General features: G+C 48.4%; 7 protein-coding genes across 11 annotated transcripts in view; 2 read left to right on the top strand and 5 right to left on the bottom strand.

Annotated features, from left to right (window-relative positions):
• Nucleotides 1–11373, bottom strand: part of LOC144731303 (uncharacterized) — a 16943-nt gene extending 5570 nt beyond the window's left edge. The window contains exons 1-3 of the mRNA XM_078612357.1: nucleotides 8613–11373; nucleotides 5922–6067; nucleotides 101–323 (exon numbers count right to left, since the gene is read on the bottom strand). Of these exons, the coding sequence (XP_078468483.1) occupies nucleotides 101–323; nucleotides 5922–6067; nucleotides 8613–8667 (424 nt within the window). The 5' untranslated portion in view covers nucleotides 8668–11373. The remainder of the gene's footprint in view (nucleotides 1–100; nucleotides 324–5921; nucleotides 6068–8612) is intronic.
• Nucleotides 11374–17288: 5915 nt separating this feature from the next.
• On the top strand, nucleotides 17289–29407 carry LOC144731304 (alpha-crystallin B chain-like). Of its 2 annotated transcripts, XR_013587944.1 has the most exons (5): nucleotides 17289–17973; nucleotides 21929–22003; nucleotides 23134–23256; nucleotides 23662–27422; nucleotides 28487–29407. XR_013587944.1 is itself a non-coding variant. In XM_078612358.1 (4 exons), the coding sequence occupies exons 1-4, from the start codon at nucleotides 17779–17781 to the stop codon at nucleotides 23869–23871; spliced, it is 603 nt and encodes a 200-aa protein (XP_078468484.1). In that variant the 5' UTR covers nucleotides 17289–17778; the 3' UTR covers nucleotides 23872–29407. The 2 variants fall into 2 exon arrangements, 1 of the variants encoding a protein (XP_078468484.1); XM_078612358.1 differs by having other exon boundaries at nucleotides 23662–29407.
• Nucleotides 29408–30771: 1364 nt separating this feature from the next.
• Nucleotides 30772–39116, bottom strand: LOC144731305 (keratocan-like). The gene is made up of 6 exons (XM_078612359.1): nucleotides 38992–39116; nucleotides 37004–37221; nucleotides 35821–36004; nucleotides 34303–34521; nucleotides 32098–32656; nucleotides 30772–31568 (listed from the first exon to the last, which is right to left on the bottom strand). The coding sequence occupies exons 1-6, from the start codon at nucleotides 39076–39078 to the stop codon at nucleotides 31411–31413; spliced, it is 1425 nt and encodes a 474-aa protein (XP_078468485.1). The 5' UTR covers nucleotides 39079–39116; the 3' UTR covers nucleotides 30772–31410.
• A 5330-nt stretch (nucleotides 39117–44446) lies between these two features.
• LOC144731307 (uncharacterized) lies at nucleotides 44447–51863 on the bottom strand. The gene is made up of 5 exons (XM_078612361.1): nucleotides 51758–51863; nucleotides 49096–49201; nucleotides 48239–48325; nucleotides 47361–47480; nucleotides 44447–46504 (listed from the first exon to the last, which is right to left on the bottom strand). The coding sequence occupies exons 1-5, from the start codon at nucleotides 51800–51802 to the stop codon at nucleotides 45315–45317; spliced, it is 1548 nt and encodes a 515-aa protein (XP_078468487.1). The 5' UTR covers nucleotides 51803–51863; the 3' UTR covers nucleotides 44447–45314.
• A 2393-nt stretch (nucleotides 51864–54256) lies between these two features.
• Nucleotides 54257–58568, bottom strand: JRKL (JRK like). Its single transcript, XM_078612360.1, has 2 exons — nucleotides 57812–58568; nucleotides 54257–56635 (listed from the first exon to the last, which is right to left on the bottom strand). The coding sequence occupies exon 2, from the start codon at nucleotides 56368–56370 to the stop codon at nucleotides 54556–54558; it is 1815 nt and encodes a 604-aa protein (XP_078468486.1). The 5' UTR covers nucleotides 56371–56635; nucleotides 57812–58568; the 3' UTR covers nucleotides 54257–54555.
• A 245-nt stretch (nucleotides 58569–58813) lies between these two features.
• On the bottom strand, nucleotides 58814–63554 carry LOC144731308 (uncharacterized). Of its 3 annotated transcripts, none has more exons than XM_078612362.1 (4): nucleotides 63063–63554; nucleotides 61946–62043; nucleotides 60964–61050; nucleotides 58814–60453 (listed from the first exon to the last, which is right to left on the bottom strand). In XM_078612362.1, exons 2-4 carry the CDS (start codon nucleotides 61983–61985, stop codon nucleotides 59411–59413), a joined length of 1170 nt encoding a protein of 389 aa, XP_078468488.1. In that variant the 5' UTR covers nucleotides 61986–62043; nucleotides 63063–63554; the 3' UTR covers nucleotides 58814–59410. The 3 variants fall into 3 exon arrangements, with proteins under 3 accessions (XP_078468488.1, XP_078468490.1, XP_078468489.1); XM_078612364.1 differs by having other exon boundaries at nucleotides 58814–60450; nucleotides 63063–63553; XM_078612363.1 differs by lacking the exon at nucleotides 63063–63554 and adding an exon at nucleotides 62927–63057.
• A 1291-nt stretch (nucleotides 63555–64845) lies between these two features.
• LOC144731310 (hepatocyte growth factor-like protein) lies at nucleotides 64846–119699 on the top strand. Of its 2 annotated transcripts, XM_078612365.1 has the most exons (18): nucleotides 64846–65042; nucleotides 66864–66993; nucleotides 72017–72129; nucleotides 73259–73373; nucleotides 79419–79561; nucleotides 80982–81102; nucleotides 82584–82702; nucleotides 83712–83868; nucleotides 87379–87506; nucleotides 91274–91388; nucleotides 94504–94640; nucleotides 95838–95870; nucleotides 98081–98198; nucleotides 99038–99115; nucleotides 109589–109732; nucleotides 113522–113628; nucleotides 116901–117040; nucleotides 119360–119699. In XM_078612365.1, the coding sequence occupies exons 1-18, from the start codon at nucleotides 64982–64984 to the stop codon at nucleotides 119522–119524; spliced, it is 2124 nt and encodes a 707-aa protein (XP_078468491.1). In that variant the 5' UTR covers nucleotides 64846–64981; the 3' UTR covers nucleotides 119525–119699. The 2 variants fall into 2 exon arrangements, with proteins under 2 accessions (XP_078468491.1, XP_078468492.1); XM_078612366.1 differs by lacking the exons at nucleotides 64846–65042; nucleotides 66864–66993; nucleotides 72017–72129 and adding an exon at nucleotides 72307–72349.
• The last annotated feature ends 23993 nt before the right edge of the window (nucleotides 119700–143692 follow it).

Consider the following 143692-nt stretch of genomic DNA (forward strand, 5'->3'; position numbering starts at 1 on the left):
ACGTGGGGGAGGAGGAGGGAGGGGGGGCGGAGGGGGGGAGGAGGAAGGGAGGGAAGTGGGGGGGGGGGGGGTTGCTCGGCCCCCCAGCCGCGTCACCCACCCACGAGCAGGTCGACCACGGTGCCGAGGGTCGACGCGCCCGCGGTGTCGTTCCCGTGAGCCACGCGGCACGCGTAGCGGCCCGCGTCCTCCGGCCTCGCCCGCGCGATCGCCAGCCAGGCGCGACCCTCCGACGCTTTCCACGTGCACGCGAAGCGGCCCAGCGGCGCCGACTTGCTGTTGTTGTTGTTGTTGCTGTTGTTGTTGTTGATGCAGGGCACCGGCTGGAGGGCAAAGAGGCGAACGTCACGCGAGATGGCGGCACCAAGGTGGCGAGGAGATGCTAACTATCTCGTCTGGTATGCAGGAGGTCCTGGGTTCGATCCCGACCCTGACGCCTGCTGCTGTATATATTTGGAGTTTGCGTGTCTCTCTCCCCGTGGTCGCGTGGATTTTTCTCCGGGTCCTCCGGGTTTTCCCTCCACATTTTGATTCAAAAGTGTGTCTCGAGTATTTGCCTGCTATACATTTCCACGTGATAAAACCACGGCGCTGAGCTATCATTTGTTGCCGCTGTGGGGGAAAAACCACAACTACAATAAAAAAAAAATCGAATTCCTTGAATCGCCATGATGAGGCATGCACGTTTTTTCCGGTAATGGCCCAGTGGTGGCTATACTCAAGTCAGGGAATGGTATCAGCCTGACGGCTCGTCTGGTCTGGTCTTCTTATTCTTTCGTACGGCTGATCAAGACGCAGAACAACGGCTACAGTTTTACATTTCAGGTTGGTCAAGGCAGATAGCCGCATCAGGAGCAGCGGAGTGTGTTCCTTATCTCTTAACGTAGTTTATATAGCGCCTCAAACCAAGGCACTTTACAAAGAATTAACAACTGCACTACGTTTGAATGTAACGGTGGAGATGGAATGGATGAGAGGAGGCAATTTGGTGGCAAATCTGCGACGCGTGAATTCGGTGAAAGCGCAATTGATGACAGCAAATGATGACTAATGGATTGAATTAACGGGGAATGAGTGATCGCCATATCATGAGAATATGAAGAGGGAACAGTAACGATGGTTAGTGACGAGGGGGAGATTAAGGGGGTCGTGGGGTTAGCTCGGGAACAACAAGTGAGTTTTGAGTGCAGAGTGGAAACTAGTGAGCAAAGATGACCGCTTGATGTGGAGAGGGAAGTTTGTTCCAGTGAAGGGGGGGGGGGACACAGAGAGAGCAAAAGCGTGGATTGAGCACCAGCTGAAGGAGAAAACAGAGAGGAGACAGAAAAGATTGCGAATGTGGAGGGCGATAAATTCAGTGTGTTGAACAATTGCGGCAGAGCATCCTTGACGCGTGTGACACCGTGACCTCTGACACAATTTGCCGTGTGCTTGCTGACGGGTATCTCGTCTGGAGTTGTGTGTCAGGAACAATGCTGGATGCATCGAGCGCGTTCCGTGAATAAAAGCGTTATTATTGCCATGTTGGTATTATTGTTCCCATGATTCCAGACGCATGAGACACTCTGTATGTCAACACACGCGTATATGAAACAGTCGCTGCAACGTATGCACCCTACCCCGTAGCGCCTGCCAGCGAATGCGCCGTGTCCTGCAAGCGAGGCACTGCGGCAGTCACGGAGACGTCATTCACAAGCATCGCCCCTTGTGTGCTGGGATCAAACTATAAACTACAACTTAACGAGTTTTATTTGACCAGGTAAGGCCCCACTGAGCTATTCGGCTCTTTTTCAGAAACCACCTGGCCACAAATTATAGCGTGGAAATGTACAGCAATGGCAAATACTCTAAACGCGTGTTTCTAAATCTGGAGGGGAAAACCGCGGGAGCCGGAGAAAAATTCACGCGACCACAGAGAGAGCACGCAAACTCCAAATATGCAGCAGGCGTCAGGGTCGGGGTCGAAACTACCACCTGTATGTATATCAGGCGGATCAGAGTACAACATGCCTTGACCTCTGAAGCCTCACGGAGTCTCAGAAATCTTTTAGTCAGAGTTCTGCCGTTCATGTTTGGCTGGCAACTTCCGTTACTGATCGCTTTACGCATCTGAGAAGAAATACTAGGACCTGGATAAAACGCACACGCATAAGAGAGCACTCAAACCCCCACCCCCCCCCCCCCCCCAAACGACCTTCCCAACACCTACTTGCTGTTCTGTTTCCGAGCAAAAGCTGTTTCCATAGGTGGGCGCTGTCACGCGCTTGACGAATCGCGATCCACACGAAGTCACGCTGGATTACGGGAATGCGTATGGTTCTCACACAATTGAAAATAAAGGTTCAGTTTGTGTGTCCGATATTGGCTTAGTTTCTATAAACTTTAAAAAGATGTGTTATCTTACCAGGGAAGGCCCATTGAGCTCCATAGCTCTTTTTCAGAAGCGATCTGGCCACAACTGATAGCTTATCACGTGGAAATGTACAGCAATGCCAACTACTCTACACGCTTATTTATAAATGTGGAGGGGGGAAAAACCGAAGGACCCGGAGAAAAATCCACGCGCTCACGGGGAGAACTTGCAAACTCCAAATATCCAGGCATCGTCAGGGTCTGGATCGAACCCACGACCTCCCGTAAACCAAGGGAGGGAGTTAACATCTCCTAGCCACCGTGGCACCCACCTGGAAGAAAGCTCATTATTTTTTTACGATCCAACATTCTGAGCGTGCCTTTCAGCATGGCTGTGCGAAGAGCGCTTTATCATGAACAGGCGCAGGTGTCCGGCGGCGGGTGCCATCGCCTCTGAGATCTCGTGGGCAGTGGTGTTTCAGACGTTGGGAATTATTGATGAGTGGTGGGCTGCCGTTGGTGGCAAATGCAATCTGCAGGATCTCGCGCGACTTGGACGGCTCATGCTTTCCGAGACAGAACCGCCCACCCCACCCAACTCAAATAAAATTACTCCTGCGGTATTACGCAGTGATAGCAATCTCGAAGTCTCATAATTCCCACTCACAACGGTTGTCGTGCGTTGAAAGAATCAGAAAAGCAAACTGGGAGGGGAACGTGTGTCGGTGTTGCCGCTCCGGTGTGTTTCCTCTCGGCGCTGGGGCACATTTGTTGCATGGAAGGCAGCAAACATGAATTATGAAAAGTCCCTCGATGCGCATTTGATGGAAATGCCCGACAACGCTACGGTACAGCGAGTCTGAAGCCGTTGTGACATTTGTTCGGAATGATGGCTCTGTGATGGTTAAAACCCCCCCTCCCCCCCCAAAAAACATGAAAAAGCTGTTACAAATAAATGCACACCCACGTTGCATTATTAATTACGGGGAATTTTTTCGAATGGACATCAATAAACAATGGGGGGAAACATTGCGGTGGAGATTAAAGTCGGGTCATGGTCAGAGTTAGGGTGGAGTTGCAACATGAGCGATGGTTGTGACATGGATGGAGAATGCGGAGTTCATCTGGGGCACGGTTCGGTTCAACGCTGGAATTCGACTCAGCGTCAGGCGCACTGTTACAACTCGGGTCAAGGTAGCAATTAAGGTTCGTTAAGGAGGTTATCTATATATGTTTTAAATGTGACACACCGCACACAGAACATTCGATTCAAATACATCTTCGGACTCAAATTAAATCCGTGCAATATGTTAGTACCCGTTCGTACGTCTACTACGTGTGTATGATACACGAGTATCAATGCGCAGATTCGACGGTGCAGCGCGCCGCCTTTCCAAGCATGTAAAACGAATTCGAAATGCACCAGTCACGTCGGGGAAGAATTCACTCAATTCAAGCTTACGGTGCAAGAACCGCAATTCATCAAATGCAGCGGCATAGCAGCGCGACTCAACTGCGTGATCGCTGAAGCGTGAGTAGCCCCGCCAACGGAGAAGCATGCGGTTACAAGCGTGCGTTGTACAATGCGAGTTTCGGCAATGCCGTGCCACCGCTGCCCACAAAGTTTCTTGGTAATGCGATGACGGAAAATTTCCCCCCTTTTTCCTCCTCCCTCCTCCTCCTCCTCGCCGCTCCCGTGGCTGACGAGCGTCGCGCCGGACGCGGCGTCGACGCGAGGAGTCGCGGGACCTCGCGCGGGGCCCCTAAGGCTCGGGGAACGCTGCGGCCACCACTCACTCACTCGCTCCTCGCTGCCGCAAGTCAAATCGAGTGAGGCGTCCGTGCGTCCGCCATTCCCATCGGCAGCGACGTTAACGTTGGATTGTCAATTTGACACGCAGAAGGCTTTCGCGACCAACATCGTCCATAATAGAGGTTGTTTTTTTTGGGTTAGATCGCGTAAATATATAAATGCGTCCTTAAACCCGCCACCACCCGACACAGCCAACTAGTAAGGATTGTCACGTTAACAAACCGTGACAATTCGTTACTAGTTCAGCACACCGGTGTGTCGGAGAGTAAACCCACAACATACAATGACTTTCCTATGCAAGTAAAACATTTGTGTTTTAATATTTTCGTGTTTTTTTAAATGTAGGGCCCCTTTATAACACACGCTACAGGCCCCGCACCAGCTTAACCCAGCGGTGCTCACAACCACCACAAGTGCGGGCAGCCGTACCAGTCGGGCATCTCCTTCTCGCGAGCCACTTTCATTCGATGAGAACGAAAACCTCCCCGCCCTCTCTCCTTCCCGCTCCTCTTTCTCCAGTCACCGACCACTGTCCCACCGCTCCTACCCCTCCATCAGCTCCAGGACGCCACCGCACTCAAGCAATCTCACTAACGTGTTCAAAATCGTTTAGCTTTACTTTATTACTGTCTTTGTTTAAATAGGCTGTTTTTTGTTACTCTCTTTAACACGCGTATGGTAGTGTTGTACAGAGAATATGTAGACTGCAACCAGTGGAATATGTGGACGTGACAATGAGCTGTCGATAACGTGCTTTCCTTAACCACAACCATTCCCTTGATTTCTCATGGGGAAATTATTACCTTGAATGTTACGCGACTTTGAGACACGCGCCGTGTTCAGGAACACAACCTCCCACCGACGCGTGAAACGAGGGACAGCTGTACCGTGATTGGACAGAGGTTGTGGGCAAAAGATTTGCCAAAACGTGGGCTTGCCATGCATGGGAGGAGACACTTTGCACAGGACGGGACAGGGAGGGGGTGGGGTGCAAGGGACGAAGGCAGCGACAATGCACAAAGCGAGCATAATCTTGGTGCCACTATGTGAGGAGTACAAAGGAGTTTCATGATTGTTGTTGTTCCTGTTGTTGTTGTTGTTCTTGTAGCAAAGGCTGACGTTAGTTGTCGTCTTTCCAAGCACACCCTCCGATGAGCACAGTTGGCTACGCACGGTGCGAATTAAGTTCAACATACTGGTCGGCGCGGTGGCGAGATGTTAACTACGTCGCCTAGTATACAGGAGTTTGTAGGTTCGATTCCGACCATGGCGCCTGCTGTATATTTGGAGTTTAAGTGTCTCTCTCTCACCGTGGTCGCGTGGATTTTTCTCCAGGTCCTCCGATTTTCCCCTCCACATTTAGAATCAACATCACGCGTTTAGAGTATTTGGTTGCTGTACATTTCCACATGTTAAGCCACTTCGTTGAGCTATCATTTGTGGCCAGGTCACTTCTGAAAAAGAGCTATATATAAATATACATACACTATCCTGGCAAGGGCTGTAAAAACATCTTTAAGTACAAACTTTATCCGGATAATGTCTTGAAGTAAATCCAGCCTTTTCTACGACAACAATTATGGAACTCCTTGCACTGATTACTTTGGAATTGATACTTGCTCGTGCACGTAAGTAGGCGAGTGCCTTCTGTCGTTTGAACCAACGCCAATAGCGGCACGGTCCCTCCAGAGAATTCACAGTCGCCAATGTGAACGAGCCGCAAGGATATAGGGCCCGCGTCAGTGTAACAACTCACAATGTTCTGGTCCCGTTGAATGTGCCACTTGACCTCTGACACGTCGGTCATCACACTGAGGTTATATCCACAGGTGAGGGTGGCCGTCTCCCCTTCCGACACGTTCACCTGCTGCAGCAGGCCAGGGCTGTCCTGTGCTCGCGCCACTGTGAGAACAGAGACAACACACACACAAACAACAACAACAATGCCACCCTGCATTCAACAACACTGGCGTGGAAGGTGGCAGCAGCCGTCGTCACGTGGCCCACTCTGCTAAGCGAGAAATCACGACGCTCGTGACATCACCGACCGAACATCGCGCTCATCGCACACAAAGCGCTTGCGCGATACCTTGCCGATCTCGTCAAGGAGGATAAACCACCGTCAGTCGAGGCCCGGTCAACATCCTCGTAGCGGCAGCGGCTTTCGGCTAGCCGTCGAACAAACACGAAAGTTGGGTCGTGGTCAGAATCAGGGTGGCGTTACAATGTGAGTTATGGTTATGCCATGGATGGAGAGAATGCGGTCATATCTGGGGCATGGTTAAGTTCAACACTTGAATTTGGCTTTCCTCCAGCGGGGCACTGTTAGAACTCACGCTAAGGTTGAAATTGAGGCATCGCACGCTTTCAGATGCGCTTCGGCGGCCGTCTGGAACGCTCTTCCTGGAGCTATGCACTTTTAAATTAGGATTGAAAACGCATTTCTTTTAGAACTTATTTTTGTGGGTTAAGTTTGTTGTCCTTCCCCCGCATCCCGATCAGCACGTTTGGCTATGTACGGTGCGAAAGAAGTTCAACATGCACACGTACATTACTGAGCTTTTAAATGTAAAAATATGCATAACAGGCAGGCGGGAGTGCCTGGGAAGTTGTGTTAAGGGGCCGTCCATAAATGACGTCACGCACCTGGGGGGGGGGGGGGTCAGACATTTGTGACGATGTGTGACGAGGGGGGGGGGGGTGAGAAATGTGACGTCACGTCAAAATGCGCAACCTTTAATAAATATAGACAACACGTTCTACTTAATTAAATAGACTTTTTAATAAATGTTTTCTCCTACAACATCAGAGTGCAGCGCCACATAAAACACGCACTACAATGACGATAGTCTAAAGCGATTAAACGTCGTGTGCCGTCTGCGATTCAAGCCGAGGCGCGTCGTGGTTGGTCCCATCCAGTGCCGGATTAATTATCGTTTAGCAAAATTAGCTACACATGTAATAGCTACTACACATGTAGTAGCTACACATGTAGTAGCTACGGGCCCCGCACTTTCAAGAGCCCCGCGCCAAATGCTTTCAAGATAACAATTCCGGTTCAGTGATTCTGCACTTGCTCTATTACCATAGTACTATACTGCCTTCAACTTTTATGAACGACTGGGTGTTTAAGGTTAGCGATTTGTCGTATTATCTGGCTGTCTAGCAAATGAAAAGAATACAATTACTTAATCATGCAAGTTAATAATTTGTGTTTTAATATCTATGTGTTTTTATTTAGGGCCCTTTACAACACATGTTACAGGCCCCGCACTAGCTTCATCCGGCACTTGCCCCATCCACCAACAACAACCTCCGACCAATCAGAGGGGCTGCGCGGCACGCGTCACGTGACACGGACACGACTCACGTGGCACGTGCCCGGGTGCGCGACCACTCCGTTAACTGCCAGGACGCGTTTCCTCCACGAGAGTGGATGTTGGTGAGAGCCAAATGTTACTTGTAAAAACAAACCTGTCCGAGGTAACGTGCGTTTCAACGTAATTCATTAGGAGGGATGACAAGCGTTTACTTTTATATATGTAGATGGGGGGAGGGGGACAAAAACGCCTCCATATAAATACAAGTTTTCACAAAATGACTCAAATGAATAGCTCGTGAAGATAACGCGACTTCTTTTTAAAGGGAAAGGTGATTCATTTGAACAAGTGTGGAATGCTGTATACTGCTGAATTTTACGTTTGGCCAAATACTCGACGAGGAAACAACGCAAGGAACGTTCCAACGAACGTGTCATACGTCGATCTTGAGTCATTATATTTTGTCTGGGAACATTACTTGGTGCGAGAATTACGTTGAATCAGCAAGATTAACAATGTGATTCAATGGACATATTTAACGGGTCCTTAATTGGTAAGAAAAAAAACAATGGATCGAGCTCAATGGAAGGAATGTCATGGTCGCTGGTGCCTTTGAGAAAGGGCACGGCTAACAATGAATTCAGTCGACCCCCTTACGATGAAAGCGCAGAAAATAGTCAAACCTGTCAACCCCTTATCAGTGCCCTACCTTATTACAGACCAATTCAGACATTATTATTCACCCCGTGCCATTATAAATCTCAAGTTTCATCCGACAACGTCCCACAAGGGAGAAACACAAACAAATAGACAAATTATTATTTGTTTCTTTCGGTTATTTGTTTCTTTCGGTTAACAAACAAATAATAATTCCTGCAGTCACGAAAGTTCTAAAATTAAAATAGACAAATATATAATTTTTGTCCATACTGAAACGGCTGTACGACGTATGGACCTGAAAACGCAATTTCCCTGTACAAGTATACGGGGTAAACCATATGAGTTGACAGCTATTTAGAGTTACCCAACCGCTTGGATTAACTGAACACCGCATCTGCTTCTTTTTACAATAATTCAAACGGATAAGAAGGTACCGTTTTTTAACGTAATATTTTTGTTGAACTCACCGCAGATCAACGACAGGGCCAGTGCGATGGCAGCGAAGAGACTTTGCGCCGACATTCTTCCTCGAGATGAAAGACGACGTTTACGAGGACACCCGGCGGAGAGGAAACGCGGGAACTCGAGGACGGCTGGAGTTTTAAGAAGACGCGCAAGAGAGTGTGTGTGTGTGGCTGCCGTGCAATGCCACTTGTCAGGAGTGCGTGTGTGCGCGCGTGCCAGGCGAGAGGGAAATGGGTGTTTTAAGGGGAAGGGAAACTTGAGAAAGCGAGAGAGAGAGCGAGTGTAAGTGTGTCATCACTTGAGGTTCGACCACACAAGTGAGTTAACGGGTGACCGCTATTTGTAATCGCGCGTAACGCCCTTTGGGGGTTCTGCTGGGGCGTAACGCTTGCAAGAGAGTGCCCGAGAGAGCGAGACTCCTATTTTCCTGTCACCATTGTTAAGTTGGTAGAAAATGTGAACGCATGCGCGCTAGCTTCTCGAGACCCATTGTTATGGTCGTTGTTGTTATGATTCAAAATTGTTGTGTTGCTGTTGTTGGGGGTCACATCGGCCACGTTGAGTACATCGCTGGTGTGTGTCGTACGCCCTCCTCCACCCGAGGCGGCCGAATGTATTAAGGTTGCCACGCGCTGGAGAGAAATCCACACACTTTTCACAATTAGGTCGAATTATGAAGCATGGTGGACAGTGGTTTCACGTTTTCAATTTGGATGCAATAATATCCCCGCTGTGCTGTGTGGACATGACAGCGCAGCTCCAAGTCTATGGAACGCGGTGCCTCTGACAATGAGATTCTTTATAGATATTTAAATCTTCCCTGAAAAGTAACGTTTTTAAAATGTCCCGTTTCCCCATAATTGTGGGTCGTTTAGGCTATTGGCTCTGTCTCATTTCCCTGCTTCCATACAGGGTGGCGCATTTGGCATCCTTGGATTAAATGCGCCTTACAAATCTAAAATCATCATTATTATGATGACTTTACCTTGTAGCAAACGCGAACCGTTGAAGGAATATCATCGTGGTCACAGTGCAGTGCATTACTCACCACGGCGCCACGCCCAACGCGAACCGCCGTTTCCCTCCATCCGTTGGTGATTCATCGCACGCAGAGGGCTCCATACATGGGGCTGCCAGTAATGGGCACATTTTTCAGACCCCAAATTATGCATTTGTGTCCAGGAGGAGCAGTGGTGTGAGCACACTGCAGCTGTGGGCCTGGTTACGACCAGAATGTCAACTAGCTCGCCTGGTATGCAGGAGGTCGGAGGTTCGATCCCGACCCTGACGCCTGTTGTGTACAGGGTGCTTCAAAAAAATGTTAACACTCCTGAGTGTTTGCAACAATATCACGAGAAATGTGACTCTGGTGCTCTGGAAACCACCTGGAGAAGATTGCAGGCACGTGTTGAACAAGTGGAGACTTTTTGAAGCTGTTAACGTATATTTCTTATCATGTTACAGTGTATTATCTGTTCTTTTACCATTAAAAACGATAGTCTTATGTAAGTGTTAACATTTTTTTGAAGCACCCTGTATTTGGAGTTTGCACGTCTCTCTCTCCCCGTGGGCGCGTAGATTTTTTCTCAGAGCCCTTCGGTTTTTCCCCTCCACATTGATAAACGTGCCTTTAGGAGTATTTCACTGCCATACATTTCCACGTGAGAAGCCCACTGAGTCGAGCCATCATTTGTGATAGCTACGTCGCTTCTGGAAAAATATCTCCATAGCTCAGTGCGGCCTTACCTGGTAAAATAAAAAGTTGAGTTTAGTAACATCAGTGGTGAGTGATATCTTAACTACAGGTCTTTGCGCTCATCTATCAACCCGCACATTGACCATCATGGTGAAGTATGGTCAAACAACCCCCTTGAATAACACAGTGTTGAGGAGCGGGGGGGGAGTTTCCTCAAACAGTGGGCTTACAGAGGACTGTAAATTAGAATTGTATACTTCATACTTCCCAAACATTAGCGCGTGAAGGCATTCAGATATTTCATAATGAAAAAGAACATTTCTACAACGTCCCAGTTTTTAAAAAGTTGTACTTTCTTTCTGCACGTTTTCCGACGAAAGCTGCGGTGTCGGCTTCCAACCAGAGACACGCTGCCCGACATCACAGGTCGGTAGGCACGTGTCCTCATTCACAGGGCCTCGTATTGCCATTCCACTGGGTTGACCGTCTGCACATTGTTTAACGGTGACGTCGAGGTCACGAGGTTATCACAACCGACGCCACTGAGAGCGCCACACCCGCCACACACACTTCCTTCTGCTGGATCGGGGTCGGGGAACCAACCGCTCCCTCGCCCAAGAGAACAATCCGATAAAATCGGCGGCTAACTCGAGGTGCCACACCTCAGCGTCATCCATAAAAGGCCCGTACATGTTGTCGCGCGGGAGCTCGCGTTTACCACAGCGACAGAATCGAAATATTGTACGGAGTTGCCAGCTAGAAAAAAAATATTCACTCCCCTCTCGTGCCCAATTAGCGCTGCGGATAACATTTTTGTTTTCACGGCGACCGGCAGATTCGAAGTTGTAGGCCCCGAGTGGCCACAGGCCACGTGAAGTCGTGCCAGTGTCTGGCCTGCTCTCCCCGCACATCTCCGAATAGCACGTTTGGCTACGTACGGTGCGAAAGAAGTTCCAATGTACAGTCCGTGCTTCTAAAACGCGTGTTTTCATCACGCGATTCATGCATTCGGGTACAATTTTTTTCATATCTATTTACAACGCGGATTCGAATTGGATATAAACGATCGAGTAAACGGGATTGCATCGCACGAGTAGGAATCGGCGGTCGTACGGCTGCCTCCGCGTAGCATCATCACACGAGGCATTGGGATGCCGCTTGATGCTTCGAGATGCTACTCACGCGCCTGTCTTTGTTCAGCCTGCGGTACGCATCTCACGTGTTATCGCCGACTGTGCTTTACCCCGATACTCTATATTATTACGCGATGTTTCCATAACGCGTTGCTCTTCCGGGACGCAGCTACCGCGATATAGAACAGGCTGTACACACAAAGGCCCTCCACCCCTGCGCCAAATTCTGTAGTTGTGCTGGACAGTGGATACCTCCCGATCTCCCAAGCTTCCAACTCTTATAATATTCCACCATCTGCCTTCGGCTCTTCCGTTATATTGCTGACCTCTGGACGCCACTGTCAGAAAACCGCACTCAATCATCCTGCGCGCCGAACCCCACCCGTCAAAGCCTCCTCCCTGCCTCTTCCTGATTTGCGTCTACGTTGAGAGCGCTTTCCTGCCACCAGCCCCTCGTCGAACTTCCAAGGCCCTAATGCTGTCATGAAATTCCTGGCATCCTTCCGCATACTTTATATTTAATAGCCAGAAGCTTCTTTTCCATATATGCACTCCGAATCTTGCGTGAACTCACTACGCCTGACCATTGCCGTTCCTCCTCTCTCCTGCACTTTACATTCTTCCAGATTTATTTTATATTCGTATTTAGTCTTTAAGAAAAACTCATCGTGATAAATACAATGTCAGCTCTTTAGCTTCTCACAATCCTCTGTATGATGCACATTTTCAACAACCTTCACATCCTCCACACTAACAACTGACGTCTAACTGACTGTCTAGGCAGCAGTGAGTGTCCCATTTTAAATATACTATTAATACATTTTATATGCATTTGTTTTGCTTTGATGGGGCCCATAGCTCACGTGCATGGATCCTGCCATTAACATTTGGCACCCATAGCAACAGAATTTGCTTTAAGAGTCTTGACTCTGCTGACGAGCTGGCCTGCTGAAACGCATTTTGCTCTGAGACATTCGTCCGGAAGGCTCATTGCCTGTTGAGGTGTACATGGATGTTCGGATGTTTCAGACAAAGCTCAGCAATAGTGCGTGTTTAGTGAGTTTCCGTTGTAGCACGAGTAATTACCCATGGCGCAGCGTGGGAGCGCAGTAGAGGTGAGGATGTAATGAATGGGAACAACACACACACACAAAGTAACGAGAAAAATGGAAGAGAGAAGAGAAACATTGGGAAATAATAATACGAGGAAAACGCTGACAAAGGAACGGAGAAAAACGCTTGCAAAGGGACAGCAGAGATGAGGAGAGGGAGGAGGAGATGTGACGTTAGGGCGTCGACGCTGCTACACGGAGCGACGTCTGTTTTCACAGGGGGCGTGGGGAGAAGCGAGTGGGGGAGGAGGGGGGGTCAGAGTGGGGGTGGCCACACAGAAGCTTCGTGATTCACGGTAAGCTTGAGCTGATTTACATCGATACAGCTGAAAGGTGCTGAATTTAAACTTGGCTTGGGCGATGCTCGAGTAGGGATGGGAAGTGGATGTACTCGAAGCGGGCTCATTGCCGAGTCTGTGACGGCTCTGTAAGAAGCGTGGCCTTGTTTACGGGGTGAGCAACGAAGGATAATAAAAAAAAGTCAAATTAGAAAATCTCTTTAAAAAAAAAACCGGCAGGTGAAACGTCGCGAAGGAGAAAGTGGAGCAAAAAGCCCTCGCCACCACAGCTGTCCCCAAAGAGCAGCTTGGAGGCGATTCCTCACGCGTGCATCGAGTGGTCATCGCCTGCATCAAAAAACCAAACAAACGAAAAATACCAAGTGCCAAAACGCAAAGCGAAATAAGTAAAGGGTGCAATTTTCTCGTCGGCCGTGCATTCCGCTGTAGCTCTCGCCACCCACGAAGGTTACGTGAGGAAAGGCTGCTCCGACAACGTTTCTGGGTTTTTTTCTTCCATCCATCACATCCCACATCTCCTGCCCTCCCACGCTGCGCCATGTGAACACAACAGTTGCTCGAGCTGCGACAGAAACTCATGAAGCAAGCACGAATGCTGAGCTTTGTGGGAAATATACAATCGTCCATGTTTACTTAATTTATTATTTTTTCCTTCAACAACCAATTCAGTCAAGCGGACTCATGCCTCGCGTTTCAGCAGGCCAGCTGATCGGCAGAGTCAAGCTTCTTAAACAACATTTTTTGGTTTCCTGTTGAGAGTACAAAAGAGTGGCTCCCGTTCTTATCTGCAGCATCGCCCTTGAGGTGTTGCCTGATGCCGTCTGAGATGTCACGAGCAGCAGTCAACAACCCACGACGGAGAAGCGGAAGAGCGACGGAGCAAGAGAGACAAACACGGAGGCAGAGGAAGCAAGAGCCAGGGTTACCGACACCGGAGCAGCTACAAAGACAAAGATACCTACCGTATAGCCTGCCCAGACTGTTGGGGCAAGTGCTGTTAGCGAGCACCCGTGAAGGCCGGCACGGCACACGAGGCGGTGGGTGGCCAGCACCACGCCCGACCGCCTTTGTCAACCTACGTGAGGTCCATGACGGGTTCAAATATTCGATGCTGATATTAATCCTGAGCGGGAATCGAACTCGGATGGCCGATTTAGTGGCGCAGTGCCCTAACCACAGCGCCACCGCTCCAGGGCAGCTACAACACGCGTGCCACCTGCTGTGCGTGGCGCTGCACAGCAACCACGCATCTCGAGACCCGGAGAGCACGTGGCGCTGGGATTGTCTTGGCGAGGGTTCTTGAATCCGAGGCTCAATCTGAGTGAGGAAGTCACCAGCCGCCCCACTGTGCACACACCACGCAGTGCACGCGGTGGGCGACGGTCCGCAGACAGTGGAGCTGGAGACTCACGTGGGGTCGTCGGGAGTAGTTGGGGACGTTTCGGAACTCCCCGCTCGAGGAGGAGTCGCGGTGGTGCACGAGACTGCACGAGACTGCAGCGGATTGTTCCGCCATGCCGCCTGCACTCTTCTGGCTCAGGGCGACATCCGGTTATCCGTGGATGCATAATTACACGTACGTACTTTTTGTTAGCAAAAACTTCCTCGGGATAATGCTATGACTGTCGAGAAAATGCACGGCTGGTTTTGTTACACTTTGTAAAGCTCGGGAGCCGGAGCCAGGTAAAAGTATCTGGAGGTGGAGCAGCGGTTGAAGCCAACGTGGAGTTGGGAGTCTCTCTTAGCTACCAGAGCCAGACGGAGCCAGCCTGGAGCTGGTGCTGAGTGAGCCATCAGAGCCAGCCTGGAGCCAGCCCAAAGCCAGCGTGGAGCTGGTGCTGAGTGAGCCATCAGAGCCAGGCTGGAGCCAGCCTGGAGCTGGTGCTGAGTGAGCCATCAGAGCCAGCCCAGAGCCAGCCTGGAGCTGGTGCTGAGTGAGCCATCAGAGCCAGGCTGGAGCCAGCCTGGAGCTGGTGCTGAGTGAGCCATCAGAGCCAGCCCAGAGCCAGCCTGGAGCTGGTTTTGAGTGAGCCATCAGAGCCAGCGGAGCCAGAGCCAGAAAACTCCGGGACACTGCCACCCCGACTCGGAACTGCAGCGAGCTGCAATGGTCCAGCCAAGGCAGCTGGGACGCGAGGGGGCCTCCGTTTCGACGCAAAATCATCCACAGCCCAGTCCAACCGAGCACGACTCTCTCTCAGCCGGCGCTTGGACTCAGAATCACCCTCCGCGACTGAACTCGCCGCACACTCACAGCACGGGAGAGTAATTGCCGTGGACAAGCGGATTGTGTTAATCCCCTGGGGTTTTTTTTGCCGAAAGTAAATACTTCCCAAGGCATATCACGTGATATTTGGGCACAAATCGGCTTAGTGAGATGAAGAGAAATGTGTGGTTACGAAATTAGGAATATGTTTACCAGTCAAGGTCACGAGTGGGTGTTAGGAGGGCAACATATTGTGGCGACTGTATATGTGTGTGTTTTAAACCTCATGCAAATCAAGGACGAAAATGTATTTAAGGAAATGCACGCATTCTATAACGCTTTCCAACAAGTCCTTGCGATTTGAATGAATGCATATTAAGTACGCGTGTTGAACTTCTTTCGCACAGTACATAGCCAACGTGGTAATCGGAGGTGCGGGGGAAGGACAACAAACTAAACACAAAAAGCAGTTCTAATTAAATGAGTTTTCAATCGAGATTTGAAAGTGCACAGCTTCAGTGGCTCCATTATCTCGGAAGGAAGAGCGTTCCAGACGGCCGCAAAAGAAGTGCAGCTGAAAGCGCGCGATGCGGTGACCACCGCCTTTGTTCGATGATTAGCCAAAGTCTGCTGCAAGGATGAGCGGAGTTCACGTGATGGTTTACGCTCCTTGACGAGATGAGCGTGGCATCGTGGTGCATTTGTGGTAAAGCACTTTGTGTGTAATGAGCACGACCTTATACGATGTAAAAGTGCATAGCTCCAACGGCTTCCCAATATCGGAATTAAAGTGTGCTCAAGAAATGGAAAGCATCACGGCCACGGTGTTGAGAAGAGCAGCAATGTGGGGAATTGTAAATGTTGTGTGTTTACTCTCCAACACACCGGCGGGCTGAAGTGGTCACTCATTGGCGCGTTTTGTTCACGTGACAAATCCCTTACTGGCTGTGTCGGGTGGTGGAGGGTTACGACACAACATTTACACTTACGCGATCTAACCCAGAAACCTTCAGTATGAATAATATTGGTCGCGAAAGCCTCCTGCTCGTTAAATATTCGAGATGTTTCCCTTCTGATCTCCGAAGATGTCCGCGCTTGTCGATTGCCACTCTGTCAACGACTCCCCGGCCTCCGTGATGTTTGCTGTCCCTCGACGAGGCCGTCCTCCTTGGCATCGTCACGCTTCGTCGTGAGTGCCTCGAGCCCGCGGTGCCATGGTGCAGGGCCCTTCCCTGCCGCGATGGCTCGAGCCTTCATCTGCCCGCGAACGACCATGAATTAAGGGGTGGTCACCTCGGCTAATCTCACAACTCGGATCATAACAGCAGCAGCAGCAGCACAATTAAATCTGTGATTTGTGCGTGAGAGAGAATTTTTCTTATTTTTTTTAGACAACGGACGCGAGAATTGAGCGCATAGCTTGTACATGATATATATGGTTTAATTAATTGCATTTGTATTTATTTAACTAAGCTAAAAGCGTATTTTACGTGTATAAAGGTGCTATTAAATGTCTTTAAGAAGAAAATGCCAGAACGCGGGGCTTCCAGAAATGTTTAGTATCACAATAGAGATTATGTGAATAAATAATCTGGCTCTTATTATGGCCTAGCTATTGTCATTGTTATTATGGAATGTGTATTATTGTTATTATGGCCTGGCTGTTATCATTGTTATTAAGGAATGTGTATTGTTATGGCCTAGCTATTAGTAGTATTATTAGGTAATGTGTATTATTGTTATTATGGCATGGCTATTATCATTGTTATCGCATGCGTATTATTCTGATTATGGTCTGTTTACGATTATTTTGATCGGTATGATTGCACGAGAGGATACTCATCCGAGCAGCCCGCTTCTGCAGGGGCACAACCTCGCACATTCTAGAAACGAATGCGATGCTGCAACAATCGATCCCGTCTGGAATTGTCGCCAGGCACCGCCCTCACCAACATCCAGGCAGAGGCTGTGGGGTTAATGCGAGGGAGAGTGGAGAGGCAGAGAAATGGGGGGTGGTGAGGAGAGCAAACGAGAGCGGGTAAGAGTGGAGGTGGGAGATGTGGGGGGTGGAGATAATGCAAAAATACACGTGGGGGAGAGTGGAGAGAGAATGAAGGAGGGGAACGTGGGGGAGGGGAGAGACAGAGGAAAGCATTACGGGTGAGTGAGATGAGATATGAGGATGGAGGAAACGGGGAGAGCTAATGGAGAGAGCAGAAAGGGAGAGGAGAGACACGCGGCGGAGGGAGAGAGGTGGAAGCAGAGCTCGCGAGCGGAGAGAAGAGAGAGCAGAAGGAGGGAGAGACGTGAGGGTTGTCGTAGAGAGAGAGGCAAGGGGAGCGGACAGAGAGGGAGAGTGGAGAAGGAGGTGGGGAGGGGGCAGTAGGGATCGAGAAGGGAGTGAAGAGCAATCAGGAGAGGCGAGGGCAGGCCGGGAGGGAGAGAGGAGAGCGAGGTAGCGGAGAGGGAGGGGGACAGAGAGAGGGAAAGGAACGGAGAGTGCAAGCAGGCAGTGAGAGCGGAGGGAGGGAGGGAGAGAACGGAGAGAGAGAGATCACAGCGCGGCGAGAGGGCGGGAGGAGACAGACTGAGGTAGCAGAGAGAGAGAGCGCGAGAGGAGGAGGAGGGAGAGAGCCCCGACGGACGAGCGTCTCGCTCCACACGCTTCGCCTCTGCCCCCACCCCGCTCCTGCCTGTCACGGCTGTATCCCGCGCCTCCGTCATGGACATCGACATCCAGCACCCGTGGCTCCGTCACCCGTTCGGCTCGCCGCTCTTCTTCCCGGCGCGCGTCTTCGACCAGCACTTCGGCGAGGGGCTGCTGCCCAGGGACGCGTGCGCTCTGCCAGGCACCCTGGGCTCCATCTTCTCGCCGCTCTACTGGCGCGAACCGGGCTGGCCGGCTACCCGGAGCGATGTGAGTTGCGTAGAGGGAGCGGGGGGTCACACCGCGACAGAGCTGCGGGCGGAGGCGGCGGCCATAGAGAGGCCGGGCAAGAAGCTGGTGCCTGGGAGAGCCGGTGGCGGGGGTAAGGGGGGGTTACGGATGAGTACGGCGGTTGTGCGCCGGGATGGGAGATTGCAATGGGGAGGGAGATTGCAGAGCAACGGCAGCGACACTGCGCGATGGGGCGGGCATTGCAGCAGCAGCACCTGTGGCAGAATACAGCAGGGCACAGCCGTGGTTGTGCTTGGTGGTGGTGGTGGTGGATTTGGTGTGGAATTCGCATCCGGTGCTGGCTCCTGGGCGCGGGCGCTGTTCCGGGTCCTGAACTCAATCACTGGGATTCAGCTGTACTGTACGCCCTGTATCACAGATATGTATCTTGCAGTTGCGAGCGCTGCTGCCAGCCTGTGTAAGCCTGTGTGTTGCCTGAGGTGTCGGCCGATGCATGTATGTATGTTGAACTTCTTTCGCACCGTACGCAACCAACCGTGTTCATCGAAGGTGCGGGGGCGTCGTCACAGCCATAGCAGATACTCTGTGCACAGAGGAGGAAATGGGACGGATGTAAGGAGCTGGTTGAATGAAACGCATACGGAGGAATGTTCTACCCGTTATTTAAAGCTGGTGCAGATCACAAGGCTAATGCATTTTTCCATTCACAACTGAACTGAAGATGTATCGAATGCTGCCGGATTGAAGATTAATTATTTCTGTTGCTAATGCGGGCACGAGAGGGGCGGATGTATTATCATTGTTGCCCGGGTTGACATCAATGCGGCGGTTGACAGAGCCACAGCATGCCGGCCAATGAATGGAATATGAAACGGTTCCAGCGGGAAATCGCTCACACATGGGGCGTCGCCACAGCCATAGCAGATACCTCATGCACAGAGGAGGAAATGGGATGGATGTCATGATCTGGTTGAATAAAAACGCATGAGGAAGAAAGGTCTACGCGTTATTTAAAACAGGAACAGATCACAGGGTTAAAATGCAATTATCCGTTCGCAACTACCAGGACTTAAAAAGAAAAAAAAAACCCACGACAAAAAAATAAACTAACGATAAAATAACAGCAGCATTAAATATTGAATTGCGAGCAATTGTGCGACGAGCATTTGGTCTGGATGGTGCAATAGCACGTGCAGTACAACGCATTGCGTGTGGGCAACCCACGGACAAAGTGGCGTAGTCGCGATGGCGCTGCGCGGGACGAGGCTGAAGACCCCCACGTTGGCAGCAACCGGGGCCCAGGGCGTCACGTTGGTTTTGGGAAAAAAAATGAATGGGCAGAAAAAGATAAGGGGTTGCGTTTATGTGCACGCAAATGCTAAACAGGAATAAGCAAGTGTTATAGGAATAGGGACGAGCTCAGTGGGGAGGGTCAGGTGACTCGTGGCTGGCTGACGAACTAACGGGTTCGGGCTACGGTTGTGGCCACTGGGAGGTTGAGCGTCGAGCTCCACGGCACACGCCTTGGAATGGCTGCGGAGGCTTCGAGGTAGAGCTGGCAAATGCGACACATGGAGACCATTACAAATTAGTTAATTGGAATAGACAGTATATGTATACGATGTCAATGCAGGATCACTTATTTATGCATCCAACGGAACTGGTATCGGCCAAACATCCCACTGCAAAAGACTCAATCGTGATTACACAGAGCGGCAACATCGCCACCCAACTGAGAAAAAAACGTGGCAGGGCCCTCCCGCGTGAAAAAAGAGTCTTGTGAGTAGGTGGAACATTTCTGGGTCAACAAGCGATGATAATAATATTGATGATGATAGTGAGATGGTGGATCCCGCAGAGTGGGAGGGGGGGTCTACGTGAGAGATTCATCTGGATAGGAGACATGGCTCAAATCGAGTGATATCCGACACTGCAGGAAGACGAAGTCAGTGCAGGAGATGTGCGTGATTGTCCTTAGATTCCTGATTTTGCGAGGAACAGCGCTTTTTCCCACTCCCTATAAGATTTGTATTTTAATTATTGAGCTCCTTGTCCAAAAGAAGGGTCTGGCTTTGGTTAATGAAGTCATTCAGAATGTTGGCACAGACACGCTTGACAACAGCAGCCGCCATTCGCCACTTAGTGGGGTTGACGTCATCACAGCGCCTGTGCCAGGCTATGTGCGCTCCTGAACCACTACTACCACAACCACAACTGCCTTCACGACCACTATCACCACCAACAACCGCTCTCACCACCACGAACACCACCACAGCCATCGCCATCTGACCCACGGCTTCAAACATCACCGTTGTCACTCAGCAGAATGTGCCACACCTAACCGAAGCCGATGTCATAGATTCCGTGACAACAGTTTCAGATAAGCCATCGGCGATGTGTTCTCCACTCTCCCAACCCTACATTTCACACGCAACTCCGATCAGCGCGGTTGGCTACGTGCGGTGCGAAATAAGTTCACCATACATACAACGATAACAGACATATACAGGCGAATTGCGAGATATAAATATTGGGAACCATTTAAATGGCTACGACAGTAAATATAATATTTTGATATTTTGAACATTTATTTATACTGGCGGAATCCGATTAGCTACGAAGCTCTTTTTCACAGATGTCCAGTAGGGGCGGGTAAGAGCGTTACCACAACAAACAGTAAAATAAACACGGTAGGAGTGTAAGCAACAAGAAAGGTAAACAAATCACCCAAACGCACATTCATCCTACCAGGCAAAGCCCCACTGAGGCATGAACTTATTTCTCAAAAGCGACCTGGCCACAAATTATAGCTCAACAAAGTGGCCACATCATTTAGACATTCATATCCAGCAAATTAATCCAAGTAATCTAAACGAATGAATAAATCGTGGATATATGTCCAGGGAGCTAAGGCAGCCGTGGAACCGCCACTAATGGATTTCGGAGCGATGTGCGATTTGTTTGTTGGTTACACTTCCGCATCGCCAAAAGCAACACGTTGTTCCGTCTTGTTATTTTACATGTATGGCACGCCAGCTCCTACGTTTCACCGGGCTGGGTTGGTGTTAAATCTTCTTTTAATATCGCTGATTGGCACGCTTGACTACGTACGGTGCGAAAGACGTTCAATATACTTACATGTATTGGCTGGTAGCAGCGCCCACAGCTGCAAGACGTATAGATTTTATAGAGGGCGTACAGCTGAATCAGCTGATAGAAGTTCAGCATGCATACGTACGTACTGTGGGTGAAGTATATGTATAGAGGGTACTTGGAATGTTTTGGTGAGATGATCGCTTGTCGTTACATGAAGTCGATTTTAATAATTCACGACAATGCACCAGTGACAATGTCACTCAAGCGATAGCTGTGCACGGCGCGCAGTGCGTTATTGATGCGTGCGTGGAAGTCGATTTTGCTGGATAGTTATAGAGGCTGGCAGATAGGCATGCAATGATTCCCTCTATTTATAGATTTAAAATAGATTATTACGCTCAGCATACACGTATACAATTATATTGACAGACGTTTCTTCTTTAAATTATTTCTGGCTTATACAAAGTTTACGTAAATATTTTCATTTGCCTAATGGTTGGAACAAACAAAAAGGGTGCAACCAAAACAATTTAATCAAAACAGTACAAAAAAGACAACATACACTGAACAAGCAATACTGGCAGTACTCAAGAGCGAGCAATACGAGCAGTTACAACGTAGACATTACAGACTTTATAAAGTAAGCAGCAGTGCAAATGAGACGGTACATGCAGTGCAGACGAGGCATCAGTCAGGGAAGGTGACAACGACGGCGACGACAATTCTCAAATCCAATCGTCATGGAGATGTCGACGATGCACGGAATGACGCGTGGGCGAGTGGATCTTGGGGGGGTGGGGGCTGATCTTGACTCGGCGCTCCGGATTCACAGCCGCTCGCTCACGCCGCCCTCTGTGGTGACCTCTCACCTCTCCAGGTGCCTCCTGCGTCTGGGGGGGCCGATGGGAGCAAAGACAACCCCGAGGCTCGCCTGAGGAGCGGCCTCTCTGAGGTGACCACCTCAACAAATCACCACCCCGCCCCGCCCCTCCCCGTCCACCGTTCCACGTGAACCCAATCCACGCGTTCGCGCGGAGTCCGTTCCCCGACCGGACATTTGTTTTAAATGATTATGAACGACGAGGTGACCGGATGACCGACGAGATCGGATGAGCGGCGAGCCAGCGCCACCGAGGTGACGGGAGACGTTTGAGGACGTTGCCGCTGTTTCAAATGTGTCGATTCGAGTGTGGCGAGTTGGTGGTGGCCTCTGTTCGATGGCATTAGCCTGCAGCAACATAAGCGGAATGATAACGCGTTGCCTTCTTGCGACCAATATTATGAGCCGTCATTTTTGACTTATTTTATTTGGGTCAGATCGCGTAAGTTAAATGTGCGTAATCCATCGGCACGTTCGTTCACGCGCCAAGTTCATTCGTTGTCTCCGTGTTGGGTGGCGGAGGGTGCGTACGATACACATTCTTCCACACGACGAGCGACGTGTAACATCAATGACGAATCACAAGCGCGAGAGAATTCATTTCGCGCCGTGATGCGAACGCGGACGAGGGGCGAACCGAAAGAGCGCCGCGGTGTCTAGGAGATGTTAACTACCTCGCCTGGTATGCAGGAGGTCGTCGGTTCGATCCAGACCCTGACGCCTGCTCTATATTTAGAGTTTGCCTGTCTCTCCCCCTGTGGTCGCGTGGATTTTCTCCGGGCGCTCCGGTTTTCCCCTCCACATTGAGAATCAACATCACGCGTTTAGAGTATTTGGCTGCTATACAGGTCCACGCGATAAGCCACTTCGTTGGGCTATCATTTGTGATAGTGCTCTATATAGCTCAGTGAGCCTTGCTTGGTAAAATAATATACAAAAAATAGTTTATATAATTATAATAGTTGTATAGACATCGCGATGATCCCACCTGCGACTCGGGGAGAAGCAACGCGTGTCGTCGTCCATGTGCTGTGTTGTGGGCGTGGCTTGTGTCACGTGGCTCGTGGCACGTGCTGTGGTGTGGGCGTGGCTTGTGTCACGTGGCTTGTGGCACGTGCTGTGGTGGTGGGCGTGGCTTGTGTCACGTGGCTCGTGGCACGTGCTGTGTTGTGGGCGTGTCACGTGGCACGTGGCTCGCACAGATGCGCCTCGACGAGGATCAGTTCGCCGTGCATCTGGACGTGAAGCACTTCGCGCCCGAGGAGTTGGGCGTCAAGGTGGTGGACGACTTCATCGAGGTCTACGCCAAGCACGAGGAGCGACAGGTAACCGACGGCAAAAGGCGCAACACGGGGGGGGTGCCCTGCCCCGACGGCCGTTGTCACGGGGCGAGCGACTGGGGGGCTCCTTGGCTTTGAAAGTCCCCAGACGAAACGACGACGGCGGCGTTTTTAAAATTTGAATTGTTTGTTGTTCATAATGCGGGGCCCGGGGCTAACCACAACCCCAACGCCTTCAAAGCGCGGGCGTCAGGGTCGGGATCGAACCCACGACCTCCTGCATACCAGGCGAGGTAGTTAACATCTCCTAGCCACCGTGATGATGATGATGATGATGAGAGACGCAGACTCCAAATATACAGCAGCAGGCGTCAGGGTCGGGATCGAACCCACGACCTCCTGCATACCAGGCGAGGTAGCTAACATCTCGCCCCCCCCCACCCGCCGCAGGACGAGCACGGCTTCATCTCGCGAGAGTTCCGACGCCGCTACCGCCTCCCCACGAGCGCCGACGCGGGCGCCGTGGCGGCGGCGCTGTCCCCGGACGGGGTGCTGAGCGTGCGCGCGCCGCTGCACCCGCCCAGCGCGGCACCCGCCGAACGCGCCGTGACCATCACGCGCTCCGCCAAGTCGCCCGCCGTCATCGGCAGCGACGACTGAGAGGCGGTGATCGCCCGCCACCGCCACCGTAACCCAAACCGCGCCACTCACGCCACACGCGGCGATCACACCCACCGCTCGCATGCCACACATCATCATACACACCGAGTACACGCGCCACTCACGAAACATACACAGTGAGCATACACACCACTCACACCACACACAGTGAACACACCACACAGTGAACACACCACACAGTGAACACACGCCCCACTCACACACCAAACACTGAAAATACACACCACTCACACCCCACAGTGAACACACGCATCACTCACACATCACTCACACCACTCACACCACACAGTGAACACACGCACCACTGACACACCACACACTGAGCATACACACCACTCACACCCAGGGCCGGATTTAAGATTGTGTAGGCCCCTGGGCTACAGGTACTGTGAGGCCCCCAGTAATATTTTCAAAAGGAAAAGAAAGTTAAAGAAAAATAAAATGTATTTTTCCAATACTAAACGCCTTGATCCGGCCCTGCACACACCACGCACAGTGAGTAAACGCACCGCAACCACCACTCACACACCATTCACAGCGAGTAAACGCCAGGCATTCACGACTCACCCCGCACACAGTTTGAGCACCCGAACCACACACAGGCCACACCCACCACTCACACACCATACACAGTGTGTACACGCACGACACGCCACACAAACAACACACAGTGGGTGCACAAACGTAACAGACACCACGAACACCACACACAACCCCCGGCCGGTCGTGGGCGTGTGGTGATGATGGTGATGATTGACCCCTACACGTACCGGACAGTAGTTCGATGAATCATTGCAGTTCAAGGATCGTTTCTTGTGTGAAGTTTTTTCTCCAACGCCTTTTCTATTGCTTTTCATTTTTGTTTTATTTCGCTTGGAGATTACTTTGTTTGCTACATTCGCCTAAATGAAGGATTATCGTAAGATTTTCATACAATTTGCATATATCGAAAAACATTGATTCTTACTTGATTCTATGTTTGTATCGTGAGCCTTAGGAATTGATGTTAATCAATGCACTGTCATAATCTCGAGCATTTGGTCACATACTCCACACATAGAAATTAGTGTATTAAGTAATTAATATATTTAAAGGGATTGTGTTGAGTCTTTTCCACCAATGTTATCCCCATCATGTCACGCGACAAAGAATCCATTTGGAAATCTTGCAGAGAAATTCATCACCACCCTGTGTTTGAAAAGAACATCCCGTAGGAGTAGACTTCACGGAACTGCTATGGAAATCCCTCAAGTGATCTCTTATCCACACTCGTGGGCAGAACCTCTCTCCCTACCCTGCTACAGAGGGGAAATGTCAGTTGCATGGCAAATTGACGTTTAATTCTCAGGCTTGGAATTCAGGCAAATTTAAGTGCAAAATTAATGAAAAAAGTCCATGTCATTATTTTTTGCCAGTAATTGGAGACCGAGCTGAGATCATCAACGCAATAATGCACTTGAGAATTCGGTTTTATCAATGGGCAGCTGCGTGCACTGCTCTCACTCAACCCTTGAGCCGCCCGGCCAAAAAACGAGCGTAAGAATACACGCTTCGAATTATGATTGATCATTGGTTTGATCATTTTAAACGACTTTTTTGTAGAAACCCTGCAGAGTTTATGGACACATTGCATTCGCGAATGACTGTTGATTGGATCGAGGATCGGGGGGATTGTTACATGCCTACCACATGGCACAGACAACCAAACAGACCACACACACCGCATACAGCCACACAACCACACACAACCACACACAACACACACAACCACACACACACCACACACAACCACACACACCACTCGCCCACGCTGATTACAGGACCAACGCATGAGACATCGTACCACTCCCTTTTCGAGTGCAAGCCAATCAGCACCCATTGCAATCCCTTTCAAAAATGCTTACGTATTGCACCGATTCATTTTTTTATTTTCATCCAGGAAGGATCGAGTGGTGGAACAGTGATTTGGTGGTGCAATGTGTTACAAACCTGGCCACCTGAGTTCAAATCCCGGCCCTGGCTAACATTGGTGGCGAGTGACATCTGAACCGGTCCGGCGCCCTCTAGGCCACTCTGGTCCCCTGGCTCTTCATCAGCTGGCACTGACCAGCGCAATGAAGTTGTGTAAATCACACAAAAACCCATAACTGGCATGGCTTAGAGAGGCATTCATTGATGGTTGGATTGAGAATGACTCTCTAGTTGTATTTCATTAAAGGGTTACACGACTGTAGGCTGCGCGCCTTCAACTGTGGAATCGAAAAACTACACGGCAGAAACTCGACATCGGCATTCAGCTCCCGGAGGTATTGCCAATCGACCCTCATCTCGGAATGGATGCTTTAGGCTGCTTTATAGGTCGCATACAAGAGATTCCTCCTGGGTTAAGTGGCGACGCCTCGTTTGATTTTTTTTTTGGCGTAGATAGTACAGAGCTGTTGGATTCAACTGGGGTGGGGGCAGTGCCGGATGGAGCTAGTGCGGGGCCTGTAGCACGATGTTATAAAGGGACCCTACATAAAAAAAACACGTATACATATAAAAACACATTTTTTTTTACTTGCATGGTAAAGTAATTGTATTTTTGCATTTGCTATACAGCCAGATAATACGACACATCGCTAACCTTAAACACCCAGTCGTTCATAAAAGTTGAAGGCGGTATAGTACTATAGTAATAGAGCAAGTGCAGAATCACTGAATCGGAATTGATAGCTTGAAAGCATTTAGCGCGGGGCCCTTGAAAGTGCGGGGCCCGTAGCTACTACATGTGTAGTAGCTACATGTGTAGTAGCTACACATGTGTAGTAGCTACACATGTGTAGTAGCTACTACAGTAGTACTACATGTGTCGTAGCTACATGTGTACCTACTTTTTCGACTAGGATCATCCGGCACTGTGTGGGGGGGTAACGTCAGTGGCACTAATGCACTGACCACTGTCTCACTGCGTGAAGCCACTTTCATTATTTTGACGCCACTGCCAGAAACTGGCATCTCTGGCGGGAGCGCGTCTCTCACCCCCAAACAGCAGCGGGTTAGCCAGGAGGGGTGTCTCCTTTTTAACGAATATGATCCTCCAGAGCCGAGATACAATGTAAGAGTACCCATCCAAATTGTATAATTCATGACCGCGCCCTTGAATTGATATTGTGACAATCCGTGTGATCTATGAAGACATGTTGAGCGCACTTCGTGATTTTTATTTTATTTTATTGAAGGCCTTATACAATTATTGACAGGGAGTATTATTGCAATATACATGCGGCTCCTGGTGTTGGACTAAATTGGAAGTAATAACGGAAGGGGCTCAAGCCAGGATTTAGGCCACGCGTGAGCTGCATTCTACATGGCTACAAAGGCCACTCACAAGATGCCCTCTGTCTACCCACGCGAGTAAACGGTGGCAATTTAAGTGTCTCCACAGGCGACTGTCTCTGTGTCTCGTGCGAAAAAAAAATCAAAATTTCTTCCTCTTCAAATCCCCGTGGTCCCTCGGCGCAGCGAATAATGCACGAAGTCGACCAGCGGTAAGACCGATGAAAGACCGTGCTAGGCAAAAGTAATTCAGCTTGTTGATGACAAGGCTAATTTTGTCCACGCGACCACACAAACCTTTTGTTTGAGATGAAACCAAAACACGTGAGAAGTTTGTGATGGTAAGCTAAGGTGCCATGTTCATTACAGGCAACAGCAAAACAAATTCCCATAAAAAAACCTCTGCCCATGTCTGTGTCGAGGTGACTGTAATCACACCCTTTTACGATTCGTACGCCACACACGCAGAGCGAGTTACGTTTACCGTGAAGGTGCACGCAGAGAAATACGGTGCCTGTATTCGACAGTATTTGACGAATGCTGTACGTTCCGTATGGTTGGACTTATTTCGCACCGTCCGTAGCCAACCGCACTAATCGGAGGTGCGGGGGGTAGGACAACGAAGACAGCTGACGAAGCAACGCCGTGGACTGACGATCTGTTAATGTTAACCGTGGCTAGGAGATGAACTTCGTTCGTCTCGTTCGTGGTGCAGTGTAATTACCACTGTACCACCGTTCTAACCCGCAATGAGTTAATGTGATGGAACGTACATGCTGTCAAAAGCAGTGTAGTGCCATTGTTTTTGTTCCAGAGAAGATTGAGATTGTGAACACTTTTTACCTTCATTCGATGTTTGCGTTTAGAAATATCGCATGTGTCAACCCAGTTGGCATTCAACATTGGGTCAACGTTCTGTGCCAACTGGGTTGAGCCAGATTTATCATCTTACAAACTGGCCAAAAGTCGCCTTAAGTGATTTTATGTGCAAGTGGTAGTGGCACATTTACAGTAAATATTTTGCGAGAATGATAATTCACCAAGATGACAATGTGACCGCTTGTTTGATCTATGAAACCAAAAGAACCAAACATTGTTTGACTATGTCATCAAACTTCCAGTCCCAACGGACTCACACTACTGCATGCATTGTAATTGACTCGCACGTTCAAGCAATTTACTCTAAGCAATGATTCTCCAACTCCATTGCCACAAGGATGGTCTTCGAGCATGAGATGTGATTTTCTTGTCGTCTGTTTTGTTGCACACACTCCAGCACGCGTCGGGGACGTCTGGAACCCGGTTGCCGCCGCATCAATACACGACGGCTGAAGTGAATGTTAAACATCCTGCCGCTGTACGAAATTCCTGGAGTTTGCCTCCCGACAGCTCAGTACGAATCAGTCACAAACGCGGCCGATAATGCCTCGCACGCCGCGCCTTCCCACCACCCCCTTTTATCCAGTTATTTTTTTTTTTGCAACTTCACCATCCGCACTGATTTTGTGCACTAAACCAAAGTCGCGACGAAACCTGTAACTGGGTGAAATTCGACGGTCGCATGCGATGGGGTCGATGCTGATGCCTGCCTATTGACATTCGGTCGTCACGTGTTTCGTTAAAAGATTCGGCGCATTGCAAGGACTGGGAAGTGAAGTGGATGCTTCTGGAACTGGAAACCAACGGACGCTAATATATGAGAGTTAGTTAAGAGAGATACTCACTACACACAATTATCCACACAGTACACAGACAATATGGTGATAACATTGCATATATAGAAATAACTGTGGTGTTGATGCCAGTCAATTGATAACTGCTCCCGCATTATAATCGCAGGAGGCTGTGGTCTTGCCTGAAACTAGTGCTTTGATGTCGTGTTACCCGTGTCTACACGTCGTGGCATACGTGGCACCTGTACCGCTGTCGTTAACGAGCGAGTGATACGCATATAAAGTCGAGGCTCGATCGTCCTGAGTGCGGAACGCGAGGCAGTCCCACCGCGTTGCATTGTGCCGCACCGAGCCCAAGTCGGAGTCACGTGACGGAGAGAGATTTTATGTACTCTTATACACACAGCCTTGGGTGCTCTGCTCAGCAGTGCGTGATTTCGCCCCGGGGCAATGCCGTGATAGCTCGGCGAGATGGGAAGACCTGTGCTGTGGAAATGAAAATAAAATGTATGTACAGCCTGTAACAATGGAGTCCAGAGTCGTCCCTTCAATTTGTGGTGGCGACGTGCGTGGCCCGTAATCCAGCACTGCGGAGGCGAGGGTTGGTGGATCACCGCACGAATGTTGTGAAACGCCCTTCCCGTGGGAGTCCAGGAGGTTGCCGTACCCTGGCTCGCCACGAGAAGGCGGTACAGACAATGGGAACGCCATCTGTTCCATCTGTACGGGATCGAGTGTTGCTCCCTCGCACGCATGGGTTGTCTCCGTTTTCCTCCCACATGTAAACTATTCGTTAATAGGCTGAAAACATCTCAATGTATGGAGGACCACAGATCACGGGCAATTATTGGTAGCGCTGGCTGACCACCTTCCCTGTTGTTTGTGCCCCTTGAGTCGTTCTGCCTCTTTGAGAGTCAGCGCGGTGGAAGCAGCGCAGTGTTACAAGTTGAAAATTACAATAATTATAGCGCGGCGTTCTTCACGCAGGACCACACACACGCCGCACACGGTAGCGCCACTTCACATGGATATCTTTCGAAGGTTCGCTTTGGGCTGGTCTATACACTTCATGCCATTTCCCTCCCGAGGCTAGAATCCCGAAAATGGCTTCGCCGTTAGCCCCTCCTCTTCCTCCAGCAGGAACGCGCAACATCCAGAAGAGACCCCGCGTGCTTCGTCTCCATCATCGCCAGTCTATGCCTGAAGTTTCAGCAACTCTCCCATCTCTACAACTCCTACCATTGGCATCCCTCATTGCCCATGGCTCAAGGAGCTCACCTACGCGACGATCCTACAGCTTTGCACCACGTGATCGACCGTGCTGAAACCCATTGACGCTACTGGATGCACGGAGGGTTGTGTGGCGGGGGAGGCGGTCGCGAAGAATTTAAGGAGCTTGCGCCATTTTGTTGTCGTTAAAAAACGCCGTCCAGGGAAGTCGAATGGACCCGGCTACCTTCCGGGTTGTGAGTGTCCAGCGTGCTGACCGTCGCCCCAAGGTCAGCTCGGTTCGCTTACGCGACGCACTTCAATCTTGCGTAGCAGCAACCACGTGCATACTGCCGGCTCACCCCAGATCTGTCACACAAACAGGCCCCCGATGCCTGGGCACACGTCGAAGGGCCTGCTTGCGGGTCGGGCGTTGTGAGGTCCTTATGGGCAGTATTTAGTCTGGCTTTTGAGTTGAGAAGAAGCCAAATCAACAACAACCACCACATCATCAACTACGTCAATATCAACCACATAAACAACCACATCAACAAATAACACATCAACAACCACATTATCAACAACCAAATGATCAAAAAGCACATCATCAACCACATTAACAAAAAAACACAACAACCACATCAACAACCATATAAATAAAACCACCTCCAAATCACTATTTTGGTTGCTCCTGTTAAGCGTTTATTGTCAGAATAAAGTTTTTTTTAAATCACACAGGTATTTGAATTTGTTTAATACGAACATATTGACATGCATAATAACGTCATTGATACAACAGTCAAAGAAAATTATAGATTATACAATAACGCTATACGAGTTAAAGAGAGTTTAACTCATAAACCCCTGCGTTCATCTGGTCCTGATCAGACTGAATCGATAGCTTTTCAATTGGTTCACGATAACTTTTATCAAGTTTGGTCAGACCAGTTCGATCTTAAATCCTCAGGTGTATATATCCGGTTCGAGGATTCAACTTTCTCAAATTGTGTGTGCGTGCGTGTGTGTGCGTGCGTGTGTGTGTGCGTGCGTGTGTTCTCGGTCATCTCGGTCAGTCGACCCGTGGCACCTGGGTCTGCCCCGTGACCTCCTGCCAGTGGGCGTTCGACACTTCACGTGGCCTCAAGGTGCACATGGCCTGGCACAAGCGTTGTGGTGACGTCACCGCCACTTAGTGGCGAATGGCGGTTGTTGTTGTTGTTGTTGCGTGCGTGTGTTTGTGCGTACGTGTATGTGTGCGTGTGTGTATGTGCGCGTGCGATCGTTTGAGTGGTGCACAGTTTACACCGCCTTGCGCTCGCTAAAGCATGGGCTGCAGGCGGGGGAAACAATGCAGGAGCTTGCCCAAAGTGACGGGAGCCTGGGGCGAGTCCATGATGGGGTTCTTGTCCAGGCGGAAGTAAGAGAGGCGCGGGGACTCGCTGCCCTCGGGCCGGCAGAGGGCGGTCGTGTTCACGTCTGGCGTGCGGAGGTGCAAGTCGGCACGCACACGGGGGGCGGGTCGCACGCACGCGTCACAGTAGTCCATGTGACGTCACGCACACGGACGCGCGTCGTCACACATCGGCTGTCTCCTCTTTATTCATTGTCGATAATTATTTTTTTCTATGTCAGATGGCCAAGAAAGTAATATGTTGTGGGATCCACTCACATAACGTGTTTTTATGTCAGTGGACATCTGTGAAAAAAATGCTTTATAGCTCATGAGATTCCTCCAGTATAAATATTCTGATTCTGTTTGAAAAGCTAAATGACAAGGATATGTTTTCAGGTTGTACCACGTGTTGAGCTTATTGATTGCCTGAAGAAGCTCCTAAGCACACGATACAAGCCGACAGCGACATCGGAGAGTTATACAGCAAAACCGCAAAATAAGCTACGCAGAAAGCGTCAGGGTTATTGTAGCCTTTGTCGGCGTGTCGGTCCCGAATACTTTCACTGTGCAACGTCTTAGCAGATCCCGCAACCCGTGGGCTCTCCCTCTCACCTTCGATGTCATTCTCATCCAGGTGCAGCTGCACCAGGTTGCCGTGGAACGTGGGCACGTGCTGCAGGTGGTTTGCAGAGAGGCGCAGGTTGATGAGGGAGCGCGAGATGAACGCTCGCTCCGGAATCCCAATCCGTGTCTCTCCACTGGCGCCTCCTCTGTCAGCCTTTGACGCAACATTCACTGCGCACAAGCTGCCGTTGCCGGCCTCGGTCCCAGTTACGACCACTTTCTTCCCTGCGTCACCGGCATCGCTTGCATTCTTATTTCCACCGGCACCCTCGCTGACGCAGATGGTGACACCACCACCGCCACCGCCACCACCAACGTCATCTCTCACACTCACACTTCCACGGGCGGTGTCGGTCGCGCTGCTGTTCCCACCAGCGCTCGGCCTGCCGTCATCAGCGCCGGCGCCGCTGCCACCTCGCTGCGTCCCAAGGGCGTTCTTTCCCAGGTCCAGCCAGGCCAGGAGAGGGAAGGAGCCGAGGTAATTGTCCGGTATTGACTCGATGACGTTGTCGTGCAGGATCAGCTGGTAGAGTAATCCGGAAGGAGGCTGGGGTGGGATGGGGACGGGTTCCAGACAACACGAGAGGCACAAGCTTTGCCTGGTAAAATAAAATTGTTTCGTTTACAGTGGTACCTCGGTATACGTCGTTAATTCGTTCCAGAAGGTAGGACTTATACCGAAAATGACGAATACCAAACGAATTTTTCCCATAAGAAATAAACGGAAAGGAAATAATCCGTTCCAGAGTATAAGAAATGATATTATATATGGCATATTATACATTGATGGGGTTGTATAAAATAATTTAGACAGTACTTATTACTAAAATGCATACATAAATTAAAATAAATGCATAAATAAATTAAAATAAATGGAAATAAAAAATAAAATTTAACGTCACTTTACCTCGCTGAGAGGAGTTGATAGCCGACGAGGATGGTGGTGAGGAAGGGGAGGAGTCGTGGGCACGCGGTAACTCATCCCGCGTCGTATGCCAAGCAAGACGTCGTATCCCAAGACATTTTTTTCTCGTCAAAACACGACGTATACCAAATTCGACGTATTCCAAAGCAGTCGTATACCGAGGTATGACTGTAACTCGTATTTTCCTTAAGTGATTTGCTGACCTTTAATTTGTTTTGACTTCTATCGTGTTTTGTATTGTTGTAATAACGTTCTGACCCCGTGCCCATACTGGACACCCATGACTAAGAGCGTTATAGCTCATCGGATTCCTCCGGTATAAATAAATATTCTGATACTGATAAGCAATATCAGAATGTTGTATCCAAGCAGGTACTTGTGGAATTTGAAACGGTGCGAGTTGATGATGAGTAGTATTAACCATGACAAAGCAGTATTCAGTGGTTCCTCGGCTTATGATGCCCTTGATTAACGTTATTTCGATTAACAATCTGCATTTTAGTTATTTTACGAGACATTTTTGATTAACGATATCACGTGGCCGCTAATTTCGGCCAATCGGAGCGCTCCCAAGTGGACTCAGCAGCAGACCTCATCCAATCAGCGATGCCCTTTGATGAGCGTTTTGGATGTGTGATGTGCGTTGCTTATGGAAACAGCTCCCTTGAATACTTAGTGGGATTTTTTACTTAAAAGTTAAATGAGATCAATAACAATGGCCTCTAACATGAATGTGAAGACAAGAAAGTGAGGAAAACAATTAGTTCAACAATTACATTCGTTTTCTGCCACGCCAACTTCTCCATCAACCCCTTAAGCCATTCATCTTCTTAGCCTGAGGTAAGAATTATTATTTTATTCATGCGCATATTTATTCTCTGTGTATTCATTATTTATCCATGTTTCTATTAATATTAATGCTTTAATATGTTCTTATGACGTTTATTTATTATAATTACGTGTTTAAACATGTTAAGCTATGTTTTTCGGGTGAAAAAGATCATCTTGGAACAAACTAAGCCTTGAACATGAATTTCCTAACCCCGCCCCCCCCCCCCCCGCGTTAATCTGGTTCCTTACAGCAGGCCCTGTTGCGATGAACGCTATGGGGAAATCTCTTGTCTGGATAACGACTTTGCGCCGAATCAAGAAAGGAGTGAATGTTTTACGCGAGAGCAACGGGGCAGGTAAGTAATGCCAAATGTCTGGCCAGTGCCCGCGTGTAGGCAGTAGTTGGGCGTGTAGGCAGTAGGCAGGCGGGCGGGCACCTTCGGTGGCATGGCTCGCAAGCGGTTCTCGGCCAGGTTGAGCTGCACGAGGGCAGAGAGGCCCGCGAAGGCGTCGTCCCGCAGGACCTGCAGCCGATTCGCGCTCAGGTCCAGCATGCGCAGCCGCGACAGCCTGGCGAATGCGCCCTTTGGCACGAGCGCGATGCGGTTCTGCCCCAATCGCAGGTCCTCCAGGGAGGCGGGGAGACCCAGAGGCACCTGCAAGTGCAGTTCAGGTTCTTGTCGTTTCACGGGCGAGGCGAGAACTCGACGAGGATGACAAAATCGCAATCGCGAGCCCCCCGAGTTCGCTCTCTCAAGGTTCTCCAGCCGTACCTCTCCGCCATTCGCTCTCCACCGACCACGGCAAACTGCCGTGCCCGACGGGTCTACACCCACAAATAATTTGCTCGTCGTAACACCACAACCAGGAAGGTCTTGGCCCAGCGGCGTTTCACCCGCAGCTGCACCTGGCAGACATCCGGAACTCTCTCCCACTGAACATTCGCAGCATCCAAGCAGCACCATCAAGCAGCAGCTCAGGGCTCTCACACACCGTTCAGGCTCTCACACTTTGAATGTTTAAATTATAAATGTTGTGGGTTTACCCTCCAACACACCGGTGTGCTGAACTAGTAACGAATTGTCACGGTTTGTTTAAGTGAAAAACCTTACTAATTGGCTGTGTCGGGTGGTGGCGGGGTTAATGGCACATTTATATTAACGTGAAATAACCCAAATATGTTTATTATGAATAATATAGGTCGCAAAAGGCTCCTACTTGTTAAACTCTCAGACTTTACTTCAGCTGGTAAGGCTATTTTACAATGAAAACCATGTGACGAATATATGTGCGCTGAACTTCTTTTGCACCATACGTAGCCAACCGTGCTAATCGGAGGTGCGGGGAAGGACAACAAACTAAACACAAAGAGCAGTTCTATAAATGAAAGGCACACAGAAACAAATTATCGTTTTTTTTATAATTTCACCTCCCAGCCAAAATCGTGACCATTCGAGCAAAACTCTTCACTGCCTACTTCCTCATCATTAAACCTCCTTTGCCAGTACCAAAATATAATACTAGGGTTTTCCCCCTTTTTTCTGGCAAACAATACTTAAACCTTTTTACAAGGAATCATGTGCGCATTAACCACAATACTTGTGGTCAAAATGCAAACAAAAACATACTCTGATAATAAATGCATTGTCCTTAAAACTGATTGGTCCACACCAGAGACGGCTTTCTTTTGAGCCTCGTCTCAATTGGTGCAAGACCAGAGGAAGCCAAAAGGCGTACAGCTCAAAGACAATGCACTATCAAAGTAATGAGGGCTCGGGGTAAGCATCAACATCATTAGACCTCCTATGCCAGTACCAAAATATAATAATAGGGTTTTCCCCCTTTTTTTCTGGCAACAAACCTGAAACCTTTTTATAAGGAATCATGTGTGCATTGTCGCGTGCCTACTTCCTACCCGCCCACCCACCCACCCTCTTCCCCCCTCCATCCCTGACCTCTGTGAGTTGGTTTCTTTGCAGGTGCAGCTGCGAGAGGTGCCGGAGCGATCGCAGCATGTCCTGGGACAGCGCGGGGGACGTGAGCACATTGCCGTCGAGGTTGAGCCCCAGGAGGCCACCCGCGTCCCGCAGGTCGCACTCCGATAGCGCCTCGATGTTGTTGTTCTGTAAGTACGCGAATCTTCGGATGCACACGTGGAGAGACAAACGGCGATTGCGCGTCAGTAAATTGACAAATGAAGACGTCGAAGTGGCTACCATAGACGTCAATGTTAAATCCCCCCTTAGATTTAAATCTTAAAGGCTCCCATAGACTTTTATTTCGATTTAAAGATTTTATTATTTCCCTTCTACGTGACTTTACCGAAAGAACCAAGAATATGCTCCCATAGACTTCAATGTTAAAGACTCCCATAGACTTCAACGTTAGATCCCCCCATAGATTTCAATCTTAAAGGCACCCATAGACTTCAATGTTAAATCCTCCTATAGGCTTCAATGTTAAAAGCTCCCATAGACTTCAATGTTGAAGGCTCCTATACAGTATACTTTAATGTGAAAGGCTCCCATAGACTCCCTTAGACTTGGATGGAGGTGGCAGCGCGGTTCAAGGGTCAGAGCATTGAGTGGCAACCCCTGAGGTGCCGTGGTCGAGTCTGGGCACCCTTGGTTACTGGACGTCTGTGATAAAGAGCTTCTTAAATCATAGGATTGCTCCAGTTTAAATTAAGATTATGATTCTGGTTAAACTGCGGTCTCAAGCGTTGAATGGTTGTTGTTTGTCTCGGCCTGGTAACGAATGACGACAATATTCCCTTGTAATTCACGAACTTGGCTATCCGCAATTTTGGCTATCCGCCAATCGCATCTGGAACTCTGCAAGACTGCATCGAGAGAGTGATGAGATAAAGTGATGCGTGATAAAGTGATATTAAAAGTTGTGAGAGATAAAGTAAGCGCTATAAAGTGATGAGAGATAAAGTGATGAGATCATTTTCATGTATATAATAGCTTATTTATGTCCATATTTATGTAAGGTAAATCATTTAAAAAAAATTCATAGGCCAATATCATTATCCGCGCCCCAATTAAATATACCAATAAAAAACGAAAAACCAAATGTTGAGCGGTGGCTGTAATTTGGGGTGGGACTTGGGAGGAATGGGGGGGGGGGGCGCACCGGATACGCGCGGGGATGCGCGGGACATCGTGAAGCTCCCGCCCGTCGCAGTAGATGGCGCCGGGGTGGTCGGGAGGGCAGTAGCAGGCGACGGGGCACGGCGGAGGCACGCGGGGGGCGGCGCGGGGTGGCGCTCTTGTGGAGGCAAAGCCGTTCGACGCCGCCGCGGGAACCGGCAGAGCGATGGCCGTGTCCTCCTGGTCGCAGCGTGGGCCGGCCTGCGTGCACGCGGGCACACGCCCAGCACCACGTGTCGTACGCCACACGCCACGCGTCACACGTCACGCGTCATACGACACGCCACGTGTCGCGTGCCACGTGACACACTCCACGTATCACACGTCACACGCCACGTGCCACACGTCACACTCCACTTGTCACACACCACGTATCACACGTCACACGCCACGTGCCACACGTCACACTCCACGTATCACACGCCACGTATCACACGTCACACGCCACGTGCCACACGTCACACTCCACTTGTCACACACCACGTATCACACGTCACACGCCACGTGCCACACGTCACACTCCACGTATCACACGCCACGTATCACACGTCACACGCCACGTGCCACACGTCACACTCCACTTGTCACACACCACGTATCACACGTCACACGCCACGTGCCACACGTCACACTCCACGTATCACACACCACGTATCACACGTCACACTCCACGCGTCACACAACAAGCCCGGCTCCTATAGTCGGTTCAGAGCTACAGCAGTGGAGGAACCGTCTACGTGTGCGTCACACGCAGGGCGGGGGATGATGTTTGATGAAGGGGACCTGGAGCTGTCACAGTTTAACTTCATTTTGATTTGTTACACGGATGGTGATGATGATGATCGTCCCGCTTAGCCAGTAGGCCGCCTATTTTACACGGGAGATCCGTGGTGCTGCGTGAGCACAGTAGCAGCAGCAACAATACAAAAAATCATCAAAACAGCTGAGAACGAGCACAGGCTTCCTTCAGGAATATTGCTCGAAGTTTTTGGACTCCCCTCTTTGCATTTTCATTTGCAAAATCCAGTTCCGTGCCGTTACTGTTTCACCACCACCCATGGCCGATGCCACTTTAGCTGTTTCAGTTCTTGTTTTTCAACACGATACATGAGTTGGACAACTAATTCAAAGTTGAAACGCTTATAACACACACACAGGGGTGGACTGTGACCCAATCGGCCCTGGGTCACGTCATGACTTTCCATGTCACGTAGCTGCGACACCGCGAGATGCCATCACGCTCAATAGCGTCATAGCTCTGGCCTTAAAGGCTTATCAACTTAGGCAAAATATATTTGGGATTTGATACCATCAATAGGGGTTAGTATAAGGAATACTGTTAGGATTGATGACATGGTTAGTACCGTGTAAGTGTTAGCAGTAGGGTTCAGATGAAAGTTGTGTTGACTGATTTCTCTGTATTGGTGGTACCGTGATCATACAGTCGTGCTCGATTCACAATTGGAAGGTGAGCAATTCACATTCCAGTTGGGGGTTGACTCAACCTATCATCCATACAGGGTCGATAAAGTGTATTGGTGAACAGTGGGAACTCTATGGGGTTTTCCATGCGAATGTGGCAACCCCACAACACTTTGCTCAGGGAACTCCACTTGACCACGAGTCCTGTCTCTTTCCTCTCCCCCCCCTCTTAATTTTGGGAAACTGTGATTTTAGTTTAAGGAGTACAAATTTCTCCGGGCCAGAGTTGGGAGCATGATTCCATCATTAGTTCACAAGCGGACGGGGAGGCCAGACCAACACCACACCGAGACTCAACGTGCTCCAATTACGCTTTAACTTTGGGCTCGGATGTTGTGTCGTTCAGTAGTTCAAGCCTCGAAGTGGGGTGGTAGGGGAATGAATGCGGCTGCGTGGAACAAACAACAACAACAACGAGCAGCAAGAACAACAACAACGACGACGACGACGAGCAAGGGCGGACGGGGCATGAAGAGCCAGCGGCCTCACCTTGTCCACGGGGACGCCCACCGCTCCGCACGCCGCCAGCAGCAGGAGGAGCAGGAGGGCCGCCAGGGCGCTCAGAGGGCCCACCATGGCGCAGTGGACACGCCGAGGACCCCCCCCCCCCCCCACGTGGCAGGGATTTCCTGCGGCGCGGCGAGGAAGCTGGGGGGGGGGGGGGAGAAGGGAGGCGGTGAACGCCGCCTCCAGCGCTCGTTGACGGGAGCAAAATGTGGGCGACGTTTCAGGCAATGGGCCTTCTTTATTTGCACTTTTTTATTTTTTAAGGCAGTGTTATCTACCGATGTTGCCTGTGTACCGCTGCCAATGTTAGTTGTCACTAAATAATGTCTAGAGTGTAACTGGCGTTGGCCAATCATCCCAATGCTGTAGAATGACCCACAACTTACTCAAATTGGGATGAGATTTCCTGTGTAAACAATCGTAATGATATCATACGTACACGTGTGACGATGTACACGTGTATAACGTTTTCACGCCATGTGTCAAATGTGCTTTTAAATGTAAAGCATGAGAAATGTGTTGTACAAAAGTACCATGCGCGGTCATTAGATGTGCTATACTGTGTGTAGCCTTCCACATTTGAAATGTAAGTGTGCAGCATCAATCTGTGAGGTGAGGTAAAACCCAGATAGCCCTGTTATGCAATAAACCACAGTAGTAGGCACTGTGCCTAGGGCCTACAACAACTAAAAGGCCTACGAAAAAAATGTTGACCGTATATTTTATTGTTTGCGTGATAAAAAACACCGTAACCAAGATATCTTCCTGCATAGATATATTTATATAGCAAGGATAGTGACAGTGTTTTTACAAAGAGGTAGAGTGGTGTCAATGTCAATCGTTTTTTGTCATATGGTGAGAGAAATTTACACCGGAGATGAACTTTTAGAGATTGTTTCTTTGAAAAATTAGCAATAACATCGTCGAATGGTGTTTTTCGCACAATCTCATTCTCCAAAGAGGTTAGTGCAAGGGAAAACAAGGCCGCATTGTCCTACGGTTGATCGGAGACAGTTATTGAATCAGCGTTCGCTTCACAAAAGAATGCCTCCCCTTCACAATTCGTTCCCAAGATGGCAAGATACATCATTATAACAATGTCAACATTCGGAAAGCTGCTGATCAGCCTGTCAGATATTTGGGTTTTGAGCAAATCTACCACTGTTTTTTTTTCTCTGCATAGAAATGCAGGAACAACAGGAATTCATCAGTGAATTATTTTTTAAGAAATGCATTGGCCCAGACAATTATTTGTTCCGTGGACAGTCATCTATCTACAAGGACGCTGAATAGATCATTCAATCTGCCATGTGCATTTCGCCGTTTTTCCATCTCCACAATAAGTTCGTCAACCACATCAATTCCATACACCCAGCAATCAAATTCACCATGGAGGTAGAAAAGGATGGCATGTTATCCTTCTTGGGAGTCTCAATCAAAAAGAGACCAGATGGCTCAATGAGCCACTCCGTCTACAGGAAAGTAACTTATACTGATGCTTCCACCACCATCCATCCCAGAATAATTCCCTCATCAAAACGCTACACCATAGAGCTCAATGTATCTCCGACCATGAACACCTAACCAGTGAACTCAAACATGTACACCAGACTCTCAAGGTGAATGGATATTCTGACCACACAATCCGCATAGCCATCACCCCAACCGTGAGAAAGGAGCCATCTGAAGATCCAATCAAAACCATCACCTTACCTTACATAGCAAGGATTACAAAAAATATTTCCAAAATTTTGAACAAACAAGATCCAGGTCCGATTTAACACAGTGTACAAAATTAGTGATCTGATCCCATCTGTGGAGGACAAGATTCCTGACATGCAGTATCCCGGCGTCTACAAACTAAGCTGTATCTGCAGCAGCAGTTACATTGGGGAAACTAAGCGACATGTCTCGGACCGTGTTCGTGAACACAAGGCAGATCTAAAACACGGCAGGACCAATACTTCTGCCGTGGCTGATCATTACTTTAATGCGGCTGGCTCACATGAAATGTATTTCTCTAAGAAAGATGTCATCAACCACTTTGGGTCATGACTTGATTTGTGTTTTCTTGTCAACAACCACTACCGTCAGCAGTGTGGATGGGTGTCGTGAGGTGCAATGCCCCCCCCCCCATCTATGTCCCACCCCCTCTCTCTCCCCCTGTCTCTGCCCCCTTCCTTCCCCCCCATTGTCTGCTCCAACACTACTGGCTTCCCCGCCCATGCTGTTTGCGATGCACAAGCTCACTTCCGCCCAACTTCCCCCTTTGTTTTGCTCCTGCATTGGCGTGCCTCTTGCGAAGCTCGTGTTGCTTGCGCAGCTCTTTCCACCGTCCACTCACTTTGGAACCCTCATAAGCGTCTACATTTGGAGGCGTGCCCCCTCTTTTCTCTCCGGATGATGAAGGCCGCTTGTGTTGCTTTTATTATTTTCAATTTATTTTAATTAAAATTGTTTTTTTATATTTATGTGACTTTACCAATAATATGAATTCCTGCAGTCACGAAAGTTTTAAGTCAAAAATTCACATTAATCTTTGGGATTTTCATCTGCCAAAATGTCAGTGGTTAAAAAAAATAATTGACAAATTGACATGTTAGGAATGTGTGCAATGAAATACTCTTTAAACGCGAAAATATATCTGTAAAGTGTATTCCATAGTTTGATTTTGGCGTAAACCGAACACATTGATGGCGTAAATACACGGGCAGCGAGGGCATGCCGGTTATACATGGAGCAGCTTGCAATGGCAGGCAGGCAATTTACGGGTGCTGTAGCAAACTAAAAAAAGACTAAAACTCAACGTTGTATTATTTTCCTCAGAAATGTATTATTACGTGGAAATTCATAGCAGCCAACTATACTCTGAAACGCACATTAATTATAAATGTGGAGGGAAGAACCAGGAGAAAAATCCACGCGACCACGGGGAGAGAGATGCAAACTCCAAATATACAGGGATCGTCGGGGTTGGGATCGAACCCACGACCTCTATACCAGTTGCTAGGCGCCCCTAGCACCAGGATACAAACCCACCCAGTCCTCAATCTTGCTTGCTTCATTCAGCCAAACTCACACACAGTACACGCTACGTTTTATATTCTTCTGTGGCTCTGTCTCTCTTCAAAATCTTTGCACGTTCCAGTTGACTTTGACAATACAGTACTGTACACGTGTGTGTTTCCTACTTGAAATGCTATTACACAGGTATTTATGGTTCGAATGTCGAAATATATATTTTGCATTGCTTACTTTGATGAAATACAGAAATTATTGCCGTGTGATTAATGGTGTCATTCTGCGTGGGTTTAAAACATATATATTTGTGCTCTTCAATAACATGATTTTAACTGTATTGTTATAGTACTATATGAAGACCCTTACACGGTCATGTGTCGCCAGGGCTGTCCATAGTGGGTGTGGGGCCCGGGGCAAATCCCACACCGTATGGGCCACACCGATGCCTTCAAACTAAACCAGAAGCATTACATCTGACACTGTGATGTCGAAGCATGCCGCCCCACCCCGCCCCCCAAAGCGCGGGGCCCAGGGCGGTCACCCCAATTTGCCGTGTACCCTAGGGGACGGCTCTGTGTGTGTCGCCCATGCACTTACATTGGACACAGGGCCTCCATCAGTGGAGGGGTTGTTAATGTGCGCATCGCGATGCAGCAATGTGTGCACAGATCCAGGGATCAGTGGCCTTTTGACGGAATGCAATTCGGGCTCGTAGATGCGATGCTTCCGTGTATCGGGTCCTTTGTACATTTTCCCGTACAAAAGTGGAAACTATCTTCGTGTTTGAGAGACGTTCAGAGAGTTTAGGCTGTATGTGGAGGTAAATGAGGCTGGGTCGTCCATGCACAACAATAAAATATTCAGCACGATTAATCACGTTCGTGATAGACTTTAATGTGCGTTTTGCTTGTCCAACACTTGCATGTACAACAACAATAATTAATGCATGCCTACCGGTTCATATGCACAAAGTTTTACAATACTGCACGACGTTACATATAAAAAATATTTACTTTAAGGTGGCTACTTGATGAATTGTCACAATTCAGGATGAGGGTTACATTTAAGAATAATTCTCGTCTTTTACTCCCATTTGCGTGGTTTTATGTGTTGTCTTGTTTGCACGTTTTGTCTACTTCCTTTGTCTAAAAGCAACATTACCCTATTATTTTCACAAAATGCGTGAAACCTCAAATAATCTTCACAAGCACAATTATGTGATGGGAGCTGAAAAATGATAATTTGAATATTTGAATCTATGCATCATGATCGACATGGCTAAAGGGGCTCACGTACTTAGAGAAGCAAACTACTTGGAGGCGTTGGGAATGGACTTAAACTTCGCAGTGGGCTCGCCTCCAACCGGACCCACTCCAGTATGTTGAACTTCCTTCACACCGTACGTAGCCAACCATGCTAATCGAAGGTAGGGGGGGGGGAGGCAGGAAGGGCAACTAACTAAACACATACAAACTAAACTAATAGGCGACGTTTCAGGCGAAGGCCTGTACCTCCAGTGTGGCCATCAAGACGGCAAACGACCCGCCTTTGCACATGAACGCTTCCTCCATCAACAGTGCGCTGCATTGCCATTGCACAAACGGCCAACGCTTCGTTCGCAGTCATGCTCGTCTCACGTTCATACAAAATCGGCCTGACCCCCCCCCCACCCACCCGCTGCTCAAGAAAGCAAGGCCCTGAACCCCGCCCCCCCCCCCCGACGATTCGGCAAGTTGCAGATCCACAATCAACCTCTCCCCTCCAACCCGCCATGCTCCTGGAAAGGCCTTGAGCCCAGCGTGTGCTCCCTTCACTCTACCGATCGTCGCCGAGTCTAGTCCACCGAGACCACAATCGAGCCGACTGCAGGTGGTGGTGTCAGTATCTCTGCAGCCTTCGTCGCAAGTTAAAACACTCTCTCATCAGCCTCCTCGAAATCGGACTCTGGCACTGGCGGTCTGGCGTCCTCCAGTGGGTCACGTGCCACCTGCAAGGCAGGAATTTCTCAGTGGGCTTAGGGGTGGGAGCCTTCGTCTGTAAGAGACCGAGCTCTCATCGTGACGTTCCCTCGGGGTTCTGGCCGTCCCCTTCCTGCTCGTGGCCTACATGGCTCTCATTGGGCACCTCATCGAGTGCTTTGGTGTCAAATGCCATTCCTATGCAGGACTTCTTCACTAGTTGATCCCACGATTAAATATGTGCATTATAGATTACTATTTCTTATACAGCCCTTTGCAGGGAACATCAAATTAGCAAGCGACATACACCAACGCCTTTTGACAAAGGGAACATTGACCAACTTCAGCATTATGTATGTATCTCTCATAAGTAGTGTAACTCCCTAACTAGATGAATAAAGGTACCAACAGTTGTATCGAGTGATACGTCGTAAAAATACTCCATTAAAACACTTGACTACAAACCTCACCTATTCACATTTAATAGATGTCTTCACATTAATAAAATACTCAAAAGGGTGGTGCAGTGGTGCATCGGTGGGCACACTGCACCACCAACACGTCGACACGAGTTTGATTCCTGGTCGCAGTTAACATCGCCGACGAGTGATATCAACCCAACGGGATAAGACGAGTACAGCTAAGTCTGGTCAGGGCGAGGCCTCTCATGCAGTATGGATATTTGCAAAGGATTTCTATCTATTTACTTATTTGTAACACTGATATTACTGAGACGCCCCCTTTGTAAATATCACAGTAGGAATATTGACAATTTGTTTGCATTAATGTAGTTGAAGGCTTATTGTGTGGTCCGTGGGACGATAAGCCATACAGCGAGCACAGAGTGGTGAGCGGGTTTTGTTCACACCAAGGTTGATCAGACACTTTCTCTTATGTGTTAGCATCCCTTTCTGTTTATGTATTCGGGGGAAAAATAAATGTGTCCAATTCTCCAATACAAATGCAGTCACCGAGGCGATGAATTTCAGCTGCTTGTCAAATTTTACTCGAGCCCAATATCTTTTAATGTTTGAAAGGGCTTTGAAACTTGTCCACCCCTAGCCACGGAGGAGGGGGATTGGGAGACAGGGCTGTGGGTGCCAAACCGTGAGCCTCGTGGATTGTGGCGACGTGGACCCAAGGTGCTCTTCCTTGGCTAGAACTGGGTCTTGCTTGTGCTGACAGGGCCCAGATCTCAGTGGCCATGTAAAGAAGGCATGTCAAACACCCTTCGAATATGTTTTGCAAATCTGTGTCCTCACACCTGTGTGGCGCAGTGTGCCCCCTTTAAATGACAATGTGCTGAAGAATGTATTTTCACATGACTCACACACACGGCTTATCACCCCGATGTGTTTTAGAGTGCGCTTTTAAACTAGGATAGTGTGAAAAGCCCTTCCCACAATCCTTGCAAATATATGGACGCTCACCAGTGTGGATTCTACAGTGCGACTTTAAACTGGACTGCGATGAAAACCTCTTGTCGCACTCCTTGCACACGTACGGCTTCTCACCGGTATGGGTCCTAGAGTGTGCCTCCAAGTTGGAACGATGTGAAAACCCCTTTCCACAATCGTTGCAAATGTACGGGCGCTCGCCAGTGTGGGTCCGAGAGTGCGTGTCTAAATTGGAACGATGTGAAAAGCCCTTTCCACAATCCTTGCAAACGTACGGGCGTTCGCCCGTGTGCGTTCTAGAGTGAGTCTCAAAAGTAGAAAACCGTGAGAAGCCCTTGCCACAATCCTTGCAAACGTACGGGCGGTCGCCAGTGTGGGTTCTGGAATGCCTCTCCAAAGTAGAACGCAGTGAAAAACTGGTCCCGCACTCATTGCACACATATGGCTTTTCATCCGTGTGGGTTACAGAGTGTGTGTCCAGGTTGGAGCGCCGTCGAAATCCCTTGCCACACACGTTGCAAATGTGCGGCCGCTCGCCAGTGTGTATTCTGGAGTGCGCCTTCAAACTGCAATGATAAGAGAACCCCTTCCCGCACTCCTTGCACACGTGCGGCCATTCACCCGTGTGAATTCTGGAGTGCAGGTTTAATCTGTAAAGATCCGAAAAACCCTTTCCACACTCCATGCACACGTGTGGCCATTCACCAGTGTGCAACCTGGAGTGCACCTTTAATCGGTACTGATCCGAAAAGCCCTTTCCACAGTCACTGCACACGTGCGGTCGCTTGCCGCTGTGAATCCTGGCGTGCCTCACGAGCTGAGAGTTATTGGGAAACGCCTTCCCACACTCGAGACACGTGTGCGTCCTCTCACTAGCGGCGCCGATCGCCTGCGCTCGCGACTCGTCGAATGGCGAAGAAGCCTCCTCGGTCGTTGTTTGTAAGAATTGCTCCTCCCCAGGGCTTGTCACGGCATCTTGAAGCAGCCTCCCGCAATGCGTGCAGGCTTTCCGTGGCAGCCCGGAGAGTTTCGCTTCACCCACGGTCGTCTTCTTGAAGCGTCTACCACCAAGATCTCTGCCGCATTCCTCACACAGGTGTCCCGTATCTTTCGTTTCATCTGCCACAAATTGTTCAACCAGAAAATCAAAATGTGTAGATTTATTACACAATGCAGGCGACACACATTTGTAGGCCCTCGCTTGAAAGAGGAAGAACACCGCAAGCAATTTGGCTTTGTCAAGTTACTGAGTACCATAGTCCCTCGTTAACGTTTTTAATCCGTTCCACGAAAACTACTGTCACCAAAATAACTGTAAATGGAATATAGGAATTACATTTTAAAAGTATTCATCCATTCGAAGACGATCGGAAGTTGACCTTTTTGAGCCTAAAAACATAGTTTATAACATTTAAACACTCAATACTAATACATATTATAAGAAAATTACAGGGTTAATATTAATAGAAACATAGTTAAATTATGAATAATTAGAGCATACAAATTCTTATTTTGCTAAATTGAAAAAATGGTGGATTGGGTCAAGCCAAAGCCACTCATCAGTGCACACCTTCTTCATGCGTATCAATAATTCCCTGCTTTGTTTGAAGGCTAATTAATTTCCTACTCTTTTCCTTTTGCAAATTCACTTTATGGGCCATTGCAATCACTATTAATTCACTTCTAAGTTTAAAAAGAGGTCCAAATCACTGAGTCTGCAGGAGCTGTTTCCACTGCCAAAACAGAAAACGTCATCCTGTAAACTAAGTCAGTCGAGGTCTAAACGCTCATAGATGGTCATTGCTGATTGGCCGAGGCCATGTGACTCAACCCACTTCTGAGCGCTCCGATTGGCCGAAATTTTCGCCCGCGTGCACACCGTAAACAAACCGTTATGTATATATGAGCACATCTTGAACCATTCATCACGGCTGCTGAAAACATTTTTTCCGTGATATGATCAAAGGGAGCTCACCTTGATCAATGTTGCATGCCAACACCTCCGTCCGGTCTCGATTGGTGAAATAACCGTAGAAATATCCTGTCTCTGGCCTCCCGACGTCCTCCTCGACCTTAGGAATCTTCTGTCCTGGAACTGAAATTGATCAAATAAAGGTTTGGTCTCCAGCGGTTGGACCGAATATTTTAAAGGTGAGCTTTGCACCAGCGGGGCTTGGGACATTTTATTGACGGTTCTTCGACCTATCACCGGTGTTTTAGCCAACTTGTTTTTTTGGGGTCTTGCTTTTGGAAAAGCGTGCGATCTTTTGGCAGCTAAGGCACCGGGCAGGTCATCCACCGTAGATATGAAGCGATAAGATCAGCTCATAGGTGGATTGTTACATCGCATTATTTGTGTGATATGTCAATGGATTTGGGATACCGGATGGATCATGGCTGATGATGATAACGCACAGTATGTCAACACACCTGCAGTTCATCAGCTAGTATTCACAACCGTTTACATGAACAGCTGAAATATGTGAATGCGTAACTTTGCGGTCAGATTCTTGTGAATTAAATAACGTCACCCCATCCTCACTGAAATATTGAAAGTGTCCGGCGCAAATCAGTCACGCTCGTTGGGTAAGAATTGGGGTCGGCGTCCGCTAATGAGGGGCGGCAACCTCCTCACGCCACAGCTGTTGCATTGCAGTCCCACGGGAAGTTGAAGAGCGGTCTTCAAGCGAAGCAAGAGCCTCGGCGGCATTGGAAGTTTGTGGTGAACGAGCAAACGGTGTCGCTCAAAAAACAACGTGGGAAACGGCCCGTATAGCGCTGTACGAATGTGAGCGAGAGCTGTATTATCTGCCTGCAAGAGAAACTAAACTCAAAAGGGGCAGAAGATCTGACCTGTGATTTCCTCTTCATGCTTTACCATCACCGTCCGCACAATCTCAGGGCTGGGCTTTTCTTCCACATCCTCTTCGCTCAACAGCGCTTCACAAACAACGGCACGTGTGGTGTGTGTGCGCGTGTGTATATAACATCAAAACGTAGACATAATAACGTTACGCGATGATTACACCTTTAAATCTTGAGGAAGCTGGGAATAGGCTAGCAGTAATCATGCCCACCAACGCATCCAGTTTGTTTAGACGTTGGCAGTTCCATTCCTGCCAAAAAGCACTTTCTAACAAATTTGTGCTGATTACAGGCCTTTTGACATTCGAATTATACCTCTATGTGGCTAGGTGTATCAGGGAACGTCTTATGTCAATGTCAGAGCACTGTCAGAGCACTGACAATGAACTCAAAAGTCAGTGGTTTCTTGCTCAATTGAGCATTTTGCCAGTGCTCATCTCCTGTTACAGCCCTATGCTAGTGGTGGAAATTCTACTTTCCTTTGGCGGGGCCAAGTCTGTCCATCAGGAAAACCACTGCCAACTTCCACACAAAGTGGCACTCGTGTTATGGGCCATGGAGGAATGATGGGCTAAGTCAACCCCCAGCCATGATTTTAAATGTCTTTGCGAGCCGCTCACTGTACCGCTGAGCCTGTACTACTGAGACCTTAATTTCAATTATGGGGGCTAAGATGTTTTCTCTCTCTTAGGTTTTTGCACTGATATACGTGCGATTTCACTCGATGCATTAACATGAAAAAGGTTGATGATAAAAGTGACCTGACAAAGTGAATTGTTGACTCGTAGAGTTTGCATTACTGCAATCTCCCCGGTCAAACCTACATAAAATCGACGAGATCTCACCGTCATCGTCATCTTCAAGTTTCACCGTCACATCAGGAAACACATCAGGGCTTGGCGGTTCTTCATGTTCTTTTTTAATGAAGGAAAATTCAATGCGAGAGTCCATCTGGGGAGCAAACGTAAGGTCAAATTAATCATCTAACTAGACAGAATTCACCGAGCCTGTCGAGACCAGAACCGTCAAAGAACCGCATATGCCAAGGTTTGCGTGGATGTGGTTTAGGTGTGCGACTACGGTCACCTGGAACAGAACCATGGAATATAGAACGACTCAATGCCCTATTCACAAACACGAAGTCATACCTGTCAACCCCTTATCAGTTCCCGACCATATTACAGACCTTATAGGTCACCCCGTGCCCCTTATACATCTCAACGTTCATCCTACAAAGTCCCATCACGAGGGAGAAACGTCTGTACGCCGTATGGACCTGAAAACTCAATTTGCCTGGACAAGAATACGGTGCAGATCGTGTGGGTTGACATCTATGCGAGGCATATGAAATCACAGCGATGCGCTGACACAATTATCCGTCTCAACCACCTCGGTGCAAAGCTACAGCAGTTGCTATGCATCAACATCAGCCACGCGAAGGAGTGCTGCTGCTGCTGCATCGAACATTATTCCACTTTGCTTTTGAATTCGGCCAAAAGCCATCCACAGCTGGTTTTGACAATGCAACAAATGGGATCTTCCTGCACTGCCCTCTGCTGCTGCTGGACCAAATAAGACCCGGAGCAGCCAACAAGCACCATCCAGCAGGCGCCACCTGCTTAGCTTCTGAGACCTTGCATCCATCCAGACGAACTCCAGATGATTTGCGGCACGGCACACGGAAGGGGTGGGTGGCCAACACCACGCCCGGCCGCCTTTGTCTCCCCAGTGGCGCTGTTTACACATCACACCATGTACTCATTCGAGGCTGAGTCTACCTAGGGGTCGCCCAGTACCGGTTCAGATAATCGTCACCGGTGCTGTCCAGTGAGCGGGAATCGAACACGTAGCGCTAACCACTGCACCACCGCTCCCCACACTCTAACACACGTCCATAGCACGTCCACAGCACGGGCACACAGCCTGGAACCACGTGCAGTGCCGCACACGAGCAATTAACACGTGCGTTCAATTACAAGGGCAAAGGTCCCCCGGGTAGCCCGAGCAGACCGTTGTGGCAAGGGGCTGGGAGCGAGTAAGCAACCTCCTAAGGCCTCCTCTGAGGCACACGAGGGGGGTCGGGTGGCGATGTTTACAGAACCGACACACGGGCGCTTGGTTTTTTTGTTAAGGCCGAGTGGACCTAGAGGGGGGGGGGGTTGACTGCTGCCACCACGCACGAGAATCCATTCACAGGACAAAGAACTCCACCACCACCACCACCGCCATCACCACCACCATCGTAGGCAAAGATCCCCCGTGTAGCCTCAACAGACTGTGGGGCAAGCGCTGTTAGCGAGCAGCAGCAGCGCCGATGAAGGCCGTAACGACGGCACACGAGGGGTGGGTGTCTAGACACCACGCCCGGCCGTCTTTGTCTTCCCAGTGGCGATGTCTACACACCGCACCAGGTCACTGCTCATTTGAGGCTGAGTGGACCTAGGGGAGGCTCAGGACGGGTTCAGACAATCGTCGCCGTGAGCGGGAATCGAGCTCGGGTCGCGCTAACCGTCACTCCACCGACACACACAGACACACACAGACACACACATTGACACACACCCTGACACACACCCTGACACACACCCTGACACACACAGACACACACATTGACACACACAGACACACACATCCTGACACACACCCTGACACACAGACACACACCCTGACACACACCCTGACACACACAGACACACACATTGACACACACAGACACACACCCTGACACACACAGACACACATTGACACACACATTGACACACACCCTGACACACACCCTGACACACACAGACACACATTGACACACACAGACACACACATTGACACACACCCTGACACACACAGACACACACATTGACACACACAGACACACACATTGACACACACCCTGACACACACAGACACACACAGACACACACATTGACACACACCCTGACACACACAGACACACACATTGACACACAGACACACACATTGACACACACCCTGACACACACAGACACACACATTGACACACACACACTGACACACACCCTGACACACACATTGACACACACCCTGACACACACAAACACACACATTGACACACACACACTGACACACGCTGACACACACACTGACACACACACATTGACACACACACACTGACACACACACACTGACACACAAAGATAAAGATCCCCCGTATAGCCTTAACAGACTGTAGGGGCAAGTGCTGTTAGCGAGCACCTTTTACACACACACTGACACACACTGACACACACACAGACACACACACAGACACACACACAGACACACACACACCGACACACACACCGACACACGACGCGTGACTACAGCATGGTCACTGCAGACGGGATTGTTGTTGTTGCTCAATCAGCACGTTTGTCGTGATCGGACGAGTACGAGGGTAAAGTAGTTAACGATGTTAATCATAGCGGCAAGCAAATAATGAGACGTTGTAATGTTGAGCAGCGTTTACAGAATGCAGAGGCGCGCGTCACTCACCGCGATCGCTCGAACCGCATCGCCCCCCTGAACGTGGATTGGCATCAGAGGGCCCCAAAACCTGAATCGGCATCGCCCCTTCCCCGGAACATGAATCAGTATCGGCGACTCCCCGGAACATGAATCGGCATCGTCGGCCCCGGAACGTGGATATCGGCAGCGGCAGCACGAAGCGACTGGATGGATACAAGACGCAACAACAACAACAGCAGCAGCAGCCACTGCTGGTCCGCACCTCGTGCTTTTGGCCGCACGTTCAGGAAGGAGGTCACCGCCCCAGTGTGGAGGTCTCTTGCTGGCCACGGCGTGCTCCGGGAGAGAGACACACCGAGATTGATGTTCCTCCTCCTCCGTTGCAGGCGCACAGACTACAGCGGGTCTACTTCACGGCTCATAGTTTTGGTTTGCATGGCCACAATAACACGAACTGTGGATTGTCTTCAATGTGTCAGGGATGTCAGGGGAAGGATTCCCACCAAACGGAGGGGGAGTGGGACGGTGACAGTGGAAGGGGGAGGAGCAGGCGAGGAGATGTAAGAGAGAGAGGAGGGGAGAATTGGCTGTGGACGAGTGTGGACTGGGGGAAGCAATAAAAGACGAACACACCCGCAACCTTGTGTCGACTCTCCTTGACAAATGTATCTGTGTGTGTCTCTACGGGGCTTTATTGATGCTACTCTATGCTCAATAGTTTGTTCGCATGGCCATAGTTCCACCGTGGTTTATCTTTAATTGTCCATGAAGGAGACGCGCGCATGCGGCCATTGAGGGTCTGCCACGGGTTGGTGATTCCATCGGTGTCTGAGAAGAGGGAGGTGGAGGAATGCCAAAGCCAACAGGTGGGCGATGGTTTTTGGGTCTCAATGAGGGCGCATATCCAGGGTGGTCTGCCCTTCGATGTTCGCCAGCGTTCTTCTTTCTCTGGGTTGAGATTCTCGGGAGAATCGGGGACTTAGAGGCAGGGGTGGGAAACATTTGTTTCTGCCAAGGGCCATTTGGATATTGAAACATCATTCGCGGGCCATACAAAATTATCAACTTAAAAATTAGCCTGTTTTATTTACGTAACACCGTTAGACTGCATATTGGCTTGGGGTCATTATTCGGTCATTACATTTTCATAAGCCACCTGGCTGCGTGGCGTCCTGTTAAGTTGCGAAACTTCCAATGTCAGATTATCTCATGATCGCGATTCTTGGGGATACAAATTTAAGTCATGATTTGACAAGAAATGCAGCCCCAGACTCAAGTTGTCTCCAGTTTCAGTCTCAAATAATTTCCATAACGCTTATTTATAATATAATTAATCGTTATTGATTCGTCATCTGTGTCACTCACGCTCTTGGTGTTACCCATGAGTATTTTGAGAAGACCTGGGGATACAGGAGTGAACCACATGCGTGCATAAGTGTGCACTAATTACAAACTACTAGTTGCCGCCAAGAAAAAAAAGCATATTACATTCTGATCCAGAGCTCTCGATGGTTACTAAATGGTTCATGTTTGATCATTATTAGGCCAAACTCCCGATTAGGTCAGGTCTTGCACACTTCAGTAATCAGAAGGTCACTGGACCTCTTTCGATGCAGCTATTTGGCTCGGAACTATACAGTAGTTTAGGCACATTATACAATTGAGAGGTATAAATCGCTAAATTCCTCAATTTCTGTATTTTAAATATAAATGATATTCTGCGTAATCCAAACAGGGTGAGGGGGTTAAGAAGACAGAGAAAGGAGCAACGTGGGAGAGGGGGCCTGATCTGACATCTCGTGGCCTGGACGCTGAAGGTGACACCAGGTGGCTAGACAGCGGGTCCACTGTGGCCTGCTGGAACCACCTGGTTCCAGCAGGCCACAGGGGATTATTGTGTCCGTCCGTCGTGCATAAAAAAAATGGGAGGGGTGGGGCTGGGTGGAGAGGGAAGAGTGGGGAGGGGCTGGGTGGGGAGGGGCTGGGTGGGGAGGGGAGGGTGGGGAGGGGTGGGGAGGGGCTGGTTACCCCGTGGTGCCCTTATAAAACTCAACGTTTAACCTACTCACGCCGGCTTGTGCCCGCCCTCACAGTCGGCCATTTTTGCGGAATACACCACGCCGCCGTTGACCCTGGCCAACCCAACGTTCCTATCAGTTCCCTCCGCAGGAATGTGTTTTGATTTTATCCAAGTACAGTAGTGTCAATGACTGTCAAGTTTAAATAAACTTTGGTTTCAAGCAATACACACTTTATATTGAAAAGGAATTTTGGTTTAATAAATAAAGAAATGCAGTTATTGTAAAAATATAATTTCTCAAGATAATTTCTGCAGATAAATGTTAGTCCTCCACACGCGGCCAGTCACTAAACCACACGTCAGCACAGGAAGTCTGTGCGACGTCAACAATTTCATTTTATTTAGGAATTGGAATTATTTTCGGGACTAGTTATCCAATGTGGATAGTCGGAACAGAAAAAAGTGTTTTTTTACTCTTCACTCAATAAAGCCAGAGGAAACAAAAATTTCAATCGTTTCATCTTTAATGTTATGCTTTATCCGCTGATGATGTTCAGAACAGAAAACACATTTTATCGTCTCATTTTAAGTGTTGTGCTTTATCCGCTCAGAACAAACAGAAAGCAATTAAAAAAAAAAAATTAATTAAGAGACTATTTATCCAATGTGGATAATTGGCGACAAAACAGAACAAGTAATACTGTGCCATAGTCAATAAGTAAACAATATTTCCCCTCATTATCTTAATCCTCCAGCTGTAAGAAATGTCCTCCTTGCCACTTGTTGCCACACGGGGACGACCTGCTCACGACCACCCAGAAGTACTCGGTGTGGGAAACCTGGGGGCGGCGGCCGCAGCTTTTGTGCACGGCTGCCTCCGCTTCCTTGATCGCCGCACTAGCGTCCCATGAGCAGCAGCAGCAGCAGTATCGTGTACCACAAAGCCTGACATCGAGGTTTGGCCAAGTAGCGCCGATTGCCTCAGTGCTATCTCGTTCCTCATTCTCCTTATGAGAAGTTTCCTCTGCTCCTTCTCGGGGACAGGAGCATTCTCCAGGTAGCCGAGTAAAGTATCGCAAGCGCTAACGGCCGCCGCACACCTTGTTGTCCTTCCAAAAGCCTGCTCCTCTGCGGTGGCCTCGTCTTCTTCCTCCCCGTCGTCATCGCTGCCAACGCCAGCCAGGATCTCCTCCTCCGTTTTCTCCTGCCAGGCGGGGTCCACGGAGTCTTTTGAGGAGAGCCACTCGGTGACATCCTCCAGGTTGGTGCTGCTGCAGCCCGGAATGTCGTGCAGAAGTGCGAGACATTCTCTGGCCGACTCTTGGAGGGCGACAGGTGACAGCTGCTCATCCTCTTCTTCCAAGTCGACTTGGGGCACAAAAGAAGCAGGCCAGATTGGCTTCCAGCACCGGTTGAGGATGTCCCTCCGCACGTGTCTCCAGGCAGAAGCGGCCACAAAAAGGGCGTCCTTAATAGAAAGAGCCCTCCAATGCCTGATGAGAGTTTCTGGGTCTTCATCTTCCATGTCGAGAAGCTTCCGTAGAAGCTCCTTCCTGTACAGGCATTTGAATAATGCGGTCACCCCCTGGTCCATTGGCTGTAAGAGAGTGGTCACGTTCGGCGGAAGGAACTCAACAGTGATGTGCCCATCTTGCGTCTGCAGGGTCTGTCCGGAGGGATGTGCCGGGGCGTTGTCAATTACAAGGATTGCACGCGAGCCCAACTTCTCACGGAAGAGATTGTCACGGACGGCAGGAACAAATTTGGTGAAGAACCAGTCCTTGAAGGTGAACTGGTCCATCCAGGCCTTCCTCTGTCCATAATAATGGACAGGAAGACAGTCCTCAGGGAGGTCTTTGAGGGCCCCAAGCTTTTTTGACTTACCCAGGCACGTCAATTTAAGCTGATGTGTGCCCGAAGCATTGGCACACATCAGAACTGTCATGCCCTCCTTGCTACATTTGTAGCCGGCAGCATTCACTTCCGAACAGGAAGCCAATGTTTTGGAAGGCAGCGACTTCCAAAACAGGCCCGTCTCATCCGCATTATAAATTTGGGATGCGCATAGGCCTTTGTCGTCCACCATCGCTTGGAACCTAGCGATGTATTCCCGGACCGCATCGACATCAGACCCAGGGCGTTCACCGACTACGGAGAGGCGCCGGATGCCGTGGCGTTCCTTAAAGGAACGCAGCCACCCCTGGCTGGCCATGAAGGTTTCCTCTTCCTCCTCGTCGCCTCCTTCTTGCCTGGACCGAAGCTTTGCAGAGAAGACCTTGGCCTTCTCGCACAGCATGGGGCCACTCACTGGGTGGCCCTGTGCACGCTGCTGCAAGAACCACTCGTACAGCTTGGCATCGAGTTCCTTGTTGTCAGCCGAGCGGGTGGTCTTGCGCTTCTTTGTGGCGTTTGCACTCTGAAGTTCCGAAAAGAACTTGGAGATTTTATCCGCGTTGTCGCGGATGTCTCGGACGGTGGTGTAGCCAATGTTGTAATCGGCTGCAATAGCTTGGAGGGATCTTCCAGTCCTGATCTTTTCCAGGACTTCAATTTTCTTTTCGAGGGAAAGGAAGACTCGTTTGGCTTTTGTCTGGCCCTTGCTGCCTTGCCCTGAAGACATCTTTGCTTGTCTTCTCCTCCTCCCTGCTTCTACACTTGCTCCCTTCTCTTTGTTTCCCCTATTCCCTCCCTTCCCTCCCTTCTCTCCCTTCTCCTTGTTATCGTTTCCCCCTCCTGCAAAATAGATTTATTCTGCATTGGCGGAAAAAAATAAGCGCGTGTACATCACTATACAGTACAGCGCTGTACTGTATAAGGTACTCTTTTATATCTTCCTTTGGTTCGTCTCTCTTCGTGTCTTGGTTTGTCTTCTTCTGATTGAAAATCTGTAAGTACAGATAACCAAATAATTATATCAGTTAATTTAATTAAATAGAATCACCAATACGGCCACAGACCACTCACAATTGGCACACACCTACACGCACACCGCCACATAAAGAGACAAAATACAGGGACTCCTCTACTTATGAACATTCGACTCACGAACTTTCAGAGACACGAACAAACCTGTCCATATGTACAGTTGCCTGTTTGGACCGATAGTCGTGAGTTCAACCGCCGCACAATAGATGGTGGTGGTGGCATCTACATCTCTGCAGAACATTAAACCAGTGGCATCTACAGAACATGTAGAACCAGTGGCATCTACATCTGCAGAACATGAAGAACCAGTGGTATCTACATCTGCAGAACATGAAGTACCAGTGGCATCTACATCTGCAGAACATGAATAACCAGTGGCATCTACATCTACAGACCATGAAGAACCAGTGGCATCTACATCTGCAGAACATGAAGAACCAGTGGCATCTACATCTACAGATCATGAAGAACCAGTGGCAACTACATCTGCAGAACATGAAGAACCAGTGGCATCTACACCTACAGAACATGACGAACCAGTGGCATCTACAGAACATGACGAACCAGTGGCATCTACATCTGCAGAACATGAAGAACCAGTGGCATCTACATCTACAGACCATGAAGAACCAGTGGCATCTACATTTGCAGAACATGAAGAACCAGTGGCAACTACAAAATAAAACACATTCCTGCGGAGGGAGCTGGTAGGAACGTTGGGTTGCTCGGTCAATGGCCAGGGTCAACGGCGGCGTGGTGTATTCCGCAAATATGCGGGCACAAGCCGGCGTGAGTAGGTTAAACGTTGAGTTTTATAAGCGCACCACGGGGTGACCAGCCCCTCCCCACCCAGCCCCACCCCCCCCAGCCCCACCCCACCCAGCCCCTCCCTCCCCACCCAGCCCCTCCCTGCACGACGGACGGACACAATAATCTCCTGTGGGCTGGTGTAACCAGGAGGTTCCTACCAGTATTAATGGTGCCTAAATTGGTGGGGGGGGGGAGCTTGCCCCCCCCCAACACCTATACAATCTTGATACAATATTCGAGAATCTAAAGAACCACGCAACTTGAGATAATTTACAACAGCAATGTAGTGTATAATGCATTGTAAAACTCGCTGCTTAAATACTGACCGTTAGCCCCCAGTCCTACGGGAATCCGCCGTCCGCGAGTCGTTTTTAATCTGCAGCGGTGTGCCGCGGATTTCGAGGTCGGCACGACCGTGGCGCCATAATTCGCACGAGGTTTTGCGCCACCGGGGAATTTAAATAAAAAAAATCGCGGATTTTCGGATCTCGCGAAGCGTTGCGACCGTCGCGAATTACAGGATTCGCGGATTATTGGAGTCCGACGTACACACTTTTCACGACATAGATTTTTGTATCGCGTCCGAATGCGACGAACCGCACCCACAGGGGCTCTGCAACACAAAGGGGCGGGCGTTGAAGGTGAACCCGGCCGGTGCGGCTGATCAGGGCTCGCTGTGCCGAGATCTTTGTTCAAGGGGATTTAAAGACAGCGAAGGGGACACGAAGCGACAAGATGCGGCTAGAACCGCCACGCAACATCCCCAAGTGCTCCCGAGGTTCAGAGTTGCAGGGCTGTGAGCGCGCCAGAAGGTGGCAGTAGAGTCGAGGTCAAGTAACTCCAGAACACGCGTGGCGATGTTTATTCAGGAGTGACATTGACAAGGCGAAGCTGTCAACCCATCACGGTTTACCCGTGTTCTTGTACAGGGGGACTGAGTTTTCAGGTCCATGCAGTGTACAGCCGTTTCAATATGGGAAAAAATGTTTTTGTCTATTTGTTTGTGTTTTTTCCTTGTGATGGGACTGTAGGATGAACGTTGAGATGTATCGGGGGCACGGGGTGACCAATAAGGTCTGAATTCGTCTGTAATGAGGGAGGCACTGATAAGGGGTTTACAGGTATGGTTTTCCCACCTGATGATGATTGCTTGTGTTGCAATCGAAACGTCGTGATTTATTTTATACCAACGTTATTTTATACTAACGTTATTTTATACCAACGTGCAGTCACGAAAGCTTCAAATCTCGATTAGGTATGGACAGGATGTGCAAATTACTGTCACTTAAAATATACACCCATACCAAACAAACAAAAACGTTCGCAGACAATGTACAACTCCATTTTAATTTCACAGACATTTGAATGCAACAATTGTTTGAATACAACAATATATTACCACCCGTACCACAGCCACTGTTTTTGGCCAAGAGGCAGTGATGTTATACCAGTGCTTTTGTCAAGCCGGATTCAACTGGTCGGGAACACACAACGCATGCATGCACATGTCTCCTATCACGGCCATGGTCAAGTGGTCTTAGTCTCCTGTCACCGTGGAATTATCCATAGTGCCTTTTGATCTGGGAAATGTAATTTTCCGACACACTTCCACAAGCTTAGTAATTGAGCCAACAGTTCAAGTTGTACCCCGCTGAAATGTGTTACACAAGCTCAGGACTATCATTACAACAATGATAAATCATTAAATATGTACTCGTGATTCGTGAGAAAGTTTAAGCCGGCTATTAAGTAATGATCTACACAATGAGCGAAAATCAGAGTGATCATTTCAGGAACACCAAATATGGAAACATTTTATTGTCAAACAAAATTAATGCCCCTTTGAAATTCATCACGTCTATCCACTTTCATTGCTTCGAACCGTGGACTTTATTCAATGAAAACATTCAAGGATTTAAATATATTTAGTCACCGATGTGTGCTTTATAGTGCCTCTTTAAAGAATCGCACCGCGAAAACTCCTTTCCGCAATCCTTGCACACGTATGGCTTAAGGCCAGCGTGCGTTCTCGAGTGTCTCTCTAAAATACAAAGCTGCAAGAAGCCCTTCCCGCACTCCTGACACACGTGTGGCCACTTGCCCGAGTGGACTAGGGAGTGCGTATTTAAACTGTAGCGCTGTGAGAATCTCATGCCGCACATCTTGCACACGTACGGCTTTTCACCCGTATGCGTTCTGGAGTGTCTTTCTAAAAGATAACGCTGCAAAAATTGCTTCCCACAATCCTTGCATATGTATGGGCGTGCACCGATGTGCACTTTAGAGTGCATCTTTAAACCATAACTGTGTGGAAATGCCTTTCCACAGTCCTTGCAAATGCATGGCTTCACGTCAGTGTGCATTATAGAGTGCCTCTGGAAATTGGAATACCGTACAAACGCCTTCCCACAGTCCTTGCAAACGTGTGTCTTTTCACCAGCGTGTGTTTTGGAGTGCCTCTCTAAATCGGCGATGCGAGAAAACCCCTTCCCACACTGCTTGCACACGTGCGGCCACTCACCAGTGTGTATTCTGGAATGTGCCTTTAATCGGTAGTGATACAAAAACCCCTTTCCACACTCCTTGCACACATGCGGATGCTTGCCACCATGCGCCACGGCATGCCTTACTAAATTAGAGTTGTTTGAAAATACCTTCCCACACTTTTTGCACGAGTGCATCCTCACGTCGGTCGCGTTCGTCAACTCATGCGTTCTCAACTTCTCAACCGGTGCAGAAACCTTCCTGCTCGATGCACGGAAGCGTCGCGTCTCTCCAGTGTTTGTCTTCTTCGACTGCCTATTGATGCATGACGTGGTGTCTTTAAGCGTCTTCCCACATTGCATGCAGGCTTGCAGCGTCTGGCTGGCAAATTTAACTCGATAGGTCTTCATTTTGAAGCGTTTAACATCGTCCTTCCCGCACTCCCTGCACAGGGGTCGTGTTTCTTTTTCTTCCTCTTCATCTGCCACACAATGTTGAAACAAAGACCATCGCTAGGTTAAATACGCTATTGCACAATGTGAAGCCCCCACATGAGGACAACATAATTGGGGATGGAAGTACCGGCAAGATGTAAGATGGGATACAGTGGAAGCTTGATGTAAGCACGAGCCCTTGAGAGCAAATCAAGCCCGGATCCAGATCCTCTCGGATAGGGTGGGGGGGGGGATAGTGGAGCTGTCTTTTGGAAAACCATAACAGCGGTCTACTGCACTGCTTCAGAGAGTAAGTAACCAAGTGTGCATTCAGAGTAACATTTGGCGGTAAAGGGTCCAAAACTCCTGCTGTCAAAGCAAGACAAAAGCATGATCTCTTGACCTCATTTAAAAATACAAATACATTGTGATTATATATCTTTTATATAGCATCGTTAATGCAAATTGCATCTCACAACCAGTGAGGAACCACAGACAATCTGGTAGCCAGAGAAGTGGAAGCAGTGGTGAATAAACAAAACTGGGCAGGTAGATCTCACCTGTGGTTATCTCTTCATCCTTCACCACCACTGCTTGCACAATCCCAGAGCTGGGGTTGTCGTCAACATCTTGCTTGCATGGCAGCACTTGGGCAATAACAGCACACATCATCACGATCCTGATCATGCATGCTTCATCCACTGCTACATGAATGACTCCCAAGTCATCGCCATTCTCTCGGGGTCTCGTGATACAATAATAACCCATCGACTTCCTAAACATGCGTTTCTCCCGTCAATTCCTCTCTGCTGCACTCGCCTATGATGGCAATGTCGTTCCGCAGCAGTCGGATGAATGTTTTATGCATGGTGGTCATCCATCCAAGCGCTATTCTGGGTCAACCCTACGTTATTGGGTGCATTTTGAGTGAATTTGGTAGCTGTGGAGTGTACAACTGTTGCATTTACTCTTGGGCCATTCCCAGGAATTTGAAGTTGTTTGATTTTCCTTAACATATAAATCTTGTATACTTTTTACGTATTATCACTATGCTGGGTTACTTAAAAACCGAGCTGTGCCTTGAAAAACATGTTGTCACCTGGGTTAAAATAAAGTTATCTTACTACTAAAAAGGTCAAATGTAAAAGTTCAGCTTTGCCATTGCTTGCTCACATCACTGGTGGCGAAAGGGCCAACATTAGAGCGAGCTCCTGAGGACCCCTTTGGGGGGGGGTATTTTGGTCTTCTCTTCCACACTGACCGGATATCTCGGGAGGACCACATGAATCACTGTGGTTGTATCCATTTATATTGCTGGGTAGGCAAAGTCGAGGGGATTTCAAAAACGTGCACTGTTGTTAAAACTGCTGCGCCGAGAGATTAATCCAAGTGACCGGTGGATTTCTACTACGGCTTGCCATTGATTGTTGAATTGATGAACCAACACTGCAGCATGGAAAGACTTACCAAAATCCCCTAAAAGATTACATTTATCGTGGTAATACCCACGGTGGCTCAGGGAAGAAAACCGAGGCATCTCACCAGCATCATCTTCACGCTTCACTGTTACGCCTTGAAACATCTCAGTGCCAGCTTCCAAATATGCGTTTGAAGAAAGCAAATTCCATGTGATAAGCCACCTGAGGGGCAAAAAAATAACAAAGTCAGGCATCAATTTAGACATTGAATGTACAAACATCCCAAGGAAAGCCATACAGTTGAGGCTACTGCTATTAGCGAGAACCTATTAACGCTGGAAATATCACAAAAGGGGTTTTGTGTACCTAAGGTCTAGGATGACACCTGGTCGAATTTAGTGTCACCAATGATGTTGAGATACTGCACCAGTGAGTTAATTCAAGCTGATCTAACCTTCGTGAGATGTTAGGCCAGGTTCAGAGTGACTTTGTTGTTGGTGGTGTATTTGTGGCAACAATGGAACTTGAGTAACACCGGGATCGCCAAACCATCACCGACAATCATCTCTTCGCCATCGGCTACGATCAAACTGCTGCAGGGATGAAGGAGGCCTCCCAAACCTGTCTCGTGTTTTAGAAATGCAATGTAACAACGAGCAAGCGATTGACTGCCGTTAACGTTTTAAACACCGCGCCCAAGGCACTCATTTACGTCTGAAATGACCTAGTGGAGGCCCACGACTGAGGTCAGTGCAGGATTATCCTCGTAGCAAAAGCAGCAAATGCTCCGGGCCCCGCACTTTCAAGGGCCCCGCGCTAATTGCTTTCAAGCTATCAACTCCGGTTGAGTGATTCTGCACTTGCTCTATTACGATAGTACTATACCGCCTTCAACTTTCATAAGGTTAGCGATTTGTCGTATTATCTGGCTGTATAGCAAATAAACAAATACAATTACTTTACTATGCAAGTCAAAAAAATTTGTGTTTCAATATCTTTCTTTATTTATGGTTACAGTCCCCGCACGAGCTTAATCCGGCACTGGATGCGGATATCGATCGCTCGCAATGTTCGCCGTGGTGGTGGTGGTGGTGAGAAATTCGACCTCTTGTTGAGTTCATCTCGGCTGGTAGCAACAGCGCGCTAACCACTGCGCCACCACTCCCTACACACGCACATGTACGTGTGAACACAGCAGTGCAACAACAGAATTAGATGCCACTTCATCACTGTGCACGTACCGTAAGTCGGCAACCACGGTGCGTGATCCAGACGCGGCGGTGACGAGGGGAGCGACAAGATGCGTGCGATCGAGACACTCCACCGCGGGCGTTTTGCGCCAGGCTAGGTGCACTTTGAGGCCACGTCAAGTGCCGAGGGCTCGGCCCGCGCTGGCAGAGGAGGTCACGGAACAGACAACCCGGCGATTGCCACGGGTCGACTGGCGTGAGATGGCTGGCAGATGCACCACCACCACCACCACTTGAAACCCACAACAACAACGATCCACCCCCGCCCCCCGTGTAGCCCGAACAAGCTGTTGGGGGCAAGTGCTGCTAGCGAGTAGCAGCAGCAGCAGCTATGAAGGCCCCCACTGTGGCACACGAGGCTCGGTGGGTTGGCCAGGCCAGCACCACCACGCCCGGCCGCCTTTGTCTCCCCCAGTGGCGATGTTTACTCCACGCCGCACCAAGTACTCGCACAGGGGGCAGCGAGATGCGGCGAAAGACGCAATCTGCTTTAGAACTGAGTGGTGGGCTCACGGCTGTGACCAGTAGATGGCAGTAGAGCAAAACAAAAATTAAACTCACGGTGATGCTGCCGGTGCTGTGATGGGTTTGTCGTGCAGTGTGCGTGGGTACTGCTTACAACAAGCACAATTAATAACAAATGTAACCACAACACGTTGCTCGATGATGGTTTTGGCCAATTTGCTCTTATTCATGGCGCATAAATGGAAAAGACAGAGAGGCAGAGTGGATAATAGTGGTTGTTGAGGACTGTACTCGTTTACACAACGGGGCCTGGCGATGATAATCGAATTAAAGTTTTTAAATGTGTTCTGATGACCAGTTTTTAAATCGGCATGTAAATAGTTATTTAATAGTAGGTTCTGGTTAGCAGATACATCCCTTTAAATAGTCTCAAAGTTTGACTGCAAAATACACTCATTTATATTAAAAGTAACATAATGTTAGTGGAATATTGTATTGTAGAAAGATTTGTTCTTGTTAGCACAAGGTACAATCAATCCACTTAGCAACATCCCTATACGCATATACAGCAAGTTGTGTTATTGTTATTCCATGGTTTGTTTGGGTTTTCTCCTGGCTCTCCATTTTCCAAGCTTATGTAAATGTAACAACTGACCAAACACATTCCAGTATCTGCGTGGCTACAACATTCATCACATTCAGCCGTGGCGATTCCACTGCTGAATGAAGTCGTCCCCAGTCCATTTACATCGCTCACAAATGTGCGACGTAATCACCGAGCACCACCACACATGCTGATTCCATCGTTCCATCTCCCTGGTGGGAGGCGCATGTCAAGAGCCCACATTGGAGGCTGCAATATTGGCTCTCACGATGGCAGACATCAAGGAGCAGCCCCATGGGAGCCAACTTTCACGTAACTTCGGATATGATAACTGGAACTTCCAGTCTAGCGCAAGGAAGTTATGCGCCATCGAGGAAAAACAAAGTGATGGGACATGGTGATGGTGATAATGTCGACAGTGATGTCAACAATGACCATGATAACGCCGTTCCTGCCATTGCTGGGGTTAATGCTGAAGATAATACCGATGCGGTAACAGATTAAACTATTTATGGAGCGCAGTAACCGACAAATGTTTACATTGCCAATCGGGGGGGTGTGGGGGGAATGTTCACGAAAAATAAGTCATCGGACCATTCGTGAGAATGTTCTCTTTGCGGCTTCAAAGGGACGTCTACAGTATTTTGAGAGTGAGGGAGGGGAAAGGGAGGCACCCAACTTTGTGTGTTTTAGCAGAGGCCAGGCCACGTGTGTGTGTTTTGAGAGAGAGAGAGGGGAGAGACAGAGATCCGCTTGTGTGTGTTTTGAGAGTGAGTCAGGGTTGAATATTGACCCTGGCTAAAACGCGGATTGTCACACACACAATACAGCGGCCTCCGCCATGGGCCACAGGACAACAGCGGCGTTCGTCACGTCGTATGTGACGCTTCTCAGCATTCTGGGTGAGTGTGGGGTCGTCTCGTGATTAATCGGGTTTGCTCCCAAATGTGCACGTTTCGAGTGATTGAAATGTCTGGTGTGCCAAACGCATCACAATGTCCAGTCAGCTGCCCGTATGCGCCGGGTGTTGTATAAAGATTGGTGACAAGGGATGTAAATATGACAATGTATTTCTCTGCATGTAAGGGTTACAAGATGTTTAACCTACTCCGAGCCGTTTCTACCTTTTGTGATTCTTTTTAGATTAAACTCCTCTTATCTGATCGATTATCTGCTCTTCCTATTATCTGCATCTCAAAATAGATCTGCATTTTCTTCCTAATATCCGCACGACGATGTATAATACAATCCGTGCTCTCCAGCAGATCGGAGGTATTAGTCTGTGGTGACACGAGTCGTGTTACCAGAAGCTAAGAGGCAAAATAAGTCTACGTTTAAGGTGCGGCCCCTTCAATTGCTTGTGCACACCAAGAGCATCCACTCGACGGAGCTCTGGAGAGCCTTCCTAGAGGGTATTTGGCCTACTCGTCCATTCTTGCCAGACGTCTTGGAATCGGTGACAAACCCCCACGCTTCACCACACCACGCGCGATGTGCCGATCCAATATCTGTGTTGTGCCCATTTGTACTGCTGAGGTCGGGGCAGTCAAGAAACTTGCACAATCAGTCAAGAAACTTGCACAATTAGTTCCCACTGCGTAGCTGGGTGAACGTACTGGAATGTCAGAATACATTTGCGGAGAGACAATTTTGCGGAGAGGCAAATGTACCCTGAAATCTACACCCCCGCCCCTCATCCAAGCTCTGTAGTCCTCGATATATTAAAGTGTTATCAGATAATTAATGAGCGTTTACTAGTTATTTAGAAAATTGATTATTTAAAAGTATTCATTATATCATGTTTATGCTGAGTGTCTGCTGCTGTGTCTTGTATAGTGCTTTGAGATCCTTAATGAAATGCCACTTTGTAAATAAAATTATGACTACTTGTTATGCAGAGGAAAATCTGTAGAATTGTACCTAATTTGTTCCCCCCCCCGTCTTTGAGATGCTCCAAAAAGGCGCTTGGCAACTTAATAACAATATATATCTTCACATATATACACCTGCGATGCATACCATCTGCAAGGCATGCCTCGTATTTTATATTACATGACTAAATGTCGGGATGGCTGAGCAATACGAATACTCGTGACAACAGATTAGCACACACACACACACAGGCTTTCACTTAACCAGTGAGATGTTTAATCAACAGCACAGAGAATGTAGTAGTCGTCATCATCATCGGTCTGGAGTTCCCCAACATCACGATGGGTGTAGGTGGAGATGATTGCGGTGGCCATTCATGTGTGTAGCTCATTCTTACAATCCAACACGTTATTTATAATATCAGCTTTTACTCTATAGTTTAAAATATTTTACCTTGAGTTCTTGCTTTGTTGTGAATTTCCGTATAGCTTGAAAGAGAGAGTGTCTTTTGCCAGAAAAGCAATGTTACGGTATTTAAAAAACTCAACATTTCTCACCTGAAGCGTGTCACATTGACTAATACTGTGAGGCGACTCCAAAAGGAGCCCCCCCCTCTCCAAGAGATCGTCTACCTTGGAGATGGAGCGTGAAATTTGCGCGCGTGCGGGTACCACGCGGAGCGTTCCACCGCATGACTGCGAGAGTTCGGTGGATTGACCATGGCCCACGTGGTTGATGAGAACATATTGACCAACCCACGTTTGTTATATACGGAAAAAACAGATGTTGTTTGTACCGAAACGTTTCGATGGATTTGGTCCACTTTGTGTTGCCCCCCCCACCGCCTCCAGCACAGAGAAGCGAGCTCAACTCATACCGTCGCTTGTGCCGCACCGAGCTGAGCAAAGTGACCACCACAGTCCTGGAATACGTCTCCGCTGAGACGTGCGCCAAAAGCTGCAGTCAGAGAGTGAAATGCAGGTACGGGGCGACGGAGAATCGTCGACCGAAATGAGTTATTTTCGCTCTCGGTTATGGGCACGCGTTCGTTACAATTTTTTTGTATTTTGCATTCGTGCAAACTCATGTGCCGTCTGCCCTTTAAACGTATAATTTGATGATACCGCTGCTGCATTGGCAACGGCGCACAAGCAAAAGGTACAAAAAACACTGGACCTTCGTCAATGACACTGCCTTTTTACATTCCTCGAAGACGCTGGTAATGTTACCAATCAAACTGCATTGGAACATCACCAGCCCGATGCATACATCTCCTTCAGGAATGGAAAATTAAAGTCAACTCACAGCAGGGCGATTGTAGCCATGCTACCCAAACTATGTATCATGTAGTAAACCCATAGAAACGCATAGAGACCTATAAAGAGATACACAGAGACCCATAGAGACTCGTAGTAACCATATAGTAAACGATTGTTGGTCTGCAACTCCTTTAATGAAGAAGGAATTGCAAAACTGCGCCAACTCTCTCTCTTGTCGCAGCCAGCAGACTTCGACATTGACACTTTCATCCTGAACACATTGCTACCATACGCAGTAAGGGAATAGAACTGCCTTAAAAGGGAACAAAAGAAAAACGGAATCGGCGACGTTTCGGGCAACGGCCCTACTTCATAGCACATGTGGACGACACGCGCGATGACCACGAGAGATGGCAGTGGCGATGATGACGATGAGAGGACAGGCGGTGATAGCACAGGCCATGCAGGACAGACGAGGTGCATCAGGGCCGCGGACCAGTACCGGTCCTTGGCCTGTTAGGAACCGAGCCGCACAGCAGGAGATGAGAGCGGTGAGTCCGAGCGTGGCCCGCCCCCATTATTTTATTTACCACTTCTGTCCGCGCCTCTTTCCCGCACTGCGCACTTGTCTCAGTCACAGTGTTGGTAAGCCCACAAGCTGCTCATCCCTAGTAGCCAACATGAGTAAAACACAAACGTCGCTGGAGAGCTTCTTTAAAAAGGGGGAAAGACCCAATGACCCCCCCCCCCCCCACCGGTTCGTGAAAAAATTGTCTTCCACGAAACCGGTCCCTGGTGCCAACAAGGTTGGGGGCCGCTGACGGGTGCACGATTACGGCGCCGACAGGTCAGGCGGTGCAGGTGAGACGGAACACCCTGACAGTCATCGATTCCCGAGTCAATTCGTGACCCCCCCCCCCTCCCAAAGTCGTGACGATCGGTTCAATCGCCGAGTGAATCGTCGATTATCGATTGAAGCACGGGCAACTGGCGTCGCTCCAATGAATATTGTTATCCTATAAAAAAAAATATGTATATGAAAATAAATGTATGACTTCCTCCTTCTCTCCCTTAAATCTGCCCCAAACTTTAATCTCCCCACTATATTCACAAGCGTTGTTAGTCACATTCTGACATCGGGGGGAGGGGGGGTTTGATTTGGCTAAAATCATTGGCAAACATTAGGACAGTCATTTTAGAAGCATACTGTGTTATAATTGGAATACAATTTTTTTTTATTCACATTCATTTACCAGAAATGTCTACATATGTGTATACATATATAAAAGGAAAAGAGAAATAGCATGGGGCCCCTAAGTCAGGTTTGGCACAGGAAAATATAATTTGGTGCATAACAGAAAAGATGCCTGTCTGGTATATTGCCAAATTGTAAAATTGTATTTGATGTGTTTAAAAACATATGCCTTGCTTGTTCATCACGCACAGTCTGCAAGCATAGCACAACACCAATGTTCTTAGGGCCCCGACAGTGATTGTGGAGCAGGCAACATCATGTATTATGAATGAATGCATTCTGGTTGCTGAACGAATGCATTGGAAGGTCGCACTCATTCTACATAAAGTGCTTGGCAGAAATGAACCACAACACCTTGCTCATATCGCCAAGGAACGCGAACCACCACGCGAGCTCCGGTGGTCATCCTTGCAGCAGCTTTTGGCTCACCATCGAACAAGGACGGTCACTGCATCGCACGCTTTCAGATGCTTCTGCGGCCGTCTGGAACGCTCTTCGTTTCGATGTTAAGACGTCACTGTGGAGCTGTGCACTTTTAAATCTAGATTGAAAATTCTTTTTTTTTAACTGCTTTTGTGTGTTTATTTTGTTGTCCTCTCCTGCTTATTAACCACACATTACTTTGAGACCACGTTGTACGTGTCTTGTGTTTAATAGCATTCATTAGTTTATACGTTCTGCAGCAAGAGGTGAGTTTGAAAAGAATCGGTGAAGTATCGCCGATTGTGTGGCCCAGTGAAAACGCTGCTCGGATAAAATGTATGACGTTGTTATTGTTCCCAACACACACACACACATTGTATGTAGACAATTACTCTCTCAGTAAACTGAGATAGCAACTGAGATAGTAACATATACACGCTGCACCAATGCTATTTGGTTCCAGAATGCAATGACTCGTGCAATTTATTCATCCGTTTAGCTCTTCAACCCGGCAGCTCAATTGGATGAAACCACCCTTCCCCGTACTGTACATTGATGACTGCTGACGTCTTCGATCATGCGTGAAGTGTTGTGCTTGGCATTCAAACAAAGCGATTCTCTCTACTGTTTATATTTAGGCTGTGCCAGCAAATGTTTCGGGCGCCGAACAGAACCGTAGCATTTGCAGCAAGCAGACAACGTTAAAGATACACTTCGTTAACCGTTCTACTTTATACGTAACGTAAAAAGGTTATCTTAAATACTGGCGCTATGACCAAATCACCCAGAATGCACCCAATCTCACCAGACCATCTGAAGCTAAGCAGAGCTGGGCGTGGACATTCCATGGTATGGGTTGACCACCTTGCATATCAGACGGGTGTAATAGGAGTTGTGGGCAGTAGGGGCCAGTGCAGCAAACTCCATTCGTGCCCCACCTTCACCAGCGTGGTGAAGTATGGTTAAATATCGCTCACGGCTGGCAAGCAGTGGATTGACACACAGGTCTCTGGACATGTGTTATTTTTTGGAAAGTCCCTGACATCGAGGAAAGACCTCGTTTGGCCAAGCAGGCGAGCGGCCCCTACCCTGGTCTCTCTTTGCGGTAAAGAAATTAGAGCAATATTATTCATAATAAAGGCTTAGATCTCGTAAGTATAAATGTGTAGTAACTCGCCACCACCTGACACAGGCAACCAGGAAGGTTTGTCACGTAAACAAGACGTGCCAATTAGCTACTACTTCAGCCCACCGGCACATTGCAGAGTAAATCCACAACTAAAGTGTAAATGTTGTAAACCCAAATGTTGTGGATTTACTCTCCAACACACCGGTGGGCTGAAGTAATGTAGTAACTAATTGGCACGTTTCGTTTGCGTGACAAACCTTACTGGTTGGCTGTGTCGGGTGGTGGGGGATTAACGCCACATTTATTGTAACGCGATCTAACCCAAAAACAATGATTACGAACAATATCGTTCACGAACGCCTCCGTCTCAGAGGGCAATAATGCTCGAGTTGATTGCACGTGCGGTGAAATGACTTGCACGGATGCCACGTGCTCATACCGTTCATTCACAAAGAAAAAAAGACTCGCAGAATAAAGCCATACCACTGCGGGAGTTATTTTGATTGTGGATACTAACATATAAAGTACAGTATATATGGGATTTGGTCTGTACACATATATCAATTAATGTACAGCCTTGTGGGATGCTGTTGACATGAATGACGCTATATAAGATTCAAGTATAATGATTTACTATGAGTGTGTACACAGTACAGTGCATGCAAACGCATTTCTGGCCCTGATAGCTACTCATCAAAACCTACCGGGAAAAAATCCTGTGTTACATAATCCATGCATATGCATGATTTTTTTCTCGGCTTGGTTCTGTCACGCAATCAATACCCATTGCAATACCCGGCCATCTGGCTCCACGTCTCACAACGAAGCTAAATCTTTGTTTAGCCCAACTCTCTTGGCGGACACTTATCTTCCCGAAAACATTCAACATCTAACAAGTAAACCCGTAAAAACAAAGCTTTTCACTATAAATCCTTTATATGCGTGGCGACTAGAGTCCTCTCGTCCTCTGGCTTGAGATGGCTGCCACCTATGCGTCAGATGATTGTCTGCCACCATTAAGCAATTGGTAATTAAATATTTAATTTGTTTTCCCTAAACAGTGTAAAATTTTGGATTTTTTTTTTAATTGTCACACACAACGAGTCTGTGTGGAAAATCTCAGCTCGATTGGATCACGGGAAGTGGGGTTAAAAAACGAGCGAAAGATTTGCACGGTCCTAAGCAAGCAAGCGAACTTAATATAAAGGATTTAAAAATATATTCGCCTGTGGAGGACGCGGGGATCGATCCCACGACCTTTGGCATGGGAAGCAAGGGCGCTACCAACTGCGCTACTCCGCCACGGCCTGTGGAGGGGTTACGCTCTGGGCTCTTACACTCTGACGTTCAGCCAAAGCCATGAATGCGTTCTATTTGAATATATGTAAAATATTTTTTTTTTCCTAACAAGTGTAAAATTTTGGGAATTTTTTTTCACGAACAATAATTGTCTCGCACAACGAGTCTGTGTGGAAAATGTCAGCTCGATTGGATCACGGGAAGTGGGTTAAAAAACGACCGAAAGATTTGCACGGTCCTAAGCAAGCAAGCAAGCACGCAAGCAAGCAAGCAAGCACGCGAACTTAATATAAAGGATTTAAAAATACCAGATTTATTAGCCACGCACAAAGTCGTACATTTTGGTAATGATTCAGTACCTGATCTGGGAATCGCGATATTACCGTGGCGTAATGATGAGCGCATTGGACTTGCAATCCAGAGGTTCCTGCTTGGATCTCCTGGCAGGACAGTTGATACGATGGTGGCACGTTTATTAAATTTACATATATTTTTTTCAATTAAATCCCCCCCTCTCCGCACCATCACCTAGCAGTACAAGTGGATACACCGGCGATGAGCCAATCGGCTAACCGTAAGGGCACAAAAGAAATGTCACACGACGAGGACACGGCGGCGGTGCGTCTTTTGTTGTTGCAGGGCGTTCCACTACGACAAGATGAACAGGGTGTGCGGGCTGCTGGACTCCACAAGCCGCTCGCGCGGGGTCACGATGCACTCTGACATCCTCACCGATCTCTATGAGAGAAAGGGTAGGGGGGGTCACGATGCACTCTGACATCCTCACCGATCTCTACGAGAGAAAGGGTAGGGGGGGTCACGATGCACTCTGACATCCTCACCGATCTCTATGAGAGAAAGGGTAGGGGGGGTCACGATGCACTCTGACATCCTCACCGATCTCTACGAGAGAAAGGGTAGGGGGGGTCACGATGCACTCTGACATCCTCACCGATCTCTATGAGAGAAAGGGTAGGGGGGGTCACGATGCACTCTGACATCCTCACCGATCTCTACGAGAGAAAGGGTAGGGGGGGTCACGATGCACTCTGACATCCTCACCGATCTCTACGAGAGAAAGGGTGGGGGGGGGGTCGCGGACACAGTGCCCCTCCCCCGCCCCCATCTGTCCACACTTTCAAAATCACTCTCCGTTTTTTTTGCGTGCGAACCAATTGGCTGCTCATTGCAGCTATGCAGCTACGCAGCTACGCAGCTACGCAGCTATGCGTGGGGAATATATTCATCTTGCATCGATCGAACCGTCACCCATCCGAGTATCAGTTATAGGAGAACTTCAAAACTACTGAACCGTTGGCTTAAAACAAAAAAAGCTATCACACAGCTTACGACGGCCGGTGGTTACACCTGTAGAGTTTTTTTGTTATAGAGAAATATCATCGGCGAATTTTGAGTTTTTTGTTATTTCCATGGAATCTGACAGACGTTCCTCCCGCAGTTAAATCACGCATCTCTCGCCAAGCGTTTCCAATTCTGTAAAAAAATAAATCTCGTCATCACCTTTAAGTTTATTGCATCGTAACGCATCTTTTGCCTTAAGTTGTAGAGACACCAACAACAACAAAAAATCCCTTCATGATCAAACAACGTCAAAGTTTCCAACTGTGAGCAGACCCCCTAACTGAAGTTGTTAACCAGGCGCATTGCCGAGTTAAAACCAACGAGCCGACAGTGCGCTCTGGGTTCGACCACGTCGTTGCTATCTGTAGATGCTGATCACTCTCGGGAACTTTAAGCGAATGCCTGAGAGAAGAGGGAACTGGACAGTGGGTGGACATGCATATGGCTCTTGTTGTTGCGCTTGTTGCTTTGTAGGAGTGCATGCTGTGCGTGTTTCTCCCACGCTGCTCCCCCCGGCAGAATACGTGAGAGGGTGCTACACAGGAAATGGCTCCGGGTACCGTGGAGACAAGAATTATACGGAGAGTGGGCTGCCATGCCAAGCCTGGGGTGACTCAGAGCCACACGACAGCCGGTACGACGCGGCCCTTGCCCTCTCTGAGGGGTTTCCATGCCGAGTCGCAACTCCACGACTGACCACCCTGCTCAATGTAACAGCGGTCTGCTCATTTAAACGGGAGGCTAATCATTTAAATGGTGCAATGCTGATTTAAACGGTGGGCTGCTGATTTAAACTATGGGCTACTGATTTAAATGGTGGGCTACTGATTAAAACTATGGGCTATTGATTTAAATGGTGGGCCACTGATTTAAACTATGGGCTATTGATTTAAATGGTGGGCAACTGATTTAAACTATGGGCTACTGATTTAAACGGTGGGCTACTGATTTAAACTATAGGCTACTGATTTAAATGGTGGGCCACTGATTTAAACTATGGGCTGCTGATTTAAACGGTGGGCTGCTGATTTGTTATAAAGCCATTTGTGGCATGACCAATTTTCATGCGACAATGCATGGTATAATCTTTTCCTACGAACATTTTAGAAAGCGATAATAACTACCTTTGGTAATCGGCATGTGGTGAAAGGAATCTAGGAATCAGCAGCTTTTACCGCTTAAAGCCAGTACGCTTGGCAAGTGTGCTATCCTGCTCAATATTCCTTAATAAGCGTGTAGCAGTGCACCCTTTCATACTCTGATGGATTTACATTATTGAGGGTTATGGTGTTATTTAAATTCCAATCTCTTTCCTATTATTTTTACTGTTTTATTTGTATCGCTTCTCGTTTGTTCCATCTTATTCGTTCCATTAACCGTAAATGTCACGTTAGCGTATGACTTGCGTATATTGTAAATGGGGCGTGGAGTGACAGCGTAGTGGTTAGCGCGCGACGCTATAAAACCCACAAACCAAGTTCAATACCGGGCCATGGCTGGCATCAGTGGCGAATTAAATCTGAACCGGTGCAGGGTACTCCCTTCACCAACTCGCGCTGCCAGCATGGTGAAGCATGCTCAGTGAAGCCCTGTGCCCGACACGGCATGGCGGGGCCTTCGTTCGGCAATTCATTAATGAAGGCCTACAAATTATTATTTTAACTATTGTTATTAAATTGTAAATGATTCTCACCCACGTGATTTTACACAGGCGTGATCTGCATGATCTATTCGAATCCGTGAATCGTTACGTGCCATGTCTTATTTTATCCACTTACATAACATTAACACTCACCTGTCATTGCAATGCTGGAAGTATAACTAAAAATAAACCTGTTCAAATGATGAAAGTTTTAAATATATAAAACGTTATTCAAGCTGTCCTCATGGATAACATTTTTGTAAATATTTCTGTAAATACTGTAAACACATTTCTGTAAATGCTGTTATTTGCATTTTTTTTACATTACAGGAAATAACAGTCTTAGTCTCGAGGCTATTTCAGCCCCAAGACTGTTCGGAAACATTTTTGGTAAATTTTCCAAGATATACGTGAAGATTTTTGTGAAATGAGAGTGCTGGATCAATGTGTGATTTGAGAACCACGTGGGAGGGGTTGTGGTCAGAGGAAGTGGTGGTGATGAGTGGTATGGGCAGGGTGGTACAAGATGTGTGGGAGGATGAGTGTGGGAGGGGACATAGGATGGCAGGGCAACACAGTGGCTCACACCCGTGCCTCACCGCTACCAAGGAGGGCCTGGGTTTGATTGTGGAGTTTGTATGTTCTCCCCCTGTTCTGCATGGGTTTCTTCCAGCTTCAACAGTTTCCTGCCACGGTTAACAAAAAAAATACAATGTAATTGGAAATGGACAGAAATCTAAGCGCTGAAAATTTACCTTCAAATTACTAAATTGGGAATATACACTCAGCAGCAGCAGCATTGCCCCCTCCTGCAAAAAACTTGGCAGGACCCTCTTTAAAAGTTGATATTCACTGCATGGCGCGCTTCCAGATGCGCTTTCGTTTGGAATGCTCTTCCTTCCAGTATGAGGCCACTGGAGGTATGCACTTTGAAATATAGATTGAAAACTCATTTGTTGTAAACTGCTTTTTGTGTTTCGTTTATTGTCCTTCTCCCGCACCTCCGATTAGCACGGTTGGCTACGTACGATGCGAAAGAAGTTCAACATACATAGATACATATGACTTAATAATAAGCATGCATTTAAACCACCAAGATTGCTTTCAGCAAGGGGCAATGGTTTGTTCCCTATGGTTGTCTGTCTGGGAGGGTCACTATTGTTGTGTTTATACATTCCAAATTCAAGAGAAGTGGAGAAACGGCATTGGAAGGGGTTTCAGCCACAATTCTAGATTTGAAGCTTTCAAACTTCAGCAATTGTTTCTTGCTGTGGTTGTCCTACCTGATGACGGATGCTTGTGTTGCGCCCGAAACGTCGTGATTTATAATTTTATTTCTATTATTCTTTCTATTCTTTTTATTATTTATTTTTACCTACGTGACTTTACCGAAAACACCTAAGAGTATTCAGCCACAATATTGCTTTATTTCACAGTTCATATGAAGTTTAAAAATCATAACTACCACGCCTGGTGTGCAGGAGGTTGTAGATTCGACCTCGACCCTGACTCCTGTATATTAAAAGTTTTTATTTCTAGATTTGAAGCTTTCGTGACTGCAATGATTCATATTCTCAGGTTTTTTCGGTAAAGTCACGTAGGTAAAAACATTAAAATTAATGAAAGTAAAATAAAACAAAACAAAATAAAATACACGACGTTTCGGAGGCAACACAAGTCTCCGTCATCAGGTGGGACCGTCACAGCCGAATTAGCTGCATCAAGTGAAGCAATGATTCAAGATGTAATCCCTTATAAGCAAGTTGAAGGGAGGTGGAGAGGGGGGGAGAGCTTATCAGGCTGTGGTAGCCAATGAATGGAAACGTATCGGGAGGGAGGAGGAGCGGTGATCAAAGACTGCACGCAGTGCTCAACACAATGAATGGAGACGTGTCGGGACGGAGGGCGAGCGGCGATCAAAGACTGCACGCAGTGCTCAACACAATGAATGGAGACGCGCCGGGACGGAGGGCGAGCGGTGATCAAAGACATCACGTAGTGCTCAACACAATGAATGGAAACGTGGCGAGCGGTGATCAAAGAACAATGAAGAGATTACTGTTAAACACTGTGGATGTTAACACTCGGTGAAGTAAATTAAAATAGTGCCTGTCAGATAAGATGGTCCAAAAAGTGTAATTAAGTCTTTTTTGCGTGGTTAATAACATCTTTCCAGTGATTACTGAGTTTGTACCCATCATCACGGTTGAAATTATGTCTGTGTTTGTATATTTGTATGGCTTCGTGTACAAACCTTTGATGGTAGCCCGGAGGTTTGCAGAGAACCTTGGTCTCGGAAAAGACAATTTCATGAGAGCCCGCCGAGTTGTAGCAATGATCGGCAACGGCCGAAGAATCAGTTCTGCCGTGTTTCAGATCTGACTTGTGCTCGCGGACACGATCAGCAACATGACGTTTTGTTTCTCCAGTGTAGCAATCACCACAAATGCAACTCAATTTGTAGACTCCAGGATACTGTAAGTCAGGAACGACATCCTTCACAGATGGAATCAGATCACGGATTTTATGCACTGTACTGAATCGGAAACGTCCCTCTCTAAAACCATCGGCGGCAAGACCTCCCAGACTCTATGGTCTTCCCAAAATCCATAAAGAAGGCACCCCGCTATGACCCATCGTGTCGACGATAAACTCTCCGACGTACAAACTAGCCCGTTTTCTATCAGATACTCTGCTCCCCTTCACAGGCAAGACCTCTTCGGCAGTACTCAACTCAACCCAATTAGTCTCTATGGTTAAGGACATGGTACTATCTCCTGATGACATCCTCGTCAGCTTTGATGTAGTATCTTTGTTTACCAAAGTCCCAGTACCGGACACCCTAACAATAATTGAGGACTTAGTCCAACATGGATTGAATTCTGATGTACCTGCGCTGGTTAGGCATTGCCTCACCAACACCTATTTTACCTGGAATGGCACCTTCTACAAACAGAATGAGGGTACCCCTATGGGCTCCCCCTTGTCACCAGTTATAGCCAACATGTTCATGGAAAAGTTTGAATCAGACGCCATCCAGACATCCACCCTGCGTCCTTCCCTGTGGAAGAGATATGTGGATGACACTTTCGTCATCTGGCCACATGGCCTCCCAGCATTGAACCACTTCTTGGACCACATCAATTCTAGACACCCATCTATCAGATTCACCATGGAAGTGGAGAAAGACGGTAAACTACCATTCTTGGATATTCTGTTTAAGAGGAGGCTTGACGGATCCTTGGGACATTCTGTCTACAGGAAAGCCACCCACACAAATTCCTACTTGAAACCGGATTCCCACCACCACCCATCTCAAAAGAATTCTCTCATCAAAACGCTATACCACAGAGCCCATGGCATTTCTGACCAACACCACCTGACTGATGAATTAAGACATGTACATCGGGCCCTCAGGATGAACGGATACTCTGACCGCACTATCCGCCAAGCTGTCTCTCCCACCACACAGAAACAACCACATGAAACTCTGACCAAAACTATCACGTTACCATACATAGCAGGCGTGACCAAAAAGATCTCCAAAATTCTAAACAAACATAAGATCCAAGTCCGATTCAGTACAGTGCATAAAATCCGTGATCTGATTCCATCTGTGAAGGATGTCGTTCCTGACTTACAGTATCCTGGAGTCTACAAATTGAGTTGCATTTGTGGTGATTGCTACATTGGAGAAACAAAACGTCATGTTGCTGATCGTGTCCGCGAGCACAAGTCAGATCTGAAACACGGCAGAACTGATTCTTCGGCCGTTGCCGATCATTGCTACAACTCGGCGGGCTCTCATGAAATTGTCTTTTCCGAGACCAAGGTTCTCTGCAAACCTCCGGGCTACCATCAAAGGTTTGTACACGAAGCCATACAAATATACAAACACAGACATAATTTCAACCGTGATGATGGGTACAAACTCAGTAATCACTGGAAAGATGTTATTAACCACGCAAAAAAGACTTAATTACACTTTTTGGACCATCTTATCTGACAGGCACTATTTTAATTTACTTCACCGAGTGTTAACATCCACAGTGTTTAACAGTAATCTCTTCATTGTTCTTTGATCACCGCTCGCCACGTTTCCATTCATTGTGTTGAGCACTACGTGATGTCTTTGATCACCGCTCGCCCTCCGTCTCGGCGCGTCTCCATTCATTGTGTTGAGCACTGCGTGCAGTCTTTGATCGCCGCTCGCCCTCCGTCCCGACACGTCTCCATTCATTGTGTTGAGCACTGCGTGCAGTCTTTGATCACCGCTCCTCCTCCCTCCCGATACGTTTCCATTCATTGGCTACCACAGCCTGATAAGCTCTCCCCCCCCCTCTCCACCTCCCTTCAACTTGCTTATAAGGGATTACATCTTGAATCATTGCTTCACTTGATGCAGCTAATTCGGCTGTGACGGTCCCACCTGATGACGGAGACTTGTGTTGCCTCCGAAACGTCGTGAATTTTATTTTGTTTTGTTTTATTTTACTTTCATTAATTTTAATGTTTTTACCTACGTGACTTTACCGAAAAGTTTTTATGTTTTCCCCGTGGTCGCATGGATTTTTCTCTGGGTCCTCCGGTTTTTCCCGCCACGTTTAGAATCAACATCACGCGTTTAGAGTCTGTGGCTGCTATAAATTCCCGCATAATAAGCCACTTCGTCGAGCGATCATTTGTGGTCACATCTGAAAAAGAGCTACATAGCTCAGTGGGCCTTACCTGGTAAAATAAAAATAGTTTCGTTGCCATCATTGGTGCAGTGGATGGAGTTCAGAGTTGTGGCCGCAGGAGCTTCGCGGAAGATCGAAGCCAGGGAACTTCTCTGTCGTCGCAACTTTCACGAAGAGGCGTTTGTCACTTCTTGCGAACTCCATTTGGCTTTCCAAGCTTCCCCATGGGGATTGAATTTGCACCGCTGAAGGTGAAAGCGCGTGGGTCCAAAAAGGGCTAGCGGCCACAACGGTACTGCACCGATGAATGTTCCTTCAGCCGATGTCGCTCGCTGGGTTCTGGTCTTACCGCGAGCAGGTACCTTCCAAGCTTCTACCCGACGTTTGACCTGGAAGGCAACTCGTGCCGGAACCCGGCCCAAGAGCCCGGGGAGCCGTGGTGCTACACCATGGACAGCAACCGGCGCCGCGAGCGCTGCGGGATACCGCGCTGCGACGAGGGTGCGACGCTCCACAGCAGCAGCAGCAGCAGCAGCAGCGGAGTAGAGGCTTTCCCACTTCTTGTTGCAGAGGTTCGCGGTTCGAGTATCAGCGGCCGCCCTGGTTAATACTGCGGGTGTACAATATTCCATCGTTAAATACGAACTTGGCTATCCGCGAATCACATATGGAGCTCTCTTACAAGCCTGCTGAATCGAGAGAGAGAGATGAGATAAAGTAATGAGAGAGATAGTGATGAGATAAAAATATGAGAGAGATAGGTAGAGAGAGAGAGAGCTTATCGAAGCTTTAGAAGCATCCGCAGACGTTGCACGTACAATATCCGTTGGTCAGTCTCGTTATCTGTGAAAAATTTGCTGTTCATGAGCATCTCCGGGACGTATCCCTCGTGAATAACGAGGGATGACAGTAAAATAGAACCGCGCGCCATCTGACCCAACGTGGGGGACTTCAAAGATCCCCGTGATGTCGTTTGGAAAGGAGTCGGCCATGGGTGCGTGTGTGCTGGCGTCAGGGTCCACATTTTAAAATGTAACTCGACAACATTTTCGCGATCTAACCCCAAAAAAGCCCCTTCATTATAAGTGTAGCTGATACTGTTCGTAAAAGATCAGCACTGGGGAGATAGAGAGGCAGCCCACGTGTGGTACGAGCCACGCTGCGCCCTTGGGCGCAGCGTGGCTCGCCTTCACACTTGCCCACTCACGACTAGCACTTGCCCCACCCCCCCACGATTTGTTTCAAGGCCAACGCGGCGAGGGGGGGGGGGCAATCTTTACGTCAGTGGCAAAATGTTAACTTTCTCGCCTGGTATACAGGAGGTCGTGGGTTCGATCCCAACCGTGACGCCATTGTGCAAGATCGCAGAAGCGTGGTCAACACATCTACGCCTCTATATAAGGAAAGAAACAGGTGGATTTCTCCACAAATCTGGCTGTCGCCTGATGAAGCTAGTTGTAATTACTGGCGAAACGTCGTAATCAGTCTGTAAATGTTGTGGCTTGGCTCTCCAACACACCGGGGTGCTGTACTAGTGACGAATTGGCACGTTCTGTTTACGTGACAACCCTTACTTAGTTGGCTGTGTCGGGTGGTGGCGGGTTTAACGACACATTTGTATATTTACGCGATCTAACCCAAAAACCTCTATTATGGATGATATTGGTCGCGAAAGCCTACGTGTTAAACTGTATACAGTATTTGGAGTTTGCGTGTCTCTCTCTCTCATCAACGTCACGAGTTTAGAGTATTTGTCCGCTATAAATGTCCACGTTTAATAAGTTACTTCGTTGAAATATCATTTGTGGCAGCCAGGTCGCTTCTAAAACGAACTATATAGCTCAGTGGGCCTTACCTGGTGTAAAAAAAAAAAAAGTTTGTTGGCGTTTCCTGAGAGCTTTCGCCCGCCGGCCTGTTTCAGTCCCGTGCGTGGAGTGCAGGGGTGAGCACTACCGTGGACTCGTCGACCACACGGACTCCCAGCGCGAGTGCCAGCGCTGGGACCTGCAGCATCCGCACAACCACCACTACTCCCCCGACAGGTGCAGCGCGCACGCCCGTGCCGGCCTCCCTCGGGCCCAAGCGAGTTTGGGTAAAGGCGCAGCCCTGCGATTCCTTTCTCGCGCTGCTGGTGCCGGAAGGGCCTCGCAATAGAAGGAGTTCTGGAGAGCCCTTCTCGCCGTTGGGTGTTTGGCCCACACTTCCACGCTGGGAGAAGAGGTGGCCAAACACAAAGGTCCCCCGTGTAGCCTTAACAGACTGTTGGGGCAAGTGCTGTTAGCGAGCACCTATGAAGGCCGGGGTGGGTGGCCAGCACCACGCGCGGCCGCCTTTGTCTCCCCAGTGGCGATATTTACACATCGCACCAGGTACCCATTTGACGCTGAGTCAACCTAGGGGAGACCCAGACCGATTCAGATTATCGTCACTGGTGTTGGCTGTGAGCGGGAATCGAACTCGGCTTCCTAGCGCAGCGTAGCGCTGACCGCTACGCCACTGCGGTAGAGGTGGGCACACACGCGCACTGTAGCCCCACGGCACGCAAACTGCCGCCCGCCTCACCATGGTGGGATCCTGCTGCACTGCTGGGTGGGGGGGGGGTTTAAAAAATCTTGCACCGTTGTTTCAACTTTTTACCCCAGGGGATTGAATCGGTGACCTCTGGGTCGCGAGCCCAGTTGCGCTTACCCTTTCAGCGCGGCAACATTCCTCGCGGTGACGCAGGTTATTTACAGAGAGAGAGGAGACCGCCAGGGGTCCGAGCCACATCCCCTGGGCTTGCAACGTTTTCCCCGCTCCACGAGTGTTGTGTTTACACCAGCACTGTGCTCACAATGAGTGGCTGACAGCGGCCGCGTGTGTGTTCGTGCGTCGCACGGCGGTAGTGTAGCAGTTAGCGCACTGCGCTACGAACTCGGCGACTCGAGTTCGATTCCCGCTCACGGCCAACACCAGTGTCGATTATTTGAATCGGTCCTGGGCCTCCCCTAGGTCGATTCAGTCTGAAATAAGTACCTGGTTGTGTGTGTAAACATCGCCACTAGGGAGGCAAAGGCGGCCGGGCGTGGTACTGGCCACCCACCCCGTCGTGTGCCATGCGGCCTTCATAGGTGCTCGCTTACAGCACTTGCCCCAACAGTCTGGTAAAGACTATATGTGGCACAGTATGTAGTCCTCTATTCGTGCCGCACGGGGAGGTCAGTGCCACTCATGCCCTCTACGAGATTTGGGTGCGCTCTGACCTCGAGGGTGTATCGCCTGTTAGGGTCACTACCCCGGGGTTACAATGCGGTGGGTCCGAGGGGCAACCGAGGATGACGGCCAGTCACGTGGATAAATCGCCGAGATGATCATCAACAGTTCAGTTCATGTATTAGGTATAGCCCTGTGAGCCATGTGGCTCTTGAATCGGGGGCAACCGCAACAAAGCAGATGGCAGTCCGGGTCCCGGACCTACTAATCTATCGATGCACCTTCTCTCTCCGCGTGTTGACCGCCCTAAACACCCCCCAACGTCTGGAAGGTTCCCAAACGCTGGGCTGGATGACAACTACTGCCGCAACCCCAACGGGCGTACGCGACCCTGGTGCTTCACCACGGACCCCCACCAACCGTGGGAGTATTGCAGCATCAAGGCATGCCGTAAGCATCCATCCCTTGGGTCACCCACATAGAAGACAGAGATCCCCCCGTCGAATGTCCTTTACCAAACTTCTGGGGCAGGCAAGTGCCGTCAGCGAGCAGCACGTATGAAGGCCGGCACGGCACGCACCTTTGCATTAGCTGCACCTTAACAACTCTTAGAACCTCCCAGTTCAACCAGTCTACACAACAAAGACTCATTCCTGGCAGCGGTTTCAGCCGCACCGAACCTCACAATAATAATAATATCCAGGGCCTACCTTGGCTCCTCCAACCCTCAACCAGTATATATACAAGGACTGTTTTCTTGGAATTTCTCTTACTTGATACAGTTATCGTGCTGTGACGGTTCCACCTGAAGACGGAGGCTTGTGTTGCCTCCGAAACGTCGTGATTTAAATTTTATTTTTATTAATTTAATTTTTTTTACCTACGTGACTTTACCGGAAAAAACCTAAGAATACACATGGAAGGCTTCAGGGTGGCAAGCAACCACGCCCAGCTGCATCTGTTGCCCCAACGCCGATGGTTACACACCGCACCGGATCCTCGTATAAGGGACACCGTGTAACAGCCAGCCAACTCTGAACACTCCCCACGATCGTCGACAAATTTAGAATTGTGTTGGTGCTCGTTGATGAAACGCCCTCGACAATCACCGGTAACCTTGCAGTGGCCATGGGCTCACTTGGCAGTGACATCGCCAACGGAGGTTGGCGATTCGAGCCAAGTGGCCACTCTCGCTAATCCTGCGGGTCTATTCACCTGGAAATACACGCCGTCCACTCTCCTGTGAATATTAAAGACCCTGTAAACGGTGATTCAAATTAGAGTAGGCCACGTCTGCTGGCATCATGGTCCAAATTTTGCCAAACGTTGATAGATGACAGGCAACTTGCATAACTCTGAAGAGCCACGTGTCTTTTCCGTTGCGTCTTCAACAATAAATATACAAAACGTGTCACGTGCGTGCGTTGCAACCACCTCCCCGGGTGTGGTGCCGCGAAAGCGACGCGGCCGGCGATGGAGGGGCGGCCGTGTCTGGAGGAGCGGGGAGAGGACTACCGCGGGCGGGTCAACCACACCAAGGGCGGCATCCCCTGCCAGCACTGGACCGCCCAGCACCCGCACCGACACACGTACTTGGAGCACAACTATCCCTGCAGGTGGGTTGACCGGCACCGCAACGCACCGCCACCGCGCGGGAATCTGCCTGACGGTTACACCCTCCGCCCTGCGACCCAAACTGCCCTGGATGCGCCCGGTCTCGTCGGATCTCCCAAGGTCAGATGAGGAGGCTCGGACCCGTTGGTTAGCGCTTTTTGGGTAGACAGTCACCGATGGTGGTATACTATCATCATCGGTGAGGTGGTATATACCATCGATGATGGTATATACTACCACCGATTAGCACGATTGGCTATGTACGGCATGAAAGAAGTTCCGCATCAGAATCGGAGTCGTAATTTATGCAGGAGGAATCCGATGAGCCACAAAACTCTTTTGCACAGATGCACTCAATGGGCGGAGCGCTCTGCCGTGGCGCTTCGAGGCGGTGGGGGGTGGGGGGAGTTGGCAGGAAGGTACGACGCCTCCGATTGGCTGGATTTTGACATGCCCACCGAACGCTCAGCAAGGCAGCTCTGAACCCGGACCGTTAACCTCCTCCTACGTTACGATCCGGGCGAGCGGTTGCCGTCCGACAGAAAAGTGCTCTGGAGCGCTCTTTCCAGGTGGGCAACGTCACGCGCCCGCTCCACCAATGGGAGCCGAGTTCGGAGGTCGAGCCGACGGGCGATGGGGCACAGGCTCCAATGGCTGCGCAGGAAATTCCCGCGACAAAACTATGAATTGCGAACTAAAATAATGGGTGCGATTGACGTGGGATGAACACCGTTCGCAGGGCGTTTAAAAGATGTGCCCCCCCCCCGGTGTAGATAAAGAGACGCGATGCGCTGTGATATCATCTTGGCACGGGACAGTGCGGTGGTCACTGTGAACGTTTGGTGTGAGTCTGTATTTGTCTCATGATGTGTCACCAGTAGCAACACGATTGGAATATTGTTCCATGAATTTACAGCTGCACGCCAATCCACTGCAGGCTTGGTGGCCTCTCCACACCATATCAATGACGAGGGATGATAAGTGAAGGGGGTGCTTAGGACCGGTTCAGCGGCCACTTGCCACTGAAGTTGCCAATTAGCAGGAATTCAACTCGAAGTGACTTTGTTTAGAGCACACCGCTGCTGCACCCAATTTTGGTGGGGAGCAAAAAAGCGAATGTTTGATGAATGATCTCACTTCAGCATCCATCTACTGCGTAATCATCATCATCATCACCATGTATTAATTCTACAGCTCTTTTACCTCCCGGCCGGATAAAAAAACAAACAGCTATGACTCTCCGACATTCCCTGATTCATCTTGAGCCTGTGTTTGTGTCTCTAAGTGTCAGTGAAGTAACAGATCGCGGATTCCACGGGTCAGTGTGAACTTTCTACCCTCGTGATGAAAGGGGGCATAAAGAACCTCAGAGCGGCTGTCAAACGATCAAATGAGCCAAACGAGTTGTGGAGTTGCAAGGCCATTTCCACGAGCGTGAGCAGTTTGCCATTTAAAAACTTTTCCCTCCAGTGCGGGGATTATTTTCTATTCTGAGGGCTTGCTTCTCGCACGCGAAAGCTCTCGCGAGCAGCGTGGCACTATTGTGAGGGGCAGACTGTGGATACTCACGACGTCTATGGATCCACACAATTATCAGCTTAGCATCCCCCCCGCCTCCCCCCATCGGCCCCTGCACGCTGTGAAGCAATCCCCCTTCAACTGTTCCCCCCACCGAGAGAGAGAAGGCCGTGCGGCTGATGGGCTGCACGGACGGCCCCATGCAAGATTACGTAATGCCCGCCCCCACCCAGGACAAGGTTACACGCATCGGCCTTAAATGGACTTGCTCCTCAATACATTCATGACCTCCTTCGGCCACGGATATTCCATCGAGGTCGTGAAGATCCTCAGATTGCGCAGTGCTCACTGTCACCACGGTCTCTAAGGCTTCACACTCGGGGGTGATGGTGCCTTTGCAATTGTGGCACCTAGAACTCTGGAACTCCTCGCCCTTTGACGTCAGGGCTTCCGAGACACTTACAAATGTTCAAATCTCGACTAAAAACGTGTCTGTTTAAAATGGCTTTCTCTCTCTTTAGTTATTTCCAAACGTCTATCTCACTTATTCTGTCCTTACTTGATGTTAAACTATGTGCAAATTCCATGCATTTAAAAATGTAAATTATTATCGTGGCTTAATTTGCTGGCAGTCTATGTTTTTGGTATGTAGGAAGTTGTGGGTTCGATTCCACCCTGACGCCTGCTGCTGTGTATTTGGAGTTTTCGTGTCTCTCTCTCTCCCCCGTGGTCATGTGGATTTTTCACCAGGTCCTCCTGTGTTTCCCTCCACACTTAGAAACACGCGCTAAGATTGTTTGGCTGCTGTACATTTCCACGTGATGATGAGCCACTTCGTTGAGCTATCATTTGTGATAGCCAGGTCGTTTCTGAAAGAGAGCTATACATAGCTCAGTGTGCCTTATCTGGTAATTAATACATACATGCAAAAACATACTTTAAAATAATTGTATGGTGCATCCAAATTCATCTCTAACCTGTACATTTTTCTTTTGCTAAAGTACTACTTTCAATAAAGTAGAATCATGATGGAGTTAGCAGTGATGGATGGTCATGTGCAAAGAGCCAGAATGTGCTTTGAAAAGAATATTTAGCTATGCATACCAAAAAAACAAATATTCACTTGCTATCTCTTTCTCACCGAATCATCATCAGCGTTGTGCGCTATATAAAGACTGGTCTCCACCATAGGATTCTGGAATCCACGCCGTGGTCAAAGGACTGATAGCAGAGGCATGCGCTGAACATTGTTCGCAAAGGAGAACACTTTTGCGCTATGTTAGTCTTGCGTGTGGCAGCCATGGGATCAGGAGCTACATAGCGACTGCTGATCGCCACCAGAGGGCTTCAGGACAAGGTTTGTTGCAGTTTTGCTCCTCCTCCGTTGAAGGAGCACAGAGCAAAGTGGATTAATTAAAACGTCCATTGAACGTTTTTTTAAATATTTTGCTGCCCTTTATACGATTTGTTTTTGCTTTTGTTATTTTGGTGATGCAGGATGAATCTTGCAAATTGATAATCCTAGACTCTTGAGTTCTCACCGAGTTAAACAACACAAACTTGAAACCTGCATGCACATGTCTGGTATGTGTGCATGGTGTGTGTGGTGTGTATTGTGTGCATGCTGTGTGTATGTATGTATGTATGTTGAACTTCTTCCGCACGTACGTAGCCGACCGTGATAATCGTGGGTGAGTAGCGGATTAGCACGCGTACTTTGGGGAGCGGCAGTGTTGTGGTTAGCACGCTGCTCAACGAACCCGGGAAACCAAATTCGATTCCCGCTCACGGCCGACACCGCTTACGATGACCTCGACCGGTCCCGGGCCTCCCCTAGGTCGACTCAGTCTGAGTACCTGGTGCGATGTGTAGTTAACATCGCCACTGGGGAGACAAAGGTGGCCGGGCGTAGCGCTGGCCACCCCCCTTCTCGGCTGCCATGCCGGCCTGCACAGTGCGTCAAGGCTACACGTGGGCTCTGTGTCTTTGTGCAGTGGACTGGACAGGAACTACTGCCGCAACCCGGACGGCAGGGAGGAGGCCCCCTGGTGCTTCACCGTGGACCCGAGCGTCCGCAGGCAGCTCTGCTCCCACATCCCACGCTGCGCCCAGCCGACTGCAGGTTCGCTGGCACGGCCACACACACACACAGAGAGTCCTACGGCCGGTGTGCGCCGCTTACATACCCACACAGAACACAGAACGAGGGCTCCATACACCCGCTGTCGGGTCTAACCCACGTGTGTCTGTCTGTCCTCAATTGGCAGTCCACCCTTAAACCGTGGTAATTTATGGTGGCGCAAAATAACCATTCGTGTATTTGCGGAGGTTGTGAATGATAGCATACATAAGCAGACAGTAACCATCTCCTTTGCATATATTCTTCCCCTTCACATTCATTTTTTTCATTTAAAAGTATTTCTTACACAACCCTCGTGGATTTTTGGTAGTGCATAACTTCAGCAGCATTAAGACAAGCAACGTGTGGACGGGTTTTGACATCTGCAGTATCTCATCAGCAAGGCCAGGTTTGCTCAAATCGATTCTGGTGATCTGCCGATCTCACGGGCAAATACACCACCGCCACTTCCTCCTCCACCCCCTCCTCCTCCCCCCACCTCCAACCCCCCCTCCCCCCCACCTTCTCCACTCCCCCCACCTCTTCCACCCCCCCTTATGCTATGGGGGTCCGATGTCGACCCAAAAACTTTGCTTGTCTTGAATCAAGGTTGCTCAAAATATGCACTCCCAGAAGGCCATACGGCTGATGGGCTGTGCAAGCAATACTTTTTGTGTTCACGTTGAGGGACGGGGATGTGAAGGAGGTGCATTGCCTGCTTATTTATTCAGTTATTTACAGTGGAATTCTCAATAGTGCCCTCTGAAAAGCACTTGCCAGATATATAGCAGCTGCATGTCATGTAATGCACATGCACGGTTTATTTACCTAAATAAACTCGAAACGTATATGGCACGTGCAGAGATGCGCACACCTGTGCAAATTCTCCAGATAAGTCTACACGACACACGGTACGGGGTGAGCGGTGGGCGCAGCGGGTGAACCTGCAGTGGAGCGCGATGTCCATGAAATACGCATCGTCCGTATCACAACGGCCGTGATAGATCCCGTGACGTTGTTCGAAATAGAGTCGCCCACCTGTGCCGGCGTCGTGGTCCAAAATTTGCCAAAAAATGAGAGAGAGAAAAACATGGAGTCGCAAATTCCTGAATTGGAATAGCCAATGGCAACATCGCCGCCGACTCACAGGCCCGTGCCACGCCACATTGTGCTGCACACAGGCAGCTGCCATTGGGGGGCCCCTAGGCTAAAAAAATCAAGAAAACTGAAGTTTGGGCATTTGAATGATTGATATGAAATTTAAGGTGCTTGGAGATGCTGGGGCATTTAATTGGCCAATAAGTGGGAACACTTGTCTCTAATTCCCTATTCGTGCACAAAAAAAACCAGTCTGCATAGAGGACGTAAATAGCCAGACTTGCGTCAACTTTGATCATGTGAAGAAATTAAGCGGAGTGTCACAACTTAATCTCAGCGGCTGTAAAAGAGTGGGGCGTCGATTGCTTGACAAGTCTTCATCTCAGGCGATTCGTCTGCGAAGAGGAGTGACGCGCAAGAGAGAATTACATAACACTTTACCACCACGAATATAGACAACTTTTCTCATTAACTCTGAAAACTGGGAAACTACACTTAATACCAGCCTCCCCACCAAACTAATTGTGCAGGACCCTTGTTGCACAAGACAAATACACATTCGCTAAAAATATCAAATCAACGGATGGTAACACGGGACTGCAGATTAGGAGAAAGGGGATAGGGGATGATGATGGTGATTTCACGAGATTAGTTCACCTTCACATTATTAAGTAAACAACACTATGTGTACGCGTGATATTAGTGAAGTGAAGTGTGGATGAGGTGGTAGGTGGGGTAGATCCGGCGATCCTGAATTTAGCTGCCCGTGATAAAACCTGTCTCTCAAATCTAGCGAGCGAGTTCATAACCTCAGCAAGCCCTGGCGTCGAAATGTTTGCACCCAAAAAAAAAAACACCCATTAATTATTTGATTATTCTCGTCATCTGGAGTATTCCACGTCAGAGAATTGTGTGAATGTATTCACGTGAGTGAGTGAGTGAGTGTGTGGGTGGGTGGGTGGGTTAGTGAGTGAGTGTGTGGGTGGGTGGGTGGGTTAGTGAGGGAGTGAGTGAGTGTGTGGGTGGGTGGGTGGGTTAGTGAGTGAGTGAGTGTGTGAGTGGGTGGGTTAGTGAGTGAGTGAGTGTGTGGGTGGGTGGGTTAGTGAGTGAGTGTGTGGGTGGGTGGGTAGGTTAGTGAGTGAGTGAGTGAGTGTGTGGGTGGGTGGGTTAGTGAGTGAGTGAGTGTGTGGGTGGGTGGGTTAGTGAGTGAGTGAGTGTGTGGGTGGGTGGGTGGGTTAGTGAGTGAGTGAGTAAGTGTGTGGGTGGGTGGGTGGGTTAGTGAGTGAGTGAGTGTGTGGGTGGGTGGGTGGGTTAGTGAGTGAGTGAGTGTGTGGGTGGGTGGGTTAGTGAGTGAGTGAGTGTGTGGGTGGGTGGGTGGGTGGGTTAGTGAGTGAGTGAGTGAGTGTGTGGGTGGGTGGGTTAGTGAGTGAGTGAGTGTGTGGGTGGGTGGGTGGGTTAGTGAGTGAGTGAGTGTGTGGGTGGGTGGGTGGGTTAGTGAATGAGTGAGTGTGTGGGTGTGTGGGTGGGTGGGTTAGTGAGTGAGTGAGTGTGTGGGTGGGTGGGTGGGTTAGTGAGTGAGTGAGTGTGTGGGTGGGTGGGTGGGTTAGTGAGTGAGTGAGTGTGTGGGTGGGTGGGTTAGTGAGTGAGTGTGTGGGTGGGTGGGTGGGTTAGTGAGTGAGTGAGTGTGTGGGTGGGTGGGTGGGTTAGTGAGTGTGTGGGTGGGTGGGTGGGTTAGTGAGGGAGTGAGTGAGTGTGTGGGTGGGTTAGTGAGTGAGTGAGTGAGTGTGTGAGTGGGTGGGTTAGTGAGTGAGTGAGTGTGTGGGTAGGTGGGTTAGTGAGTGAGTGTGTGGGTGGGTGGGTGGGTTAGTGAGTGAGTGAGTGTGTGGGTGGGTGGGTTAGTGAGTGAGTGAGTGTGTGGGTGGGTGGGTGGGTTAGTGAGTGAGTGAGTGTGTGGGTGGGTGGGTGGGTTAGTGAGTGAGTGAGTGTGTGGGTGGGTGGGTTAGTGAGTGAGTGAGTGGGTGGGTGGGTTAGTGAGTGAGTGAGTGTGTGGGTGGGTGGGTGGGTTAGTGAGTGAGTGAGTGAGTGTGTGGGTGGGTGGGTTAGTGAGTGAGTGAGTGTGTGGGTGGGTGGGTGGGTTAGTGAGTGAGTGAGTGAGTGTGTGGGTGGGTGGGTGGGTTAGTGAGTGAGTGAGTGTGTGGGTGGGTGGGTGGGTGAGTGAGTGTGTGGGTGGGTGGGTGGGTTAGTGAGTGAGTGGCAGCTCGCTGGACTCTTGCACGTCGAGTCAGCAGTAAATTCACGAAGGGATCGTTGCTTAAAAATCCCGCTTCATTTGCACCCGCAGTATTTAGGACAGAAATTAGAGTTTTTAAAGTGTGGGATATTTGTATGTACGTTGAACTTTCCTTCGCACCGTACGTTAGCCAACCGCGGGCTAATCGGAGGTGCGGGGGAGGAATATTGCAAATTGTGCTCGACCGCACGCCCGAGGCGGTCGGAGCGACGGCACTTTCTCGAATCTGCTTTCCCGTCGTTCTCCACCATCCCAGTTCGGAGTCGTCTGCCCGTGACGTATGTCACAGTGCAGGACTACGCGGGCGACTGCCGCTGCGCTTGTTGCGACATTTCGCTGCTGCTTGGACCCTGACGCCGCGCTTTACCCGTTTTTCGTCCAGCGTCGTTGGCAGAGTGCTACAGCAGATCGGGCACGGCCTACCGGGGCGGCGTCGCCACCACCCGACACGGCCGGCAGTGCCAGGCGTGGAGTGCGACCTTTCCTCACAAGCCCTGGTGAGCAGCTTGATGTCTCCTCACCAGGCCCATCGGGGCTCTGTGATACTCTGCGTGTGCCTTTGTGTTTGCGTGTGCGCACGTTTTGTGTGGTGGGGAGCGGTGGCGTAGCGGTTAGCACCACTGTGCTACGAAGCCGGCGACCCGAGTAGGATTTCCGCTCACGGCCAACACCAGTGACGATTATCTGAACGAGTCCTGGGTCTCCCCTAGGTATACTCAGCCTCAAATGAATAACTGGCGCGGTGCGTCAACATCGCCACCAGGGAGACAAAGGCGTGTCTTCTGCCGGCCTTCATAGGTGTTCGCTAAAAGCACTTGCTCCGACAGTCTGTTAGGATATACGGGGCATATTTGTTTTTTTTGTCGGCTGAAGGCTCACAGAGAGCATTGGAGCGGTGGCTTCGCTCGCCGCATTGCTATGCCAGCCACCTGGGTTTGGTTCGCGGTCCCGAATAACCGAAGTGGCAAGTGGCGAGATGTTAACTACCTCGCCAGGTATACAGGAGGCCATGGGTTCCCTAAACATTTAGAATCAAAGTACGTTTAGAGTATTTGGGTGCTATACATTTCCACGTGATGATAAGCCACTTCGTTGGGCTATCATTTGTGGCCAGGTCGCTTCTGAAAAAGAGCGAGATAGCTCAGTGGGCCTTACCTGATAGAATAAAAGTTGTTTCGTTTAATAGTTTAGCTTTGTTCCCACGTGGACGGGTGGTGATGAGCACTCCTTTGTGACGTCATCATCATCATCGTCATCGTCAGCTGCGTCACGCTGGGCGTTGATTGCAGGGGTTTCCCGCCTTATCGAGGCAGGATGTCGGCGTGGACGGCATTTTTAAAAAATGTGCCAGAGTACAAAAAAAATGTCCTCGATTATAGATTTTATTTCATTGATCGACCTCGTGGACTAAATGCGAGGAGGTTTGCGTTGGTCTATCCCATGACGACTCGACCTGAAATGTGTGCCCTGTCGCGATGGGAACCAGCATTTTGGGATAAAACAAAGGCAGGTGGGAGCAGTTTTTTTGTGGCCACACCACACCCTCGTGATCTGTGCCGGCCTTAATAGGTGCTCGCCCGACAAACGCCGCTTTCTGCTAGAATCTGTGAGGCTAAACAAGGAGGTATTTATATTCTTGGTTCTTTCGGTAAAGTCACGTAGAAGGGAAATAATAAAATAAAATAAATATATTTATTAAAAGGTCTTTGCTGGATAACGCGGGGGTGCTTGTGTTTTGACGTACCAGCCCGTCCATCGATTCGCCCTGAATGTGCCGGGGCCTCATCGGATCTTGGAAGTTAAGCAGCGTGCAAATAGAACGCAAGATTTTCCTCTCTGGCTAACGATCAAAACCAGGCGGGCAGTCACTGGGGGGTCATCACCGTGTCAGCAGGTTGGCGCCGTGGTAACACTTGTGCCTCGCAGCCTATGCCCTGGGTTCGATTCCCAACGCGGGCACCTTTCTGCGTGGATGTTGCACGTTCTCCCCTCGTCCTGCACGGGTGTTCCTCCGAGCTGCCCGCTGATTTCACCCAAAAGCTAACAAAGCGTAAAATGTGACTGGCACTGACCCAAGCTATCCCAATGACAATAACTGCCTGATCAATATCTCTCAATGGGCTCTCTCACTTCCTGTGATATCACAATAACTGCCTGATCAATATCTCTCAATGGACTCTCTGTGATATCACAATAACTGCCCTGATCGATCAGAAGGGCTCCTGCACGATTGGAAAGGAGCTTGTGCACGGTCTCTGTTTAAAAAGGAGAGACGTCCGTGTGCGAGTCGGAAAGTTTTTGCTCAGAATCATCATTCTCAACGAATGTGCCACGAGGCAGCCTGTCAGCTTGGGGAAGAGACACGATCATTCAGACAGCCAGCCAACCAGCCAGCAGGCACAGATATTTATCAAAATGTAATCGGATGTAATCTACCGAACGCTGGAAAAGAGGAGCAAGGACTTATGCAACGAACTGCGGTGACTAATATTGATTCTTCATGCTCGGGGTACATGCACTGAATTGCGTGTGTAAGGATCGATGTGTTTTTTTATGTATTTACGCGAGCTATGCACATGTACAGCCTAATTTTATCATTCCAATGTTGTTTGAAGGCCTCATCATACCTTGCAGACCGTGAGATACATTTTGACGATACTTCACCACGGTAGCCAGTGCGGATAGGTGAAGGTGGGAGTCATTTCTGCCCATACCACCCTCTTTGCTGCAACGCCGTGCTGGCCTGACCAGGTGCTCGCTAACAGCACTTGCCCCAACAGCAGTCTACAGAGAGATCGTTCCGTGCATCGGAGTGTGTGTGGGTGTGTGCATGTGTGTTGAATTAACGCAGCACTTGCCCCTACAGTATGTTAAGGCTATATGGGGGATCTTTGTTGAACTACTTTCGCACCGTACACAGCCAACCGTGCTCATCGGAGGTGATGGGAAGGACAACAAACTAGTGAGGACTTGCTGGTGTTCATTGGGGCTTGCCTCCATGTCAGCCTTCATTCCCGCTTGTGTGCGTACATGCCTGTCTCAGAGTACACGTGCGTGCGTGTGTGCCAGCTATACCCCGGGAGCGGTAGTGTCGGGGTTAGCGCGCACCGTGTTACGAACCCGGCGACCCGAGGTCCATTCTCACTCACGGCCAACATCAGTGACAAAATATCTCAACCAGTCTTGGGCCTCCACGAGGTTTACTCAGCCTTAAATGAGTACCTGGTGCGGCGTGTGAACATCGGCACGGTGGTGCTGGTCACCCACCCCTTTGTAATTGCGGCACCTAAAACTCTGGATCTTGTCGCCCTTCGAGGTCAGACGACGAAATCTTCAAATCTCGACTAAAAACGTATCTCTTTAAAATAGCTTTCTCGCTTTCGTTATTTTCAAACGTCTTTGAATTCTCCTTATTTCCCCGGTTGATGTTAAACTATTTTCCACTTTCCGTGCAAAGCACCTTGAGAACAATTGTTTAAGGACGCTTTGTAATTTTTAATTGTTATCATTTGCCGTGTCGTCCTGTCGTAGGTCTATCGGCAACAGCGCTTGCCTCCGACGCTCTGTTAAGGCGATGCGGTGTGCGGGGGGGGGAATCTTTGTCTTTGACAGGTATACACCCAAGAGCCACCCTGGAGCTGGGCTAGAAGGCCACTCGTGCCGCAACCCCGACGGGGACCCATGGGGGCCTTGGTGCTTCACCTCTGACCCCCATCTTCCCTGGGACTACTGCAGCGTGGAAGCCTGTGGCAAGTTTCCCTGCCCCCGCCACCCGCCACACGCACTTCGGCGTGAAGATGGTTCGTTCGTCCCTCGCCCGTTGGGCGGCAGCGCAGGTGGCAACGCCTCGCGCCTCACAGCAAGAGGCGCCTGGGTTCGATTGGCGACTCGGTTTGTCTTACCGTGGAGTTTGTACGTTGCATGGGCTTCCTCCTACTTCTCCGGTTTTCTCCCTTAGACAGCTAAAAACAAAAAACAAACACCGACAAAATTTGACTGCAAACTCAACTCATTCGTCAATAACACTGTGGCCTTGAAAAGTATGACGAATATTTAATATAAGCGACGTTGCGGGCAATGGGCCTTCGTCAGGCAATGGGGCCTTCTCGAAAATACGTGCGTCATGAGCCCGAAACGTCGCCTATTCAAAATGTTCAGTTTTTTTAATTTTAAGGCCACAGCGTTGTTGACAACAATGTGCGTTGCGGTTTCTGTTGCTTGTGCACCACTGCCAGCCAATGCAGTTTCGCCAAAGTAATCTGTGCCATTGAACCGGCATTGGCCAAACTTGCTGTAGAATGAATGACTGCACCTGGAAATTACACGGTTGGGATTACACAAAGTGACATTGCCTGCCCCCCGCACCCCCCCCCCCCCCCCCACCAAACTGGACAGCTGTAAAAAAAGAGCTTCATAGCTCATCGGATTTCTCCAGGATAAATAAAGGTTCTAATTGTGACTGCGAAAGCTTGGCAGGACCCTCCTGAAAGAGTCTCAAGTCACACCAATTTTATTTTATTTTACAAATGTGGCGCCTTCCTGGTACAACTTTGCCACTCAGAGCTCCATCACATTCATACTCAACTATAAAAAATAAATACAAATAATAAGAAATATATATTTCCATACTATCTACAGTTGCTTTAAATATTTAAAAAATTCAAGCAAGTTGAGGCTGTGAGTTCGTTGCTGTTTGCATAAGCAAAGATAAGTATTTTTGAGTTGTCACTAAACGTTGTCAGAATCAGAATATGTATTTATACTAGAGGAATCCGATGAGCTATAAAGCTCTTCTTCACATATGTCCAGTAGGGGCACAGGGTCAGAATGTTATAGTGTAGCGATGACGGAGTCGAGTGTGTGGATTTACTGTCAGACGACTGCCAAAGCGTCCAGATTTCTGGAGATAATGCAATTTGTTTTTATTTCTTTCTCTCCTATTGCAGATGGACACGACCTACACATACCCAATACATCCAGTAAGCAATGTACACGTCTTCACATTTGCCGTCGAAGGTTGAATTTAATCACAAAATGAACCACAGAAGGCGAGAGTGCCAAGCAGTCAATGTAAACATAATGACGGACTGAAATTACCATCCGTGCAGATAAGATAATCTTGGGCGGCACTGTCACTGCGCATGCCTTTTGAGATCAAAAATCAGTTTAATGAGAAAATGTTTGTCCTTATATAAAAAAAAGCGAGTGTTAACTTTTATTCAGTGCACTGACCATGAGTGTGAGGCATAATTTTAACCAATGAATTCCTACTCCCTCCCTCCTCCAACACTCCCATAATTTCACGTGGTGTCTTTCCTCATTGGCCTTCTGTCCTCTGCTCAGTGATAGCCAACGACCTGACGCATTGTCCGTTGCCTGCGACAGCTGCCTCCCGGCTTGCTTGCACTTTCGTGGGCGAAAGGCACTTTCTAGCGACGCGTGAGGAGGTGATGAGCGTTGAGCACGAGCAGGATTTCGAGCAGCGAGACAGAGAGTTCTTTCAGACGGAGATTAAAGCCTAAGAAAAAAATCGAATGTTCCTGCCCATTTTACTTCAAGGGTGTCACGTGGAGAAATCACTTCCACTGTGTAGGTTTGTTTTATTTTTGCTACGTGTCTTCGGGGTCGTTAACGCTTGTTGTTCGTGCACGGGGTCCGACGTTTCGCGCCACGTGCCACTATCGGGAACTTCTTCGGGAACTGAACAAATTCAGTTCCTGAACAAGTGTGCGGTACGTGGAGTGAAACGTCGAACATCACTCCGAACAACGCATGGTCCAACTGATAGTACACTCTCGTCAATAACACCGTGGCCTTCAAAAAAGTATATAATTGGCGATGTTTTGGCCAATTGCCTGTTTTCATGGCAACATTGTTTCCTCTGTCCTCTGTATTTAGCTGCTATAAAGAAGGTCCGTTGCCTGAAACGTAAAAATGTGTTTTTTATAAGGCCACAGTATTGTTGGCGAACGTGTTGGGTTTTTGTTGTTGTTAAGTGTGTGGTTGTGCACCGCCGGCAATTGCAGCATCGCCAGATAATTAGCAAAGATACATTTAGAGAGCCAGAAGAGAATTAACATTCCCTCAGTCTCATCAAGGTCACTCATTGCTTTCCATGTCAAGCGACGGACTTTTCCCCATTGCCGCTTTTGTGATCGCTCGGTTGGTGTGAAACGCTGCTTAGGTTTGGGGGAGGATTCATTTTCGAGCTTTATTGGACAGTCCAGTGAGTTGTATTTTAGTTAGCCTTGCCAGATGTGCTCAGTTAAATTCGAATGAAAGGATTACGTTTTTTTCACATAATAATCAATTATCTAAATTGCAGTAATAAAACAGACGGCGGCAGTATCCTGACGAACTCAGCTTTCCTCTCGCCGCTGTTGACGGGGAAACCTCGAGGGGCTTGCGTTGGACCGAGCCCAGCTGCATGTTGCAGCAGTAGGCAATGGTGGCTATGCCGTACTGATGAGCCGTAGTGAGAATGAAACCAGTATGCAATTGCCTCGTTATTCTCCTACTGCTGCTGTTGCTGCTTCCGCAAAAATGTCCACAATCTTGGGGTGTCCTTCACAAGGTTGTGAACAGAATGTGCCCAATGTGATCTTGACATATGCAGCATTCCTGTTGTGATTTTGCTGCTGAACACACTGTTTTACAAATATTGTATTTGTTCCGGCCTGCAGACATTTTTTTCCTGTCTGATGATTATTGGCCCCTTAAGTTATAAAAGAGCTTAAATATTAGAAGTCAATATTTTTCTCGACAAAAGCGAATGTCTCTTCCGGAAACCCGACTGGCTCTTGCGTGGTTCAGCGGCAGAGCCAGCAGCCCGCAATTGGAAGGTTCGGAGTTAACAATCCTGGTCGGGGGTTGATTCAAACCCATCACCCCCTCCACCCCCCCGGGGGTCGACAAAATAGGTACCACTTTGTGTGAAGTCAATAGTTGTTGTCCTTTGGGGAAAATCTACACCGCCATAGGAATGTGGAATTTCCACTACTGACTCAGGGTTGTAGACAGGATATTTATTTACTTAGACAATGAACACCAACGCCTCAATTCTCATTTCAGCCAGGAAATCAATTTGGGTAAACTCGTGACACCGGTTACACATTGTTCAGTGGCTGAGCCAAACAGCGGTGTGCGAAAAAAATAACGACTGACATTTCACACCGTATCTCTTGTTGAGTTGCTCTTCCTTCAAGGAAGCACAATTGCGGCCTGAAGCATCCAAGCCAAGCACTGCTGGTGCGCATTGCAGGCGGCAGGCGCTCTCACTCGCCCTGGACCGTCAGCTTACGCAACCGGTAATGAAGTGGTGTCACGTGACCCACCCACACGAAGCACCCTGCCCTTTCTCGTTCTATAGATCCTGCCACAGGGTCACCAGCTGAGCCCCCCCCCTACCCCTCTGCTGAAGAGTTCAGCAGCCCCCACACATGTTTGATACGGTATAATATTTTACATAGGGGTGGCCAGAGCACAAACATGTTGCGACTGCTACTATGACCCTGCAGCAGTCGTAGGTGCTGCTACTCACTAACGGCACTTGCCCCAATGGTCTGTTGAGGCTACACGGGGGGATCTTTGTCCTTTTTGCAGCGTAACAGTGCACCGAGTCTTGCAACACGTGCACCTGACTTTGCAAGCCTGCAGGCTCGCCGCCATAATCCCCGTGGAGGGGTAATGCACGCATTTTTCTCGCACTGAACACACACTTAAATACATAAATAAAACATCAGTTTTTGTATTCATTTATTAAAGATCCCTTCCCCTACGGCTGTATGGCGGGTGGGGGGGGGCAAAATAAGTGGAGGATAGAATGACAGGGGCCAGACCCACGGGGCTGCATGGGGACATGGGGCCGTGCCTTCGATATGCCGATGCCGGATTAACCCAGAGCCTCAGCCGTGCCACCAAAGCCACCTTTCCAGCCGTCATGGAAACGCAGCAGCATTTGAGGTACAGGCAGCGAAAACCTTCGGCCGCGGTGCGAATCGTACAATCGGCAATATGGACGGTGTCCGTTTGGGATCTCGTTGCAATTGGGCACTCCGTTGCGTTCACGGTGGTCACGAGACACATTCATGGAGCGTTCGGCACCCTGGTAACCGTGGCACGCTCGCGCACTCCCCTCCCCCCTTAGGAAGAAGAAGCACTTCTGTGGAGGCAGCCTGGTGGATGAACGATGGGTGCTGAGTGCCCGCGACTGTTTCGTCTCTTGGTGAGTGCCCGGCTCAGTGCATGCACTTCAACACGTGTCATCCACGGAGCCTCAACCCACTCTGTTTCCGTTGGTAAACAAATACCCGAATTCATATTCTTTTGGTCTTTCGGTAAAGCCACGTAGATATAAAAAATAATAAAAATAATAACAATTATTTTTTACATCGACGTGGCTTTACGGAAAGACCCCAAAAATATGAATTCCTGCAGTCACGTCAGCTTTAAGTTAAAATACCCGAATGTATGCATTCACGTTTCGGCTTCTTGCGCCGCCGTACGTAAGCCAACCGTGCTAATCGGAGGTGCCTCAACGGATGAGGAACAGCAAAAACGACACGAATGTTCTCTCTCTCGTCGTGACCAGCGGCTGACCTCATCATTGGCGTTGAGCTTCTGAACCATATTGGCTGTTGCCGTCGTGCGCAAGAATAGAATTGCACCCTCTACGTCGTATGAACGATCGGGCAGTTTACTCTGTCGCTCGCCTGTGCGTCGCGGGGCACGTCGAAGTGGAACAACGAAGATTACTGTTTTATTTTCTGAATGACGGCCACGCTGTACAGACGACGCAGCCCTTCTGCATGTATATGCTAATGAGGAGGCACATGCGCCCTACAGCAGCCGAGTACATTTCACGCTGCAAGCGCCATCGCGATGGCTCAGCTCATTTGTATGTAGAGTCTGTTTTGTTTTGCAGGAAGGGAAGATGAAATTGGGTGGTAGTAGTAGAATTAATAATAATGAAAATGATAAATGAAATGTTTATCTCAGAATTGCGTGACAGCACGGCTCATTGCGCTGTGTGCACCTATTCATAGTTGCAGTTTTCATTTACCCCTACACCCCCCTTTAGAGACGAATTCTGTTTACAAAACAAGTCGTCTGACGTCTGCATTAGGCCACGGTCAATGTCGAGAGATCATCGAGGCCAATGCCACTGATCATGACCACACCTCCAGTGCCGGATGAAGCTGTAGCATACGATATAAAGGGGCACTAAATAAAATCCATAAATAATAAAACACATTTTTAACTTGCATAGTAAAGTACTTGTATTTTTTTATTTGCTATACAGCCAGATAACACGACAAATCGCTAACCTTAAACAACCAGTCGTTCATAAAAGTTGAAGGCGGTATAGTACTATAGTAATAGAGCAAGTGCAGAATCACTGAACCAGAATTGACAGCTTGAAAGCATTTATTGCGGGGCCTTTGAAAGTGCAGGGCCTGTAGCTACTACATGTGTAGCTACTTTTGCTACTAGGATCATCCGGCACTGCACACCTCGCTGCTTTACTAAATCTCACCATCGCTTCCTACTGCTCGATCCTGGAGAGATTTCAATATCAACACCCTGGTATCCCAAGATCCACCGACGTCTGGGTGCCACTCGCAATGTCTGTTCATGGTCAAGAGATTTGACCCGGAGCAGTTGTGGCTATGCACGTTGGCCTCTAGTCCAGCGCTGTGGAGGCAGCAGCGTGGGTTGGAGGATCGTCGTGAAAACTCCCCGCGGGCGTCGAGGAGGCGATCGTCCGCCTGGCTCGCCACGAGAAGGCAGTACAGCAAAGTGCGGGCGAATATCCTCCCTGTCCTTCCTGCATGAGGATCGAGATTTGCCGCCTCAAATGTGTGGGTTGTCTCCGGGTGGCTCCAGTTTCCTCCTGCGTAGATAAACACTCAGAATCAGAATATGTATTTATACTGGAGGAATCATACGAGCTAGAAAGATATTTTTCACAGATGTCCAGCAGCGGCAGGTAAGAACGTTAACACAAAAAAAGTACAAAAACATAATAGTCGCGCAAAGTACAAAGTAAAACATCACTCGTCGCTAATCGGCCTGAAAATCTCTCAATTTGTGCGACTGTGCAGCGTCATGAGATGCACTTTGCATTCAATTAATAGATCGACCTTTATTCCTTTAAAAGGCGACTTTCCCCAAAACCAAGTCCTTCTCCCCATACATGAATTATGAATGACGTTACATGCAGGAGGAGGAGTGGGGAGGGAGAGGAGGGAGGGAGGAGCTCATTAAAATTAATATTATCAAGGCCAATGCCACTGATGCCTTCGCACCTCGCCGTCACTTCCTTCTCTCTGCCAGATGCCACCGGTGTCCCACAGCCAACACCGCCACCTCCAAGGTCTGCTCTACAGGGTCCCACCGTCTGCCTTGAGACCTGCCCCCCCCCTCTCCATCCTGCGCGCCCAGGCCCCTCCCAATGCAATCTCCCCCTTGTCACGATTGTCTTGCCCGTCCGTATTACCCACTTTTTATAACTTTCCAGTAGATGCTGTATATCAGCGCACTGCACGCACAAGCACAGTTGCCATATACACATAAATTAAACTATTAATCATACTAAAGGTTTTTGGGTTAGATCGCGTTATTTATAAATGTGTCGTAACCCTCCACCACCCGACACGGCCAAACAGTAAAAAAAGTGTCACGTTTGCAAAGGACAAAATTATTCACTTCTTTAGCCCACCGGTGTGTTGAAGAGCGAATCAACATCATTTAAAATTTGAGTAGTACGACGTTTCGCTGGTAATTACATCCAGCTTCAAACGTGACAATTTTGTTACTCTTTGGTCGTGTCGGTGGTGGAGGGTTGCGACACATTTATACATAACGCGATCTATCCCAAAAACCTTTATTATGAATAATATTGGTCGCGAAAGCCCACGTGTTAAACTATTAAACTGAACTATTTTTTTTTATTTAACCAGGCCTCTCTGAGCTCTTTTTCAGAGGCGACGTGGCTATCACAAATGATAGCTCAAACGAAGTGGCTTATCATGTGGATGTGTAAAGCAGCCAAAGACTCTAAACGCTTGTTTCTAAATGTGGAGGGAAAACCCGGAGGACACGGAGAAAAATCCACACGACCACGAGGAGAACATGCAAACTCCAAATATACAGCAGAAGGCGTCAGGGTCGGAATCGAACCCATGAACCTCCTGCATACCAGGCGAGGTTGTTAACATCTCCTAACCACCGTGGTACCCCTAAACATCCTCACGTTACGCTGGAGGGGAGCAGGCAAGGGCAACTTCCGATATGACCGCACTACTTCGGATACAAATATACCTTCGCCGTGGCCGGGAATCAAACTCAGGTGTTCCAGCTCAGAGGCCAGTGCAGTAACCACCGCTCCACCCCGTGTACATTGTACGTAATACCAAACTATGCAGCATGTATGTGTATGAACTTCTTTCCCACCATATGTAGCCAACCATGCAAATCGGAGGTGAGAAGGAAGAACAACAAACTAAATACAAAAAGCAATCTTAAATTTAGCAATTTTAAACAAATGAGTTATTAATCCAGATTTGAAAGTGCATAGTTCCAGTGGCTTTCTAATATCAGAAAGAAGAGCGTTCCAGCCGGCCGCAGAAGCCCATCTGAAAGCGCGCGATGCTGTGACCGTCTTTGTTTGATAGCAAGCCAAAAGCCGCCGCTGCGAGGATGACCACCGGAATTTGCGTGATGGTGGTTTATGTTCCTTGACGAGATCAGCAAGGTTATTGCGGTTCGCTTGTGGCAAGCGCTTCGTGTGCAATGAGCGCGACCTTGGCTACATACGGCGCAGTGGTTCACACGGACAGCCGGTCTCCAACCCCCTCGGGCCTTGTTGGGCTCTCAGTGTTTACGTCCCACGGTCCAGAGAGTTGGACTCGGTTGCTATTTAATAGAATTTCCGTGATTCACAAAATCAGACCGTGGCATTGTCGGGATGTTTGGGGCGCTCTGTTAATGCCCACGGCTGAGAGAGGCATTTTTTGCAGGGTGACTTTAGCTGGAATATTAATAAACATCTTCACTCGGTTCAAAGATGTTCCCGGTTACGTATCAAAATAACACCTTGTCCTACGACATCGCTGGCAATGATTTAATACTGTCAAGCAAATACTCCACGCGTGTTAACGCGTGCAGTTCTCGGGCGTGTGTTCTGGTTGTACCGCATGTCCACTACATCAGGTACAACTGGGAAAAGCCCATGTATGAATTCCCTGTCAACACTGTGAGCTGTTTTCACTCCCCCGCTGTGTAATTAGTCAATTAGCGGATTTGTTTACCCATTACGACCTCACGATTGAGTCAGAAGACTTTTCTAGTTCTAGTTTGTTGTCCTTCCCTCGCACCTCCGATTAACACACTTGGCTACGTACGGTGCGAAAGAAGTTCAACATACACACACATACAATGGTCCTGTTTGGCCAAATATACATTTTCATTGTTATTTTTTTAATCATTTCCTTTTCTTGCGAGTCCCAAGCGTATGAGATGTTACGAAGAAACGAGTAAAAAATCCGCATGGCTTTCACAACGTCCTTCTTGCTGTGCTGCACTCTCGAGGCAACCTCCGCCACCTCACGCCCCTCTCTCTGCCACGCGCGCGGCCTCGGTGCGATGCCGCTTCGATAACAATCTCGAAGAACCCGTGATCATTTTGCGCGGCGTTTTTTTGTTTGCTGCGAGGGAGGGAATTTCCACCCGGTACACGCTGATTTACATCGCTAAACGAAGTGGCAAAACGCCGCGTGGGGTATTTAATGGCAACCGCCCGCCAGGTCGAGGTTTCCAGTTGTTCAGCCCCGACAGACAAATTTCGCCAAATCAGCACGGACGCCCGACGCTTTTAAGGATTCATTGAGGGACCGCGCGCGGCGCATATAAATCTCGAGAGACGACGTAACGAGGGCTTTTGCGGAGGTCGTCTGTGCCCAGCAGAGGACAGTGGAGGTGTGAGAAATCCCCCAAAGGCACTTGCACAGGGATGATGAGTCAAGGTCAAGGGGTCATCGCGGCTAATTCTGTTGGTGCCACGGAAAGTCGCCATCACTTCCCCGCACCTCCGATTATAGCACGGTTGGCTACGTACCGTGCGAAAGAAGTTCAACGTACATATGTCTCGATCCTGTAGTTGCGTGGTTAACACCTGGCCTGCAAGATCCACTCACCTCTGCGTGCCGCTGCAATTTAACCTGCCCTCCTCCACCACCCTTGCATATATGAGAATCATAATATGTATTTATCCTGGAGGAATCCGATGAGCTATGAAGCTCTTTTCTTCATAGATGTCCAGTAGGGGTGGGTCAGCAAACCAACCATTGTACTAGTGCCGGATTATCCTAGTAGCAAAAGTCGCTGCACATGTAGTAGCTACACATGTAGTAGCTACACATGTAGTTGCTACACATGTAGTTGCTACACATGTAGTTGCTACACATGTAGTTGCTACACATGTAGTTGCTACGGGCCCCGCACTTTCAAGGGCCCCGCGCTAAATGCTTTCAAGCTATCAATTCAGGTTCAGTGATTCTGCACTTGCTCTATTACTATAGTACTATACCGCCTTAAACGTTTATGAACGACCACGTGTTTAAGGTTAGCGATTTGTCGTATTATCTGGCTGTATAGAAAATACAAAAATACAATTACTTAACTATGCAAGTTAAAAACTTTTTTTTTTAGGGCCCCTGCATAACATATGCTACAGGCCCCGCACTAGCTTCATCCAGCACCACATTGTACACCCCCCCTTCCTGATCACCTCTACAACTCTGCCCTGCCACGGTCTAGTCCACCTTCCCAGCTGCTAACTCTGTCCTTCCCATGCCATTCGAGCACGCTCCACGTGTATCTGCGCTGCGTTCGAAGGTCATGGTTCTCTTTGACCGTGCTTCACCACGCCGGTCAATGCGGGTTCGTGAAGCATGAGAGAGGGGAGGAACCATGGCCAGTTCAGGTGTTCGCTATGGCGGGACATCTTAGTTCACTGCATTCGTAGTGAAGCTCACTCACTACTGAGACACTTACGACAAATAAAGATGGCTGTCTCTGGTGTAGGCCAATCAGTTTCAAAGACAAATGCATTTCTTATATCAGAGCGTGTTTGTTTGCATGTTCACCACAAGTACGTGTGGTTAATGCAGACTTGATTTTCGGTGTTTGCACATCTTAAAACTTATTGTTATATTTTCTAAAAAAAATCTACTCTTGCAGACACAGCCTGACTCATCCTGCCTACGGTTTTTTCCCTCCTGGGGGGATTGAACCGTGACCTTCACAAATTAAAACATTAACGCCCCTTGCCCTCCCCCATCGCAAGACCACAAATGAAGGCACCCCCGCACAGCGAGGCATCGGGTGAACCAAATCAAGGTCCCTCCCAGAGCGCCCGACGTCTCGCGACGTCGCCCGGCGTTGGTAAACGAGCGAGCTTCGTCGAGCGCTTGGGGCGGCCTGTGGTCTCTCTGCAGCCGCCGCCTGGGCCGGCAGCACGCCGTGACTCGCACTGACCCTCGCTGCGTGTCTTGCCGTGAAGCAAAAAACAACAACACAAAGCCGCGTGCAGGACGAAAGGCCTCCACACGCCACGCAGGTTGCGGCGCGCCACCCGGACCGTGCTGGACGGCGCTACGTCGACGCGGCCTGGTGGTGGGGTGGGCAGCAGAGGGGTCGGAGCGTCGGCACGGCAACAATGGGGGTTATCGCTGCGCTCCGCTTTTGCTGACAATTGGGCATCGAGCTGCCTAACACCACCGGCATCACGCGTGGTGATTACCCGCCCAGGCCCAATGCAGGCTCGAGATGATTGAGCCAGCTGATACATCGAGCTAATTACTTGGTGGTGGTGGTAATGCTGCTTCTGCTGTTGTTGTTGCATTCGCAGAGGTGCACAAGGTCAATTAACAACAGCAAAAACCTCAACGCATTGTCAACAACAACAACAGCAGTGTGTGTGGCCTTCAAAGAAAAAAACATAAAAGGCGACGTTTTGGGCAATGGCCCTTATTCATAGCACGTGATCAGTTCTGGTGAGATCAGGTGCGTGCATTATTATGGGCGATTGGGCCATCGGACTCTCTCAATCGGCGCAGTGCAACGGAACGTTTACGTTAGAGTCACACAGCGAGTCACGGCACGCGTCCGTCTCTGTGCGTGCGCGTGTGACAATTTTCCGAATCGTCATGCGCTTGCTGCGAGACCCCTGGGCCCTGTCCCCCTTTCCTCCACCCTGCAGCGTTGCCCCAACTCTGGCCACTATCGGAGACGCGAGCCCCTCGTTTTGTTGTTGCTGTTGCACGCCGCCCGGCTATTCACACGGCGCCCAGCCGATCCACGGCGCTCTCCGTCCACTCCCCCTCCCTGCTATCTGTGAGCTCCAGGTGATTTCACAGACTTCTGCCTCTTTTTCCACGCGTTTGTCACACTTATGTAGGGTCCGCTGTCCTTGCCAACCTTTGATTTCACAGACTTGGAGGTGCAAATCAAATCCATCGTGGACCCCCTCCTCCCACCTCCTCCTCCCCGGGTCGCGTTTCGGCACTACCGGAGCAGAGACTTCACGATTTTCCCACTCACGATGTCCGTGCCGTGTCTCACGCGTGTCTCACGCATGGCTTGGCCAACAGCTAAGGCTGCCGCTGGGTCCGGTTTTTTTCCCCCCAGGTAGCTGCCATCCGTGTGGGGGAAATCCAGAAGGCTTCCTGGGGGAATATTTACAAGTCCCAGTCTTTGTCAGTGATTTAACAATACACCAACCGCCGAAGACAATGCATTTACGCGTAGTAGTATATATATATATTTTAAGCTCTCCTGGCATTGTGAGATACGCTTCTCCCCCGTGATTGTGACCGGGCTTTTTGTACGCACGATTTGATCGGGTGACACAACCCCCCCTTGCACAGTACGTCCCCGGATACTCGCTTGAACAAATATATTCGACAAAAGCAGCGGCCGGGCCATCCACAATTTAGGCATTCGACAATGTCACCCAAGCGCCAGAGTCGGTCACCTCTTTTATACATCGCCACGGGAGACGTTGGACGAGTGCAAAAAATTCGACAATTCCACACCGAAGGAAGCCCACGAGATGAAAGCGGGTGCAGTCACAAGTCGGTGCGGCCGGGCGGCTCGGAGATCAGAGCGCTGCGCTGGCATCGCTCTGATGGTCTCAGCCAGGTTACCAGCGATCCTCACTGTAGTAACGCCTGATCGCAGTGGTTATTTGTGTGGTTATAAAACACGGGCGATGTCCTGCTCGTCATTACAAGGACAGAGATCCCCTGTATAGCTTGATCAGACTGTTGGGGCAAGTGCTGTTAGCGAGCACCTATGAATGCCGCCACGGAACATGAGGGGGTGGGTGGCCAACACCACGCCCGGCCGCCTTTGTATCCCCATTGGGAATGTTTGCACACCACACCAGTTACTGGTTTATGGCTGAGTCGACCTAGGGGAGGCCCACGACCGGGTCAGATAATCGTCACTGGCGCTGTCCGTGAGCGGGAATCGAACTTGAGTGGCCGGGTTCGAAGCGTTGTGGCGCTAATCGCTGCAACTACCGCTCCCCACTCTCCGTTACGCACACGAGCTACACCCTCGCTCAACGTTGCCGCGAACAAGAGGAGTTCTATCGTAATCGTCACACGCAACACACCGGTCAGATGAGGCCATGAAGGCGGTTGTCTCTGGTGTAGGTTAGAAGGACGACGCAGTGCCGGATGAAGCGAGTGCGGGGCCTGTAGCGTGATGTTATAAAGGGGCCCTAAATAAAAAAAAACACAAATGTTAAAAAACATTTTTTTTTACTTGCATAGTAAAGTAATTGTATGTTTTCATTTGCTATACAGCTAGATAATACGACAAATCGCTAACCTTAAACAACAAGTCGTTCATAAATAGTTGAAGGCCTGCCTACCCAAAAGCTATATAGCTTAGTGGGCCTTACCTGGTAAAGTAAAAAAAAGTTTTTAAATAGTTTAGCAGCATAACCACGTGTTGACTCATCGATTATATCAATTGATACAACCCATGAATATTTGCATCCAATCGCCTGTAAAAATTGTTGCTTTTAGGTTTACGCAAATTGTATACGGATCAGTGGATTTTTCCTGCTTTGTCCTTGGACTGTCCATACTTATTGCTACACCTATTGCTGTTGTCGTTGGTTTGATTGCTCATTCAAGTTCTAACCATGCTCGACATCCTGCTCAGCTTCTGAGGTCTGATGAGATTCCAGGGCATTCCGGGTGATTTGGTCATGGGTCATGTTTTTCTTCAAGTGGGCCCGTTATCCGTCTCCTATCACGTGGTATATATAATTTATTTATCCGGGGTTTTGGGACCAACACTGCAGAACATGAATATGAGAATTACGTGAAGCCTCACAGGTTACCTACTATGCAGTCAAGACGACATGGCAGTCAAGCCAATATAAATATGTCGGTGCGAGTTTCATCACCATTTTGACTGGACTTTTTTTTACGGTTGCTCTTTTTTTATTTAAGTTTGCTCTCGATATGACGACACGTGGTGAATACATTTAAAGATCTTGCTCCGGCAATGAGCAATGCCACCACCCAGTGACGGAGAAGAAACAACTTGAAATCACTGCGCGTGAAGCCACTTCAACTGCAACTTTCAACTGTAACACGGTAGCGAGATGTTGGCTACCTCGCCTGGTATACAGGAGGTCGTGGGTTCGATCCCAACCCTAACGATGCCTATTGTATATTTGGAGTTTGCATCTCTCTCTCCCCATGGTCGCGTGGATTTTTATCCAGGTCCTCCGGTTTTTTCTTCCACATTTAGAATCAACGTGCGTTTTAGGTTAGTGGGGCCTTACCTGGTAACATTAAAAATAGTTTGTTTTTTAGTTTAACTTCATTTAAATTACAAGGCGCAACATTTATAGGAGTTGCGTATTCGTCGTTGGCCAATTAAAACATGCTCTCATTTTTTTTCGGCTGGAATTAATCCTAAAATTAATGAGGCTTGGATGCAGTCGTTGAAGATTGTGGAACCATCAACTTTCTCTACACTCGACAATCCCGTTTCATCGCGGGTGGTTGCCAGATTCGAACCAGGATCTCTGTGGTGCTGGCTCAGCTGTTTGACGTGGTCTTAGCACCCTGAGCCACCCAGTCTACCTCATTGTCACTGCACTTCAGCGGGAGTATCTCTAATGCCATCGCGAGTAGGCGTCTGACGATTGATCTTGCCGATTGTGCCGCTCTTCCAAATATTCACACTGTCGGCACCGCTGGCATTTGAGTTGAGCCGTCTGCAATACTGCGGAGGCCTAACGGCATGCGCTGCTTCCGTAGATAAGAAAATACATTTGTAAGCATTGCGATTGCGGTTGCATGAAGAAGAAGAAAAACAATTATTATTCCAGGCAGCTTCTGCTGATAAAAACAGCTCATCTTTGTGCATTAAGCAGTCATTATTATTTGAAGCCTGGACATGCGCAGCGTCGACGCTTAGATGCCCAATCAAATCCAAGAGCAATCGTGCACCATTTGTGCTTGTCTGAATTAGCGCTCCTCACGATGAATGTCGGTGGGATGCCGGTTCGCCAGAGAGAGAGAGCTTTCACGAATGCGGTATAAATTAACGCGTTTGCAAACGGCTGTGTGACATGACCGTCCGTATATATTTTCGCTCGTCACAGCCCCGGGAACGTGTCCGGGTTCGAGGCCTGGCTGGGCATGGCGAAGGTGAAAGAGGGAACCCACGAGCGCATGCAGGCCGTGCCGTTCTCGCGCATGTTCTGCGGACCGCACGGATCCAAGCTGGTCATGCTGAAGCTCTCCAAGTGAATCACACACGCGGACACACACGCGGACAAAGATAAAGATCCCCCATATAGCCTTAACAGACTGTAGGGGCAAGTGCTGTTAGCGAGCACCTATGAAGGCGGAACGGCACACGAGGGTGGCCAGCACCACACCCGCCCACTGTTGTGTCCCCAGTGCTAATGTTTTTTTTACACATCGCACCAGGTACTCTGTTTAAGGCTGAGTCGACCTAGGGGTGGCCCAGAACCAGTTCAAATATCCGCCACTGATATTGGTCGTGAGTGGGATTCGAACCCGGGTTGTCGTGGTCATTGCACAAAGTGTGCTAACCACTGCAGTACCGCTCCACATCAAAGACAAAGACGTTCGTGCGTTCATGCGTACGTACGTGCGTGCCATGGCTCGGTTATATCGTGACCGTCTATATCGCATTAAATATTTACGAGACGACAGCGGTGCCTGGGTGCCTGTGTGGCTCGGAGGTCGGAGCGCTGAGCTGGCACTGCTGAGATCCTTGATACAAATCCAGGCTTCAGCCGCCAGTGATTAAAAACCGGGTTCTCAAATACGGTGATTTTATGGTATCTGCCCGGTCACCATTGACTGCGCACACACACAATAAATAAACCACCCAGCCCTTAATTCGCCTTACTTCCACATCAGAGTTTTAAAATATTGGTTTGACTCTCATTCCACAAATATTCCCACGTGTAGAAGTGCGGCTTGGAAAGTCAAGTGCTGCCAGAGGATACTTGAGATGCATCAGCGGTAGCTCTGTGAGGTCTGCTTCCACGAGCCGTGTTCTAACACTCTGCATGGTGAGAGATCTGAATGGAAACTTCATTTCGCGACACGACTCTGATTAGCTCAATTGGGATTAAAAAAATAGGTGAAAAAACAACAAAGAAGACGTTTGCTTTTTTAAGGGACTGCAAGCGCCAATAACCACATAATTACCACTGCTTGAGAGCGGAAGTCATATTATCTATGCTGAGGCTAAGTACTAGAGAGAGCGGATGTATTTAAGGACCTATATTTGGAGATCACACTTAAGTACACCGTGGTGCTCTGACAAGATCAGTTTGGCTTCGAACCATGTTGTTTCGATATTTTGGGACAATATATTTTAGCGGGCCTCAAAGTTCATTGTTTTATTCTGTTAAGAGTTTACGCGGCTTATTTATCACTCAAAATAAGCGGTTACGCCAGCGAAATTTTAAAAAGAGAGTGAGTCAATGGGTCACGTGGTTTAATTGGCAATCTTAAATAGCAATTAAATCGTGGACCGTTTTTAGATTGATGCACGTCAAGACGTGCATCAATGTGGCGCAGTGGGTCTTGATGAGCAAAAACCACCGGATTGATCTCCAGATCTCCAAGTCATCTCGGCAGAGTGTGGGAGATGGGCCCGATGGAGTGTATGCTCAGTACAAGTTTCGCTGTTAAAAACATTTAGTTATTTATATTTGTTACCATTGGAGGAAGCAACGGAGCAGCGGTTAAGGCACTGCGCTCTGAACACACCGACCTGAGTTAGAGTCCCAGACATGGCTAACAACAGTGGCAGGTGATATTTGAACTGTTTTTGAGCCTCTTCCCTTTACCAAACCCCACTGATCAGCATGGTGAAGTATGGTCAAACAAACCCCTATGACTGACCTGGCATGGAGAGACCTTTATCCAGCAGTGGATTGACAGAGAGCTACACATTTTAATTTGTATTTGCTAATGGTAAAACTATAGACTCATGCAGTAGTAATATGCAGATTGTAAACTAAACATTTATTATAATTTACGTGTCGTTAAACCGACCACCACCCGACACAGCCAATTAGTAAGGTTTCTCACGTAAACAAAACATGTCAATTCTTTACTAGTTCAGCACACCGGTTGTGTGTTGGAGAGTCAACCCACTGCAACAATTACATTGGTCGCGAAAGCCACCGTGTTAAATGTAATTCCAGGTGCCGAATTTAAACGAAGAACGAATGTAGGGAATTGTTCTCAGAGCTGGAAATGGCAAAGTACACATGTTAGCAAAATGGCATCATCGTGTTTCCACTTAACAAAGGAGAGCGAAAGAGCAATTCCTGATGTGTACCAAACGGTTGGCGTGGGAGGCTGGAGAGCGACCCCAGCCTGCCAGGCAGAGATCTCCCACGCACGGCGCACGGCGTCACCGTGCCATGACGGCTTCCCTAAATCAGCCGACATTGTCATTAAAAGTCAAAGTCAAAAGGTCCCTGTACTCATATGAGCACTGGGTGATGGCTCATTTCCATTACATGCCTCGCCTCCCTCCCTCCCTCCATTCCCTCCCTCCCTCCTTTTTGTCCCTGATCAGAAGAGAACAAAAAATGCTTGGTTATTCGGCACTTTGATTCATTCATTCGTGTCGTGTTTTTTTTTTGACGTTTCATTTTGGAATTCATGGCCCTTTTTTTCTTCTTTTCTAAACACAAGAAATATAAATGTAAGGTAGTCCCTCGGTTAACGTTTTACATCCGTTCCACGAAAGCTACTGTTAACCGAAATAACTGTTAATTGGATTCACATATCGGTTGAAAAATACGTTCCAAAAAATGTACTGACTGCAAGAGGGCTGTTTTTTTCCCACTGTCCAAAACAGAAAACGTTAAAATGTAAATAAAACCAAGTCGAGGTCTTGACGGCTCAAATGGTACGTCGCTGATTGGCTGAGGGCATGGCTCAGCCACACTTTACGAGCGCTCGGATTGGCCGAATTGGCGGCCGTGTGTATACAACGTAAACACACCGCTAATCAACATTTTAACATTAGTGTAAACCACGGGGGTCCTATGGGAGGCGAAACATTAACCAAAACACCGTTAGCCGATGTTGTCACTGTTAACCGAGGGACTACTGTGTAGCATGCATCCCATTGGAGACTGTGGAGACAGAAGCAACAAAAACCCATCCATCCCTCACGTGGGTCCCACTCCTACGCAGGACACAGTCCTTCTCTCCCCGCTCATTCCGCATCACTCAACTCCTATGCGCATCGCAAAGGTCCCTCTGTCACTCTCCCTGGCGTTTGTCGTTCCGTCGTCATTGGGACTCATCGGTGCAAGCGTAGAGCCATCGTAACCCGTTTGTGCCTGCGGGACTTATATTGAGCAGCCCTCTTCCTGCATTCCAGCTGTGAATCTGTATATTTGCACCTGGCAATACAGGACACGTTCAATAATAACGACAATCTAGCTCAAAATATCACAACGCTCTCAATGCATTTGTCAATAACACTGCCTTGAGGTGAGGCTATGAAGAAGAGGCAATTTTTGCTTTGCGCAATACTGACTGCCAACACAGTATCACCCAATACGTTGTTAAATCTAAATACTGTTCGGTTGTTACTTACGCGAAATATATATACCAAATTACGGCTGGGACAACGATGATCCAAGTCAAATGATCGACTAAAACTTGTAATCGACTACGTTTCTTGTGGTGGATTACTCCGGCACCTTCAAAAACCGTCAGCAGCCCCCATATTCTGCCTCGCGAAGGTGGGAAACCCCCTAGGAGCCACGCCTGGCGTGACGCGGTTGGTAAATGTCAATGACGTCACCAAGTCCCCGTCCAGCGACACATGCGGGAACAGAGGCAAAACTTCCACTTAAAACGTTTTTGTTTCGTGCGTCATCCGATCGGCGGTGGAGTAATTGAAACGATAAAATCGGTATAAATAAAAAACAACTCTGAAATATTGCAAAAACAGAAAACTTGCGTCGAGAATTGACACGCTTGGCTTGAACCGATGGTTGTGGTACCTTATCTTTCTGCAGGCAGGTGCTGCTGAACGGTTCCGTGGCTACGATCTGTCTGCCAGACTCCCACGAAGACCTGGATCTCCAAAGTGAATGTGAGATATCTGGCTTTGGAGATACCCAAGGTACATCTCTATATCTCCGTTATTCCAGCACGATGTATTGGGCACACAGGCAGAAGATGCCTTGCAGACTCACACTGGCAATCACCTTCATTGCACGTGCATCGACAGGCATCCCTCGATATATATGGAACAGATACGGTGCTGAAAGTGATCCGCAATGTGAAATTCCGTTTATCGAGACCTGTTTTCCCATTGACTTCCATTACATATCTATGGAACCTTTTTGCCAGTATCCAAAATGATGAAAAATAAGAATAGCGTTTACCCTTTCTAGCAATGAAACAGACGTTAAGATGTTAAAACACCCAACAGATTACTTTGGCAAGGCATCAAGTCTGCATTAGCTACACACAATTGTGGGAAAACATGCAAACACACATGCTCCGATTATAAATGCATTGTCTTTGAAACTGATTAGCCTACACTAGAGGCAGCCTTCTTTATCGCCTTGTCTCACCAGTGTTTGACCAAAAGTACAAATACATTGTCTTAGTTTTTTTTACATTAGATAATTGGAGATGCGTTCCTTCGGCAAACATTTCACGCCCCCAAAAACGTCACAATTGAATCACACCGAAGAATGTAGCTAACGTTTTTTTAAGCATGTGTTTAATGGAAAATGTATTATTTTCTGGTAAAACATGAATAATAATACTCAAAATAAGTCACGGGAAACCAGTAGAGTTTGACAGATGCACTTAAACGACCTGGAGCACAATTAAATGTACTCTAGGACAGATGAAAGCCTCTGCATTGATTTTTTTCCCCCAAGTTTGTTTTATAATTTTGAGATTCAAAATTACATAATTGCGATTTTAAAGTAAGGTATGTGGAATTAGTTCCCCGATTTATAAATGACATCTTCGCAAAATTCCGTACATCGAGTTGCCTTATAACGAGGGATGACTGCTTCAAATAAATCCATTTTGTCAATCCACTGAAAGTCTCCCCACGCGGTGTGGGTCATGGGACTTGTTTTGAGCATACTTCACCGCGCTGGTCAGTGCGGGTTGCTGTAGGCAAGGAGGGCAGACGCTGGAGCATAGAAATACAGTACAGCGACGGGTGATAGCTTCACTGCCCTCTGCTGTAAATGTAGCCACACGCCTGGCTATTGCATTCGTGGTCGCCCATCAAAGGACTAAGCACACTTGAATCGGCTTCACTTCTGAGATCCGATCCGATGAGATGGGGCGCATTCAGGGTGAGTCGGTCATCAGAGTCGAATGGCCTGCTGGTGAATGTCGCTTTCGAAGTGTGAATCATTTTCTGTATAAAAATAGAAAGTTTAATAATAATAATAATGATTACGGTCTGAACCAGGTCACTAATGGCTACTCAAAGAAGCCCACCGTCATATAAAAAAAACTCCAGATTTTTGTCATTTGAATTGTGAGAATTGTTGCAATTTCCAGTCTACGAGACAGCGCGCTATGTATGTCGTGAAACGAAATTGTGCCCGGAATTGATAAAGAGAGACTGGTTGAAGAGACCGTTCGGCAAGTAGTTATATCATGTCATCTATCCACGGCTATTCACCAACACAAGGTGATGATGCAATGATTACTGAGAGAGGTCTGTGTCTTGCCAATATTAATGAAGCCTTGTCCCTTTCTCATATCATCCTGATGGCACGATTGGGGGGGGGGGGGGGATGTGAAATGAGAGTGGGGCAAGGCTTTAATTGAGCCACGGCTTAAACATCAGATGTTCCAGCACCACCGAGTAACCTTACAAAACCTCCAACTGAAAAACTTTTACTCATATCGGGATTCTAAATAGGTATGATATATGAATAGCCTTTCGAGTGCGATAATTGGATGACCGTGTAGTGTAACAGCTACATTATATTTCTCCACTTTATTCTGGATTTATTATCTACAAATGGGAAGGTCAGCCCGTAGCAGTGCAGTGTCACAATTCACGTAGATGTCCACAATGCTAATTGCGTAACTTTCACTTCTAATAGCTTAAATGGCTGCTCCCAATCACATGTTTTTGGGCTTGAGTCTTTTTTTCATCTCGAGCAATAAGTAGGTCGAAAACAACGGGAATAAGACTCTGGTGACGTTAATGCGCAGCCCCAGGAAAACATCTCTGCCCTCGACTCTCGCTCTTGGGTCCTATGGGAACAGTCCCTTGACCTCCAGGATGACTCAAAAAGGAAACGTTCTAAGTCCTTGTCCTTGAACCTGAGAACCTTAATGACCTGTGTGTGTGTATGTGCGTTTCACACCTGTCAAGGTGTAATGTTTCATGATAGTGGTCGTAGAATTTTTGAAATGTTGAGCGCTCATTTTAATTGTAATGATGCGGTATTCGTTTTCAAAATAATTATAAATAGTTGAATTAATCCGCGATTTATTCATTTTGTTTCAAAGTGTTGAGCAGTTTCCGTGCGGCAATGCAATCTTTTCTCGTTGTAGCCTAGAGGTTAATAATAATAATGATGCAATTTATAACGCGCACAAATTTGCGGACGTAACGGCCGCAACTCAGAGGCTCGGAGCCAAGCTCAGAGTCGCTCGAAAGCACGTGGTTATAGAGGTGAGTGTTTAAGTCTCTCTTGAAGGAGGCGATTGAGGTGATGCTGCGAATATGCAGCCGTTATTAGGCATCGATGTTAGGGTTGCCACCTCTAAGGTACAAAACAACAGGATATATCTTGTGCAAAAGAATACCTCACAATACCAGAAGAGGGGAGAGCTGCATGTAAATGCGCGACCTTGAGTGGTCCACGATGAGTAAGCAACTGACAAACTGTACCTTAAACTCTCCCAGGAAGTCTTTCAGGCTTCCCAGGATGGCTGCCTCAACAAGATGTGGCAACCAAACTTGACAGTGGCCTCGGCCAACAGCAACCAAATCGCTCGCGAAATTGTGCAGTTGAAATCGTCGCCTGCAAATGCTTTTGTCCACAAACGAGCGAGTAGTTGCACAACGTGGAAATTAAACAGCGCATTCGGGATTGTAAAAAACGATCATACGCATTTCCCCAAAGTGCATGCGATGAAACACATCACCGCACATCTCCTGAGCAGATGGCTTGAACGTAGAGTGCTACCTCGACTTCGCGCAACCAGTACTGCGACTGCCCGCACAACTGGTTGCACAGATGCCTGCACGAAAGTGATTCGGTTGCGTGTGACTAAGCTGTGCAAGCTGACCTCACCGACTTTCGGGCTCCACCTCGGCGTCCGTCTAGCTGGTTCTCGGCCTTGCATCCGAGGCTGTCACCGCTCACCTTGCTCCCCGTGTGGACACCTCACTAGGCACCGGTGATGAAGGCTTCCTCAAGACGGCGTTCGTGTCATTGGTCGATGCCGAAAAGTGCGGACAGCAACACAACCGGCACATCCGACAGCGTGAGATCTGTGCGGGAAAGGGGGACAGGAGCGGCGATGCCTGCGAGGTGAGCAGGCGTGCGGCATGACCCCCCCGGGCTGTGCGGGGCGGGGAGCGGTTGCGTCAGGGCTGGATTAAGATTCTTGTAGGCCCTCGGCACTTCTGTTCCTTAGGCCTTCAGTGATAACTTTCCAACAGTTGGGTGTACTGCTGCCACACGTTACGACTACTTCCGCTGTCATTACGCTTGATTCACGCTTACTTCGTCCAGCCGCCGGACAGATGTTGTTACTGATACGTTCATTATTTAGTCTGTGCCCTAGTTCGATGGGAGTGCGCTGTGCGCTGCAGATAAGCAGATTTAATTAGCAAACTCTGCCTCTTTATGTTTACACTGTGCCTATCCTTGCTATATAAATATATTCACTCAAGAAGATATCTTGGTTACATTTTTTATCATACGAAGGGAAACACGGCCAAAACTAGTTTTTCGTAGGCCCTGGGCACAGCGGCGACTGTGGCCTATCGGATAATACGACCCCGAGTTGCGTGGCCGTTGCGGCGTGACTGTTCGACGATCCGGGTGAGTTGCCGACGTCGATGCGTGCGGGAGCACAGCCGCTGAGAAGGTGGAGCGATCAAGCCGGTTCGTCGTGGGAGGGTGCCACGTGGATTAAATACATCGCAGGAGTGCGGCGGGAGCTCGGGGTGAGGCGGCGGATTGGCCATCGCTGATGATCATGACGATGCAGATGGTATCTGAAACCTGGCCTGTCCCTCCTCGACGTGGTGTGGTCAGCATTAGCACTCAGGGTGGCAGTGGTGGTTGGGAGTAGCGCTCGCCGCACTCACCCCTTCGTGGACTAAACCAGCCTTCAATGGTGCTCGCTGACCGTCATAGGTTGCCGTTAACTTGCAACGTGCTGAGAGAGCATCACTCATTGCCGTGTTTCGCATACCACGGGATCACAGCTATTCACCCGACGAGGTGTGATGGGAACACCGTTTACACCTTTCCACTGCTGGGTGTGAAGAGGCGGAGGGGGTTCGGGGGGAGGGGGGGTTGCTTTCACCGTCGTCTCAGCTGCCGAGCAGCAGCGGGGAGATCGAACTGGCAGCCACCTCTGGATGGGAGAAGTCCACTGCCGCCGCCCTTCATTACCCCCCCCCCCCCCCCCGCTGTGGCGGCGTCCAAGACAGGGCCGTGTGGCAACTTAACAAAAAACGCGAACGCCGATTTCTTTTTTCTTGGGTAGAACTGCAGCGCAGAATTTGCGACGATCAATCGGATCGTGGCAGGAACGGTGGCGGTGAGGGGGGGCAGGTCTCAAGCCAGACGGCGGGACCATGTAAGAGCAGACCTTGGAGGTGGCAGTGTTGGCTGTGGGACACCGGTGGCATCTGGCAGAGAGAAGGAAGTGACGGCGAGGTGCGATGGTATCAGTGGCATTGGCCTTGATAATATTAATTATGAGTGCTTCTTCTTCTTTCGTGTGGATTAATATCAGCAGATTAAAGATGTAATTTTAGATTTGTTATCCACTCAATGTGTCTGTTCAGAAGCAGAGTGGATCTCGTCGATTCCTCATTTAAAATGAGTGAAGACAGCGAAGTGTTTACAATGTGGTCGATGGTTTGGGATTCGTGGCCGCACTCGCAGGGACGGTTGGGTTTGGGGATTTAGGGGACGTTCCACGCCTTGCTGCCTGGAACCGCGGCAACAGCGAGGGTGGCTGAGACCAAGTGCGTGTGGCAGCACACCCACTTGTGTGTGTAAGGGGGGTTGCGGTGGTGTAGTGGTTAGCGCGCTGCGCTATGAACCTGGTTGTCCCGGGTTCGATTCCCGCTCACGGCCAACAACAGTGACGATTATCTGAACCTCCCCTAGGTCGACTCAGCCTGAAATGAGTACCTGGTGCGGTGTGTAAACATCGCCACTGGGGAGACAAAGGCGGTCGAGCGTGGTGCTGGCCATCCACCCCCTCGTGTACCGTTCTGGCCTTCATAGGTGCTCGCTAACAGCACTTGCCCCTACAGTCTGTTAAGGCTATACGGGGGATCTTTGCGGCCGCGCAGCGCTACAAACCCGGCAGAGACCCGAGTTCGATTTCCGCTCACGCCTAACATCGGTGACGAATATCTGAAGCGGTCCTGGACCTCCCCCAGGTCGACTCGGCCCTCAAATGAGTACCCCGGGACCGGCGTGTAAACATCGCCACTTGGGAGACAGGCGGCCAGGCGTGGCGCTGGCCAGCCCAGCCCCTCGTGTGCCGTGCCCGCCTTCAGAGGTGTGCTACGCGTTAACAGCACTTGCCCCAACATTCTGTTACGTTTTTACGGGGGGGGGGGGGATCTTTGTCTTTCTCTTGTTTGCCTTGCTAAACAGAAGGACTACGGAGGCCCGCTGGCCTGCGTAGACAACAACGGGCGCTTTGTCCTGCAAGGGGTGATGCCTCCGGCTCCTGGCTGTGGCTTGACCAACCTGCCTGGCGTACACATCCGTGTCTCCCACTACCTGCACTGGATACACAAGATCATCCGCACAACATGACTCGTCCCGCACATTCCCACTCGCTTCACGTTAATGTCAAAATTGTATTAAATTTTCCATTACAGTACAATCATTTAACTTTCATTTTTTTTACAACATAATATTAATTGCGGTAGGTTTCACATGTGTTGAAATGAATTTGTTATCGTTCGTAATAAAACGTATAATAAACTTGTGTTTGCCTCTTTCGTCACATGTTGATCAGACCGCAGACGTTTCACCCACCATCACAGTGTGACGCGGAAACCTCTTTCTAATGGGACTCTTTTTCATAAGTGACTTGTCCACAAATGGCAGCTCAACGAAGTGGCTTATCAATATGGACATTTATTTTAGCCAGATACTCTAAACGCATTTTGATTCTAAATGTGGAGGGAAAAACCGGAGGACCCGGAGAAAAATCCATACGACACGTAAACTCCAAATATACGGCAGGCATCAGGGTCGGGATCGAACCCACGACCATCTTATATACCAGGCGAGGCAGTTAACATCTCGCCACCACGGCACCCAATGATGTTCACCATCGTGTGATCGTGGCGTGCAGTACGCACGAACTAAAGCACCCATCTCCTTGCTGAATTTAGAAAAAAAAAACGTCCGGCACTTTTTGTTTTAAAATCCACGCCTTCGAGTCCAATTACAATTGCATTGGCGCACACACACAAAAGCACGCACCCCCCCCCCCACCCCCGTTTTTTTATTCTCCTGATAAGAACACTCACTTATCATTTGTGTTTCACCCTCCTGCACGAGCGACTGATAAACCAAGGACATCTGGCGTCTAGCGTGTTGGTCCCCGAATAATTTTGTCCGCGGGATTTTTTTTTTAAAGACGTCTTAAAAAATATATAATCCCACATTTTCACGCCGCATAAAATGGCAGGAGGGATTTCACAACTCCCAGGGCCTCGTGACCATCGGTGAAGGATTCCAAAGGAAGGAATCGCAGGGTTAAGGCGAGTCAAACTAATTTCACTCAGAGAGGTTGGGTGCGACCCACATTTACGGTTGTTTCTCAACATGTCTTTGTGGTCGTGCTGCCGATTCACAGCTGGGTTTGCTTCCAGAAATAAAATAATAAAAACAAACTCGTGGTAGAGTTACGGGTGTCTGGGTCTGAGAGTGCAGTATGTATTAAATATTACGAAACTATTTTTTTTATGTTACCAGGTTAGGTCCCACTGAGCTATGTAGCTCTCTTTTCAGAAGCGACCTGGCGATCACAAATGATAGCTCAACGAAGTGGCTTATCGTCACGTGGAAATGTAAAGCAGCCAAATACTGTTAACGCGTGATGCTGATTCTAAATGTGGAGGGAAATAACCGGAGGACTCGGAGGAAAATCCACACGACCACGAGGAGAGAGAGAGAGACACGCAAACTCCAAATATACTGCAGGCGTTAGGTTCTGGATCGAACCCGCGACCTCCTGTACACCAGCTGAGGTAGTTCACATCTCTCCACCGTGACGCCCCCATATGAGAGCAATTGTGAGGCACAGCCACCTTCATTTCATTTACAGACCAAGCCACAACACGTCTCGTAATAATCATTATACTCTTAACCCAAACGATAAATGCGTTGAGCTGCTTACCCCAGCGATTTATTCTGCACAATTATTGAGAATGGCGATATGTTCAGGAGCGAGATGTCCGTGTCTGAGAGGGTTTGAGGAGAAAGAGAGAGTTCGTGTCGTTTTGCTGTTCCTCCTGGTGAAGAAGAGCAGGCGACAGTGGGTTTGCTCTGTGGTGTATAGTTTGAGTTGCATGGCCACAGTCGCAATGTGACTTGTGTCTTTCAAGTACCTCTACGTATCTGTATGTGTTTATATATCTGTGAATGTCGACGTATTTCTATGGGTTTATTATGAGGTCCAAACGTTTGGGATGCATGGCCATAATCGCACGGCTGTGGTTTGTGTCTCAGATTTTCCATTATTGAAGGGGATGTGGTACAGGTTGATGGTTCCACCAGTGTCTTCGAGGAATGTCAAGGCCACGAAAAGTATCTACATTGTGGATGGATGAAAGATAAGACAGCAGACAGAGTGGGCAAATGCAATGCAAAACAGGCGACTGCACAACAAATGCAGTCTGGGCAAGACAAGATATACAGTACAGTGAGGCACAAACGAGACATTACAGAAAGAGTGGGCACACACCGAGGCTGTACTCACCTCATTCCAGATGAGGTGGGATGGAACGGTAACAGTAGGGAATGGTGCGGGTTGGATTGCAGTGAGAGTGTTTATTAGTCAGTACAATGTTCGTCTTGCACACCAAATTCGAGAAGAATTGGTTTCTTTTGTACGGTGCATTGAAATCATATACCATTAATTAAATACGCGGTCCCATTTACGACGGTAGGAAATGAGATGTGATTCTGCAATTGAATTAGCGACCTTAATCAATGGGATGGAAATTAATTCTGGCTCTTTGGCGTATTGGCCATGGATATCGTTTGACCAGACTTGAGATTCGTCGGTGTGGGGAGGTCTAAGGGTGACCAGGATGGTGCACATCACGCTCGCCACCGACGTTGGCTGTGGAATCGAACTTCGGTGGCCGGGTTCATAGCATGGCGCACTAACCACTGCACTACACACAGACACACGCAGACACACACAATGAGATTGTGTGTCGGAGACCATATTTGATTGCTTTCATGAATGTAAAAATGTTGACTAAGTAATTCATAATTATTGACATCTATTTTATTTGAGATCAATGTTATATTATATAACGACGACTTGATTCGCGTGCAATCGATTTGTCTCCCGAAAAGAGATTGCCAACTCTTCAAATGTTGGCCTCACTGAGAAACGGTTCGCTGGCGCGTGGGGGCCCCCCGCGCGCGTGAGACAAAGGCGACCGGGCGTGGCGCTGACCACCACCCTCCCCCCCTCACGTGCCGTGACGACCTTCGTAGGGGCTCCTCGGTCACAGCACTCGCCCTGACGGTCTGTCGACACTTCGTGTGTGGGCTTAGTTGCGCGTGACCGGTGTAGCGTCAGGTGTGCCCCGCTGGATTATAGAGCGGTGCAGCGCGGGGTTTACACAAGTAAGTCCAGTTGGCGATACTTTAGCTTAATTCCCACGCTCGGAAAAACATGCACAAGGGCTCGTGCAAGACCAGCGCCAATAAAAAAATAAATTTGCCAATTGTGCCGCGGAAGCTAGACGGGGCGTCGTAGCGAGTTGGGGCAATGCATTGCCGTAGGCGCGGCAATTAATGTTCTGCATTGAGCCATGAAGGTTGTTACGCACAGCATGTCGGCTTGGGTGGGTGAGTGCAATTCTTCCGGAGGTCAGTTTCCAGGGCTGCGATTGAGGAATTGAAAAACAATAAAGTAATGACCCAGTGAAGGTCGCGTCACCTGCAGTCGACGTCACTGTGCACTCTAAAAAAAAAGACGTGGCACATCGCGGCTTTTAATTCAATGGATTTCTCTCTCTCACTTTTAATGGAAAACATAACTGGGGACACAACACGGTGCCTTATTGATTTTGGACAACAAAAGGCCCATAGGGTAGCGCGCTAATTTCGCAGACGACTCCAAGACACGTGGACAATTCCTGGCGATGGTGAATATTCGTGCATGCGGTCCTGGAGCGCGCGCGCGCGATGAAAAGGGATGAGGGAGCGTACTTGCGAAGAGCGATTTGCCGAGGAAATCCCACGTGAATGTTGATGAGCGTGGCAGACGTCCGGCAGGGGAAGGCAAAGTGATTCCTGAAAACCTGCGGAGGACTGACTGGTTGGGGGGGGAGGGGGCGATGGGGACAGCATTTCCATGGTTACCTCCGAGCCAGCCAATGAGCAGACACGTTAAGGGGCGAAAAAAAGAGGATGCTGCTTTAAAACGGCAAGGATAGGGAGGGGAAGAGGGGGGGCTTACAGCCGACAATAGACGACAATAGTTCATTCGCTCTGCCTCTGGGAAGCCGGGGTGGTGAAGCACCAGCGATAGGGATAGGCACGGGACAGGCTGGGGGGGGGGGGGGCTTACGAAAGAGAATAGAGAGCTGAGAACAGTGAGGGATGGAGGAGCGGTGATAATTCGAGGAAATGCAGCGGTAGGAGGAGGGGTGAGGTGGAAAGCAGAGGCGTTGAGGGATCAGCGTCAGAATCAGCATCATTAGCATCAGCAGCAGCAGGATGATGATGATCGTCGTCATCGTCAGCGGAACCCGTTAAGTTAAAGATCCCTCGGATTAGCGGCGAGACGGGGGAAGGTTTTTTTTGGGGGGGGGGTCTGTGACCACAGTCGAGGAGGAGCGCCAGGCATTCTAAGACAAAAGGCGGCTTGGCCCAGTGTTGGCGGTCGAGGCGAGAGGGCGGTTGGATTGCTGGCTCCGTGAAGACGAGGCGGGGCTGCTGCTGCTGCTTGCTGCTTGCTTGTTGCTTGCTGCTGCTGCTGCTTGCTGCTGCTGCTGCTGCTGCTTGCTGCTGCTGCTGCTGCTGCATGTTTGATGGATGGTGCGCAGCCGAGCGAGCTGCGGCCATTGCGAGCTGGCGCTGAGGTCGGCAAGGCGTGAGGAGACGGGGAGAGGAGGAGGGGTGCGGGGCGGCGTGGGGACGAGCTGATGGGTGTCAGACGGAGGTGATGCGGCTTAGGCGATAGCATTTAAAGGGCGAGAGAGAGAGAGAGACGCCGAGGCCGAGACGAGCGCGAGCGGCATTGCAGGCGCTGTGGGCGACCGGGGCGCTGTCCATGGTGCTGCTCCAGAGGGTGTCCGTGGCGGTGCGCGAGCCGAGAAGGTGGGTGGCGACGTGGAGTGGTGGTGCACCGCGAGGGCGTTTGTGGCTGCCTCGTGCTTGTCCCGTGGGGGTTCTGTTGTGCCGCATGTGTTGGTGTGTTCACCCCTCCCCCCCCCCAGTGCGGTGCCCTGGGTTGTCATCCGTCGGATTTGGCTTCCGTGTGGGTGATAGGAAAAGCCAGACCTCCGCACCGAATGAGATGATTGGTAATTGCATCGTTACACAACACGGCACGCGCGCATGCATTTGCACATTCGTGTGAATGTATTACATACGTACATTGTAACATATAATGAATGTCATTACAAAGGGCATATTAGACATACACATTACACAATATTTATACATACATGTGTATGTGTGCGTGCTTGATATGATGTGTATTATAATCTTTATTAGCGGAGCTTCGACTTGTGTGTTTATATGCACATTGAACTATGCGCATGTGTGTACAGCTGTGTGTACTATGTACACCTCTCGGCCTACTGTCTAATTAATATATTATCGGTTTGTGAACAGATTTTTTTTTGGGGGGGGGGTGGAACGGATGCTAAAATATCCCCACATTACATTCACTTCTGAAGCACCGCCGTCTTTATGAACCTGCTATTAGCCAGGCAATGATGTGATAACAGCTGTAATCGCATTAAGGGTAAAAACCCCACCATGTAAGGCTTGTGTTGAAGGGAATACTCCCGTGTGTAAGTCGCTTTGCCCTGTCCTTTATATAACAGCGTCGGCTGGTTCTACACGAACAACAAAGCGCCACCTTCATTTGTCGGGTTAGGAAAAATTAACCCCTCCGCCTACAAATCCCAATTTGTTAACGACGGTGATGATGCTGATGGTGCACATTCTATACGTACGTACCGGGATTATACTATTTACATATTGCATCTCGCGCGTGACACGTGCATGCACATGCGGTTGATCTGATGTCGATAATGCAGCGTTTTGCATTTGACGCCGGCTCTTAATAACAATATTTATACAAATGTCAATTTCATCCTATTTGCTGCAACAACAAAACATCCGTACGGAATTTGTAGACACTGCCAATGTTCGTGGTTGTGATTTGGCAACCGTGGCTATTCCGTGGCTATACCGCTTGCCTCGCGGTCGGAGGGATTGCGAGTTCAAGTCCTGGTCGGGTGTGGACGCAGCACATCCACACATCCGGGTGTCAATGCAAGAAGCAGCGCTGTGGCTGTCCTGTAGATCGACTTACACCGTGTAATGATCGTCATCAGTCGGGATCAATCCACTGCTGGATGAAGGCCCCCCCCAATCCGTTGACATTTGTGACGGTCTTGTGATAATAACAATGCATCTAGCACCTGCACGTGAACTGAATCCATCGCTCATCACATCCACCATGTCACTCCATCTCACCATCTCACTCCATCTCCGCGGTAGACGCGGGAAACTCTTGCGCCGATGGGGAGACGGGGGGGGGTTTGGCGGTTCCTCAATTGGCTGCTATTCCATTGTTACTCTCCACCAATGGCCACCATCAACCTCCACGAACGGACACGCGCTGCCCAAGGCCGCTTTATTTTCCGAGTCGTGCTTGTGATGAACGCCTTTGACGCTTTTGTCGGTTCTCTAATTCACGCATTGCCCCCCCCCCCTCGTCCCGTCAGCCATGCAATTCTCCACACTTCTTTGGGCCACTTTTTTCGGCCATTGTTCAGTGTTATTTGTCAATGTCAACGTGCCCGGCCCACGTCACAGCAGGTAATGGGTATATATATACACACACACCGGGTAAGCAGTCAATGTTTAGAGTCAGGGGTATATTGCTTTTCGTGATTGGGCTCACCTTTCCAAAGCTCCCCATCCTACTCTCTGCCCCCTCTTTATGAAATCACTGATCGTATCCCACCTTCGCCAACTTGCCCATGGTATAAAGATCCTGCTGTTTTACATATCTACATTTGTTTAGCGACCTTGTCGTACGTTGCTCCGAGTTACCTTGAGCCTAACTTTCCAGCCTTCTTCGATGAGTTCTTCCGTAATTTTCCCGCAGTTTATTCCCAGCGGTTGTTATAATGACGTTGTCGTCAGCAAATCCGATTTGAATTATATTTCCTCCACTCATACTTCTACCTTGTGCCCCCAAGGCATAGTAGAGGAGAATAATATCCATAATTGGCTCAGGAGATGAGCAACGCCCATGTGCTCTGACTGAATGTTGAACATAGTTCATAGTTTTAACACTGTGAATAAGTTTACACTTATTTTATTTGTTACGCAGATGATCCCATTTAGCCAGTTTGCCTGGCTGTTTTGAATAAGGAGATCCGTGGTGTGTGAGCACAGCAACACAAAGACAAGAATATAAACACAGTAGAATCTCGGTTATCCGCGCTAAAGACGGGGAGGGTGGCGGTGGATAATTCAAAATCGCGGATAATCCGAAAATGACAATTTTCCGCGGATCTCGATGCCAAAACCACTAATATAGGTTTAAATCATGCTTAAATTAAGAATTTTTTGTTTGTTAATGAACAACTGAGGATTTAGATTGTTACTCGTTCGATTTAGAACGAATACTAATGATCTACCGATCGATGCACGTGCTCAATGATAATAACACTTTCCTGCTCCCACGCAGAAGCCTCGGCCCACTAAGTGGACAGCAGCAGAGCCACGCAAATCAAAATCAATCAGCTCCGCCCACTGTTGTAAATATATTGCAACTCATGTACTGTAGAGGGGATCGCGTGGATTTCGGATCAAGCGGAACATATTTATTCGGTTTAAACACGTGACTTATACTAAACATTTCAAAGATTAACAACGAATAACTGTTTTTAGATTACACTGGTCAACACACTTTTTCTGGGATAAGGTATTCCAACGGTTTTCTAAGGTAATTCTGGGGTGCTGATTCCAAATCTGGCATCAGTTTTTGTCTATCACATCAGATTTTTGAGATATCAAATATTGCATTTTAAATAAAAACTGCAGAAGAAAAATATTTAATAAATGTGGATATCTACATAAAATGATATTATAAATACACTATCCTCAAAATACAGCACCATATTTTAACACTAAAGCAGTCACTGACTCGCAACAACTTGCAATCATAAGTGACAGAGTTAATTTCGGGTAAAATCAATGAAAATGGGGTATGCCGATAGCATAAAAATGATGTGATAGAGCAAATCTGAGATCAAATTTGGAATCAGCACCCTGAAATTAGTCTAAAACAGCTGCAAAAGTCCAGGCCAGAAAAAAATGCTTTTTTTTTGTTGACCAGTGTTATTAATTTGGGCTTAAGGGGAAATTCACGAGTTATTAATTTATGTTAAATTTTCAGGCGCGCGGTTAATCCACATATCGGATAAACCGCATGCGGATAATCGATAGTCTATTGTAATGCATAAATGAGAACAGGGCCCTCAATGTATATTGCAAAACAAGCAGAACAAACACATGCACAACAAAAAAACGGGCCCAAATGTAACGTGAAAGAGTTGTGCACAGGTACAAGTAAGACCCATGTTTTCGTAAAACAGTGAAATAATCATACGCGAATCGAACAAAAAAGAGAGTCATATTCTGGCAAATCGACCGATGATGCTGGATGTAATTACCAGCAAAACCTTGTACTCAAATTGTAAATGTTATGTATTTACTCTCCAACACACCGGTGGGCTGAAGTAGTAACTATATGGCGCTTTGTTTAGGTGACAAATCCCTTACTGATTGGCTGTGTCGGGTGGTGGAGGGTTTCGACACATTTATACTTATGCGATCTCACCCAAGATCCTTTATTATGAATAATATTGGTCGCGAAAGCCTGCCACGTGTTCAACCAAGAACGAGAGTGCTAACGTGTGGGAGCAAGAGGGGCCAGACAAGGTCAGGCACAGGGGTTGGTGGTCACCCCAAAACACCCGGTCAGCTTTGTCTTCCCCTCTACTGATGTTTGCACACCGCACTAATTTTTTTAAAAAAATTCTTCCGTAAGGCTTTCACGACCAATACGATTCGTCGAAAGAGCCGAGCGTTTGTCAACACTTCAGGGTGCTGGTGGTAATTTCGGGAGAAATGTTCAAAAATCGTCCGAGATGTTGCTCGGGCTTTTAAACATCCTGGTTTTGCTGATAGACCAAATCGATTTGCATATATGTTCCCCACGTGACAACTTGATATCATTGGTGGTAATGTGGTGGTAATGTGGTGTCAATTTGGTGGTATTCTGGTGGGATTATGGTGGGAATGTGGTGGTGATGTGGTGTCAATTTGGTGGTATTCTGGTGGGATTATGGTGGGAATGTGGTGGTGATGTGGTGAGAATGTGGTGAGAATATGATGGTAATGTTTTGTTCATGTGGTGGGATTCTGGTGGGAATGTGGTGGGAATGTCGTGGGAATGTGGTGGTGATGTAGTTCTAATGTGGTGGCAATATGGTGGTAATGTGGTGGTAATGTGGTGGTAATGCGGTGGTAATGTGGTGGTAATGTGGTGGTAATGCAGTGGTAATGTGGTGGTAATGTGGTGGTAATGCGTGGTAATGCGATGGTAATGCGGTGGGAATGTGGTGGTAATGCGGTGGTAATGTGGTGGTAATGTGGTGGTAATGTGGTGGTAATGCAGTGGTAATGTGGTGGTAATGTGGTGGTAATGTGGTGGTAATGCGGTGGTAATGCGGTGGGAATGTGGTGGTAATGTGGTGGTAATGCGGTGGTAATGTAGTGATAATGTGGTGGTAATGTGGTGATAATGTGGTGGTAATTTGGTTGGAATGCGGTGGTAACGGAGTGCTGCAGGCCGAACAAGCTCTTTGCCTCCACCACGCTAATCACTGCTTTGTTCAGCGCTTGCTGTGTAACAGGCAATGTGCTGATATATCTGGTTTGTTTAGGTTATCATATATAGTATTGTGCCACTAGCGTTCCTTCTTCCACCGCCAGCTGACTTGCTATTATTTATAACTGCTGCCTTTGCAGATGAGATGCCTCTATGTGTGAACTGCTCCCTGCCTTGGCTGCATGAAAATTTAATACAACCTTGGGGGTAAGAGAAGGCGGCGTTCTTGCTGCTGAATCTAAATGGTGTACAGTAACTCGGATTAATGTGTTTTGCAAAGCGTTTGGTCTCACATGGGAGAGAGTATTTGTATTTATTTGCCATACCAACAATTGCTTAAATATGAAATTTACGTCAAAATAAAATACGGTGCGTTGGTTAAATAGTTTCATTATGTTGCCGAGTTTAACATAAAAAAAACGATCGGTGTAAAAATGCACGAGAAGCAGATGGGTTATTAATATATAATTGTCAGCGTGCATTTGAGGAAAGAATCGTGTCGCTTTTTATCGGAGGCGGTGTGAACATCAATCACTGCGATGCCACCAGAGGTGGCGTTTGGGGTAGGGTCCGCTGCTGGTGACTGGTAGACCGTAAGTGGTTAGGTCAGGGGGCACAGTTATAGCATTAAGTTGGCTGTTGTGCTCAACCCCAAAACCGCCTGTCCCCTCACACTCTGTAATCTTTTTTGGGTCACTTTATGTCTGCTCCTGACAGTGGCATTGCAGGTGGCTCACTCGAAATACTGCTCACGATCGCCAGCCGAGCAGACTGCACGATTTATGAAACCGGATTTGCCCTTCGCGAGCTGACAGTGAATTTGCTTGGGAGAGAACAACGCGGGTACAGAGGCAATTGTTCCTCAAAGAAACCTCGTGCAAGGGACCTCTGGGTGGCTTAGAGGTCAGAGCGCTGAGCTGAGAGCAGTGATATCCAGGGTTTGAATCCAGTTTTCAGCTGCCCATGATATATATGTATACATATATGACATACACCACTTTGAGATATTTCAACATGGAATGCACTTAAATATAGAAAAGCTGATGGTCTCAGCCTTGTCATCAATGTCTGCACGAAACAAAAAAAAACATTAATTTAAGTTTGGCATTGAACTTAATTGGATGAACTCCAGCTCTGATGATAGAAACTATTGGTTCTGCTGTCGCACTAACGAAGAAGTGTGTGGAACATTGCGATCCCTTCCATGTAGATAATAATGCCACATAGCACAGCACAATTACTTGTGTACCACTGCTTCCCCACTACACGATTGCCCTTTGAGTTTCCAAATGTATGTGCTCGAAAGTCAATGACAAAACAAGCGATGGTCGGCGCTGACGGTAGCCAATTTGATGATGACCGACCACCGACTAACAATATGGTGCCATTGCACCGTGTGAACTAGGGCATCGCATATTGGATTCTCGTCAGTACCTCAGACGAACTGTAAATTCTGCACTGCTAAGCCTTCCTCAGGCAAATCAACGTCTCATGCAGTCTGACACGACACAGTAACGCTATCTGGAACACAACTAATTCTTCCTCCTTAATACCACTGGATCTGCATTGATTCATAAATGTATTTCTCCTGCCACGGTGGCCAGATATTAACTGCCTCGCCTGGTGTACAGGAGGTCGTGGGTTTCATCCCGACCCTGACGCCTGCTGTGTATTTGGAGTTTGCGTGTTCTCCTCGTGGTCACGTGGATTTTTCTCCGTTTCTTCCGGGTTTTCACTCCGCATTAAGAAACATGCGCTTAGATGATTTGGCTGCTGTAAATTTCCACGTGATAAGCTACTTTGTTTCACTATCATTTGTGGCCAGGTCGCTTCTGAAAAGAGCTATATAGCTCAGTGGGGCCTTACCTGATATAATGAAAATAAAAACTACTTTAGTTTTAGAATGATCCTCCATATGTCGCACGTGGAGGAGAACCACTTTGGATCAGATGCAGCGACTGGGCAAGATATACCAGACGTGGCTGCTGAAACAAAATAAACTCGCTCAGCAACACGTCTCACGAACAATCGTTTACGCGGAGAGTGAATCCCTCGATCGTTGCGATGATTGCTGTGGTTTTGTAAACCCCCCCCCTCCCGCGAAAATATTATAACAACGTAGAAGATATTAAAACCGTTTACAAAGGAGGAACCAACGCTTTGAGATTGCACGACGAGAGCTGCGATATTCAATGAGACGAGTCAGGCAGGGGGGAGATTCGCGGCTCAACAAAACCATTCCCAGCAACAGAAGAAGATATTTTCTGAAAAACAGATTGCAAGTATATACAGTGTATGTTTATATATGATACATAAATTAAGTCAAATTCCAAATTTCCATATAATTAATGGGTTGTAATTACTGTAATTGCAAATCGTAAAATGCCACGGTCTATAATGCAAACGCTCACCTCCTTGAGTGTATAATGTTGGGTGCTGCGTGTATTCCACGTGAGAATTCACCTTGATTTCCACGACCGAGGGTTGAACCCATTGCATGCTGCTCGAGGGCCCAAACTTAGAGGCCAGTTAAGCCAATAATGTTATTGCCTATTCACGTGGCACCGACATGGCATGATTAGGGTTCTTGTAGGCCCTAGGCACTTTTATTTCGTAGGCCTTCAGTGATAACTTTATACAGTTGCTACTGCTGCTGCTGCTGCCCCATGTTACTACCACCGCTGTCAGTCGCTTGTCCCAGGCGTAGGACAACAACCCCGCCTTGTCTACTCTTGCACTACTCTCTATTGAGAATGAGATTGTGCGAAAAACACCATTTGAAGATGTTATTGATACATTTTAAATGAAAAATAATCTCGAAAAGTTCATCTCCGGTCTTTAATTATTTCACCTTATGGAAAAAAACCCGATTTACATGACTCTGCCTCTTCGCCCCTATCTTTGCGATGTAAATATATTTATTCAAGAAGATATCTTGGTTACATTTTTTATCATGCAAACAAAACATGGTCAACTATTTTTTTCATCGCCCCTTTTAGTTTTAGTCGGCCCTAGGCACAGTGCCTACTGTGGTCTATTGCATAATAGGGCCCTGGCTACATCCGTCGGCCTCACGTATCCACACTCAAGCATTAGCCTCTCCCTCGTGACCGGCCACAGCACACTATGTTCGCAGCTACTCACTCACAAGCTACCCTGCGACCAATGTAAGTCCAAATAACTCCATGCACTTTTAATTGCGGTAAAATAAAAACGGATGAATCGCAAATGACGTACTGCGGTTTAATGTGTGCATGTGGATTACACGCGTTTAGTGCGTGTCGTGTATTTCCCTACGTCCCATGCAGACAAGCAGATCACGTCACCATACCTGTCAACTCATACGGTTTACCCCGTATTCTTCAAAAGGAAATTGAGTTTTCAGGTCCATACGGCATACAGCCGTTTCAATTCGGGCAACATTTGTGTTGTCTATTTGTTTGTGTTTCTCCCTTGTGATGGGACTTTTTAGGATGAACGTTGAGATTTATAAGGGCACGGGGTGACCAATAAGGTCTGAATTGGTCTGTAATACGGTAGGGCACTGATAGGAGGTTGACAGGTTTGCATTATAGGCACGGTGCTGTGCAGTCGTGCTTAGTATTGTAGTTACTGGACTCGAAGTGTCTAAAAAAATTTCATACAAATAAACACAAACTCTTTGGTTCTTTCGGTAAAGTCACGTAGGTATAAAATAATGTGATTTATTTTATTTTATACCTACGTGACTTTACCGAAAGAACCAAAGAGTATGGATTCCTGCAGTCACGAAAGCTTAAAATCAAGACAAATAAATACGTTAACCAGCACAACAATTGCGGTTATGTAAGAAAGTTGACGTTAAACTGTGCCAGCAAGGCCTTACATTGTCATATGATGTTAAATATCTACATCTCAGAATATTCCCCTTTTATTATTCCCTGCAGAGACTGGATGTCTGCAGTGTTAAGGCAACGAATGTAAAACGTATCTAATGATGAGTGCACTGACTGCTACATTGTTGAAGATATGAAACATCGTAAGTTTGGAAATTGTGATTGGCTATTGGATTCATTCTCAAATAATGAATCCTTGCCGTCAACTGCCACCTGTACATAATCGTTATCATCATCAACCATTGTCCATCCACTGTTGGATGAAGTCCTCCCCCATGTTGCTGCCAGTGATGCAATTAAAATTTCATCTCTTCCTGTGATGTCACAGTTTCGGATATCGGATATCAATTCACATCAATATATCAGTCTCAAGCAAAACAAACATTTTAGATCATCTGAAATGGATCTAAGCGAATTTTGCAAATGTTTTGAGTTCATCGTAAAATCTGAAGCACATTCCGAGTAGTGCATCAACAAAAACAATCAGTGGAGATTCCCTTTGATTTAGCGGCGGTCCATATTGGAAAGTGGCCTTTGAGTTTTCACTTCCGCTGTCAGTGAGTAGTGAGAGCGTTGGAGGTACTGGAGGAGCTCTTATATTGAAGTTGCAACGTGCATTATGCAGCGGGTTTGAGAAAGAGGTTAATGAATATATTTTGTTAGCAGTACAATTTTGGTTCTAATTTAACTAGTTGCAAACAGTTGAATATATCACCTTCTGTGATCAGAGATGGTTAATTGGGGGTAGACCTAGTGCCGGTGTTATTTAATAGGTCAAAAAATGTGGGCCTCAACGTGAACGTACATCATGAATGATGTGCGTCTTTTTTATTAATTGTAAATTTTTACCTACGTGACTTTACCGAAAAAACCTAAGAATATGAATCCTTGCAGTCACGAAAGCTTCACATCTAGAATGATGTACGTCACCCACCATTGATGTTAGCCGTGGGCAGAAATTACAACTCGGGTTGCTGGGTTCATCGAGCAGTGTGCATCTGCACCAGTCCTGGAGCAGCAACCCCGGCACCAACTCATGTTGACCAGCAGAGCTCATGATGACCAACAACTCCCCGTGACCACGATGGCCACAGTGGATTGTCAAACGGCTGACTTGTTTTATTGTTATTTATCTTAGTGTAAAATGGTACTGTACAGTTGTGAGTGAGACTTAATTTCTCGATATTTCCCAGGTGCGCTGGCTTGGAATAGGGATTGTTGACACAAGGCACTACCACTAGAGCACAATAAGGTGCACATCTAGCCATGATCGTACGGTATGATTGTACCACATTTCTATAATCCAACGAGCAGGCTTATAAAGGAAGTAGATGCGTCAACTCGCCGCGGTTGTCGATGTGGTTTTCGTGAAAATAATTTGGATGCCAAAATAATTCCCGGAACAGCGGATCTTTGGACCGTTCTGGCTTAAATTTGGCACTGCTTGTGAGTCTGTCTGCAGGCGATGCAGTGAGTGTGGGACATATGGGCATGCTATTCCCTGCATTGCCACTAAAGTAGGCTGCTGTATTAAACACTGGTTTCTCCATTCGTACTCACGAGGTCAGTCAGTCTGGAACAACTGGCTTAAATCTTCTTGGTTCTTTCGGTAAAGTCACGTAGAAGGGAAGTAATAAAATAATAAAAATAAAACATATTATTTTATTATTTTTTATTTTTATTATTTTATTACTTCCCTTCTACGTGACTTTACCGAAAGAACCAAGAAGATGAATCCCTGCAGTCACGAAAGATTTAAATCGAAATTTAACTGGCTTAAACTCAACAATTTGTATTTGTTTAGTTTAAGCTCAGGCCCACTGAGCTGTATGGCTCTTTTTCAGAAGCGACCTCGCTATAACAAATGGTAGTTCAACGAAGTGGCTTATCACGTGGACATTTATAGCAGCCAAATATTCTAAAATGCATGTTGATTCTAAATTCCGGAGGTAATACCCGGAAAAATCCACGCGAGCACGGGGAGAGAGACATGCAAACTCCAAGCACACAGACGTCAAGGTCAGAGACTTGAACCCACGACCTCCTGTATACCAGGGGAGGGAGTTAACATCTCACAACCGTGGCTTAGGGCGTCCCGAACGCCGTCTATAATAACACACTCGGCGGTTACGGCTCTGCTTGTGTGATCAAGGGTGAACTGCATTGTGCAGCATGCAGTTCAAATGTTATAATTTCACGTCGTGCGCGCAATTCTCTGGTGCCTGGAGAAACAGGATTATACCGTATATTTAAAACACTAATTCAGGTGGTTTGGCCATGTAGGACATTTTTTTTTCATTAACCCCAGAATAGCTTCGGAGTGTCAGCGGTTTTTGCGTTCCACTGGGAGTTGGCGATGATTTGGAGGAAACTTGTTTTTTGTCTCGCCTCTTCCTGAGTGCCACTCCTGCGATGTCTTCTTCTTCCACGCGTTTGTCCCACTCGTGTGGAGTCCGCTGTCATTGCCGACCTTCTCCACACTGCCCTGTCCTGCGCCATCTTTCTTTCTGCTCATCGGGCCACCGTGTCCGACCGCACCACATCGCCCCTCCACCTCTCCTTCTGCCTTCCTCTTCATCGCTTTCCTTCCACTTGCATCACTTGCCACCTTCTGACCCACATAATTTTCCTGCTGTCTCTCCACATGACCGAATCACACCGGCGTTTTCTCTCTCTCTCTCATCTTCTCTGTGAGCTCTACCACCTTGAGTCTTCCTCTCACTTCTTAATTTCTCACCCCCCTGTCCTTCCTTGTTAACCCCAACATCCACCGCGACATCCTCATCTCTGTCACTGCCATAGCTCGGTCCTCACTATTTCTCGTGCCCCAGCAGCACTCGGCCCCATACAACAGCACCAGCCTCACCACCGTCTTGTACTCTACACTACACGCTACACACTTTTCCCTTCAACCAAACTGGGACCCTCTTATCGCACACCACACCAGTCATCTCTCGCCATTTCAGCTACCCAGCCCTTGTTCTCATCTCTCCTTCCCGTGATCCTTCAGCACAACATCGTTGCACCCAGCTGCTCAAACTCGTTCGTCTTCATTAACTCGCCACTTCCAATTTGCAATACTCCTTCTGCATTATTTACACTGGAATTTGCCACCATAAACTCAGTCTTTGTCCGACTGATCATCAACCCATCCCCTTCAATCTTTTGCACCCAGATCTGTATAGTGTAGTGTATAGTGTATCATGTAGTGTAGTGTATAGTGTAGTGTATAGTGTAGTATGTAGTGTAGTGTATAGTGTAGTGTATAGTGTAGTGTATAGTGTAGTAAACCCCACTACGACATTTACAATTTGAGTACCGTGACATTTCGCCGGTAATTACAACAACAACAACAACCACCAGCATCATCAGGAGACAGCAACGAGTAACACATTTACATTTACACGATCCAACCTCCCCTCCCGAAAAAAAACCGACTATCATGGACAACATTGGTCGCGAAAGCCCGACTGCTGCTACTACGTGTTAAGCTCCTCAAGTATTCCACTCTGTCGGGCCTCCCTCGCCGTCTCGAGGCAGCGCCCGAGGGAAGAGGCAAGGACGCAGTGGCGAAGCGTGGCCAGGCATGGGCCCCCTCGTCTCCACGCGACTGGGTCACAGGGCACGCACTGATTGCTGGATGAAGGCCTCCCCCTACACCTCCCCCTACACCTCCCCCTACACCTCATCCTCTATGGAATCGTCCGCAAACCCACGATGGATCAATCCACCCAGCACCCGGAATCACGGGCTGATTTTATCGTGCCATCTCTTCGGTGGGAGGGATTCCTCCTCCTCAAGACGTGAAAAATAATCTTGAGATTAAGTGGCGTTTTTCTTTTTTCCTCTGGGTAAATAATTTACTCTTATTATTATTCTTACACTTACAATACATGCATGTAAAAATGAATAATTCACGATTTATATATATATAAAAAATTTTTACAAGCACACTCTATGGTAATGTTATATTCAGGCTAATGGGGTGAACGCGACTTCTGCAAATGATGCACACAAAATAGAATCAATACTTAACCGTATGGTACAAACGAGACGAAAAATTCAATCAATTATTCAAATCACAACCTCAAATAATATAAAATTAATGGAATATCTTTGGAAAGGGGTACATTATTGCATTCCAATCATCTTCACCTCCGATTAGCACGGCTGGCTACATACGATGCGAAGAGGTTCAACATACACACTGCCCATAGACTAACACTGCCCATAGACTAACACTGCCCATAGACTAACACTGCCCATAGACTAACACTGCCCATAGACTAACACTGCCCATAGACTAACACTACCCACAGACTAACACTGCCCACAGACAAACACTGCCCATAAACTAACACTGACCATAGACTAACACTGCCCATAGACTAACACTGCCCATAGACTAACACTGCCCATTGACTCAACACTGCCCATAGACTAACACTGCCCATAGACTAACACTGCCCATAAACTAACACTGCCCATAGACTAACACTGCCCATTGACTCAACACTGCCCATAGACTAACACTGCCCATAGACTAACACTGCCCATAGACTAACACTACCCATAGACTAACACTGCCCATTGACTCAACACTGCCCATAGACTAACACTGCCCATAGACTAACACTACCCATAGACTAACACTGCCCATAGACTAACACTGCCCATAGACTAACACTGCCCATAGACTAACACTGCCCATAGACTCAACACTGCCCATAGACTAACACTGCCCATAGACTAACACTGCCCATAGACTAACACTGCCCATAGACTCAACACTGCACCTCCGATTAGCACGGTTGGCTACGTACGGTAAGAAAGAAGTCAAACATACACGCATTACATCAGTGTGGCATACACTCTGCCTGCTACGTTGGCGTCAACGTGACATGAAATGCAATCAAGGATTGGCACCGTGCCTGACTGCGTTGAACATAAAAACAATCAACACAATAAAATAATATGCAAATGATGTATGCGGCGCTGTGTCTTGCCAATTAAACTGGAAGCTTTAATCGGCTGCGGCAAATGAGCGCAAAGCGGGGAAAAGTGGACACGGTGAATGCGGTTTTGCATGGGCTGAGTGCCTCAGAGATGGTGACAAACATATCACAGATAAAGATCCCCCCGTGTAGCCTTGAACAGACTGTTGGGGCAAGTGCCGTTAGCGAGCAGCACCTGTGAAGGCCCGGTCCGTCACACGAGGGGGTGGGTGGCCAGCACCACGCCCGACCGCCTTTGTCTCCCTCGTGGTCGATGTTTAAACACCGCACCAGGTACTCATTTGAGGCTGAGTTGACCTAGGGGAGGCCCAGGACTGGCTCAGATAATCGTGACTGTTGTTGGTGGCCGTGAGCGGGAATCGAACTCGGGTCTCTGCCGAGTTCGTAGCGCAGCGTAGCGCTAACCACTACACCACCGCAAATATATTGCCTACACACAACACACACAGAGACAATTCTGTAAATCCGATTCTGGAAAAGACCCCTGAATGTCAAATTCCATTAAGCCCGACATTGAATAGACTATTAAAACGCATTTAACTCGTTGGAAATTAATGCCGTTACTCAAGTGCTCACAAAATAAGAACTAAATATACAACAAAAATGCGTACAAATAAAAAAGACAATGAATGATTACCTAATTAACTGTACTCTTCTAATTGAATCAACAATGATGAATCTAATACAGTCTTGGGTAAGCTATTTAACTCATAGGTTGATTTCCTTTTTCTCTATAACCCGCAAGTCCGAACTAGGCGCGTGACTATTTTATCAGTTTGGTGGATTCGAGTGAATTCTCACGCTTATTTGTACGGGAAGATATATACTTGATAATTATGCAAATGTTTTGCTACTGTTACATTTGTATCGTTTCTCGTTTTTTCCCCTTCATTTCAGTCCTCGCTTGCTTCATTTAGCCAAAATGTATTCCGTATATTTACGAGGTTACATTTTAAATTAACAAAAAAACCCGCACATTTATGTGAACGAAGCAAACTTTGCCGCAAACATTAAACAGAACCAACAGGAAACAACACCAACGAGACAGCGAAGATAAAAATACGTTTTTAAATGCACACACTTTTATTTGCACTCAAAAGTAATAAATACATTATTTTTACCCCAGAATCAATCAAAGTTGATCTTCTGGGTGGTTTTCTTTTCGATATGTTTAATTTTCTTTATGCAAGCCACCCACTTTCATTGTCTGGATTCTAATATATTTGAAATAGTGCAATAAAATGTAAGTAAAAAAGACACGAAAAGGGCTTGGATCGGCGGGGCCTGGACCGGTTCTTTAAATTAAATCTTGAATCATTACGCGAGATGAGTCTGTGTACAACATTTCAGCTCGTCAGACTTCGTAGATCCGAAGATTGTAAGCGTCAAAGAATTAAAAGAACATAAACAGACAACGGGGCAGGTTAAATAAAAGTGTGAAAAGATTATACGACGCAGAATCGATTTCTTGAACCAAACTGTGACCTCCTCCCCAATTCATTATCATTTATCATGCAGTGGACAAGTCATTAATGTGCATGTACAGTCTTAATATACAGGGTCATTCATGTCTATGTACATTAAGACAAGGAACATGACGAGTATTAAAGAAATATGCTTTGCAATCACTAATCCCATCCGCCGATTTACATCGGCTCCACGCGCCCGAGAACTTGACACTGCCCGTGGGTTGCCAGGGCCTCTGCGTGCGCTCAGCCAAGGCTATGGCAAGGCCCTGACCGCCCCTGTTTAGGGCTTCTTTAGAGACCCGGCTGACTCGCCTGGCCTCCACTTCCCATGCGTGACCAGTGGAACTCCGAACTACCTTCTAGTCGTATTTATATTTCATAACTTCGTGCATGGCGCACTGAGGTCCCTGGATACATTGCGCCTTATAAATGCCAATTATCATGATCAGAAATGTACAGGGGGCAACAAGACTGGTGATGACACTCTCAGTCTTAATGTATGGGAGCACTGTGTCTCTCCAATAAGGCATCCTTGGCCCGAGCCCAAGTTTCAGTGGGCCATTATTCTTAAACGTAATGCAGGCAGAGCGCAGTGCTCTTGAATGCTTGGTGGGAGGTCACAATTCTGCCACTCCCCCCTCCCCCCAGAATCACGGCTTCCACAGCCACATGGATCGCGTGCCCTCCGTCGTCCTCAGTGGCACAGCCGAGAGCTGCGAGTGGCACGCCGCTGGTTAAGTCCGCGATGCAAATGCGGCGGCGCGGGATTTGCATCGATTAGCGGCGTCTACACGCGATGGCATCTCGCTGGACGCTGTGCGGAAATGGTGGGAATATATAGATTTTTTTTTGTTATCGACGGAAAGAACACGGTTATACGGCAGAGTCGAAGAGGAGGCACGGTTAAAGTTCCCGAGTCAGAACTCGGACATGGACAGAGACTCAGCAGCACATATTTACGCGCACGTGTTAACGCGAGTATGTTTGCTGAACTCAGATCGCACCGTACGTAGCCCACCGTGCTCATCGAAGGCGCGGCGCGTGCCTATTTGTTGTAATCATGCGCGTATCGCGTGAGCGCACACATCCACGCAGCGCGCAACTTAATCGTAGCAACGCATCAATCCGTGAGCTTCCGCGCGTAGGCACGGCTCGTCCGCTCGTCCGTGCAGCCGCGCGCGGACTCGCCTCCACACCCGAGCGGTGCAGTGAAGGTGGCGATCATCGCCCCGCATCCGCTTCTCACGCGCGATGATGTATTCATTGTGTTCGAGAATTGAGAAATGGAGCGTGCGCCATTGTTCGCAAACGACATCGCCGCCGAAACGCTTCTTTCGCACGGGGGGGTGGGGGGGACAATGATTCCATTGCATCGTCTAATGAACCTACAATTCGGGACATCGAAACACCCTCTGCGCTTTTGCTCACTGCAAGAGTGTAGACCACGCTTGTGCCGTTGTCATCACCAGAACTCTACAATTTTAAAGATAGCATAAACTGCCCGTACCGTGTATTTGACGATTACCTCCCCCGCCTCCCATCCGGTTCAAACCATATATTTCGTGCAAGTGCTATCGATTCCCACTCGGTTCTTGTACAGTCCGGTTAAATATAGGTACATTCCCCCGAACTGCATCTCGCTTTCCCCATTACGTGGCCGGATTTTTTCTCATCCTCTCCCCTCGTCTCCGTCAATCAGCGGATCGCCTCCTGTAACCTCACCCCCCTCACCCCCACCGCACACCCCGTGGGCTCTCGTGCAAGCCTCCACGCCGCAGTAGCCCCGTCTGGACACACCATCACCCCATCCTCTCTCTCTCTCTCTGCTCGCTTACGCCAAGCCTTGCCGGCTTTACTCAGCTTCGCTGCGGTCGAGTGGGGAAGAGACGGAGATGCGAAGTGCCGAATCAGGTCACGGGAGAGACGGTGGCGCGCACTCAGCCACACGGGGTTGCTTCATTACCGATGTGTTTATGCGCTCGGACAAAATCAACATATTTCAATGCATCATTTTATTATTTTAAACCATCAGGTGATTGCTCAGTTCTCTACTGCAGAATCCCCATGGATCTGATTTGGCCACAATCAAAAACGATTGTGGTGAAATTTTTTTGCTGAGATTTCCTTGTGCTCCATGGATTTTTGAAATGGGTTTAACTAGCCATTTTATTTATTTCGTTGATAATGAAAGGAAAAAGACAGGTGACAACCTATACATTCATGACCTATTACGGAATTCTAGAAAGGCCAAAAATTATGACTATAGGTTTTCAAGAATTTAGTTTAGTTCAACACGTAGACCGAAACAGGAGGAGGATTTCTCCACAATTCTGGCTGTCGCCTGATGATGCTGGTTGTTGTTGTTGTTGTTGTAATTACCGGCGAATCGTCACGGTACTCGAATTGTAAACGTTGTAATGGGTTTACTCTCCAACACACCGGTTAGTGCTGTACTAGTAACGAATTAGCATGTTTTGTTTACGTAACAAACCTTACCAATTGGCTGCGATGGGTGGTAGCGTCTTTAACGACACATTTATATTTACGCGATCCAATCCAAAAACCTCTATTATGGATAAAAAAAAATACTTATTTAAAGCCAAGTTCAATATAATGTTTGATTCCACACGTGGCGCCTTTCTGGCACAAATCTGCCACTCAGAGCGCCATCGTCACATTAAAGCACAAACCTAACGTAAAAATGTGATTCAATTTCGGCCGAGTCGCCCTAGAGGAGGCCCAGAACAGGCGTGCCATTTGTGTGCCGACAGGGGAGTCCCTGGCAGGCGGAGTTGCCCGCTGAGCCTCCTGGGCCGGATACACGATAACACCATCGTTTAATAACACGCTCCGTAGCTCAGTGCAATTCCGTTATGTGTTGGAATGTATAATTTTCTTCACTGGTGGAAGGAACATTTCACATCGTCGGCTTGCTCTCAGACATTGACCGCTAATAATGAACGCAATTCCACCCAGCAGCGCAGGATGGGTGTGGGATCCGTGTCACGGACGAGGTGGTGGCAGGCGGAGGGTGGCAAGTTCCTATGATTGCTCCTTGGGGGGGAGTGGATCGTGGCTACCAACCACTGGCTTCGTTATCGTTCTTGAAAATAACGGACGTTGACGGCGAACGACTGAGTGAACGGGAATCAATATTATTTTGTGGAGCAAAGCACACGCAATTATAATCTATAGCCAGGGATGTTCATGGGGCTGGGTACCACGACTCCTTCAAACTAAACCGGAAGCATTACATTTGACCCCGTGAGGTCGAAGCGCCCCTCCCCCCCAAGCGCGGGGCCCGGGGCGATCGCCCCTAGTCGCCGTGTACCCCGAGGAGACGGCGCTGTCTAGATAATTGTTTTTAAAACCCCGCAGACACACTATCGGTCATAGAGATCGTTTGACCATACTTCACCACGCTGGTTAGCACAGGCTGATGAAGTCGAGGTGCAAGGACGGGTTCAGGCAACACCGCCAGTTGTGGCAGGGAATCGAGCGCGGGGTCTCCCAGGTGTATAAATGCAGTGCGCCATCACCACTTGCGCCAGCACTCCCCCCAATAGCAACAGCGAGACACAGCGCTGCTGCTGCTCTTGTGAGGAGCAAGTGGCAGGCAGGGTGAGTGGGCATGCTGAGGATGCCACGCACGATGGACCCACGGCTTGCCCGTGTCTGTGGCCTCATCTGGTCGGCTCCAAGCACATTCAAATCTGGTTGCGAGCTGCAGGGAGCCGACCTGAATAGTTTCTTACTTTGTATTTTCCTAATCCTGATGAGGTCATTCAGATCAGATGTTAATTACTGCGACGGAAGGAAATAATGATTAATTCCCCACCCTCTACTCTTCAAGAAATCACAAATCAATGAACAATTTAATTTGCTTTTGGCCTAATTTTGCACCATCGAATTTGTATATGTTTCATTCTGTATTATTGATACCAGTCTCATTCATTACATGATAGATAATGTGTACGGCGCTTAATTGCTAGCGCGTCTTAATAACTCTCCTTCACCTCTTCATCATCATTATCGTCGTCATCATCATCATCGTCTTTAAAATGCTCCCCACACAGATGATCCATGTCACTGGGGGCCAATTTGTCAACTGTGGCTGGCCTATTCAAATGTGTTGAGATAATAAAATATGAAATCTTGATTTAAATAGTAGAAATATGAAATGTTCAGCGCTCTGAGATACCCCGGTGTACAGGAGGGAG

This window comes from Lampetra planeri, chromosome 38 (genome assembly GCF_965212315.1).
Source record: "Lampetra planeri chromosome 38, kcLamPlan1.2.h2, whole genome shotgun sequence".
In the NCBI taxonomy this organism is placed as follows: domain Eukaryota; kingdom Metazoa; phylum Chordata; class Hyperoartia; order Petromyzontiformes; family Petromyzontidae; genus Lampetra; species Lampetra planeri.

Excerpts from the sequence above, each read along its gene's own strand:
- LOC144731304 (XM_078612358.1), top strand. The coding sequence starts at position 17,779 with ATGGACATCGACATCCAGCACCCGTGGCTCCGTCACCCGTTCGGCTCG. Across the intron at positions 17,974-21,928 it reads GGCCGGCTACCCGGAGCGAT|GTGCCTCCTGCGTCTGGGGG; the intron begins GTGAGTTGCGTA and ends TCACCTCTCCAG. Across the intron at positions 22,004-23,133 it reads TGAGGAGCGGCCTCTCTGAG|ATGCGCCTCGACGAGGATCA; the intron begins GTGACCACCTCA and ends TGGCTCGCACAG.
- JRKL (XM_078612360.1), bottom strand. The coding sequence starts at position 56,370 with ATGTCTTCAGGGCAAGGCAGCAAGGGCCAGACAAAAGCCAAACGAGTC.
- LOC144731305 (XM_078612359.1), bottom strand. The coding sequence starts at position 39,078 with ATGGTGGGCCCTCTGAGCGCCCTGGCGGCCCTCCTGCTCCTCCTGCTG. Across the intron at positions 37,222-38,991 it reads TGGGCGTCCCCGTGGACAAG|GCCGGCCCACGCTGCGACCA; the intron begins GTGAGGCCGCTG and ends GCGTGCACGCAG. Across the intron at positions 31,569-32,097 it reads GGATGAGAATGACATCGAAG|ACGTGAACACGACCGCCCTC; the intron begins GTGAGAGGGAGA and ends TCCGCACGCCAG.
- LOC144731308 (XM_078612362.1), bottom strand. The coding sequence starts at position 61,985 with ATGTTTCAAGGCGTAACAGTGAAGCGTGAAGATGATGCTG. Across the intron at positions 61,051-61,945 it reads GAAGCGTGAAGATGATGCTG|TGCTGCCATGCAAGCAAGAT; the intron begins GTGAGATGCCTC and ends TTATTGCCCAAG. Across the intron at positions 60,454-60,963 it reads GGATGAAGAGATAACCACAG|CAGATGAAGAGGAAGAAAAA; the intron begins GTGAGATCTACC and ends AACATTGTGTGG.
- LOC144731310 (XM_078612365.1), top strand. The coding sequence starts at position 64,982 with ATGGGCCACAGGACAACAGCGGCGTTCGTCACGTCGTATGTGACGCTT. Across the intron at positions 66,994-72,016 it reads AGTCAGAGAGTGAAATGCAG|GGCGTTCCACTACGACAAGA; the intron begins GTACGGGGCGAC and ends TTGTTGTTGCAG. Across the intron at positions 73,374-79,418 it reads TCAGAGCCACACGACAGCCG|GTACCTTCCAAGCTTCTACC; the intron begins GTACGACGCGGC and ends TACCGCGAGCAG.
- LOC144731307 (XM_078612361.1), bottom strand. The coding sequence starts at position 51,802 with ATGCCAATCCACGTTCAGGGGGGCGATGCGGTTCGAGCGATCGCG. Across the intron at positions 48,326-49,095 it reads ACTTGAAGATGACGATGACG|CGCTGTTGAGCGAAGAGGAT; the intron begins GTGAGATCTCGT and ends TTGTTTGTGAAG. Across the intron at positions 46,505-47,360 it reads GGCATGCAACATTGATCAAG|ATGAAACGAAAGATACGGGA; the intron begins GTGAGCTCCCTT and ends AATTTGTGGCAG.